This window comes from Anabas testudineus, chromosome 18 (assembly GCF_900324465.2).
Source record: "Anabas testudineus chromosome 18, fAnaTes1.2, whole genome shotgun sequence".
In the NCBI taxonomy this organism is placed as follows: domain Eukaryota; kingdom Metazoa; phylum Chordata; class Actinopteri; order Anabantiformes; family Anabantidae; genus Anabas; species Anabas testudineus.
In genome coordinates, this window is record NC_046627.1 from 27,085,588 (window position 1) to 27,227,704 (window position 142,117).

The 142,117-nt window shown below is 39.0% G+C and overlaps 12 protein-coding genes, 1 long non-coding RNA gene and 1 pseudogene across 21 annotated transcripts; all 14 read left to right on the plus strand.

The window, feature by feature from the left end:
• LOC113157819 overlaps positions 1–12,314 on the plus strand; it is a 13,366-nt pseudogene extending 1,052 nt beyond the window's left edge.
• A 3,308-nt stretch (positions 12,315–15,622) lies between these two features.
• On the plus strand, positions 15,623–16,741 carry LOC113157259. Its single transcript, XR_003298438.1, has 4 exons — positions 15,623–15,664; positions 15,764–15,874; positions 15,999–16,033; positions 16,655–16,741. It is a non-coding gene; the product is annotated as an uncharacterized LOC113157259 (long non-coding RNA).
• Positions 16,742–23,028: 6,287 nt separating this feature from the next.
• On the plus strand, positions 23,029–24,890 carry LOC113157247. Its single transcript, XM_026352602.1, has 6 exons — positions 23,029–23,090; positions 23,234–23,569; positions 23,758–23,799; positions 23,874–23,984; positions 24,093–24,127; positions 24,705–24,890. The coding sequence occupies exons 1-6, from the start codon at positions 23,045–23,047 to the stop codon at positions 24,804–24,806; spliced, it is 672 nt and encodes a 223-aa protein (XP_026208387.1). The 5' UTR covers positions 23,029–23,044; the 3' UTR covers positions 24,807–24,890.
• Positions 24,891–33,081: 8,191 nt separating this feature from the next.
• LOC113157249 lies at positions 33,082–34,467 on the plus strand. 2 transcript variants are annotated; one of them, XM_026352605.1, is made up of 6 exons: positions 33,082–33,163; positions 33,284–33,619; positions 33,714–33,755; positions 33,853–33,960; positions 34,092–34,126; positions 34,270–34,467. In XM_026352605.1, exons 1-6 carry the CDS (start codon positions 33,121–33,123, stop codon positions 34,369–34,371), a joined length of 666 nt encoding a protein of 221 aa, XP_026208390.1. In that variant the 5' UTR covers positions 33,082–33,120; the 3' UTR covers positions 34,372–34,467. The 2 variants fall into 2 exon arrangements, with proteins under 2 accessions (XP_026208390.1, XP_033182469.1); XM_033326578.1 differs by having other exon boundaries at positions 33,856–33,960.
• A 6,059-nt stretch (positions 34,468–40,526) lies between these two features.
• Positions 40,527–48,015, plus strand: LOC113157254. 3 transcript variants are annotated; one of them, XM_026352614.1, is made up of 5 exons: positions 40,527–40,696; positions 40,830–41,177; positions 41,306–41,416; positions 46,828–46,862; positions 46,993–48,015. In XM_026352614.1, exons 1-5 carry the CDS (start codon positions 40,657–40,659, stop codon positions 47,113–47,115), a joined length of 657 nt encoding a protein of 218 aa, XP_026208399.1. In that variant the 5' UTR covers positions 40,527–40,656; the 3' UTR covers positions 47,116–48,015. The 3 variants fall into 3 exon arrangements, with proteins under 3 accessions (XP_026208399.1, XP_026208398.1, XP_026208400.1); XM_026352613.2 differs by lacking the exons at positions 46,828–46,862; positions 46,993–48,015 and adding exons at positions 41,530–41,564; positions 41,695–41,916; XM_026352615.1 differs by lacking the exon at positions 46,993–48,015 and having other exon boundaries at positions 46,828–46,964.
• Positions 48,016–57,341: 9,326 nt separating this feature from the next.
• On the plus strand, positions 57,342–59,061 carry LOC113157256. Its single transcript, XM_026352618.1, has 6 exons — positions 57,342–57,387; positions 57,550–57,891; positions 58,017–58,057; positions 58,136–58,268; positions 58,397–58,431; positions 58,703–59,061. Exons 1-6 carry the CDS (start codon positions 57,342–57,344, stop codon positions 58,823–58,825), a joined length of 720 nt encoding a protein of 239 aa, XP_026208403.1. The 3' UTR covers positions 58,826–59,061.
• Positions 59,062–72,398: 13,337 nt separating this feature from the next.
• LOC113157255 lies at positions 72,399–73,599 on the plus strand. 2 transcript variants are annotated; one of them, XM_026352616.1, is made up of 5 exons: positions 72,399–72,480; positions 72,607–72,936; positions 73,031–73,072; positions 73,170–73,288; positions 73,409–73,599. In XM_026352616.1, the coding sequence occupies exons 1-5, from the start codon at positions 72,438–72,440 to the stop codon at positions 73,523–73,525; spliced, it is 651 nt and encodes a 216-aa protein (XP_026208401.1). In that variant the 5' UTR covers positions 72,399–72,437; the 3' UTR covers positions 73,526–73,599. The 2 variants fall into 2 exon arrangements, with proteins under 2 accessions (XP_026208401.1, XP_026208402.1); XM_026352617.1 differs by having other exon boundaries at positions 73,173–73,288.
• Positions 73,600–76,288: 2,689 nt separating this feature from the next.
• Positions 76,289–77,731, plus strand: LOC113157251. Of its 2 annotated transcripts, none has more exons than XM_026352606.1 (6): positions 76,289–76,387; positions 76,514–76,843; positions 76,937–76,978; positions 77,076–77,183; positions 77,314–77,348; positions 77,504–77,731. In XM_026352606.1, exons 1-6 carry the CDS (start codon positions 76,345–76,347, stop codon positions 77,603–77,605), a joined length of 660 nt encoding a protein of 219 aa, XP_026208391.1. In that variant the 5' UTR covers positions 76,289–76,344; the 3' UTR covers positions 77,606–77,731. The 2 variants fall into 2 exon arrangements, with proteins under 2 accessions (XP_026208391.1, XP_026208392.1); XM_026352607.1 differs by having other exon boundaries at positions 77,079–77,183.
• A 5,808-nt stretch (positions 77,732–83,539) lies between these two features.
• On the plus strand, positions 83,540–85,801 carry LOC113157253. Of its 2 annotated transcripts, XM_026352611.1 has the most exons (5): positions 83,540–83,853; positions 83,989–84,336; positions 84,465–84,575; positions 84,689–84,723; positions 84,849–85,801. In XM_026352611.1, exons 1-5 carry the CDS (start codon positions 83,814–83,816, stop codon positions 84,969–84,971), a joined length of 657 nt encoding a protein of 218 aa, XP_026208396.1. In that variant the 5' UTR covers positions 83,540–83,813; the 3' UTR covers positions 84,972–85,801. The 2 variants fall into 2 exon arrangements, with proteins under 2 accessions (XP_026208396.1, XP_026208397.1); XM_026352612.1 differs by lacking the exon at positions 84,465–84,575.
• An 18,963-nt stretch (positions 85,802–104,764) lies between these two features.
• Positions 104,765–105,925, plus strand: LOC113157820. The gene is made up of 5 exons (XM_026353438.1): positions 104,765–104,815; positions 104,939–105,274; positions 105,422–105,463; positions 105,561–105,679; positions 105,800–105,925. The coding sequence occupies exons 1-5, from the start codon at positions 104,773–104,775 to the stop codon at positions 105,923–105,925; spliced, it is 666 nt and encodes a 221-aa protein (XP_026209223.1). The 5' UTR covers positions 104,765–104,772.
• A 3,136-nt stretch (positions 105,926–109,061) lies between these two features.
• On the plus strand, positions 109,062–114,430 carry LOC113157150. Its single transcript, XM_026352446.1, has 6 exons — positions 109,062–109,126; positions 112,737–113,072; positions 113,220–113,261; positions 113,359–113,466; positions 113,597–113,631; positions 113,775–114,430. The coding sequence occupies exons 1-6, from the start codon at positions 109,084–109,086 to the stop codon at positions 113,874–113,876; spliced, it is 666 nt and encodes a 221-aa protein (XP_026208231.1). The 5' UTR covers positions 109,062–109,083; the 3' UTR covers positions 113,877–114,430.
• Positions 114,431–119,435: 5,005 nt separating this feature from the next.
• Positions 119,436–120,981, plus strand: LOC113157151. Of its 2 annotated transcripts, XM_026352447.1 has the most exons (5): positions 119,436–119,609; positions 119,728–120,075; positions 120,203–120,313; positions 120,447–120,481; positions 120,612–120,981. In XM_026352447.1, the coding sequence occupies exons 1-5, from the start codon at positions 119,570–119,572 to the stop codon at positions 120,732–120,734; spliced, it is 657 nt and encodes a 218-aa protein (XP_026208232.1). In that variant the 5' UTR covers positions 119,436–119,569; the 3' UTR covers positions 120,735–120,981. The 2 variants fall into 2 exon arrangements, with proteins under 2 accessions (XP_026208232.1, XP_026208233.1); XM_026352448.1 differs by lacking the exon at positions 120,203–120,313.
• Positions 120,982–126,627: 5,646 nt separating this feature from the next.
• LOC113157094 lies at positions 126,628–132,376 on the plus strand. Of its 2 annotated transcripts, XM_026352358.1 has the most exons (5): positions 126,628–128,253; positions 128,345–128,689; positions 128,882–128,986; positions 129,067–129,101; positions 129,180–129,340. In XM_026352358.1, the coding sequence occupies exons 1-5, from the start codon at positions 128,193–128,195 to the stop codon at positions 129,285–129,287; spliced, it is 654 nt and encodes a 217-aa protein (XP_026208143.1). In that variant the 5' UTR covers positions 126,628–128,192; the 3' UTR covers positions 129,288–129,340. The 2 variants fall into 2 exon arrangements, with proteins under 2 accessions (XP_026208143.1, XP_026208144.1); XM_026352359.1 differs by lacking the exons at positions 128,882–128,986; positions 129,067–129,101; positions 129,180–129,340 and adding exons at positions 131,972–132,082; positions 132,170–132,376.
• A 5,734-nt stretch (positions 132,377–138,110) lies between these two features.
• LOC113157822 lies at positions 138,111–140,357 on the plus strand. The gene is made up of 5 exons (XM_033326509.1): positions 138,111–138,180; positions 138,272–138,616; positions 138,811–138,915; positions 139,026–139,060; positions 139,161–140,357. The coding sequence occupies exons 1-5, from the start codon at positions 138,135–138,137 to the stop codon at positions 139,248–139,250; spliced, it is 621 nt and encodes a 206-aa protein (XP_033182400.1). The 5' UTR covers positions 138,111–138,134; the 3' UTR covers positions 139,251–140,357.
• The last annotated feature ends 1,760 nt before the right edge of the window (positions 140,358–142,117 follow it).

The window sequence follows — 142,117 nt, forward strand, 5'->3', positions numbered from 1 at the left end:
CATGCTGTACTTGTTATAAAGCTATTTAGGATGTTTTGAAAATAAAAAATAAAATCATATATCAAAAAAATACTTACTTTCTAATGAATCTTCATAAAACCTTTGTTGACATATGGATGTGCAGATGGAGCGACCTCTCCAGGCTTGATTTATTCATTGAGTGGAGTGACATTCACCACCATCCTGGTTGTTTTACTGGTTTTCTTTCTGTACAAGAGTGACAGTGGCCAGTCTACAGGTAACATAAACTTTCAACATCTGACAGCTTGTATTGGCTGATCATGGCTTTGTAAACAAAAATCTAAAATCTTATTTGTGTTTCACAACTAGAATCTGAATCAGGATGTACAACCCCGTCCAAAACGTATGCAGAGGTGAATAACATTTGTTTAAATTAATTGTTGAATCATGGTTCATTTGCACAGTCTAATATTTGTCACACATGTTATCATGTTATACTGATATCTATTGATCTGTTGTGTCACCAGGGTGACCAATACAACGAAATCTTCTGGTACCTGACAAACAGCCTGAAAGGACAGAGGGATCAAACTTGGAGTGTATGCGTGTACCACAGTGTAAACTAGTAGAAATGAAACTTAAACTGCTTTTGCAGAAGATAAGAACTTTATTTTGTCTTTATCTACCTTTTTTCAGTTGTATTGTGGATATTAAAATTGATATTTTATAGCATCATTAATAATGAAATAAACATAAAATTTTTCATAAATCACTATAAGATAACCTCATGAAAGTTTGGTTGATCTCACCAACTCCAGTAAACTTCTGACTAATGAAGCTCAACCATTTCGGTGCTAACTTAAGTAAATGCAGTGTCACTGTGGGAAAATAGTGGTGTCTTCAAAGCAGAAGCAACAAGTATTTCTGCAGTCAGCCTGTTGTTCACTAGAAATCTAACCTCTGACATTGCACAGCTATCTGAAATGTTTCATCAAGTCTGACCTCCACATGTGCAGTACTATGTTTGCAGTATGGGTATAAAACTGAACACACACATTCAAAACATTTAAGGTCACAGTCCACGCATGGCAAACACTGTTTACATAGGATACAACATTTGACTCAAAGGGAATAAAAACACATCATTACTCCCCACATCTCAGTCATGTAACAGTGTCCTGCATTGTAAATTAAACTTTAAACAGGATCAATTTCTGTTTTCAAAACGAGTGAGACTTGCAGAGAACAGTCTGCCATTAATCTGCGGGTCATCTCACTGATGTAGACGCTCATGTCCAGACTATTTCAGACTATTGCGACACCCAACTTACAGCCCTACCACCACACACAATCAAACCTCTCCAGATGGTCCAAGATGCATCAGCACATTTCATGTTTGATTAAGCACAAATGAGACGTCCCGCCACAGTTATGAACAGAAATTTAAAGTCAGACACTTGTCCTGAACTGGCTCCATTGTTGACTTACCCAAGTTTCCTGTAACCAGGAGTTGTCTGTGTTCTTATCAGTATCCCTGACACTTTTCTAAATGTGAGAAAATGTCCACTCTATCATTATGGGCCACTGGGAGTAGAGTGACACATGCTGGAAAGTAAAATGAAAGCTAAAGGTATCAGATACCATCTATGTTGGTGTTGTTGACAGCTCTAATAGCTAATGCTACATGTACTGACAGAGGTCAGCTGGGGAAAATGTTCTGCTGGACATAATCGACAGGTGTCAAAACACACAGCTCAACATCTCTTGCTGTGTATGAGTCTGTGTAGCTGCAGAACTGTCCTTTTCCAAACATACAGTGAACTATGGTTCAGTGGCCAACAGTCCCATCACTGGTTTTGTTTAATCATCAATCAAAACACATATTGCAGTGACTGGACATATTCAGTTTAATTTATGTTGGACTTTGACTCAAACATTGCTGAAACAAACTGAAATAATTAATCAGAACTGATGTTTGTTACTGTCATACTTGTAATGCAGCTCTCTCACTGCAGCAACCTTTGTGGTTTTTAGCAGGATGTGAGAGTTTGTACTGACATAGATGGCCCCCGACGCAAAGAGCACTTGCAGTAAACAGGTGATGTTTTAAGACAACAACTAACAGAAACATTTCTCTGTCAGTTGGAATATGGTCTTATTTCTGAATATAGCACATAAAACTGCCCATTGTAACTGTCACTGAAATAATACTGTATATCTAGATTAAGAGAAATGAAGAGCAACTTAAGATAAGATAAGATAAGATAAGATAAGATAGACTTTATTTATCCCACGATGGGGAAATTCTTTTGTCTACAGCAGCAAGGTGAGACAGTATAGAAGAATAGAAGAACAGTTTACAGTGGACAGCATCAGTATTAACTATACAAGAAAAAAAATTAAAAAAATTGTAGAATCAAGTAAATCAAGTAAAACATTTTTAAGTAAAGTGTCTTTATGTATATCTATATAAGTGTATCTTTAAATTATACTACGATTAAATTACATAACAAACAACGATAATATAACCAGTGAGTACATAGTTTGTCACTATAGTACTGTGTTGTATAGTCTGATGGCTGTGGGGAGGATTGACCTGCGGTAGCGCTCCTTCTTGCACTGTGGGTGTAACAGTCTCGTGCTGAAGGAGCTGGTCAGAGCCTCTACAGATCAGAGCCGGCATTATTAACCAGTTTGTTAAGTCTCTTCCTGTCTCTGCCTGTACTGCCCCCTGCCCAGCACACAACTCCAAAAAGGACTACTGCGGCCACCACAGTGTCATAAAAAGTCCTTAGCAGCTGTCTGCACACACCAAAAGACCTCAGTCTCCTCAGCAGGTGAAGGCAGCTCTGGCCCTTCTTGTACTGAGCGTCCGTGTTGCTCGACCAGTCCAGTTTGTTGTTAAGGGGAACACCCAGGTATTTAAATGTGTCCACAGTCTCAGTGTCTGAGCCCTGGATGTTCACTGGTGTGTGGTGGAGGGGACCTCACAAACGCAGCCTCACAAACTGTGGCCTGTCTGTGACGTAGCTGATGGTCCAAGCAGCCAGATGTTTGTCCATGCCTGCCACCTCCAGCTTCCTCCTCAGCAGTGATGGCTGGATGGTGGTGAAAGCAGTGGCGAAATCAACAAACATGACTCTCACAGTGCTCCCAGGGGACTCCAGGTGAGACAGGGCCCGATGCTGCAGTTAGATGATGGCGTCATCCACCCCAATGCCTGGTCGATATGCAAACTGCAGCGGGTCCAGTGCTGAGCTCACCTGGGTGCGGAGGTGGTTGAGGATGATCCTCTCCATAGCCTTCATCAGGTGGGAGGTTAAGGCGACGGGTCTGAAGAGGTTCAGCTACGGACAAGGTTCTTTTGGAACCGGAACCAGGCAGGAAGTCCTCCAGAGTACTGGTACTTTCTCCAGGCTGAGGCTCATCTTAAATATGGACAGGACCACCTCACAGAGCTGGTCTGCACACTCCCAGAGGAGCCTGGAGCTGATGTTGTCAGTGCCTGTTGCCTTCCTGGCCTTTGTCCTCCTTAATTCCCTCCTAACCTGGTTCAGAGTGAGGCAGAAGGGGGTGGGCGGGGGCTGGTCTGGAGCTGTGGGTTGTTGGGGGGGGGGGGGGGGGGGGGCCCTTTGTTGCAGTCATAGGAAGAGCAGAGTGGACTGCTTGGTGCTGAGGTGTGAACAGCTGCAGGTGGGAGGAGACGCCTCGAATGGAAAGGCGTGGAGAGGGGGCCGTGTGGATATAGACTGGGGGCTGGGCAGAATCCAATCTCATAAAGAACAGGTTCAGTTAATTTGCCTAGGCTTGGTCACCTGTGACCTCGCGACCATTTCCAGCATCACCATGGCCTGTGTTGTGTTTTAGACCTCTCCACACATCACAGACGTTCTGTTCCAGGCGATGCTCCAACTTCTTCCTGTAGCTGTCTTTGCACCTTCTGATTTTGTATTTTAAATCCCTCTGTACTCTGCGCATTTCCTCCTTGTCCCCCGACAGTCCCCCGGCCCTCTTCTTCTCATTTAGTAGGGCCTTCAGTTCAGGAGTGACCCAGGGCTTATTGTTTGAGAAACACAGCACTGTCTTTGTTGGCACGGTGTTTTCCACACAAAAATGTTTGTAGTCCATGATGCAGTGTGTGAGACTGTCAATGTCCTCCCCATGTGGACTGCAGAGAGCATCCCAGTCTGTGGTGTTAAAACAGTCCTTTAGTTGCTCTGTTGCCTCCTCGGTCCAGATCTTCACCGTTTTAACCTGTGCTGTCTGCTGTTTCACCACTGGATTGTAAGCAGGGGACAGATGAACCAGGTGTGGTCAGAGCGTCCTAAAGGGGGGGAGGGGGGCAGAAGTATATGCGTTCTTGACGTTAGGATATAGGAGGTCCAGAGTTTTATTGTCCCTTGTGTGGCAGTTTACATACTGGGTGAAGTTGCCTCGTGGACACATTCTGTTTGGAGATGGAACCAAGGTGGAACTTATGTGTGAGTAACAGCAAAATTGTTTCAATGTCCAAATATAATATTACTCCAGACTTGAATATAAGATAAAGATGCTGCTTTGTAAAATCACCTTATGTCTGTTCCTCTGCAGACAAGGCAAACTAAAATCTAGGTCTTGTCTTACAGTGGGACAACACATTTGATTGGCCTGTAAGCTGGGTTATTGTTCTCTTCCTTGATGGAAAATGAAATAAATGTGAGAGTGGATGTGTGTGTTAGAAATGCTTTTTATTAAAGTGTTGAGGAACATTTTAGCTGACATGCTGTGATTTGTAGATTTAGTTTTGATGCTGTAAAATAGTTTTGTACTGCTGTGCAGCTAAATCCAGACCACAGTAATTCAGTTCACAGCATTTAAGAATCCACAAAAAACTTGTGGTTGAATGGCGAATAGTATACTGCTTCCCAAAAAATCTGTTGATGAAAAGCTTCCCTGCATCCAATAGACAAATATGATTTAAAAAAAAAAATTGTTATCCACACGTACGAACATTTCAGTGCTGACATATTGCACAAAATTACAGAGTATTACGTTAAATACGAAAAAGTAGCAAAAGATTCATCAGTGATTGTATTTACATAAACTTGAGCTTGCTGAACCAAACACATCTATTTATGTTTCTACAGTAACCGCACCTCAAAGCATGTGAAGCCCATCAGTGCAATAAGAAAATACTATCATTGTTGTTACATAAGTGAGGATGTCTGTAGTTAATTTGAACATGACATGAAATTAGTAAAGTATGTGATTTTTATTGGAAAATGTCCTATGACATATGTGATATGACATTTGCTTTGTCCCTGATTTAGCTTCAGTCCGATGACTGAACAAAAAACATTGTAATGTTTTTCAAGAAAGTAGTTTTATATCAGAAATTAAAATTACATTTGGTGACCATGTGACTTGTCATGTTTCTATGAAGTTAATACTGCAATGCACTGGGAAAGAAATCACAGCTGACTGACTGCAAACTCAGACTTAGAAGGTCTTTACATATTTACATTCAGTCATTTGGTAGATGCTTTTATCCAAAGCGACTTACAACTAAGATACATCCTAGATGCATATCTAAGCCACCTCTTTGTCTTGCAGTTGCACCATTCCACCACCTGCCTGTTCTCTTATTTGTACACATCCCCCGTCTCGCTCCAACTGACTGTCCCTCTCTCCCCAATGCGTGCCTCCATATCTCCAGCCTCATTTCAGTCTGCCCTCTACTTTCACTACAGACCTATATATCAGATCATAAAAAAAAAATCCCCACTCGCTCTTTCTTTGGAGCAGCTTATTACTTCAAGCTCGGGTCCTGTTCCTAGGACTGCACTCTTCTGGGCAGAGATCTCAGAAGTTGTTCCCGGGATCTGCTGGAGCCACTACCCCAGTTTGGGACTAACAGCCCCCAGCGTTCCTTTTACCACTGGTACCACTTTACCTTCGACATCTTTTCTATCTCTTCTTTCTGCCCTTGGTACTTCTCAATCTTCTCGTGCTCCTTCTTCCTGATGTCACTTGTATGGTAGATCCCAGCCTCTATCGATCTTGTACTCAGAGCCTGCTCCTGTGCTGCTAGGATTAGTGCCTCTGTGCTGTCTTTCAGTCCAGCTTTTTCCAGCCACTGGTAGGATTTGGCGATATCAGCCACTTCTTCTATCTGCCGGTAGTATGTATCGTGCAGGGGTTTGTCCTTCCATGAGGGTTCCTCCTTTTTCTTCCCTTGCTTTTTTGGAGCCTGCTGCCTGAGGTTTTCGCTAAGCATGCCATCAGTTGGGGCCTGGACTTTGTTCTTTCCATTCAGCTGATTTTGCAGGACTTGCCTCACCCTTTGGAGGTACTTACTGGTTGCTGTTTTCCATGTGGCCTATTCATGGTTACCATTTGCCTGTGGGATTCCAAGGTATTTGTAGCTATCCTTACCATCTGCTATCTTGGCTTCTGGTAGGTCTATCCCCTCGGTTCTGACTACCTTTCCTCTCCTTGCTACCATCCGACCACACTTATCCAGTCCAAATGACATCCCAATGTCTTGGCTTTAGGAAGGTTCTTCACTAATTCTGGTAACCGGACTCGGGGGCTCCAGGTGTCCATCTTAGACATGATCTTCAATCTTAGGTCAGCTGCTCTTGCATTAATCTCTGTTATTGGGGCTTGGAACCCAATCTCTGATTGTGGGGAGGATGATTGTAATATCTCCCCGCTGACCTGTTGTCCTGTCTCCCCCTTGCCGTAGCATTTGTGTTGTACCTCATCAATCTCTAGTTGTGACATGAGGTGTTTCTTGCGGATGTTAGAGCACTGTGCTAGTAGTAGTTTAAGTGTTAGCCTTGATGATGGGTTTTATAAATATATAATTATGTGTCATTTTGTGCAGTTACTAGTAACTTTTCCTCTTCTTACAGACTGGGTAATACAGTTACCTATGCAGCAGTGTATTTGCTGGTCTGACAAGTTGGCCAGACCACAAGTCAAGAAATCACAGGTTGATGGGCCACTAAAATTGACTGTTGCAAAGCTTCAGTGCCAACTGTGACCAGAGACTTTGGAAAGATAAAATGTGGCCCTCGTCTAGTTCTCATATTTTACTAGGTTTGGGAGAGTGGACATTTTTTCAATGGATCTAAGAAGTAGCAGGTTAATCTCAGCAATAGGCTGTATTACCTTAAGTTACAACACAGTACATGGCTGTTTTAATGAGGGTGTGTTAACTGTACCAATAAGACAAAATAGATCCAAGAAGTTCAACTGATGGAACAAACATATATATTTAACGTTTATTAAACACCAAAGCACAGAGCCCATCAACTTATGAATATTAGGTTTTTTTTTACTAAATGAGTCCACATGAAACATTTAATGTGCAGAAAAAGTCTTGCAGTATGACCTCACCGATAGTAAATGATGAGTTCGGTATAGTACAATAGCCACAAACCTCACTGGTGAAGTGTTATAATAACTAACAACAATGCAACTAAGTACTCTGGTGATGCAGAGTAAAGAGGAGGGCTTCATTTAACAAACTCTTACTGGTGGTGTCACAAAGGGCATGAAACAGACAAACATTACAAACACTAAGTAATCAACAGTAAGTTGAAAACATTAGTGTCACATGAGAAGTCATTTAAGTAATTCACAGGTGAAAAGTCAACATAGCTTAAGGTACAACTTCAGATGCATACACAGTCTGGGCGTGCATAAAAAACAAATCCCCTCTAATCTATTAATAGTTTACTCTAACCAGAAACAACAGAGGGTGGGACCTTTAAACTAGCCAGCTCTCAGCACTGACTTCTGTTCTGACTCCTGTGGTGAACTGAGGTGTGATCTACTGCGAGCAGGTTTCCGCTGGTGGAAACTTGAGTCCTAGCATGTACACAGGAAGACTGGCCTGGGGCCTGCAGAGTACAGCAGCTCAGACTGAGGCTAACACTAAACTACTTTAAAAAGGCAGCAGTGTGGGAAAGAACGTCATGGTTAATGTTCTAACAATTCAGTAGCAAGTAAGAGAGCAGAGTGTAATTTTATTTTAACCAGTCACCTTCTCAGTAATTTCCTTAATAAGTTACGAGCAACATATATGAGCTGATTGTAAAGAGTAATGAACAAACCAATTAATGTTGTTTCTAGACTCAGAGAGCAGAAAAATAAAGGGCAGCATTTAAACTACACACACACATACACAAACACAAAACTGTAGGCTAATACAGAGCCTAACCAATCAAGGCAGCCACCTCAACTTGTGTTACTGCAACACATCAGTAATGACATTATACATGTGTGGAACTGCAACATGTTCCCGTACACTAATATCTAATTTTGGATATATAAAGGAGTATTGGAGCATGTGGCACAACACATCCTGCCCACTGCATATAGAGTAGAACCTAGTATTTAATATAACTTGATGATGATTAGGAGATTTAATATGTGTATTTTTAGTTGTGTATGACAACACACATGCCTGTTAGAGTATGGGTGGTCCCTTTTATGCCTCTGTATGTGCAGGTACTGGTGGAATCTAGCCACAGGGGTTGCGAGACAGTGACTTCGGTGCCGGTCCCAAGCCCGGATAAATAGAGAGGGTTGCGTCAGGAAGGGCATCTGGTGTAGAAATTGCCAAAATAACCATGCGAATCATCAATAAGACTTTCATACCGGATTAGTCGAGGCCCGGGTTAACAACAACCGCCACCGATGCTGTTAACCTACAGGGTGCCGGTGGAAATTTGACTACTGTTGGTCGAAGAAAGAGGGGAGGCAGAAGGGTTCGTGGTCAGAGAGAGAAGGGAAAAGGCAGGAACATAGATTTGAGAATAGGGACTCTTAACGTTGGCACAATGACAGGGAAAGGCAGAGAGCTGGCAGACATGATGGAGAGAAGGAAGGTAGATGTTCTGTGTGTGCAGGAGACAAGGTGGAAGGGCAGCAAGGCACGTAGTATTGGAGGAGGATACAAACGGTTCTACCATGGTGTGGATAGGAAGAGAAATGGGGTAGGAGTGATCCTGAAGGCGGAGTTTGTAAACAATGTTCTAGAGGTGAAAAGAGTCTCAGACAGGGTGATGAGCATAAAGCTAGAAATTGAAGGGGTGATGGTGAATGTAGTCAGTGGGTATGCTCCACAAGTTGGCTGTGAGTTAGAAGAGAAGGAGAGATTCTGGAGTGAGTTTGATGAGGTCATAGAGAGTATCCCCAGAGGAGAGAGAGTTGTTGTTGGAGCAGACTTCAATGGGCATGTTGGTGAGGGCAACAGAGGTGATGAGGAGGTGATGGGCAGGTTTGGTGTGAAGGAAAGGAATCTGGAAGGACAGATGGTGGTGGACTTTGCTAAGAGGATGGAAATGGCTGTAGTCAACACTTACTTCCAGAAGCGAGAGGAACATAGAGTGACATACAGAAGTGGAGGTAGGAGTACGCAGGTGGACTACATCCTATGTAGATGAGGTCATTTGAGAGAGGTTAGTGACTTAGTGGTGGTAGGAGAGAGTGCAGCTAGACAGCACCGCATGGTGGTGTGCAAGATGACTCTGGAGGTCAGGAAGAAGAAGAGAGGGAAGACAGAAAAGAAGACCAAGTGGTGGAAGTTAAAGAATGAAGAAACTTGTGAGGAATTCAGACAGAAGTTGAGACAGGTTCTGGGTGGTCAAGATGAGCTTCCAGATGACTGGGACACTACAGCAGAAGTTGGCGACCCCTAATGGGAAAAGCCGAAAGAGAAGAAGAAGAAGACAGGCAAGTGCTGTAATGGTGGGCAGACCTTCATTTGGTCAAGCAGGAGGACCTGGGCCCAGTGCTCCTGAGCAGCCATTAAACATTCCCTGCTCTTGCTTGTCGCATTTGGTTTTGTGCTTTTGGTTTTTCTCTTCACAACAACCCTACAACAAATTCACCAAGCATCTACTGACACATTTCCTGATCTACTGATTTACACATATTATGCTTTATATACTAATTTATAGAACAATTTTAACATTTCTATTAAGTTGTATAAGTAAATATTTTTAAAATGCAAACCTGGTGTCTCTCTCACTCATTTTTCATGGTTTTGAGCCGTGTACGACAGTTAATATTTACCTAGTTGCAAGTGAACAGTCATAACACTTTTGAACGTTACACGTCACAATCACTCGCTATACTTCATCATTTACAGTATATGTGATTTTTATTATCAAGAATTATGTTGTTGTTGTTGAATGAAACCCAAGGACCAAAACTATCAAGGCAGAGGGCATTGATCATGTGTTTACTGTTTCCAAAACATAAGAGTGAATCTGATTGGCCAGTGAAACACAGTGTTCTCTGTGAAGAGTTGACATCGTATATAGATTGAATTCAGTCCTCACAGCATTTGAAGCACGATGACGCCTCCAAACTTTGCTTTGTATTTCACCTGTCTGTTCATGGCCAATATGGGTAAGTTGTGTTTTGTAACTTTTAGACTTTATCATATATTAGTTTTCCACTTGTTTAAATGCATTTTATAATACACATCATTAAAACACTGTATCAATAACTTCCTCATTTCTATTTCTCCTCAGCTCAGACAACATGTTTAAAACAATCATCGCTACATTTTGAATCAGCTGATGTTGGAGAAAGTGTGACTTTACAATGTCTCTGTCATGATGATGTAGCAATGATGTTTTACTGGTACAAGCAAACTCTGGGACAGAAACCAAAGTTAGTGTCTACGTTCTATAAGCATAATAACAAAGGCAGCTTTCATGATGAATTTCAGAACGATCCGCGTTTCCTATTGGATACAAAAAATAACTTGACAATATCACATTTGCAAATTTCAGACTGGGCTACTTACTACTGTGCAAGGAGCAATGTATATGACTTTGAATTTTGTGAGGGCACTACTGTCACTGTGAAGAGTTCAGGTTCAAGGTTCCAAGCTCTGGTCTATCAGTCAGGATCTGAGACCATCCAGCCAGGAGGCTCTGTGACTCTGAACTGTACAGTGCACACTGGGAGCTGTGATGGAGAACACAGTGTTTACTGGTTCAAAGACTCTGAAGAATCTCATCCAGGAATCATTTACACCCATGGAGACAGGAATGATCAGTGTGAGAGGAAACCTGACACACAAACAAACACCTGTATCTTCAACTTATCACTGGACAATCTGAATATCTCTCATGCTGGGACCTACTACTGTGCTGTTGCCTCATGTGGACACATACTGTTTGGAAATAGGACCAAGGTGGACTTTGAGGGTAAGTGACTTTATGATGCAGGTTGTTCAAGTTCTTCTGTAAATGATTGGGGACATATTGAACCTTCATTACCTTGACCTTAGTTCAGCCGAATGTAAAGTAATGTAATGTTTCTATTGACAGCTTGATTTTTTTTTTAAAGATATTATTGCTTTTGTCCCCATAACTTCTAATTTTTCTTACTGTTTTTAGATCTAAACGTTTCCAATATTTTTATAATTTCTACAGAAAATCCAGGCTCCTTTGTCTTGGTGCATGTCCTCAGTGGAGCGTTGGCATTTACCACCCTCCTGGTGGTTTTACTGGCTTTGTCAGTGCATAAAATGTACAAAAACAACTGCCAGTGTACAGGTGAATATCAATGTTTGAAGCTTTCAGCAGGTATTGAGTCTATATTTAATTTGAACTAATGACTTCTTATTTTGTCATAACCTGACTCCAATCTAACCTTTTCAGCTACAGTTACTCCAAATACAGAGGTATGTATCAAGTTTACGAAGTTTTTATGTATTTATTTCTTAGGAAACAAAAAGCTATTTATTTATTTGTTTCACTCTCACCTTCATACAACAGTTCATGTCACTGATGGAGTCCATGCATGTCTGCTCTGTGTTGCATATTACACAGCAACATTTAATGGTTTTAATTTCTGTTACCAGTTATGTCAGGATGAAGACAACCTTCATTATGCTGCTCTAAGAGATCACAAAGCCAACACAGTCAGGAGACAGAGGGATGACACCTGGAGTGAATGTGTGTACTCTGGTGTAAAGCTGTAAAGTTGGACATGTTTCTGCGTGTTCTGGAGAATTATTCTGAAAAGCTCTAAATTCAATAAACATACTGGTTAATAAAGTCTTCAACAAATCCTTGCCTTGCAGTGCTTCCACTTATCTTCTGCCAGAATGTTAGTTTGAATTGAAACAATCCTGTGGTCAATGCATCACTTGTTGCTTGTTGATTTTGTTATTTAATGCTTTGACAAACCCAGAGATGTGCAGTACGATGCTCTTTACAACCTCTCTGCAAAGAGAGGAGATCTCAGAGTCATGTTTTGTCTTTGTGGTTTCAAGCAGGATGTCATGACACCAGTGTCTCTCAGTTCTTCTCCCCATAGACTGTGCTCATTACCACTGTTTTAGAATTGTACTATGTAAAATGTTCTCTTACTGTAACATGACATTATTTTATGGTAAAGGAGAAACAGGACATAAGATAACTCTAACGATACAGACATTAAAAGAGCAGTCATTGTGAACTGTACTTCTAAGCCTCCCTGATGACATCATCTAGGTTTTCCTGACTATTTTTACAGCATTCTGCATCTCAGGCCAGAGCAAAGAAGAGCAACACACACTGGTGGCACTGTGGTGCATTGCAGAGGACCCCTCTGTGTTTATTAAATATCTGTAGCCATCACTCAGTAAAAGGATCCATGTGAACATCTATAAAGTGAGAGCTACTGTGAGCATTTCTGCAGGTGCCACAACTGCTGTAACTCCATTAATTATTTAGGTTTATGAATTGATTACATTTATTATAAATGTATTATTATTATTATTATTATTATTATTATTATTATTATTATTATTATTATTATTATTATTATACATTTATTATTATTATTATTATCATTATTATTATTTAAATGACCAATCTGTTGTCCGTGGACAGGATAAGTGGTTTTCAGTTTTGCTGTTAAATGGAACGTCACATCCTGTTTGCAGCAGTTACCTCATTGTAAACATCATTACACTCATGACTTCTCTAATTATTAACAGTAACAGGCTGTCAATTTCTTTCTTTTAAGTAACTCTGTAATGTGATTAAAACTACAACATCCAGTTTATTAACAAAACAGTAAAAAAGATATAGAAGTGTGATTCTACTGACTGGTATAGTATTCTACTTTCTCTAATGGTTTCCTGGCTTAAAAATATGGAAATGAACAGTCAGTTAATATTGGTAAAAGGCTTAAACCACTAGTTCTGTGCAGCTGACAGAGCTGCTTCATAACACACTTCAGGAGCTGTCCAGAGGGGAGGTGCTGAAATGGTTTGCCACTTTTGTAAAACGTGAAAATCGTCCTGCAAAGGCCACAAATACCCAGACTGGTAATTCCTGACTGGCTGTATAATTAGCACTTCATTAACATGACCAGGGGTTCACGTGGGCTGGAGTGCAGCAGAGCTCAGCTCCACTTCCTGACATCCACAGGGAAAACAAATGTTGCTGAGCTTAGTCTCCTTCGACATGACAGTGTTGACACTTTTGTTTTGAACACTGCTGTGCTCTGACTCTGTCTCACACTATAACAGATGTAGAATGTAGACAAGTTTTCTTTGGAAACTGCTTGTGTGTTCAACCTTCTCATTTAGTTTAAGTCATGACTTGGTTGATGATAAATTGAAGAGACAGATAATACACATGGTCACTAAAGAGCCCAGAACAACTTCCGAAGACATTAAAGGTGAAATCCAAGTTCAAGGTGCTAACACTAAAAAAGCTTCTTCTACTTATAACTGCTCTGTCATTAGAAATCATCTTTGATTCATGGCTGTAAAGAATGAAACCTTTGAAAAAAATGGATACTGTTTGAAACTAATTCCTTTACATTCAGAATCAAACATCACTAGCTCTAAGCTAAGTGAACATTTTGAGCTAAATGAATAACTCTGAGGACTTTACCAGCTGTTAGAGATGTAAACCAAGAGACAAACAGTTGAAAGTTCAAGAGAGTCCCTGTTCTGCTGATGGAGAGCCACTAAGATTCTCATCTGTGTTGTTTGGTCTTCATCATCTTTGATGTGCAGCTTGGTTCCACTAACAAACAGTATCTCCTCACAGGAGACCACAGCACAGTAGTACAGGATCAGGATCCAGCATCAGAGGAGCTCAGGTTGATCTTCTGTAAATAGTGGACACGGCTCTTTGGAGGAGCCTCTGGTGTAAAAACTTGTTGACACTGTTTTCAGTAAAATAACCTCTTTTCTGCACTCTTCTGTCTATTAGAGGGTAACTTACAGTTTAATGGGTAAAAATGAACTGATATAATTTTCACTTGGACATATCACTGACATGCTGCTTCCACTTTATAATTACTTGATTAGGTTAAACCCTGGACTTAAGTGATGAAAGTATTTGTTTGAAATGCTGACTGTGCAGCAGGAGTGAACGTACGGGGGGCAAAGAGGGCAGCTGCCTACTGTAAGGTAGGGGGACACTTTTAAGTGGTCCAGTAATAAAAGATAAGTGATGACATTGGTAATTATAAGAACTTCGATGTAATTTGAACCTTTACACATTGTCAACTGGTTTTAGTAATTTGTGTGTGTGTGTGTGTGTGTGTGTGTGTGTGTGTGTGTGTGTGTGTGTGTGTGTGTGTGTGTGTGTGTGTGTGTGTGTGTGTGTATGTGTGTATTTCAGTGGGATTGTACTGTCTGGCATTTTAAGCTGCCATTTCGACCAGGTACAGACTCACAACTGATTTAACATGGTCAAATACATTTATTCCAATCTTAGCTGCCATGGCAGTGCAACATATATGCACACTAGAAGATACTGACATGGAGTCATTCATGTGATTTACAAGTAGTACAAGTACCTCAAAATTGTACCTAAGCACTGTACCTAATTATTTGTTGGGTCATCTACAAACTTAATGAGGAGGTTTAAACTTTGCAGTCATAGTTCAGTAGAGTGAGGAGAAGTATTATTGTGCCGTTTATTTATGGACCTTAAATCTATCTTTGTCTGTGACACGGGTACATGCACAATGAGGAGTTTCACCCTAATAACAGCTTTACTTCTCTACAGCAACAGTAAGTACTGGTATTAAATTATTAACACTCAGCTGCAAATACAATGCTGACCTTTTTATATCCTGTAACACTCCTTTAATTTCAACTTATTATAACTTGTCCAGTATCTCATTAACTTATTAGATAAAAAAGATGTTCTAAATTGTGTTTTTTTTCAGGCTGGATCTCTGTGTCTGGTTCTGAGTCTCAGACTGTGGAGGTCCAACCTGGTGAAGAAGTGACTCTGCTCTGCTCCAACATTTCCAAACATGCAACTCAGACAGAATGGTTCAGAGTCGTCCAGAGAACCAAGCCACGCTGTATCTCCTCTTTGTATAGGGCTGATTACAACAGTTCGTACTGTGATGGATTTCAAAATGGATTTGAAATGAGCTCCAACACGTCGACTGTCTTCCTTAAAATCAAGCGAGTGGATTTATCAGACTCTGGACTGTATTTCTGTGGATTTTACATAAACACACATACAGTCATTACCAGTGCAACATATTTAAATGTCCAAGGTAAGATCATAGTTATGTCTAACATCTTTTTAGAACTATTTCACAAAGTACTGTCACAAAAGTATGAAAACAGCACAAACAAAAATAAGACATGACTTTAGATCATTTCCTTCTATGTTGAAAGGGAACGGTGAATCTGAGAATGAGGTCAATTGTGAGACTAAAAGTAAGTTTCTCCTTCCAATTCTAAACTTTCACATAAGGCAACTTTAACTGTGTCTGCAGCATCCAGTCCACAATAAAGAAGTGTTGTACTTTGTTATAGATGATCCTGATGGAACAACAAACCTGATGACTGTGATCCTCTGTGGTCTGACTGTTTTCCTCACCACAGTCATCATAGGTCTATTTGTTAAAATCAGGAAACTTAAGACAGGTACTGTTGAGTTATAATTTGTTTCACATTTTCTTGTAAGTTGTGGTAACAGGATGATGCATTCAAAGTAAAATATATGATTGGTACAAAATAACTAATCAGAAATTTCTCTTTTGCCATTTAGCTGTGACTGAAAACCCACAGCCCAAAAGAAAAAAGGTAAACACATTTCTACTTTTAAAGTTTGATTTAGAAATCAAAGGAATCAGAGGTTCAGGAAAACATGCATGAAATTCAAAGATTCAAAAAAGTTTGTATTAATGCCAGAGGGAAATTGTTTTACCTGGTTACAGTTGTTCTCAACTCAGACAAAGAAAAGGAACCACAACCAGAAAAGATCCACATCAACACAAATACACAATAACATTAATACAGAGAACTCAGTATAGATACACAGAATATGTAAGATTGATAATTATTTAAAAAAAATTATTAATTAAAAAAATTATTAAAATAATTATAGTCCAGGGTGGAATAACAAGAAGCCTTTAAAGAGGGGGGAGGAATTGTAAAGACTGATGGTCACAGGTAGAAAGAATCTCCTGGGATGTTCTGTGCAGCCATTTTTCAGATTTTATAACTAATTCAACTTCTGATTGTCTAATGTTGAACTGACAGTTGCTCTTTATTCAGTTTGAGAATATCTGCAGATCTGAACATAAAGAACATACCTAGTTCACACAGTTCCTACAGTTCACAAAACCACAATTTTATTTACATGTTTATCTCCACTATGTCTGTAGCGTAGTGTGTAGTGACTCTAAACATTCTGCTTTACAGAATCTGGCCTCAGATGACCTGAACTATGCAGCTCTAAGTTTCCTGGAAAAACCAAAGAGAGTCCGTAAGCCTGCATCAGAGAGTGTGCTGGAGCCAAATGTTGTGTGCGCTGCCACCAGATGAATTCAGGAAACAAGTGGAACTGCAGCACAGAGTGGAACTGATTCTTTATTATATTAAATATATTATTATATAAAAGAAAAATAAACTTCTACAATATATGAACATGTCATGTATTTCTAGTACAAAACAATTTTTTTTTTCAAAGCACAGTCAGTATCATGCATATGATTGTTTTTAGACTTAGTTATTAGAATTAATAACTATAAGATAACATCTGTAATGTGATCACAGAAGAAAATTACATCCATGACAATCTTTATAATTCAAAACCATCTGATCCACCAAAAAAGACTCCACTAAAAATTAAATTGTGGTTTACAATGCATGACCCCAAGACCTATCTTCACACGACCCTGCACAAATAACATAAAACTCCAGGACTTCTGTAGTTGACTAAGACTAAGACTCTGTGACGCGTGGAATCTTCACACAGGCACAACTTTCCTTACTAATAACCCAGTGCGTGAATTTAAATTTGCTTTGATCAAGGTCTTATATATTTCCATCGTATCAGCTGCTCTGATAAATCCAGTTTTCCTCTCAGCATTTACCTGGTTTTATACATCACTCATCATCACTGGACTACATTTGACTTTAGCCATATCTTTGGTCATTCAAAATAATATTCTTTTCCTATTTTCACTACACCTTGGATACTTTAAGCTGAACCTGAACTTATCCTGACCTTAGAAAGTATAGCAAACAAACAAATGGGAAGGAAATGCTTTTTGATGTGGGAACAGACTTTAGCTTGAGAAACTCTCCTGTTGGCTTAACCCTAAAAAGTCAATCACGATAAACTTTGGTTGGTTTTGTGGCCCATTTGACAACTTGGTGACAGGTACCAGAGGACACCTTCAGAGGTCAGAAATGTAACAATAGGGACCCACACAATATTAAAAAAAAGTTTTTAATGTTGCTGATTTGGGTACATGAGTGATAGCAAACATGCAATAAGAGGATAAATGAGCTGAGCCACAAGGGTGATTAATGCATGTTGATGTGGGTAATAGCATACATATAGATTTAATCATTAGGCACAACATAGATTTTAGTTCAATCTAAATAATATATGTTTTTATTCTAATCTAATTAGTCTATTCAAAGTGTGTTGTCAAGAATTTGGCATAAAAATAACAACATGAATTATCTCATGCTTTGCTTTTGGCCGTTCTTTCTCATATATTCTGGTTGTTTACTGGGCAGCAGAAAGGGTGTTCTTAATGTGAGACAAAGGAGGGGTCGCAACAAACACTGATCACTATCAAACTTACTTATAAGGAGACTGAATTGGTCTGTGGGGGGAGGAGCAAGTGAGATGAACATTGTTGACACTTGTTTAACAGGAAGAGGCAGCACAGTGTGGTGTGAGCACGACTGGGGTGAAACTCATCAGACCTCAGTGAACAGGTCCAAAGTAGTTTTTTTTCTTCTTTAAAAGAATACTGGAGGAAAAAAAAAATAATAAGATGAACCAGCATCCATGCTGACAAATACTGCACATCCAAAATAACTGTAAAGTAAAAGTAAAAGAAATTTCAGCCAACACCACAAACATCATAGGGCAGCCATCACAGTCAGTAATGAGGAGGAGTCACAGATGATACAGATGACTAATGAGTTTGTTCATAGGAGGAATCAAGTGGTCTGTCAGGGGGAGTGATACACATCACTTTACAGGAAGAGACAACACCGTGTGCTCTGAGCATAATGAAGTTGAGAGACTCTACAGTTTTGTATCAAAGTATAAAAAAGCAGTGAAAACAGCTTAAATATTATTAGTTTATTTGTACAACTAGAAAAAAAACAAGTAATTATATAAAAGTGGAGTCTGTGGTGACAAACATACATGAGTCACAAAACAAGGAAGGAAGACTTTAGACGTGACCACAAACATAAAATGATTTCCTGTTTTCAAAGACTAAGAGCAAAAACAGCTTATTAATGTATAAATTCATAATTTACACAAACGTACTTAACATCTTTACCTTAACAAGTTACATCATCATCATCTACACGTACACATTCACATATTCAGCCATACTTTCAGGTAACACTGTTTTTCTATGCGGTTCATTAAATTCATTAATAATTTTTATCCTGAGCATATTATCAATAACCGTGAGACTAAAAATAAACCATCTATCTGTGGCTCAACATAAATCATCATAAAACAGTGTTTGATCTCTGTGGACACGGGTCTTTCAGTGTAACTGAATTTGTCTAAAAACTCTGCATAAAAGTAAAAAGATAATTTTCTCACTAATGTTTAGTTCTGATTCTAATACGATTGTTTCTTCTGCTGTTTTTAATGTCTACGTCCTTGATAGGAATAAAAAGAGAATTGATAAAGAAAACTTTTTTAGTATGTAAATGTGAGCACGTCCTTTGCCCCCTCCCCTTATAATTTTCCACTGTGGTGACTACGCTGTGTGTCTGAGCCAAATCGAAAGCCACAGCAGGACCGCCCTTTAGCTCTGCAATAAAACCACATGCATCAAAAGATGTACTGCTTTCACACAAATGCTTTCCTGCTTTGTTTTAACCGTTTCAAATGTGTCTATTGTACACAGACACATTTAGTTCAAACTTGTTCAACAATGTATCTATCTCCTGTCAAACACCACAAATGTCTCCTCAAAAAACCCAACACTGCAGAAAATGATGTGTAAACTTGAACTGCATCATCTTGTAGTGATGTATGAATAGTAGTTTATAACAACTTGTATAGCACAAGGATTGTATCATATCTAAAAGACTGTAAGAACCTCCCATAGAAATCCCATATAGGTCCAACACTAACAAGAAATATCTTGTCAAACTGAGGAGCTGTGAATATAAAAGGTGTAAAAACAATACCTAAGGTCTCATCCTGTTCCTTTTGTTCAAGAAAAAGTGTTGAGTTGATGAACAAAATGACAGGGAGGAACAAAATGGTGATGGTAGTGAGCACCAGGAGTATTTAGAGACAACTACACTCAAAACTAAATAGCCCACACTGACCTTCATTGGTCTGTATGTGCTCAATAAGATAAATATAGACCACCACCATCACCACCACCACCACCACCTGCCCCCCTTCTTCTTTTATGAAACCACCTTCTTGTGGCTCAGAAATTTAAGCTCCCATTGTAGTAGGATGCACTATAATCACAGCTTTCCTTCTTTAAGTATTAGCATTTAACTATCATCCAATTTTCTTTCTTTCTAGTATAATATGAATAATCTAGTATTATTTCTATATAATTGTTTTTGAGGATCTACTTGTTGCATTTTTTATGTAGTAAGTAAGTAGTAAATGTGAAGCCACTCTGCCTGTGACATTAACTAACAAGATGACTTAAAGGACGGTCAGCAATGACCCTTTACACTGGTCTGTTACATTTTTCACAGGGCGGTGAGGCGCTGTGATGGCATGGTTAACAAGCCTTGAATGGGAGGTTATATAGTAGTAGCTAGTAGATAAATGTGGCTGTGTACTATACGTGACTATAGTTATTACCCATCATTACACATAGAAAAGGCTATCAGTGTTTAGAAAAGGGAGATATGTGACTGCACATTTGAGTTTAAACAGAAAACAATAAAAAGTTAAGTAAGGCCCAAATATCTGTAGCACAAAGTGGGTGTTGTGCTGAATGGTGTGTTATTTTATTACATATCTCACCCGACCAGGAGGAGCAGGTATCTCTGGCTCCCCATCAAATGTCTTTCTTAATGGAATATCTTTAAAGGCCTCAAAGTTTTTTTTCAGCCACAGTGGATGAGAATTAACCTTAACATGTTAGTATGCTGACTTTTTTATAGTGCAAACTTTGACTGGTGCACAGGAAGCAAATTGTCTGACTCTAAACTTACAGAGTGCAGTAACACTATTGAGTAACATTTTATTTTAAGTTATTGTTTCATCAAAGTTATTGTGCAGCTGTTATTGTAATGTACTAGTAGCTGTTGACTGAATTAACTAAAGGAGAAATTATTTATTACTACTTGAGTGACCTTCACGCTACAGCATCTGCTATTACGCTAAAACCAGTAATTGTCTGGGTCTTTAACTTAACATTACTGTAAGCTGTATTATCTGTATCTAATATCTACAGTATAATAACTCACAGTGAAACAAATCTTCATTATTTTCATCTTCCTTGACATTGTGAATGCACTCAAGCTGAATGTTGTGCTGTGGTATCTGAGAAAAGCAGAGGTGAAAACCACAGCACAGTCTAAATAAAAAGCAAACTTTGACCCAGCCTTGGTGATCAGGAAAGCTTAATTTCAACAGATGATTAGAAAAAGGTGTAGCTACCATCAACACCATCAACAAATAGCTATAGTGAAGTCAAACCACAGGAAGGCAGTCATAACCACATCAAAGGCCTAGAAGCTTTCATCATCAAGAATAACACTACCTGAAGAGAAACTATATTTGACTGCTCCACTCATCACTTCACACCATCTGACAAAGTGCTCTTAAAAAATCACCAAAATCAGATTTTGCACAACCAGACATAAAGGTATTTATCTTAAAAGAATAATTTGTGACAACATGACTGAGAACGTTTGTAGTCCTCTACCTGGCATCCATCAACATAAGAGTACAAAAAGATAAAGAAAAAAAATGCTGGTTATGCTAAAGAGTAGCACTTCACTTCAAGCGTGTATACACTCACTGTTTCTGTAATGGAACAGGATTAATACATGAAGGGCTGAGTGGAGGCTAACAGAGAGAGAGAGAGAATGAAAGACGAGTAAAACTGAGTGGAAGGATCTAAAAATAATGCAAAATATTATATAGTGTAGATTTAATAAAAAACTAAACAAACTCTAAGAACATTGTTCTGTTGTTTTGTGCATTTTGCCTTTGCCTGAGAATCTTGATATTAATCTTCTTTGTTTATACTGTATATAAGAGCTTCCTTTCTGCTCTGTTTATTATAACACAACTGGACCTTGACTGTGAGAAGCTTCTCCTCCTAAGGTGGGCGTTTTGAATGACTTCCTGTTGCTAACACTGACTTGTTGATTACGTGTAGAGTGTGAATGAATTTAGTTTAGCCCTTCAAGTCGTTTTAATGCTTAACACCTAGTTTTACTACACAGCGACTATAGAGACGTAAGATGTGTTTGTATTACTTAAGCACCTGATTATAAAAATGCAAATTTCACAATAATCTAGTCTTGTCTTTAGTTCTGCTAGCTTATCGTTGAACTAGCTCTTCAGTTAGCCATGGCTTTTCTGTCTCCCTCTGCTTCTCCTGCTTTGATCTGCTCTGTCTGTGTTATGTTTAGTTTCACTTCAGCCTCCTTTAGTGATACTGATCTTTGTAACAAGTGTAAACTATTTGCAGCACTGGAGGTGAGGTAGACCGAACTGGAGCCACCTACCTCCTGTTACCTGTCCTCCGGCAGTTCCCGAGCAGCCGGCAAGCCAGGCTGGCTGGGTGACGGTTCGTAGGAAGAATAACCTTAAACACTCGTCCAGATTTTCCCCACTCAGCAACACACCTGCTAAAAACCTCCCTTTGTTGTCATTTAACTGCTGGCTGTCTAAGTAGTGTCCCACCAACAACGTGGGCTACATAGACAAAAACCTTGGGGAAAACCTGGGCTGATTAGAAGAGGCAGCAACCATCTCACTTCAAGAAGTGTGTCATCTGCCAAGTTTATTAGACAACCTAAAAGAGTAGACCTAGAGTAGAGCTCTTATCTATCTATTTAAATGCCTCCTCTCTGTACTTATCCTCGGTTGTGAGTGTGGTTGATGGTCCTACCAACCTGCCCATGTCTTTGCTGTTTGTTGTTGTTTCTTGTTCTTTTCTTTCTCCTCTTTCCACTCACCCCACCAGTTGAGGCAGATGGCCGCCCACCCTTAGCCCGTCTCTGCTGGAGGTTTCTTCCTCTAAAAAGAGTCTCCTTTTAGAGCCTAGTGCTGCTCAGGAGGGGTTGTTGGGTTTTATATATAATTCTGTTTTGTAAGATCTTAAACCTTAAACACTGTAAAGTGCCTTGAGATAAAAACTGTTGTGATTTGGTACTATACAAATAAAACTAGATTCCATAGTAATGTTAGCCATAGTAATGTTCACAGTTTTAACAATAATGTGATGATAATAAATTCATGTCTCAAAAATAGCTTTGTCTCAAACTCTGTGAAGCACATTTTCCTGTGTGCATCTAAGCATTCAACAGAACAAGCAACACAAGGAAGCCCACCTCTGTGTTGAAAGTCACACTTCAATTAGGGACAGAGCTTCAGTCATACACACAATGGTGAACTTTACCTTGATGACAGCTCTAATTCTCTACAGCTTCAGTAAGTACCTGCTTTAAATTATTATAATATAAGTTCTATTATTTATGTTTAACCAGGTATTGAAACTTGTTTACTTGAATAGATATTGTTCACCTTAATGTTACTTTAAAACAAGGCAGTATTGTCTCTGCCATTTGTTTCAGGCTGGATTTCTGTCTCTGGGTCTCACAGTGTGACCGTCCAGCCTGGTGAAGATGTCACCCTGCTGTGCCCCAACGTTTCCCGCTATGACGGTGTGAGCTTCTGGTTCAGACTGATCAACGATTCCCAAGTCAGATGTATTTCAGTTAAGTTCAACTCCAAGAGCAAAGTTGAATTCTGTGTTGGACTTCAAAATGAAAAATATGAAATCAGCTCCAACATCACTGTGCTCTTTCTCAAAATCAAACAAGTGGATTTATCTGACTCTGGACTCTATTTCTGTGGATTTTACTCAAATGGACGTCCCATTTTCAGTGTAAAACATTTAAATGTTGAAGGTAAGATTGTTGTAAAGTCTTTCTGCCTTATTTGGTTATATTTTCCATATATTTTGCAAACGTAATTTTATTGATTGTACTAAAAACAACATTTTCCATTCCATAAAGTGACTATCACAGTTCTGATGTAAGCCTGCTAGAACTAAAATAATCTTAAGTTAAATTTATCATCTTCTTTGTTAAAAAAGGCAGTGATGAGGCACAGAATGACATGGAAAGCAAACAAAAAGGTAAACATGTTTCTTTTTTGGCAGGTTTTAAGTATCTTAAAGGAAAGAAAAATCTAAACTGATATTTCTTCTAGAAGATGAATTTGACACAATATGGCTGATCAGTATGATCCTGGGTGGACTGACTTTCTTCCTTTTAGTGGTCATTGTTGGTCTGGTTGTTCAGATCAGGAAACTTCAGACAGGTACCTTGTATCTTTCTTTGATCATGTTTGTGTGGATAAGCTTGAAAACACCTGGTTTAACTGACAATGATCAATTAACTGACCAGATGTACTGTTTCTGTCACTCAGCTCATAAAGAAGAACAGAATCTAAAGCAACGTCAGGTCAGTTCAACTTTCATGTTACATTTATTTATCTACTTGGTTAGTCATGGAGTAACATGGGAACACATCTGCAATTGTAAGCGATTTTTATTTTTATATTATCCCTTCTAAATTATATAATCATTCCATTATTCGTGGACTGTATATTGTGGGAACATAAAAGGGTCTCTTGGGAAAAATCTCTTCCATCTCTTCAGGTGCACTAGTGTGGTAGCATGTTGGGTACCAGGTGAACAGCACACTGTCTTGATAGTGTTTCCACTTCTGAATACTTTTCCCACTACAACATCAAAGAGGAAACTTCAGATATAGCAGAGTTTCTAAGTTGAAACTGTCTCATCATAGTAGGTGCTGATGTCGTGCTGGAGTGTACTACACTAATGTTCTAATGGTTATAATGATTTGTCCACTTTTTTTAAATATATGAGGGACGCCAAACATTAGAAACACCTCGTAATATAATGCACTCCAAACAAATGAAAAAAATATCAAGATTTCTATAAGCTTCAAAAAATCTTGTATCTGTCTGCATTGATAACATCTGCAACCACATTAAGACTAAATATTGTTTTCACAGAATCCTCATGTTGAAGACCTGAACTATGCTGCAGTGGCATTTCGACCAAAAGCAAAACAAAGACAGATGGAGCAAAATGTTATTTATTCTGCCACCAGATAGACTCAGAAATCTGAAACTGTATAATATTCATTTGCTCAGGGTTTTGTATGAATTACTTGAAATAAAGATCACACAAACAATTTTCAGGTAAAGTGTTATTCTCTTTCAGAGCTTCAATTCCCAGCTTTTTAGTCAAAGTCAAACTGGTCAAAACAGGTATAACTGGTGTTTGATGAGAACCAGTAAGGACAAACAATTATAGTCAGACAGACAAAACATGGCACAGTAAAATCTGAAAAAAAGTAATCAAGTCCAAGTTTTCTAGTAAAGGAATGTAAAAGGAATGCTAGTATACCGACTACTGGATGAGAGCATATACAACCTTTATTTGTAATATTCTGAAAAAGCAGAATATATCAGAATGAATCAAATGTACAATGAGTAAATCTGGTTATTAAAAATCTGTTCAATACAAACTATTTCAAGCCCACCTGCCCATGTAGTGTGGTGAATCTGTATCATTACTGTCAGAGGAAACCTGTCCTTTAGTTCTCTGCATCAGAACCACAAATAACAAAGGCTTTACAACTAATCCTGGATGAGGAGGAGTGCTAAAAAGTGTCAAAAACTGCCCCTGTGTCAACTATAAGCTATCCCCTTTCTTGTAAAATGTTCCAATAGATGAAAATTACTAATGACTCAGAGCAGCTTTAAGTGCATCTGATAATTTACCATGTTGTTTGTTTGTGTGTTTCTAAGTTTAACCACTGCAGGATGCAGGATGTTAGCTACACAAAACTTGTTTAACAGGAAGAGACAGCACACTGTGGTCTGAGCACACCTAAGGTGAAAATCATCAAGATGTTTTCTAAAAATAAAGTCTGAAATGAAGCTATAAATGGCGGACGACCTTTAGACAAAGTTTTTTTAAGTCTCTACAGCTGTGTAGGAGAAAAATACACCACACCGAAAAACTGATTAAATATTCTCCGAGTATTCATTTTGTATTATATTATGTCCAAAAAGTCAGTCCAGTGAGAGGCTATAAGTGTCAAATTAAAACAGCTGTGTAGAGAACATTAAGCCAGATCTAATTATTTTTGTTGCAAGACAATCCCTTGAAACAACAACAGTAATGAGTGTGATCCTGGGCATTCTGACTTGTCCTGGTCAGCATTGCTCTGCTGGTTAAAATCAAGAAACTACAGAATGTTTTTTTTTTTGATAACGTTTTCTTTCTATTTTATTTGATTATATTTTGCTCATCCTTGTAAGTGTTTAAATATGGCACCACTGTCTAAAAGAGCGTCCCTAATAAAGGGGTTTATAATCTGTAACAACAGCCCTTCCTTTTTCGTCTAGTAAAGCAATATAATCAAAATCAATCCTGTTTTAATGGTATGTTAACATTTAAACAGCAGACTTGGACAATAAGAAATGTCTTCAGTTGCATCATTACTCAGTAGTAATCAATTCTTAATTTGGTATAAATAGGCATGTTTACCATTGTGTTACTTCAGCCTTCCTTATAATTGCACTTTATAATCATTTAGCAACTGAAGATACTGCAGGTCTTTGGTCACTGTTTTCTGATTCTCCTCTTCATGATGTGTCTTACATTTTCAATAGAAGACAGATCTGTCCAGTCAAACACACACACACTCGGCATCTACAAAGCCACAGAGTTATAGAACGTGCAGAATGAATCCTGATGCTGACCTGCTCAAACATTTTCCTTCCTGGGAAAGGCATTGCTTGATGGCAGAATACCCGTTACTATTTGACAGTTGGAATTTCACACACTACACTGAGGCCGATGGAAATATTTTGGATTAGTTTTGCGTTTACAGAGACATTTCACTAAACATTGTAAGCTATTACTCTTCATAACTAAACTCTTTATTAAGGGCATCTGCTTAAAGGACTTACTAAGCTGATAAAGAAAAACATCCTCAACAATGCAAAGTAATTCCAGTGTCTTTTAACTGTACCTGACTTAACATTTGAATTTTTACTTGTTTTTTTTCTTCCACTCTATGTCATATGGCTGGCTAGAAATACTCAATATTAACAGAATTCAGGCTCTGATGAACCAAAACCTCAAAACCAAGTAGAAAAGAGCTGGAGCTCTATATAAAGAAAATAAATGTGAGGACAGTGAGGACACTGATTACTCTCAACTTTGTTTTACACAGAAAGTCAAATTGAGATCTGAAACAGTGACTTAGTAATTCATCGATTGACAGAAAGAGGCCACACTTATACTTTAGAAGTAGACAATCATATTTACTTACAAACAGCACTTTCTGAATCACTAAAACATATTAAATCATACCACTATCAGTGTCATTTAAACTTGAAAGGTTTTCTAAAGCAGCTCTTATGACTCTTAAGCTGCAAGGCTGAAATATTATGTAAAATGTCCAAGACGTTCAAAGTTCAACAATTGGTAAAGGAGTAAATATTTTTCTAATGCACTCATATTTACAAAGCTGTACTCAAAGGAAATGATTATCATATTGATGCAAAGAACCAAGATCACCTTGATCTCTGTTATGTTCACATCTAACAGTTAAATAAGTTAAGTTCTGTGATTGTGAAAATGTATGAAATGCAATGAGTTTCTGAAATTTTATTTAAATTCTTTAATTCTGAAAGGAAATTTCTGAATTTGGTTTGTGTTTCTGTGGATTTCTCCCAGTTTCTCCCATTATTCTTTGCAGTACCTCTCAAGCTCCAGCAGTATGATATTTATTTTGATCTATATAAGTCATAAAACATCATTACATACCAAACATTTGGTAATGATCTTTGGTAATTGACAAAATTGATGCCAATTCTTTGTCTTGAAGCTTTGTTTAATCTGTGGTAGTTATATACAGTTCATGGTTTCTCATGGGTTAATATTACTGTTATCAGTTGAAGTGAATAGAGAAAACTACAAGATGTGTCAAAAGTCTGCCATCCAGTCATAAACATGTTATAAAACCGGGGTCATTAAAATTAGCGTTTGATGTAAAGGAGGTGTATTCTTATCAATGACATGCTGTTATGAACAGGTTAACAAGTGGACCCAGTTGCACAAATACAGCAAGCACAGAGTACGACTTCCCAAAAGATTTATTAACAATCAGATCGTACATCAAATTGCAGGACAGAGGAAAATGCAATGCAATATAACTATCCTCAAAAGGCGGTGAAAACTAAAGATACAGTGCAAAAGGCAGGCAGACTAATCTAGTTGTGAAAGCAAACAAAACCACAGCATAAGCTGGAACTAATTAACAAGAAAACTACGTAAATCACAGCAAACACTGGAACTAACTCGCAGTAGGAAATCTGACCGTACTAATAAACAAAGAAACAAACAAGCTACATACAACCATGTTGAAGAAAGCTAGAGGTTGGGAAAAGGGTGAGTGACAGGAACAAGGATCAAAGTAAGAGAAAAAAATAGTAAGGCTTCCGGGGAGTCTGTCTCAGTTGGTTGAATCTTCACAAGGACCAATAAAACGAGGGGAAAGCTTCCTATTTGGTGGAGAGCCACACCTCATCCACCACTTTGTAAGCAGGGGCTGGTCTTCTCTTTTTGTTTGCCTGCCGAGAGGCTCTGTCCTGCCCTTGTAGAAGGTGGAGCCCAGCTGGAGCGGTACCGCCAGATGAGGCCCGGGCAGACTGTTCAGGGAGGAGAGGAAGTTTGTAGCTGAACGCCCTCTTAAATGGAGAACAGCCTAAGGCGAAGGAAGAAGGTGAGTTGTGGACGTACTTGATCTAGCGGAGCCGCTGCGAGGAAGCCATGCACCAGAGCAGCATCTACACTTCCAGGTTCACCCTCACCATCTGGTCTTTAGTTTGTGGATGAAAGCCTCAGGACAAGCTTACTTTGGCACCAAGTTCCTCACAAAACTTTGCCCAAGCCGCTGGAGTGAACTGTGGGCCCCAATCCGACAGAATGTCCTCTGGAAGACCGTCAGCTTGAAAACATGGTCCTCCCTGGTGGACAGCAGCTTGGGCAAAGGAATAATGTGGACCAGCTTAGAGAACCAGTCTACGACAGTCATAATAACTTCCCATTGGAAGGCTGCAAACCAGTCACAAATTCCAGTGACATATGCAACCAGGGTCGCAACAGGACAGGAAGGGGTCTCAACATATGGGAGCGTTGCTGCTCCCATATGTTGCCTCGCTGTGCTACATAAAATGTACCAAGTCAGCTGCATGGCCACTGTGGACTCTTTTTTTACACCAATTCGAGAGGCAGTTTCAGATACAAGACAAGACAAACCAATTCTACAGTATGACCATAATCCTTTATGTCATGTTATTCTTGCACAAAACTGTGTTTGAGTCCCAAATGTACACAAAAGTTCACCCACCAGCCTTAAAAAAGTATTTGCCCCTTAAACCTAATAATCAAACATGCAAAACTCAAGTACCTACCACTACTACCACCATGTTTGACTGTTCAGATATTACTGTATGTTTTTATGACATGCTGTCCTAGTTGTACGCCAGCTGTACTGGGACGCACACCTTCAAGTTAACTTTTTGTCTCATCAGTCCACAGAATTGCCCAAATTTCTTGCAGATAATCTGGATGTTTTTTGGCAGATGTGGGAAAAGCCTTTTAGCTTAATATCTATTAGATTTTCAAAGCAGCATTTTCTATATACTCAGGTTATCTTGAGTAATATTAAAATTTCTTTGATGATCTAAATCACTTTCACAGCACTGTATGTCCAACACGATTGTCATAAGTCACACTAAACATCAATCCACTAAAGTCAAGGTGCTAGTACCTTTTATTAATAACAAAGGTACAGGGGGATCAGTCAGATGAGTTCTTGTAGGCAATTTATTAGTGTAGGGTGAGTGTGGAAGTCTGGGTGGAAACCGGAAGTGACATCACAACCAAGATGGCCGACCAACGGAGAGCACATGGACAAAATGGAGGACAATGGAGATGGTGAATGGTGACGACTAACAACCGGTAGAGTGTTGTTAGTCTGCATTACTCTGGTTACAGAGTAATCACAATAAGAAAACAGTCACAGAATGAGATGAAATCCAATGTCCAAATGAGGGTAAACAGTCTGTGGTTTTGAATACAGGCAGTCCAGACAATAAATCCAAAAGGCTAAACTCAGGTCAAGGGTAATCCAGGTCATACACAGTTATGGCAGTTCAGAGGTAAGTCCGGTAGGCAAAATCCACAACAGAAAGACACTCCAGGTCGAAACACGGGGAGATCCAAACAGAAACAGAGCGGGGAAGGGAACAACGAGGGAGAAAACAGAACAGGGAAAACACTCACTGAACCAAAGGGGGAGACGGTCAGGTCAGGTCCGGCTGGTCCAGTGAGGGGTAATCCAGAATAGACAGGGTAGAAGGGGTACACGTCCGGGAAAGGGAATCAAGCAGGCACAGGTCTGGTACTGTGAGCAGGGGGATAGACAGGGAATGAACAGAACTCACAGTACCAGGGGGTCAGGCAAGAGACAGGGTCCAGATCAGGCAGAGTCCAAAAAATCCAAACAAATCAGTCCACAAGAAACACTGGATAGTGTCCAGGTACAGAGAACAAACTATCTGGCTGAAGAGACAGGTGAGCAGGCCGGTATTTATAGTGTGGGGGAGACCAGGTGTAGTCAATCAGGTGAGTGTGTGAACAGACTGGGAAGAGGAAACAGGAAGTTACCAAAACAAAAGCACGGGGGGGAAACACCAGCAGCAACGAGGCTGGAATCATGACAAAAACGCACACTGGAGTGAGCATGTTTAAATTTAGCAAAGGGGCCACCACCGCCATTTTTGTGTAAACACTGATTATGCATTTCTATTTTGATCTGACTTTGTTGGCAATAGACAGATAAAGGTCTGCAGCAGTGCAGAACTGGGTGACGTACACATCACTTGTTAGACAGGAACAGACAGCACAGTGTGGTCTGAGAACAGCTCAAGTGAAAATCATGAAGCCTGTAAACTCAACAATATCCGACTTAATCAGTCAACACAGACAAAATTGCATTTTCATTACTATACATTGACCATATATTAATTTATTTTTAACTGTTTCTAATGTGCAACATTATTGTCTGAATGAAAAAAACAAAGTATTTTAAAATAACTGGTGGTTGTATTTATAAAGATTAATGACACTTCTGTACCCACAGCTGAACTTTAAGCTGTAGTGGAAAGCAGAACTGTCTATTAATGAGAGATCTGAATCTGTATCTGATACAAACACACCACTAGTTTATTTTCACTTTGTACAAACACCTCTATAAAAATTGTGATCAGACTTGTGAAGCAGTTCAACACATTTACACTCTCATTCAGTCTGTTCCAGCTGTTTCATGTTTGTAACATGACAGATCACAGCAACATGACTGAAGCAGCAGCAGCAGCAGCAGCTCCCATCATCTCCACTCTGATCTGTCACAGTGCAGGTGTCAGTATGTTACTAGAAAATTCAATAACTTATTAATTAAAAGCTGGTCCAGGTCCTCTCTTTACTTAAGATACTGATCCTATTGTCCAAGTAACAACAGTCTCACCTTCCAAACTGTTGCAGGAACAGAACATTACAGGGACACATTACTGCGTCACTGTCGATTTTAACAACAGGATCTAGATGTAACATTTCAAATCGTCAGTCTCTGCTACATGAATTAAACACTTTTCCAGCTTCTGTTTGTCGTATGTGCCACAGCGTGGCATGTGTTACAGTATAATGTCTTTAGGTGGCGCTCACCCTACAATCCATGAGCTTTCCATACCAGCCTCACTGGTAGAGCCATCAGCATCACTGGTGATATCTCTCACCATTTACTATCTTTCTTTAGCCTCTTGCCTTCAGGGAAAAGTTTACCGGAGCCTCTGTCCCGCTCCACAACACTCTCAGACAGCTTCATCCACCTGACTGTCAGGATGCTGAACTCTTCCCACTGCTCCTGGACTGTAATTCACCTATTATACACAGGGACTCTGCACATAAAGACTCATTACATTCACAGGCTGCATTTTACTGGAACCATTTGCACCTTTTCATATTGTTGCTGGTCGTCATTGAACCTTGTGATAATGTGCTGTTGGTCATTAAACTAAACACATAGTATGTAATCACCCATATGAGGATGAGTTCCCTGTTTAGTCTGGTTCCTCTCAAGGTCCAGGGACAATCAGATTATTATGATTCATATAAATTCACTTTTCATGTAAACTTCCATGGTTTCTTGCTTGTGTAAATCTGCTTTGTGACAATGTCAATTGTAAAAAGCGCTATACAAATCAATTGAAGCTAATTGAATTGAATTAAACGCATCCATGTACATTTTAGATGTGGTTATCTATACTATGAAGAAATGGTTTATAGGGATGTTACACCAACATGCCTAAATACAATCCAGATCACCCCCAAGGTCTTCTTTTTCTGTATTGAGCAATGATGATAAACTACTCTTGTTTTTGTAACAGTGTGTATTTAGCTGCATGTGAACCACAGAAACAGAGACAGTTGTTTCAGGGACTGATTGTGCTGGGTTAACCATGTTTAATAATTGACTAAACATGTGAAATCCAGGGTAGCCTAATTATTTATCTTGTACAGGAGCTGTATGATAAGAAATATGATTAACACAATCCGACTACACTGTACCATATCTAGATTCACATTTAGAGTGGGGATGAGGGAGTGCCAGTTTAGTCTGGTGCAGGATTTAAAATAGTGACACAATGCAATCAAAAATACCACACTGAAATACTCTGTTAAACTTGGTACTGACAAATATATCACATTGTTCCCAGCTCTGGTTAAAACATTCAATACGGACATTGTTGCTTTAATCTCTGTCAACTTCACTTCATGTACATATATCCCCTTTCTCCATTCAACTGACAAAACTGTAATGAAAACTCTGATTTTGTTATCAGAGTTAAAAATAGAGAAACTGGATTTTCTCACATACATTTCACCTGGAGAACACAGAAAAAACATATGATTCAATGGAGCAACACGTCCTTATATTCATGGTGGAAACAGTCCAGGTGGTTGGCAGCTTTGTTGGTCAGGGGAGTGGGGAACAATTTAAGATGTGTAAAAACATCAACAGCCTGAGATTTATCAGGGTGGATGTTTGTGTCTCCCTTGAAATAACATTTTGCACATTTTATTTTTTAGATAAATTTAGTACATTGGTAATTAAATAGCAATAATTTGGTATCAGCACTAGTTTTACTGAAAAAAAAGTTACATGATCAAACAAACAAGAAGAGGGTGCTGTCTATTTAAGAGGTGGGGACCTCTTGAATAGCCAGCACCCTTCCTGCAGCACAGTTTAATAACGCACATTGCAGAACTACAATCATATGCATCATGAACTTCATCTTGATAAGAGCTTTAATTCTCTGCAGCTTCAGTAAGTACTAACAATACATTTTCTCAATGTCCAAATTAAAACTTATTTAATTTCTCTTTAAATTATTAAGAGTTATCGTTTATTATCTGTCAACTAAATCTCACATTGTCTCTGTTTCAGGCTGGATCTCTGTCTTAGTTTGCCACGATGTGAAGGTTCAGTCTGGTCACAGTGTCACACTGCTGTGCCCCAACACGTCCACCTCTAAGACTGTGACAACCTGGTTCAGACTGGTCAACAGAAACAAGGCCACCTGTATCGCTCTTATGACCAGTTCTCACAACAACCCTGAATACTGTGTTGGATTTCAAAATGGAAGTTTTAAAATGGAAACCAACATCTCTACTGTCTTTCTCAAAATCAAACAAGTGGATTTATCTGACTCTGGACTCTATTTCTGTCACTTTTTCTTTGGTGGACGTGGAGTTTACTATGTGATACATTTAACTGTTGAAGGTAAGGTTATTATAAAATCCTGCATTATCTTCTCTTCTGTCTACTGTCCAAACAAAAACTGTTCCACAATAATTTATCCTTATTTTGTTAAAAGGCAGTGATGAATTCCAAGATGATGAAGACAGAAAGTCTGAAAGTAAAATTAACCTTTATTTTTCTTTCATTGTGTGCATTTGTCAGTTGTTTACAGATAAACAGTATGTTTGACTGAGGATTTGTTCATTCAATTTTAGCAGAGTGTGAAACAACAAATCTGATGAGTTTGATTCTCGGTGCTCTGACTGTTTTCCTTGTTTTGGTCGTCATTGGTCTGGCTGTTACAGTCAGGAAACTTCACTCAGGTACATTTTACTTATTTTATCTGCTCTAAAATTGTGTCAATACGCTAAAAAACATACTGAATGTAACATTTGCTGAAGAAAAGAAAAGAAAAGAAAAACTGATCTCGATGTATTTTGTTTCTGTCATTCAGTTGCAAATGATAAACACAGTCCACAACAGCAGGAGGTGAATCAAGTCTTTTCATTTATAATTTGTCTATTTATGTTATCATTTAGAATTATTATTTTTAGTAGTATAAAAATCTATTTATTATTATATAAATTATTATTTGATGTTTGAGCTTGGTAAGATGTACTTCTTTTCTACAGAACCTGGGCTCCGATGATGTGAACTACGCAGCAGTGAATTTCCATCAAAAAGAAAGACGAAGACAAATTGAGCCAAATGTTGTGTATTCTGCTACTAGATAGGCTCAGAAAGCATCAGCTGATGTTCAGTACGAACTGAGACAGTGTTTTTGTTTTCAGTGATCTGAATTTGATGTTGATTTGGTGTGACTGATGAATGTGAGGACTTAATATAATAAATAATAAATAATAAATAATAAATAATAAATAATAAATAATAAATAATAAATAATACATAATACATAATAAATAAAATAAAATAAAAGGCCCAATCTTCTTTAAGCACTGAACTAGAAATATAAAGATGTGACAGGTGCTAACAAAAGGACTATTTTGCCAATATCTTCCTAAGTTTTTCTCTTAAGAAAAGTCTTAATGAAAGTCTTTGACAGATTCATGGTGTAGTCTTAAAACATTTGATTAGCTTGAACTTTTGTATCTGTACTTATTTAATTTGTTATTATATTTGTTATTAATTTGTTAAATCCCATTATCCTCATAAGGTGGAAGCTCATTTTATTTGTTCCTGATTAAGATAAAGGTAAATGACCAGCAAATGTCTCTTAAAAAGCATGAGTCTGCAAGGCCAGAGGCAACCACAGGACATAGAAATTGAAAATGACAGAGCACAGGACTCAAAATGGAAGAAAAACTCCAGCAGTAGAGTAACACTTTACATTCAGCGTACATGTGTGTTCTTGCACTGTTTGCACTAGGTTGCACAGGATGCACTTTATGTGTTTTGCTAGGACAACTTAGCAGTCCTCAGCCCCATGTTCTGTCTTGTTAATGTCTTATGTAGCACCATGGTTCTGGAGAAACGTTGTCTCATTTCACTATGTACTGCTTCAGCTATATGTGGTTGGAATGACAATAAAGCTTCTTGACTTGACTTGACATGACTTGACTTGACATTGATTAGCTTTACTTAATGCAGTAATAAGCATTAAGTAACAGGTAATAAAAGTGAAATAATGCACATACTATTCATTTACTAAAGAGTTTTATGTTAACTAAGGTATTACTTTATACATTCATGTTTATAACAACCCTATCAGCCTTACTTAAAGTAGTAAGAGTACATTAACAGTAAGTAATACAGTAACAATATATATAAAAAAATGTCTAGTAAAATTAAGGAGTTTACATTTAAGCCATTTAAGGTATTGATTGACATTAGTAAATTAGTAAACCTTGATATTTGTGCTTAAGTCATCATACAATCAGAATATCATACTAGTACATTGTTCTTAAGACCCATGAAAAATCAGTAAAGTTTTCTATGTGGAAAATCGCTATGATAGGAAAATTCCTTTAAATAAACTTCTCAGGACCACCGATACATACAACATACATACCACAACAGAAACACACTCAATGTATCTAACACTTATAGAGCTCCTTTTTATGATCATTTTTCATTGAAGATGTCTTTCTATGGAAGTAACTAATGTCAGTGTGACATTGCATTTTGTTCCTGTCTCGAGGTGAATTCAATGCTGGAACATCCTATCTGACTCTCTAAGATAAAAGTCTGGTGCACTCTTACAAGGGCAAAGGCAAGTTTCACAACAGTCACTTTAAGTTATGCAGTTTCATGAGAAACAAATGTAAAAGGATAACTCTCTGTACTATTGTTCTAACACACTAGAAATTTCAAAGGAAAGTTGCAACTTTGAGCTTTCAGATGAGATCAGCAAGTGAGCAAGCTGACTCCAAATGATATCTGTGGAGGAAATTTTTCATTTGTGCTGATCGTCATCCAAAAAAGAAATGATGAGAGAAAAGTCTGTTTGTTTCTTTATTCGTCACCAGGGAGATCTGTACACATAACATGTGGTACATGACAACTCTGAGACTCTACGTCCACACGCTTCTTTTTCTATGTGTGCTAAAAGGCGTAAACAGACTTTCTACCAATCAAATGTACTCATTTTACACTTTCTCATACATCGTGACAGGAAAAGAGAAGTTACTTGTATCATCTCAACCAGACAATGGGGTATTGTTCTTAAGTAATGCTGACAACTACCAACACCTGTCTGGGTTCACAGAGCTTCCTGAGTTTTCTGTACAGCCAGTTTCATAGATAAGAGAAACATATGTTAACTTTAGGGTTCAGCTGAGTCATCACTAAACATTAAAGGGTCACAATATTACATTTTTTCTACATATCATTTATATCACAAAACTCAAGTCAAACTAAGTCACGTAAAGTCAGGCAGTATTTAAAACTGTAAAACCTACAGCGTCCTCCTTCGAACACAGTTTAACCAATTACCCTTCATTAACACTACCTGTCTTTGTTGTACAGCTACTATAACCTTTTAAAAAATACCTTTACCCTTTTCATAATAACTTGATAATGTAGTTGAATGCAAACAGAGAAATGTATTCAAGACAACTATCAGCTGATCTCAAAACAGTTGCCAGTTATTAGTTAGTTCTGAGTCAGGATTTTGATGTTTGAAGGTTAATGTGCAAATTCAGTCTCTCAATTCTGCTGTTAAACTGCACACAATTAATGCATTTAAATAAAAAACATTTTTTTTTGGGGGGGGGGGGGGTCAGTGATAATTTATCATTGAATGATTTTAATTCTTCTTACAAACTCAGCTGTGTAAAATATGTGACTGTAAATATTCTTATTTACTGAATCTGGACTGTGGGGACCTGAAGGCTGCAGGACTGAATTTGTATTCAACAACAAGAAGGAGACAAGTAGAGACTCATGTTATTTATGCTGCCAGCAGCTGGAACTGAGACAGTTTATCCACATAATGAGCAGTACTACTTGTTATCTGTGTCTGTACAATGAGGTAGCTAGGTTAAAGGTAGTTTGAAATGAGATCTTCAAACGTCTTTATATTTGTTCGACCACAACAAGGAGACATCACTTGTACATTTTTTAAAAATAGCACTCCTGTGTTTAGACTCCTGAGAAAACTGCTACAAAACATAACAGCACTTATCTTAACTTCACAGCAGCACTACACAACCCATCAACATGCAAGCACTGACACTATCTCAGATGCTTTGGAGAATGGAGGCTCATTGACATATTAGCTGTGTGAACCATTTGAATCTGTCTCTGGTTTGGTTTGCACATAAGCACAGGGGCGTTTGTGGTTGCTCTGCAACAGTCTGGTGCAGATCATCTATCTGCAGTTGTGTCTTAGTGCACAGCATCACTCCAGGTAGAGACTAGATAGAAAAGATACCTACAGTTATCAGACTGATCTATGAGTAAAGAATATCGTAGCAATTGACCTCAACAACAAATCTTATCTTTATTCACACTGACTTTAATTCCATCAAGGTAATTCTCAGTTGGTTGATGGCTGTAAAATGAAGCCAATGATAAAGGTTATTAAAGGACCTGGATCAGGCCCAAAAACCTCTGATCTAGTCATCTGTAATTAGTGGTACTGTCACTGTGGGCGACTGTGGTTCAGTTGGTACCGACAAAACATCAAAACCCTATAGTAGCACCATCATGAATGTGCAGCTTTCCCACCTATGGTGATTAGTAAAGCATATCATATTTACTATTACCAAAACATAGAGGCTGGGGCTGGGTGGTTTTCATATTAGTTGATATTGATACATATGTCAGTATTAGTAAAATCACGATGTCTTGCTATCTTAAAGCTTCCCTTTTTCTGCTAAGTGAGATGCAAAGGTACTGTACTTAAATCTGTCACTTTTGTCTTTTCCAATTAAGTAGGTTATTATTACATGTGTGACTGTCACTGTCTCTTCATGTTTTTCTCTCCAGACACAGTGCTGTGTGGAGACTAACAGGTCTGTCATTATTATTGCTGTACTATAACATCCATCTCAATTGTTTGCACTTTCTTTTGTCTGGGACTGTAAAGTCTTGCACCGTGGATGCTCTAAAGGATGATAGTGCTTCAGATTGTCTGACCTATCTCTGTCATAATTTTCTCTTCTAATCCTCACTCACTGCTCTGCCTGGCTGCAGTAGCCAAGACATTAGTACTTGTTGCTGCTAACAGCTCAAAACATGGCACCAGCCTAATGAAAAGTAAATAATAAAAATTTACTAAAAATTAACTAATGAAAATCAGACATTGATTGATTTTGAGTTGTGGTTCGACAGAAGTCTTTTAAAAAACAAACTAATGAAACTGGCCTGGACAAAAATGATGGTACCCCTAGAAAAAATGTAAAATAATTTGACCTGTTAAAGGTCATGTTAAACTAAAATGTGTCATGTAATTAGCTTCACAGGTTTCTTCACATTTGTAATCTGTAGCCAGTTTGCAGCCAACCTCGCAGGACGTGGCAATAAGAGGAAAACTGATGACAAATTGAAGAGACAGAAAATACAAATGATAACTAAAGAACCCAGAATAACATCCATAGAGATTAGAGTGTGTGAAATCCAAGGGTCAAGGTACATCAGTCACTGACAACTGAGGAGGACTCCACTGATTAAAGTAAATCCTAAAAAAAAAAAAAAAAACACATATTGACAAACCACAAAGCTTCTGGGAGAATGAGAAGATGAGACAAAGCTGGAACCTTTTGGTAAGTCACATCAGCTCTATGTGTATAGATGCAAAAATGTAGCATACAAAGAAAAGTAGACTCTAACTACTGTGAAACACAGGGGAGGCTCTGTTATGTTCTGGGGCTGCTTTGCTGCATCTGGCACAGGGTTTCTTAAATCTGTTCAGGTTACAGTGAAATCTCAAGACTATTAAGACATTATGGAGAGAAATGTGCTGCCTAGTGTCAGGAGGCTTCGTCTCTGTCACAGGTCATGGTCCTCCAACAGCATAAAAAAGCATATAAAAACACCCAAGAATGGCTAGGAACAAATCACTGGATTATTCTGAAGTGGCCTTCTACGAGTCCTGATCTAAATCCTATTGAACATCTGTGGAGGGAGCTGAAACATGCAGTCTGGAGAGGGCATTTGGAGCAATTTACTCACGAGCACTGGCCCAAGGTCCCTGTTGACAGGTGCGTTAGATTTTGAACCAAATGTTTTAGACAAATTTAAATTATGATTTATATCACATCAATCTGTATTTGTACCAGACGAATAATTGTCAGAATAAATATAAATGATGACGGACAATTAAAATGTGCATACTATCCAGATTTCAACCAGATGGTGAAATTTTAAAATAATAAATAATAATAATAAAGTAGAGATTCCTACATTTTAGTTATTAGTGGACTTGTTCTAGTGTTGTGTTTCAGTGAAGAGTGATAAGCTGCAACATCAAATTACCAACAGGCTTTCAATAAAGAGCTGTGTCTTCCTCGATGGATGGTCTGGTTGTCTCCGTTATTGCCCCTCAAACATTTCTCACTGATCCTTACTCCATAAAATTAAGGAGACATTAGAGTCCTTCAACATGGTGGATCATAATGACTTACTTTGCTGCATAAGTAGAACATGTTTAACATTACAGCCTAATTTTCTCATGAGACAGTTCACATTTGAGACAAAACTCATGATGACAATTATTCTGGATAATTCTGCATAATGCTCAGGACTGTGTGTCTACAGTTCAGTGATACATTCGGTCTGTTGTCAGTCTGTCATCCCAGCTCTCACACTAAGATCAGTACCAGAAACCTGCTCATACAAACACTGCACACAGAGGAAGTAAACTGAATACGCTAGATCCCCAGGTTAGGTTAGGTTAAATGCAGAGGACCAATTTCATTGTAACATGTAAAAATGTGACATATGACGATTAAAGGCTTTCCCTCCTCTTTCATAGGTCACACATTCAATACTTACATACATGTACATGTGAAAAGATGCCTGAATATACTGGAGCAGTTTAACATTTATCATTAATACAGCAATGCAAAGCTAACTTCAATCCTCTAGATCCTTTAGATCTAAATTTAGACATGTAGGTGTTAAAAAGATGGTGAACAAGACCTTCAACAACATATTTGTTGCATGCATTATATACATTATATATCAATTGAATATAACTTGTTACAAAGTGAGGTGTCTGAAACGTATTAATACTTCTGAAAGAAGAAAGACAGTGGATGGAAGAACCACAGAGATGATACTTCCTCACATTGATATATCTGTTGTAACTTCTAAACCCTAAAACTAAAACATCACCTCAATTATCTTAAGTGTTAATTAAACATGATAATAACTTTGTCCTGATCTCACTGCAGCTAGTATTCTGCACCCATTTTTCCTGAAAGCAGCTCTCTCACCAGTTTGAGCAAGCGGATAAAGAAAAGAAAGCCCGACCTCTTTACGTTGAGCCCACTGTCACTGGAGCACAGTTCATTTGCTAACATAGCAGAGGTGCAGTTCTACTAGTACACACAAAGATGAACTTTACCTTGCTGACTGCTTTACTTTGTACCTTCAGTAAGTATCCCAGCTGATTTTTTGCTCTTAAAATTTTAATTCTTTAAATGTATAATCGTTCAGAACGGAACTCATTCATTATTAGCTATATATTCATTCATTCAGTTCACGAATACATTACTTGTTGTTTCAGGCTGGATCTCTGTCTCACTTTCGGACTTTCACACTGTTTCGGTCCAACATGGTGAAGAAGTCACACTGGCGTGTACCAACTTTTCCATTTTTCCCTATCACATACACTGGTTCAGACTGGGTAATGGGCCCAATGTCAGCTGCATCTCATCTATGTTCAGCTCTGATGCCAATACCACGCTCTGTGTTGGATTTCAAAATGGCAAATTCAGTATGACATCAAACACTGTTACCGTCTTTCTCAACATCAAACAAGTGGATTTATCTGACTCTGGACTGTATTTCTGTGGATTGTACTCAAATGGAAACTCAGTGATTGTTCATGCAACTTATTTAAACGTAGCTCAAGGTAAGATTGTTGTAAATTACTGTGATTTGATGAGAAAGAAACAGAAAAGTTCCACATTTTGTTACAAAGTAAGGACTGATCTGATTTTAACCCACAAAAAAAGTCTAATTTAATTATATTTCTTGTAGAAAAGTTTGGTGGATTACCAACTCTGACCAGTGTTATCTTAGGAGGTGTGATTATTTTCCTCATTATATTCATCATTAGTCTGGTTATCAAAATCCTGAGACTCCATAAAGGTACTTATCCGTTTTTCTAGTTGTAATTTTAATCTTTTTCCATTGCTAAACGTCTTGTTTGTTAAAAAGTATTGAAAACAATATTTTAACTGAATGATGTTTCTGTCATTTAGCTCCTGATCAGAGACAGAATCCACAACACAGTGAGGTAATCTAAACAAATGTTATCCTAAGATTTAAGTTAAGTCTATTTTTAAGCATGATCTGTTTTTAATCATTTATCAAACACTGTAAGTCTGTGAAAGTAGTGACTATTTAGTAAATATGTCCATTTTCAGACTCTGGGCTCCGATGCTCTGAACTATGCAGCAATAAGTTTCCAACCAAAGCCAACGACAAACCGCAGGTCTGCATCACAGAGACAGCTGGAGGCAGATGCTGTGTACGCTGCCACCAGATAAACTCAGGAAACTGTGGGGACTGCAGCTCAGAGTGAAAAGTTGCTTCATCATGTCTGTTTTTGGGTTTTCTATGGTTGGCGGGTTTTACACTTGCAAGGCATATTTACTGCTGCAATTTTAAAACTTCATTTTCAGCCAAACTCATCTTACTATTCTATTCTGAGAGCAAATAAAAATAAATTGCATTAGATGTAGGAGGCGCCAATACATATTGTTCAGACGCTGAGGTTAGATTGATGTCTGCAGCACAGTAACAGAAACTGAGCTACATATCCTTTGTTTGACAGGAAGAGATAACACAGTGTGGTTTGAGCACACGTGAGGTGAAAAAGCAAAAGTCCTGTTAGGCCAAAGGTTTCTTAAAATATATCTGCTCACACTGTGATTAAAACAGTTTATTGGAAATATAAAGCAGCATCAACCTGTGTGAGTGTGATTTAATCTCCAGTGTGTCTGTATTTATAAGTCAAATATGTGAATGACAACGAGCATATACGAGACATGCGTTGCTCCTCTGTTTTTGCATACAGTTGTTTTACTGTTGTAACAAAACTTAAAACACACCAGTGTCTGAACCACAGGAAGACCGGCTGTCAGCTGTCTGCGTCAGAACCAAATACAAGGTGTTTTTTCTAAATGAGCATCATATAAATGAAAGTAAACAGTACTTGTCAGGAAACTAAAGTACTGAAGTACTTGTCTCTCCACGTGTCTCAGTCGGTGTGAACACCATGGCTGTGTCCCAAAACCTGACCAGCAAGGTGCTTGTCTGGATAAAAGGTGTTGTGTAAAATCAGGATTTAATTAAATAACAGAAATCTAATATGAGATCAAGGTGTCTTGTGTTTATTATCAGCCGATTAAGATCATCAGTGTATCAGCCACCTCATGATACCTACACCGCGCTGAAGAGGATTTCCCCCACCCATGTCACTATGCATAGATTAGTACATGGCGTAAAGGCACATTGAACGTTGGTGGCAGATCACAGACTCTCAAAATGCCTATAGACATTGTATCTTAAGGTTTCTCTAATCAAATTATTTAACACTGGTGGCATTTTCAGAAACATGTTGACAGTGGCTGACCTATCGTACATTAAGATACCTCTCTGGCAGCAATAGAAACACAACAATCAGTGGTGACAATGTCTATTTTAAACAACTGGTTAGCTGGTTTTTGGACGGCTTCAACAGCACCTGTCCAAAATAAGATATGCTGGCATAGTGTAGTTATGAAAGACTGTAGCACAGTCAGAACAGCTAGCTGCTCTAAACAAGGTGGGAAGATTATTACAGAAGATTGTGATTGTTGTTGTTGAATTTAACAGTTTATGACTTTTACCAGGCAAAAAGTCATAATTACTGGCTAATGGAAGTCCTGGCCTGGAAGACAAATGAGCCGCCTCGATAGCTGCAGATCTTTCATTTCAACTGAATAATTGCTGCTCTTTATAATCACATTCAGCTTGTATAATGGTTTTCTATTACCTAATGTCACAATGTTTTACATTACTGCATTATACCAGTCATGATTACAAATGACCTACAGGCAGAACGTCAGCACAGCTAAATGTAAAAACTATTTGTAACATTCAGACAAGAGTAAAGTATGAGACCAAAAGCCACATTAAAAACAATGAGCAGCCCACACAACCAATCTACAGTAAATCAGCTGTGTGCTCATATATCATCTGTCTAATAAAGTTTTAGTAGAAAGAAGCTATTTGTGTTATTTAATGTTTGTTCATTTGTTATTTGTTGAATTTTACATTTTCTTCTTTTAAATTAATTAATTAATACCCCTCTAATCTGAATAAACACAAAGTGTGTTTACACCATTTACTGAGCAGCTGTCCGGTGTTTGGATGTAAATTAGTGATAATACTTGAAGGAAGTCAGTTTGTAGACAGGTAAGTTACAAAATGGAGTTTTCCTGCATTTTATTAGTTGTAATGTGACAAAATATCTTAACTAAATACATAACTTAATTATTGATGCATAAATTGATGTGTGGTATTGATTCCCAAAGTAGTAAAGATGGAGGAGGATCGTTCGTTTCTGTAACTTACGGCTTCTTGAAGCTGTAGAATCTGCACATTAGCAGCTTCTACTAAAAGTCTGTAGCAACTTAAGCTAATTTCTAAACGATACACGTGTCAGATTAGAGCTCTCAGAAACCTGTGGATCAAATATGATACAAATGTCTTGCAGAATCTAATTTTATGTAGATAAAGTAAAATTTAGGTTGTAGGCAGCTGTAATATAATGCAGTCTATGAGAACTATCTGTAATACTTAAGTAAATGTATGTAAAAATAATCAGAATAAACCTTTCTTCCTTCTTAACTTCCTTCCTCTAAATCTGATCCAGATCTCTCCAAATGATACACCTGTCTCCCGCTGAACTGATCATGTGAGATCATCAGAGAAAGTGGACTCATGACAACTGATCTTTATTGAGTTGAGTCCTGCAGTGGATTGTTTGTGACTTCCTGAATGGACCATCACCACTCTTTGACTAATTTTGGAAGGTCAACCACTTAACATAAAAATACAATTTTGGAAAAAGGAAATTGAAAGAGTTGAAAGACTTTTTTCATATCACTATAAATACTCTGATAGAAACTTCTTGGTCAGTGTTATTATTATTATTGAATCATTAAAACTGATGCAATAACATGAATGAAGCACTTAGTGGGTAATTATTAACAATAGGTAAGATTTTATTTATTATCAATCTGAACAGAAGTTTCAGCTACATGACAGGACAGTTCTGCGTTGCATGAATCAAAATTAATGTACACAACACATTGTATCAACTGAGTCAATAACTTGACTTCACATCTAAACCAGAGGAAGCTCAGCCCTTCAGTTTTCTACATCATAACCACGAACAAAGTTAATGCAATGAGACAACGTAATGTTTGAGAACTTCCTGCTGTTTCAAATCCACCTCTTCTAAAAGTGTGGGGAGATGTGGTGTGACACTTGCACAGAGTCAAGTCGAAACAGATCACACTTAAACTACAGTGAGTGAAGATTCCCACTCTGACATTTCTAATTCAATTTAACTTTATTTGTATAGCACCAAATCACAACAGAAGTCAACTCGAGGCACTGTGAATAAAGGTTAGAGTTGATTAGTTACAGTTATATGACCATACACACAATGACAAAGCTTAGCTTCATCATCATTTTACTTCACTGTTCTGTCAGTAAGTATTAGGTGTCTCTGGAGTTTCAGTGAGCACCAAGTTTTCTGCTGTTCTAACACAGATAATGTATTTAAAAGTGATAAAGAGACCAAAGCCCCTCTTTATCCATTATGATTGTCACTCTCCATCTGTGCCTCTCCACTCTACCTAATTATTCTGATCAGCCTCACTTGAGTGTGATCCCTCCTAAATAAGCAGGTCTGCAGTCAACACTAAGCTGCCTGGAGTTTGGAGTCCTCTTGTGGATTGTGGACTCTGGTGTCTGTTTGCTCTCTCTGCCTCTGCCCTCTGATATTGTCCTAATTCTGAACCTGACCAAGCCTTGGATGTTACTCTTGTTGTTGATGATCTCAGTCTCCCCTGTTTCAGGAACATTTACCTGACAACTGCCATTATTCTCAGGATCTTGCCTTTACCACTCTTTGACATCTGGACTCCATTCCCCAACATCCTTTCCACTAGACCACCGCCTTACCAGCCATAACCTGCAACTGCCATAACTCCAGAAACTCCAGAAACCTTGGACCAGCTCCCCTTGCTCTGTCTCTGCCATCTTGTCCCCACCAGCTTCCTGAACCACACAGTGGGTCGAAACTTTGTTGGATGTCTACTTTCAAACGCACACACTCTAATACACTGTCTCTTCCAGAACCTGAACCCGCCAGCCCAGAACAATCATGCCACGCAAGTTTCCAGACCTCCCTCAATTCAGCTTCTTAAAATAAGAATTGTTTTAACCAGTTGTAGTGTTTTGGGTCCACTTTGAGCCTGGTTGTGGCCAAAACCATCACAAATCCAACATCTCTACTGTCTTAAACGAGTTGATTTATCAGTCTCTGGACTCTATTTCTGTGGATATTACATAGATGAAATCTAGTTATCATCAGTGCTACCTATTCAAAGCACTGTCGCCTCACAGTACACTTTCTGTGTGGTTTGTATGTTCTTTGCGTGGGTCTAAAGTAATGTTTATAAAAAAAAAGAATACAATAGAATAAAGGTGCAAGTAAATAGAAAAAAATAGTGCAAAAACAGAACATTAATATAAATATTGTGTATGGAATGGAGGTAGAGCTGTATTGCACATTGCCATATTGCACATCACAGTTATTACACACAGAAGTTGTCCATTAGGTGTAGAATGAGACGTCCAGCTGCATAGTGCAGTACGTAGAAGTGTATGTATGTCAAGTCAGAGTGTGGTGTGGTTGGTGTATGTGTGTGTTCATTGTGATGACTGCTTGTGGAAAGAAGCTGTTCCTCAGTCTGGTTCTGATGGACCTGTACCTCCTGCCAGGGGGCAGCAGGTCAAACAGGGGGAAGGCAGGGTGGGTGCCGCTCTGCTTCAGTGCAGTGGGAAAACCACACTGTGATGCAATAGGACAGGATCCCGACGAAGGTGAAGCTATGGACCCTCTCCACGCAGTCACCATTGGTGTAAAGTGGAGGTGGGTCTGCTCTGTGCTTCCTGAAGTCCAGGATGATCTCCTTGGTCTTAGTGGTGTTCAGGATGAGGTTGTTAGCCTGACACAGACAGTTTCAGGACTTTATATTGTAGGCAGACTCTTCTTTTCCAGAGATCAGCCCCACCACGGTAGTGTCGTCCGCAAACTTCACTATGTTGTTGCTGGTGTGGGCTGGTCTGCAGTCCGCGGTGTAGAGGGTGTACACTTTTTTCTAGTTGTAATTTGTAAGTTGCAATCAAAATGTTTACCATTGCTATTGCGTACCAATTTGTTTGTCAAACAGTATTGACAGCAATATTTTTAACTGAATGATGTTTCTGTCATTTAGATCCTGATCAGAGACAGAATCCACAACACAGTGAGGTAATCTAAACAAATGTTATCCTAAGATTTAAGTTAAGTCTATTTGTAAGCATGATCTGTTTTTAATCATTTATCAAACACTGTAAGTCTGTGAAAGTAGTGACTATTTAGCAAATATGTCCATTTTCAGACTTTGGACTCCGATGCTCTGAACTATGCAGCAATAAGTTTCCAACCAAAGCCAACGACGAACCACAGGCCTGCATCACAGAGACAGCTGGAGGCAGATGTTGTGTACGCTGCCACCAGATAAACTCAGGAAACTGTGGGGACTGCAGCTCAGAGTGAAAAGTTGCTTCATCATGTCTGTTTTTGGGTTTTCTGTGGTTGGCGGGTTTCAGGCATATTTACTTCTGCAATTGTAAAACTTCATTTTCAGCCAAACTCATCTTATTCTATTCTCAGAGCAAATAAAAATAAATTGCATTAGATGTAGGAGGCGCCAATACATATTGTTCAGACGCTGAGGTTAGATTGATGTCTGCAGCACTGTAACAGAAACTGAGCTACATATCCTTTGTTTGACAGGAAGAGATAACACAGTGTGGTTTGAGCACACGTGAGGTAAAAAAGCAAAAGTCCTGTTAGGTCAAAGGTTTCTTAAAATATATCTGCTCAAACTGTGATTAAAACAGTTTATTGGAAATATAAAGCAGCATCAACCTGTGTGAGTGTGATTTAATCTCTAGTGTGTATGTATTTAAGTCAAATATGTGAATGACAACGAGCATATACGAGACATTCGTTGCTCCTCTGCTTTTGCATACAGTTGTTTTACTGTTGTAACAAAACTTAAACACACCAGTGTCTGAACCACAGGAAGACCGGCAGTCAGCTGTCTGCGTCAGAACCAAATACAAGGTGTTTTTTCTAAATGAGCATCATATAAATGAAAGTAAACAGTACTTGTCAGGAAACTAAAGTACTGAAGTACTTGTCTCTCCACGTGTCTCAGTCGGTGTGAACACCATGGCTGTGTCCCAAAACCTGACCAGCAAGGTGCTTGTCTGGATAAAAGGTGTTGTGTAAAATCAGGATTTAATTAAATAACAGAAATCTAATATGAGATCAAGGTGTCTTGTGTTTATTGTCAGCTTATTAAGATCATCAATGTATCAGCCGCCTCATGATACCTACACCACGCTGAAGAGGATTTCCCCCACCCATGTCACTATGCATAGATTAGCACATGGCGTAAAGGCACATTGAACGTTGGTGGCATATCACAGACTCTCAAAATGCCTATAGACATTGTATCTTAAGGTTTCTCTAATCAAATTATTTAGCACTAGTGGCATTTTCAGAAACATGTTGACAGTGGCTGACCTATCGTACATTAAGATACCTCTCTGGCAGCAATAGAAACACAACAATCAGTGGTGACAATGTCTATTTTAAAAAACTGGTTAGCTGGTTTTTGGACGGCTTCAACAGCACCTGTCCAAAATAAGATATGCTGGCATAGTGTAGTTATGAAAGACTGTAGCACAGTCAGAACAGCTAGCTGCTCTAAACAAGGTGGGAAGATTATTACAGAAGATTGTGATTGTTGTTGTTGAATTTAACAGTTTATGACTTTTACCAGGCAAAAAGTCATAATTACTGGCTAATGGAAGTCCTGGCCTGGAAGACAAATGAGCCGCCTCGATAGCTGCAGATCTTTCATTTCAACTGAATAATTGCTGCTCTTTATAATCACATTCAGATTGTATAATGGTTTTCTATTACCTAATGTCACAATGTTTTACATTACTGCAGTATACCAGTCATGATTACAAATGACCTACAGGCAGAACGTCAGCACAGCTAAATGTAAAAACTATTTGTAACATTCAGACAAGAGTAAAGTATGAGACCAAAAGCCACATTAAAAACAATGAGCAGCCCACACAACCAATCTACAGTAAATCAGCTGTGTGCTCATGTATCATCTGTCTAATAAAGTTTTAGTAGAAAGAAGCTATTTGTGTTATTTAATGTTTGTTCATTTGTTATTTGTTGAATTTTACATTTTCTTCTTTTAAATTAATTAATTAATGGCCATCTAATCTGAATTAACACAAAGTGTGTTTACACCATTTACTGAGCAGCTGTCCGGTGTTTGGATGTAAATTAGTGATAATACTTGAAGGAAGTCAGTTTGTAGACAGGTAAGTTACAAAATGGAGTTTTCCTGCATTTTATTAGTTGTAATGTGACAAAATAACTTAACTAAATACATAACTTAATTATTGATGCATAAATTGATGTGTGGTGTTGATTCCCAAAGTAGTAAAGATGGAGGAGGATCGTTTGTTTCTGTAACTTACGGCTTCTTGAAGCTGTAGAATCTGCACATTAGCAGCTTCTACTAAAAGTCTGTAGCAACTTAAGCTAATTTCTAAACGATACACGTGTCAGATTAGAGCTCTCAGAAACCTGTGGATCAAATATGATACAAATGTCTTGCAGAATCTAATTTTATGTAGATAAAGTAAAATTTAGGTTGTAGGCAGCTGTAATATAATGCAGTCTATGAGAACTATCTGTAATACTTAAGTAAATGTATGTAAAAATAATCAGAATAAACCTTTCTTCCTTCTTAACTTCCTTCCTCTAAATCTGATCCAGATCTCTCCAAATGATACACCTGTCTCCAGCTGCACTGATCATGTGAGATCATCAGAGAAAGTGGACTCATGACAACTGATCTTTATTGAGTTGAGTCCTGCAGTGGATTGTTTGTGACTTCCTGAATGGACCATCACCACTCTTTGACTAATTTTGGAAGGTCAACCACTTAACATAAAAATACAATTTTGGAAAAAGGAAATTGAAAGAGTTGAAAGACTTTTTTCATATCACTATAAATACTCTGATAGAAACTTCTTGGTCAGTGTTATTATTATTATTGAATCATTAAAACTGATGCAATAACATGAATGAGGCACTTAGTGGGTAATTATTAACAATAGGTAAGATTTTATTTATTATCAATCTGAACAGAAGTTTCAGCTACATGACAGGACAGTTCTGCGTTGCATGAATCAAAATTAATGTACACAACACATTGTATCAACTGAGTCAATAACTTGACTTCACATCTAAACCAGAGGAAGCTCGACCTTCAGTTTTCTACATCATAACCACGAACAAAGTTAATGCAATGAGACAACGTAATGTTTGAGAACTTCCTGCTGTTTCAAATCCACCTCTTCTAAAAGTGTGGGGAGATGTGGTGTGACACTTGCACAGAGTCAAGTCGAAACAGATCACACCTAAACTACAGTGAGTGAAGATTCCCACTCTGACATTTCTAATTCAATTTAACTTTATTTGTATAGCACCAAATCACAACAGAAGTCAACTCGAGGCACTGTGAATAAAGATTAGAGTTGATTAGTTACAGTTACATGACCATACACACAATGACAAAGCTTAGCTTCATCATCATTTTACTTCACTGTTCTGTCAGTAAGTATTAGGTGTCTCTGGAGTTCACTGAGCACCAAGTTTTCTGCTGTGTTCTAACACAGATAATGTATTTAAAAGTGATAAAGAGACCAAAGCCCCTCTTTATCCATTATGATTGTCACTCTCCATCTGTGCCTCTCCACTCTACCTAATTATTCTGATCAGCCTCACTTGAGTGTGATCCCTCCTAAATAAGCAGGTCTGCAGTCAACACTAAGCTGGCTGGAGTTTGGAGTCCTCTTGTGGATTGTGGACTCTGGTGTCTGTTTGCTCTCTCTGCCTCTGCCCTCTGATATTGTCCTAATTCTGAACCTGACCAAGCCTTGGATGTTACTCTTGTTGTTGATGCTCTCAGTCTCCCTTGTTTCAGGAACATTTACCTGACAACTGCCATTATTCTCAGGATCTTGCCTTTACCACTCTTTGACATCTGGACTCCATTCCCCAACATCCTTTCCACTAGACCACCGCCTTACCAGCCATAACCTGCAACTGCCATAACTCCAGAAACTCCAGAAACCTTGGACCAGCTCCCCTTGCTCTGTCTCTGCCATCTTGTCCCCACCAGCTTCCTGAACCACACAGTGGGTCGAAACTTTGTTGGATGTCTACTTTCAAACGCGCACACTCTAATACACTGTCTCTTCCAGAACCTGAACCCGCCAGCCCAGAACAATCATGCCACGCAAGTTTCCAGACCTCCCTCAATTCAGCTTCTTAAAATAAGAATTGTTTTAACCAGTTGTAGTGTTTTGGGTCCACTTTGAGCCTGGTTGTGGCCAAAACCATCACAAATCCAACATCTCTACTGTCTTAAACGAGTTGATTTATCAGTCTCTGGACTCTATTTCTGTGGATATTACATAGATGAAATCTAGTTATCATCAGTGCTACCTATTCAAAGCACTGTCGCCTCACAGTACACTTTCTGTGTGGTTTGTATGTTCTTTGCGTGGGTTTAAAGTAATGTTTATAAAAAAAAAGAATACAATAGAATAAAGGTGCAAGTAAATAGAAAAAAATAGTGCAAAAACAGAACATTAATATAAATATTATGTATGGAATGGAGGTAGAGCTGTATTGCACATTGCCATATTGCACATCACAGTTATTACACACAGAAGTTGTCCATTAGGTGTAGAATGAGACGTCCAGCTGCATAGTGCAGTACGTAGAAGTGTATGTATGTCAAGTCAGAGTGTGGTGTGGTTGGTGTATGTGTGTGTTCATTGTGATGACTGCTTGTGGAAAGAAGCTGTTCCTCAGTCTGGTTCTGATGGACCTGTACCTCCTGCCAGGGGGCAGCAAGTCAAACAGGGGGAAGGCAGGGTGGGTGCCGCTCTGCTTCAGTGCAGTGGGAAAACCACACTGTGATGCAATAGGACAGGATCCCGACGAAGGTGAAGCTATGGACCCTCTCCACGCAGTCACCATTGGTGTAAAGTGGAGGTGGGTCTGCTCTGTGCTTCCTGAAGTCCAGGATGATCTCCTTGGTCTTAGTGGTGTTCAGGATGAGGTTGTTAGCCTGACACAGACAGTTTCAGGACTTTATATTGTAGGCAGACTCTTCTTTTCCAGAGATCAGCCCCACCACGGTAGTGTCGTCCGCAAACTTCACTATGTTGTTGCTGGTGTGGGCTGGTCTGCAGTCCGCGGTGTAGAGGGTGTAGAGCAGTGGAGTCAGCACACATCCGTGTGGGGAGCTTGGCTCAGCATCCGGGTGGAGGAGAGGTGGGGTCCTAGTTTAACTGTCTGTGGTCTGTTTGTGAGAAAGTCCTTGATCCAGGAACAGATGAGTTCGTGCAGTCCTAGGTCGGAAGGTTTGCTCACCAGGATGTCAGGAATTATTGTATTAAAGGCTGAGCTGTAGTCTACAAAGAGCACCCTAGCGTAGGTGTCTCTGTGTTCCAGGTGGCTCAGCACAGTGTGGAGGGTGATGGATATGGCGTCCTCGGTGTGAAGGGTTGAGAGCAACTGGACGGAGTCAGTGAGGCAGGCTGTGGATGATTTTTTGGGTATGGGGATAATGCTGGATGACTTTAGACAGGCCGGGATGGAAGCCTGTGCCAGAGACAGGTTGAAATTTTTTGTGAAGACCTGGTCGGCACTTTTGACCATTTGTTGCACTGTGGTGACAAAATATCAGGGAGATTATCTCAGTTGTGCTGCTCATGAGACTAATAATACTTCATCATGACTTTTGAAAAAGGTTTTGATTGCTAAAGGTACATTCGTTGTTGTTTCTATGTATAACCTTTCTAAAAGTATAAGCGTATGTACAGTGATACCTGCACTAGTGTTGTAGTCAAGATCATTTTAACCCATGAGAAAAATCCAACTGTATCGCAACCGAAACAAGATCAAAACCTTATGTGGTGGAAACCAAGTTAAGACCAGACCAAGGGCTGGTTTATTAGGCATAGGCCATGTACAGTAGACACTTTCAGATGTAAGGTCAACAAAACAAAGCTTTAACTGGAAAATATTAACGTAATAATACTGCAACCTAACGCTAAACATAAATGAACAAATCTGGCTAAACAAAAAACTGAACAAGCACAGTTAAGAAATGTATAAGAGGGGGAAAAATTAACTGCAGACAAATGAGTGTTCTCACCCACTTTGTCACATTATTTCTTTTTATATATACATATATACGTGTTATGGTATGGTTGGGTCAGAGCAGGTAAGTGTCTTAAATAACACTGAAATAAAAAATAAAACACCCAGTATGGGAAAGACTGTTTCTCAAAAGCAAAAATATAAATTAGGAACAACAAGTATTGTTTTGTTGACAGTTTCACACTGTGGAGGTTCAGCCTGGTCAACAAGTCTCACTGCTGTGCTCCAACTACAGCAGTTCTCCTGCTATGATAATGTGGTTCAGAGTGATCAGGAGACTGAAGCCTCACTGTGTTTCTTCTATATTCAAACCCTCTGAACCTGCTTCATTCTGTGATGGTTTTCAAAACGGCAACTTTGAAAATACATCCAACATGTCTACTGTCTTTCTCAAAATCAAAAGAGTGGATTTATCAGACTCTGGACTCTATTTCTGTGGATATTAAAACCATTCTGTCACAATTTCACATCACAGTTCTGTATGTGTTAAAGAAATGTCTATATTCTATATATATAACCAGGGCACAGAAAAATGATTTGTTCAATAGAGAATGATCCAATAGTGACGCTGGCAGATGATCAGACTCTGATTCCATTAAATACACCTTAAATAAACAGTACTTTTCTCTGAACCAGGGTATAAAATCTGACCACACAGCAGCAACATATATGTACTGCGTTAACAGGAAGAGACAGGGTCTGTTTAAAAATGTGTGTGTTTGTGCTTTGAAGACTTTGAATTCATGAAGCCTCTGTATTCGTACGGTGAACCACTTTGAAAAGCTTCCTACACATTTTAAGCCTCTCAGCCTGCTATACATTGCACATGAGAGACCACAGCAAACCTACAGCAGCAGCAGCTCCCGTCTATCTGTACATTGATATGTACTCTGTCTTCTCAGTGCAGCAATGTGTGTGCACATATATATTCCAAAACTACTATTGATAAACTTTTTTTTTCTTGTATTATTGGTCCAATTATGTAAAATAACAACATCTGGAAACATTTGTCAGTTTAGATTAAATTATCTGGATGAGTTCTGGAGCAGGTCAACAAATATAACAACCTATGAATGATCTGAAAGAATGTTGATCCATTATAATGGTAAAAGTCAGAATCTTCTTCTCTTTCGGCTTTTCCCATCAGAAGTCGCCACAGCGAATCATCCTTTTCCACCTCACTCTATCATGAACATCTTCTACCCTAACACTAGCCAACCTCATGTCCTCTGTTAACACATCCATATATCTCCACCTTGGTCGTCCTCTTGCCCTCCTGCCTGGCAGCTCCATCTCCAACATCCTTCTACCAATATACTCACTATCCCTCCTCTGAACATGTCCGAACCATCTCAGTCTGGCCTCTCTGACTTTGTCGCTAACACAGGCAACGTGAGCCGTCCCTCTGATGTACTTGTTCCTTATCGTGTCTAACCTGGTCACTCCTAAGGAGAACCTCAACATCTTCATCTCTGCTACCTCCATCTCAGCCTCTTGTCTCTGTCTCACTGCTACCGTCTCTAACCCATAGAGCAGAGCTGGTCTCACCACTGTCTTGTACACCTTTCCTTTGAGTCTTGCTGACACTCTTTTGTCACACAACACTCCTGACACTTTCCTCCACCCGCTCCAACCTGCCTGCACTCGCCTCTTCACCTCTTTTCCACACTCCCCATCACACTGAACTGTTGAACCCAAGTACTTAAACTCCTGCACCTTCTTCACCTCAGCCCCCTGTAACCTAACGCTTCTACCTTGATCCCTCTCGTTCAGACACATGTATTCTTTCTTACTACGACTGACATTCATGCCTCTTCTTTCCAGAGCAAACCTCCACCTCTCCAGCTGTTCCTCCACCTGCTCTCTACTCTCACTGCAAATCACAATGTCATCTGCAAACATCCAGGGAGATTCCTGTCTGACCTCATCTGTCAGCCTGTCCATCAACATAGCAAACAAGAAGGGACTCAAAGCTGATCCTTGGTGTAGTCCCACCTCCACCTTGAACTCCTCTGTCTGACCTACAGCACATCTCACCACCGTCATACTTCTCTCATACATGTCCTGAACTAGTCTGACGTACTTCTCTGCCACTCCCGACGACCTCATACAGTACCACAGCTCCTCCCTCGGCACCCTGTCATACGCCTTCTCTAAATCTACAAAGACACAATGCAGCTCCTTCTGACCATCTCTGTACTTTTCCATCAACATTCGCAAAGCAAAAATGGCATCAGTGGTGCTCTTACGGGGCATGAAACCATACTGCTGCTCACAAATCTCCACCTTCTTCCTAAGCCTGGCTTCCACTACTCTTTCCCACAGCTTCATTGTGTGGCTCATCAACTTTATTCCTCTATAGTTGCTGCAGTTCTGCGTGTCACCCTTGTTCTTAAAGATCGGAACCAGAACGCTTCTCCTCCATTCCTCAGGCATCTTCTCACTCTCTAGAATCCTATTGAACAAACTGGTTAGAAACTCCACTGCTGTCTCTCCTAAGCACTTCCACACCTCCACAGGTACGTCATCAGGACCAACAGCCTTTCCACTCTTCATCCTTTTCAGAGCCTTCCTAACCTCATCCTTTCCAATCTCTGCTACTTCCTGCTCCACAACATCAACATCTTCCTCTCTTCTTTCCCTGTCATTTTCCTCGTTCATCTGCTCCTCAAAATACTCATTCCATCTTTTCTGCACACTCTCCTGGGTTGTTAGCACCTTTCCATCTCTGTCCTTAATCACCCTTATCTGTTGCACATCCTTCCCATCTCTATCTCTCTGTCTGGCTAGCCTGTACAAGTCCTTCTCTCCTTCCTTTGTGTCTAACCTGTCATACAGCTCATCGTAAGCTTTCTGTTTGGCCTTTGCCACCTCCCTCTTCACTCTACGCTGCACTTCCTTGTACTCCTGTCTACTTTCCTCAGTCCTTTCTACATCCCACTTTCTTCTAGCCAACCTCTTCCTCTGGACACATTCCTGTACTTCCTCATTCCACCACCAAGTGTCTTTACCTTCTTTCCTCTTTCCAGATGACACACCTAGCACCTTACTACCTGTTTCCCTGATAATCTCTGCTGTAGTTTCCCAGTCATCTGGAAGCTCATCCTGACCACCCAGAACCTGTCTCAACTTCTGCCTGAAGTTTCTTCATTCTTTAGCTTCCACCACTTGGTCTTCTTTTCTGTCTTCCCTCTCTTCTTCTTCCTGACCTTACAGAGTCATCTTACACACCACCATGCGGTGCTGTCTGGCTACACTCTCTCCTACCACCACTTTGCAGTCACTAACCTCTCTCAAATGACCTCGTCTACATAGGATGTAGTCCACCTGTGTACTCCTACCTCCACTTCTGTATGTCACTCTATGTTCCTCTCTCTTCTGGAAGTAAGTGTTGACTACAGCCATTTCCATCCTCTTAGCAAAGTCCACCACCATCTGTCCTTCCAGATTCCTTTACTTTACACCAAACCTGCCCATCACCTCCTCATCACCTCTGTTGCCCTCACCAACATGCCCATTGAAGTCTGCTCCAACAACAACTCTCTCTCCTCTGGGGATACTCTCTATGACCTCATCAAACTCACTACAGAATCTCTCCTTCTCTTCTAACTCACAGCCAACTTGTGGTGCATACCCACTGACTACATTCACCATCACCCCTTCAATTTCTAGCTTTAGGCTCATCACCTGCTTGCAACCCCTGTGGCTAGATTGGTAAAAGTTGGAATAGTTAAGTAAAATTATTCATTCGGTGGTGTTCAAATTGGCTCGGGATAAACACAGGCCACACTTAAACTAAGTGCTCATAAATGAAGCAAACATTTTGTTAATAGAGTTACTCTGCTGGAGAACATAGTGGCAGGAATAGAGAACATCCTGCTGGGTGCAAGTGACGAGGCCTTGTTAACCAAAGCTTAAACCATGAGTCCACTTCAACATGTTTCAATTATAATTTGTTTGACATGCAGTCAAAGTATAAACTGAATGACTTACTTATGACGAGTAAGAACCATGCTAAGCCTCCAGGTTTTAATAGGACCTTGTAAAACGTATTGTATCTTCCCAGCCTGGCATGCTAAAGTGGTTAGCTATCTAATTTGTAAATACATAAATAAAGTAGCCTTTAAATTGACAACCTGAATTTCATTGGGATTTACCCTCCTGGCATTTTAAGCTGCCATCTTGACCAGGTCTCTTTTGAAAAAGAGAATCACAACTGATTTAACATGGTCAAATACATTTAGTTCAATCTTGTCTGCTATGGCTGTGCTACATATGTGCACAGTAGCAGATACTGACATGGAGTCATTCATGTGATTTATACTATTAAATACCCCGTCCCTTTCCAATGAAGTCATCTGACAAAATATAAAGTGCGCTTGCTGTGACACGGGTACATGCACAATGAGGAGTTTCACCCTAATAACAGCTTTACTTCTCTACAGCAACAGTAAGTACTGGTATTAAATTATTAACACTCAGCTACAAATACAATGCTGACCTTTTTATATCCTGTAACACTCCTTTAATTTCAACTTATTATAACTTGTCCAGTATCTCTTAACTTATCAGTTAAAAAGTGTCTAGAGTGTCTAATTGCAGATTTTTTCAGGCTGGATCTCTGTGTCTGGTTCTGAGTCTCAGACTGTGGAGGTCCAGCCTGGTGAAGAAGTGACTCTGCTCTGCTCCAACATTTCCAAACATCCATCTTCCACACACTGGTTCAGAGTCGTCTACAGAACCAAGCCACGCTGTATCTCCTCTATGTACGGGTCTGATGGTGAAGCTTCGTACTGTGATGGATTTCAAAATGGATTTGAAATGAGCTCCAACACGTCGACTGTCTTCCTTAAAATCAAGCCAGTGGATTTATCAGACTCTGGACTGTATTTCTGTGGATTTTACATAAACACACATACAGTCATTACCAGTGCAACATATTTAAATGTCCAAGGTAAGATCCTAGTTATGTCTAACATCTTTTTAGAACTATTTCTTAAATGGACTGTCACAAAAGTATGAAAACAGCACAAACAAAAATAAGACATGACTTTATATCATTTCCTTCTATGTTGAAAGGGAACTGTGAATCTGAGGATGAGGTCATTTGTGAGACTAAAGTTAAGTTTCTCCTTCCAATTCTAAACTTTCACATAAGGCAACTTTAACTGTGTCTGCAGCACCTAGTCCACTATAAGGAAGTGTTGTACTTTGTTATAGATGATCCTGATGGAACAACAAACCTGATGACTGTGATCCTCTGTGGTCTGACTGTTTTCCTCACCACAGTCATCATAGGTCTATTTGTTAAAATCAGGAAACTTAAGACAGGTACTGTTGAGTTATAATTTGTTTCACATTGTCTTGTAAGTTGGACGTATCAACAGAATGATATGTCCAAAGCAAAATATATGATCAGTACCAAATAACTAATCAGAAATGTCTCTTTTGCCATATAGCTGTGACTGAAAACCCACAGCCCAAAAGAAAACAGGTAAACACATTTCTACTTTAAAAGTTTGATTTAGAAATCGAAGGAATCATGGAAAAGGAAAGGAAAACATGCATCATATTCAAAGATTCAAAAAAGCTTTTTTTGAGAATATCTGCAGATCTGAACATAAAGAACATTACCAATTTTGCTGGCATGTAGTTTCTAGTTCACACAGTTCCTACAGTTCACAAAACCACAATGTTATTTACATATTTATCTCCACTTTGTGTGTAGCGTAGTGTGTACTGACTCTAAACATTCTGTTTTACAGAATCTGGCCTCAGATGACCTGAACTATGCAGCTCTAAGTTTCCTGGAAAAACCAAAGAGAGTCCGTAAGCCTGCATCAGAGAGTGTGCTGGAGCCAAATGTTGTGTACGCTGCCACCAGATGAACTCAGGAAACAAGAACTGCAGCTCAGAGTGGAACTGATGCTTTATTATATTCATGTTTTGTGTGCACTGGGTGGAAAGAGAAAAAGAAAATAAAAACTTCTACAATATATAAACATGCATGTATTATGTATTAGAATTAGTTATTAGAATTGTTTATTCTGTCAAAACAAAAATGTATACTGTGCTCACTAAATGTATTTGCCTGTTTGCTATTTCTCATACCAATACTCATTAGTCAAGTCATTACTTATATAAATGTGCATTCATCACCTCTATGGCTCAGTTTTTCTGTCCTCTCACGAATTCTGCCCCTTGTACTCACTTTCTTTGGAAAGTTTCTTTGCGCAGGGTTAAAGAGCCAGTGAACAGACAGAAGAAGAGCCTACGACGAAAAAAAAGTTGCATTTAACAGAAAAGACCAGGAGTCCTACTGGAAATATAGTTTTATTGCAACAGGTTGTTCCCACTCACAAGCATGCTCTGCAGAATATGTGGCGACCGGCTCTCTAATGAGGCAGTGAAGCCTTTAAAACTGCAAAACTCTATATATTTAGAAAATACCAGCTTTTATGCCGGTCGTGTCATTTCATTTATCCGCCACATCTTAAAGGCCGGTCCATGAAAATATTTTCTGAAATTAAACCGAAAGGTTGAGGACCACTGCTATAGAAGGAAAAGTTTTTTGATGTGGAAAGAGACTTAGGCTTGAGAAACTCTACTGTATGCTTAACGCTAAACAATAAGTCAATATGTCTGATTGGTTGATTTGTGGCACATTTGACAACTTGGTGACAGGTACCAGAGGACACCTTCAGAGGTCAGAAATGTTCTGGCAGAACAATGGAGCCACAAGGGTGATTAATGCATGTTCATGTGGGTAATAGCATACATATAGATTTAATTACTGAGCACAGAATAGATTTTAGTTCAATCTAAATAATATATGTTTTTATTATAATCTAATTAGATTAATTCCTGACAACAAGTGTGTTGTCAGGAATTTGGCATAAAAATAACACAACATAAATTATCTCGTGCTTTGCTTTTGGCCGTTCTATCTCATATTTTCTGGTTGTTTACTGGGCAGGAGAAAGGGTGTTCTTAATGTGAGACAAAGGAGGGGTCGCAACAAACACTGATCACTATCAAACTTACTTATAAGGAGACTGAATTGGTCTGTGGGGGGAGGAGCAAGTGAGATGAACATTGTTGACACTTGTTTAACAGGAAGAGGCAGCACAGTGTGGTGTGAGCACGACTGGGGTGAAACTCATCAGACCTCAGTGAACAGCTTCTAAAGTAGTTTTATTTCTTCTTTAAAAGAATACTGGAGGAAAAAATAATAACAAGATGAACCAGCATCCATGCTGACAAATACTGCACATCCAAAATAACTGTAAAGTAAAAGTAAAAGAAATTTCAGCCAACACCACAAACATCGTAGGGCAGCCATCACAGTCAGTAATGAGGAGGAGTCACAGATGATACAGATGACTAATGAGTTTGTTCATAGGAGGAATCAAGTGGTTTGTCAGGGGGAGTGATACACATCACTTTACAGGAAGAGACAACACCGTGTGCTCTGAGCATAACGAAGTTGAGAGACTCTACAGTTTTGTATCAAAGTATAAAAAAGCAGTGAAAACAGCTTAAATATTATTAGTTTATTTGTACAACTAGAAAAAAAACAAGTAACTAAATAAAAGCGGAGTCTGTGGTGACAAACATACATGAGTCACAAAACAAGGAAGGAAGACTTTAGACGTGACCACAAACATAAAATGATTTCCTGTTTTCAAAGACTAAGAGCAAAAACAGCTTATTAATGTATAAATTCATACTTTACACAAACGTACTTAACATCTTTACCTTAACAAGCTACATCATCATCATCTACACGAGCACATTCACATATTCAGCCATACTTTCAGGTGACACTGTTTTTCAATGCGGTTCAATAAATTCATTAATAATTTTTATCCTGAGCATATTATCGATAACCGTGAGACTAAAAATAAACGACGTCTGTGGCTCAACATAAATATTTTTTTGTACTAACTTTGTTAGTATGTAAATGTGCGCACGTCCTTTGCCCCCTCCCCTTATAATTTTCCACTGTGGTGACAACGCTGTGTATTTGAGCCAAATCGAAAGCCACAGCAGGACTGCCCTTTAGCTCTGCAATAAAACCACATGCATCAAAAGATGTACTGCTTTCACACAAATGCTTTCCTGCTTTGTTTTAACCGTTTCAAATGTGTCTATTGTACACAGACACATTTAGTTCAAACTTGTTCAACAATGTATTCATCTCCTGTCAAACACCACAAATGTCTCCTCAAAAAACCCAACACTGCAGAAAATGATGTGTAAACTTGAACTGCATCATCTTGTAGTGATGTATGAATAGTAGTTTATAACAACTTGTATAGCACAAGGATTGTATCATATCTAAAAGACTGTAAGAACCATAGAGTCTCCAATAGAAATCCCATATAGGTCCAACACTAACAAGAAATATCTTGTCAAACTGAGCAGCTGTGAAAATCTTCTTCTCTTTCGGCTTTTCCCATCAGGGGTCGCCACAGCGAATCATCCTTTTCCACCTCCCTCTATCGTGGGCATCTTCTACCCTAACACCAGCCAACCTCATGTCCTCTGTTAACACGTCCATATATCTCCTCTTTGACCGTCCTCTTGTCCTCCTGCCTGGCAGCTCCATCTCCAACATCTTCCAACTTCTACATGTTAGTGTGTGGTCTGGGTGTGCCCAATAAGATAAATATAGAACTCCCCCTTCTTCTTTTATGAAACCACCATCTTGTGACTCAGAAATTTAAGCTCCTATTGTAGTAGGATGCACTATAATCACAGCTTTCCTTCATTAAGTATTAGCATTTAACTATCATCCAATTTTCTTTCTTTCTAGTATAATTAGAACAATCTAGTATTATTTCTATATAATAGTTTTTGAGGATCTATTTATCCCATTTTTTTATATAGTAAGTAAACTGTGGAGCCAAGAAGCAGTAAAGAGACACCAGCAGAGTTTTTGGGTTAATTGAAGTACTATGCCACCTCGGGGATTTGACACAGACACAGAGGTGGTTCATCTTTATTATTTTCATCTTCCTTGACATTGTGAATGCACTTAAGCTGAATGTTGTGCTGTGGTGTCTGAGAAGAGCAGAGGTGAAAGCCACAGCACTTTTAATTATAAATAAAAAGCAAACTTTGACCCAGCGTTGGTGATCAGGAAAGCTTAATTTCAACAGATGATGAAAAAAGGTGTGGCTACCATCAACAAATAGCTATAGTGAAGTCAAACCACACGAAGGCAGTCATAACCACATCAAAGGCCTAGAAGCTTTCATCATCAAGAATAACACTACCTGAAGAGAAACTATGTTTGAATCCTATTTGAAACTCCTGTGTAAGGATAAACCTAAATAGATAAGATAATAATTCACACAGGACTAATTGACTCCAGATTAAGCCAATCAGAATTCACTACGTGTGGAAAGTGGGATCAGTGTCTAAAACGATGTTGGACTTTGTCGTCATCTAACTACTGGCTGTCTAAGTGGTGTCCCACAGACAACGTTGGCTACAAAGACAAAAACCTTGTCATTAATTATCCATTTAAATGCCACCATTTCATGTCATTAACTTTGTATTCTCTCTCCTGTAGTTGTGTTTCCTCCTCTCTGTCTCCCTCTCTCTGTACTTTTCTGCAGGTATCCTCGGTCTTGGAGCTGTATATCTCCAGAGTGTGATTGATGGTCCTACCAACCTGCCCAGTGTCTTTGCTGTTTGTTGTTGTTTCTTGTTCTTTTCTTTCTCCTCTTTTCCACTCACCCCATCGGCAGATGGCCGCCCACCCTTAGCCCGTCTCTGCTGGAGGTTTCTTCCTCTAAAGGAAGTCTCCACTGTCGCCTAGTGCTGCTCAGGAGGGGTTGTTGGGTTTTTCTATATAATTGTGTATTTAATGTATACACAATCTGTATATAATTCTGTTTTGTAAGGTCTTAAACCTTAAAACTGTAAAGTGCCTTGAGATGACAACTGTTGTGATTAGGCGCTATATAAATAAAATTTAATTAAAACAGAATAAATTTTAAGAGCAGAGTTGAATTCTGTGGTGGATTTCACAATGAAAATTTTGAAATCAGCTCCAACATCACTGTGCTCTTTCTCAAAATCAAACAAGTGGATTTATCTGACTCTGGACTCTATTTCTGTGGATTTTACACAAGTGGACGTCCCATTTTCAGTGTAAAACATTAAATGTTGAAGGTAAGATTGTTGTAAAGTCTTTCTGTCTTATTTGGTTATATTTTCCATATATTTTGCAAACTTAATTTTATTGATTGTACTAAAAACAAAATTTTCTATTCCACAAAGTGACTATCACAGTTCTGATGTAAGTCTCTTAAAGGAAAGAAAAATCTAAACTGATATTTCTTCTAGAAGATGAATTTGACACAATATGGCTGATCAGTATGATCCTGGGTGCTCTGACTTTCTTCCTTTTAGTGGTCATTGTTGGTCTGGTTGTTCAGATCAGGAAACTTCAGACAGGTACCTTGATCATGTTTGTGTGAATAAGCTTGTAAACACCTGGTTTAACTGACAATGATCAATTAACTGACCAGATGAACTGTTTCTGTCACTCAGCTCATAAAGAAGAACAGAATCTAGAGCAAAGTCAGGTCAATTCAACTTTCATGTTACATGTATTTATCTGCTTGGTTAGTCATGGAGTAACATGGGAACACATTTGGCAATGCAACTGCAATTGTAAGTAACTTTTTATATTACCTATAATCCCTCAAAAGTTGGGATGTCAAATAAAACTTATCATTCCATTATTCATGGACTGTATATTGTGGGAACAAAAAAAGGGACTGTTTGGAAAATCTCTTCCATCTCTTCAGGTGCACTATGGTGGTAGCATGTTGGGTACCAGGTGAACAGCACACTGTCTTGATAGTGAAAATACTGGTATATTCTCCATATCTGAAATTGGATACTGTTGTTGCTGTTCCACTCACTGCTGAGTCAAGTCGTTTTTGGTGCTTGCTCAGCAGAATTAACTGTTGTAGATCGAGTTTAGATGATAAAATGATTTGATTGTAATAACTATATGACTGAGGACTTCTTCAGCAGAGTGTCAGAGCCCAAATCTTTTAGTCATTACCCCACGCATGATGTCATTTGCTCATCAGTGACTAAACCCGTTTTTTGCACCATGATTCCTGTGGTTTTTGAGGAAGTGTTAATACACGTGGAGGAAGAAGTTTTGGACTGTTGTGGCCCCACTTTTGAATACTTTCCCCACCACAACATACTGTACATAATCAAAGAGGAAACTTCAGATACAGCAGAGTTTAAAATATATGATGGGGGAAAACATTAGAAACACCTCCAAACAAATGAAAAAAATATCAAGATTTCTATAAGCTTCAAAAAATCTTGTATCTGTCTGCATTGATAACATGTGCGGCCACATTAAGACTAAATATTGTTTTCACAGAATCCTCATGTTGAAGACCTGAACTATGCTGCAGTGGCATTTCGACCAAAAGCAAAACAAAGACAGATGGAGCCAAATGTTATTTATTCTGCCACCAGATAGAAAACTGAAACTGTATAATATTACTAAAGGTAAAAAAGGAAAACTACAAACACTGTCAGATTGCGAAAACACTGAGCATGCAAGCTTTTGCAAATCAATCAACTTAACAATGTTGCAGTGCCATAATCCTCTAAGCCACAACTTTTACCATTTAACCAAAAATTAGAAATGTATTTATGAGTGAAAAGAGAAAGGTTTCAGACCAATAACAAATTGTTAGACAATGAGGTGAATACTTAAAATACTTGGAGTATGGACAAGCCAAGAGGGTTTTTACTGCATAACTCCTCACCCCCGCATTGTGTGTTATTTTTTATTATTATCAGCTCATTCAGTCAAATACAGTACCTATACAGCTGCTACATTTATCTAACCAGGCATTTATCACAAAGATGTTCAGAAGCTAACAGGTTAATCCAGATGGTTATTCACCCTGTTTAGTTAATTTTATTGAGAATACGACCACTGAGGAATATTTTATACGCTCTATCACCGCATTACAGGTTGACAGGTTATTGGCTGCTGATTTTTTTTTTTTCATTGATGAGGATAGACATACACAAGGCCACAGTGACCTTGACCTTTCTGATCAGTTAATCTTTGGCTGAAATGATCATTTGTACCAGATGTTAAAAACATTTCCTAAAGGTGTTGCTGAGACATCGTATATACAACTCGGACAAACATTAAGTGACCTTTGGCCACCAAAATCAGTATGATGTTAATATTATGATGATAAATTTTAACACTTAGTAGTAGAATGATGACAAATACGTTTTCCCCTCACACATTTAGCTGTTGTGTGTAAGTCTGGGACAAATAGCAGACAGTGGGTATACTTGCTTTTTGCACATGCATACTTAGCAGCAGCATCTTCTGTGTCATTGTCACATACTAGCTTGTGTACTCTGTGGATGAGTGGAGACTTTACCCACAGGGGGCAGACTAGAGCCTAATCACCACTGACCAACAGAATTCACAAATTCACAAAGGTAAAAGAGATGGACAATAGTTTCCAGCAAAAATCAAACTTCGCTTCAGTTTGAAATGCCACTAGCCATCACTAGTAGTTAACAGCAAGTATATTCCTGACCTGAACTGTGTGTCCTCTAATTTATAGAATCTGGACTGTGATGAGCTGAGGGCTGCAGCAATGAGTTGAGACATGTTATTTATGCTGCCAGCAGAGACTTAGAGTGGAATTAATGCTTTTATAACCTGTATCCGCTGCTGTGTTCTTCTGTGTGAATTAAAAGATTTTACTTTTTTCATTGAAACAAAGTCAAACTGGTGAATAAACATGTCAACTTGTGTCTCTCTCACTCTGTGTCTATTTTGATCAGACTTATGATCACAATAAATGAAGGTCTGCTGCAGTGTAGGGCTGAGTGACGTACATATCACTTGTTTGACAGGAAGAGACAGCACAGTGTGGTCTGAGCACAGCTGAAGTGGACATTATGAGGCATGTGAACTCAAAGTACTGACTACATTTTGACAAAATTGTCATTTTGTATAAACATTTTGTATAAATTTCTATGTTAATGTGCTAAGTTTGAATTAAAAATACAATATAGGTTTTAATGATTGGTGGTTGTATTTATGAACACTTATGACATCTATAATGCACTGTAAGCTGTAGTGGAAACAAAACTGTTAGTGTGATATCTGAATCTATATCTTCACACTTCTCATATAAACACGTCTATAAAACTTGTGAAAAGATGCAAATAGGAGTTCAACACATTTACAGTCTCACATGAAGATATTCACTGTGCTACAGTTGCAACATGTTTATCATATGACTGTAGGGCTACAATGACTCTCAAGAATTTGTCTTGAAGCTTTGTATAATCTATGGTATTTATATTCAGTCCATGGTTTCTCATGGGTTAATATTATGTTATCACACAACAGTTGAAGCGAAGAGAGAAAAGGACAGGATGTGTCAAAAGTCTGCCATCAAGTCATAAACTTGTTATAAAACTAAACTAGCCTTCCAATAACATAAAGTCAAAACTTAGCAAAAGGAACTTAATAATAATGTCCAGGGTTGAAGCGGGAGGGAATCCATTACTCCTCATCAGGACCATATCCCTCCCAATCAACAAGGTAGCCTGTCCATAAGCCGAGCAGCAGAGGGAGGCTGGGGAGGGCGTGTGTGGACTTCGACAGACCGGCTGTAACCTGGACACGTGAAAAACAGGGTGCACCTCCATGCTGGCCTGGAACGGCCCTAACAATCTTCACAATTTTACAAGGACCAAGAAAACGTGGGGAAAGCGTCCTATCCTCCACCTTCAGAGGCAAATCCTTGATGGAGGTATCTGAACGCAGCCTCAAATAGCGAACAGCCCAAGGCGAAGGAAGGGATTGATGTGGGCGTACTTGATCCAGGGGAGCTGATGTGACCAGATGGAGAGGTTAGAGAAAGCCATGCACCGGAGCAGCGTCTTCACCTCCTGTTTCACCTGTCTTCCCATTAGAAGGCTGCAAACCAGTCACATAGTCCAATGAAATATGCGATCAGGGTCGCAACGGGACCTTTGGGTGATTAGAGCCGTAGTGCGAAAAGTGCAACGATGACAAGCCAGCCTCGAGTCATGCCCCCACCAAAGCACCTGTGGACAAAGAGAAGAAGGGACAAACACGCAACCCACGGGGCAACCATCAGGACTGAAAGAAAGGACAGCCCCTTCCAACCAGCGCCTCCACTCTCCAAAGCTAACTTAATGGCAAACAGCTCACGATTGTCAAAGTCATAATTCCTCTCCGCTTCAGGCAGGCAGTGGGAGAAAAAGGCACAGGGGTGCACCTTATTGTTTTTGGCTATGAATTGTCTTTTCGGGTCAGGGAGGTTGAGGATGGGCACCAAGGTGAACAATGTCTTCAGGCGAACGAAGGCATCCTCAGCTGCCATGGACCAAATGAAAGCATTCTTGGGTGAAGTGAGCACGTGGAGAAGCGGCGGTAGAAACTGGCGAACCCTAGTAACCGTTGGAGTTGCTTGTGGTCCATAGGGGTAGGCCAATCCTGAACCACAGAAACATGAACATGAAACTCACACTTTTCTCCCTTCACAAAGAGTTGGTTCTCCAACAGAAGCAGTAGTACAGCACAGATGTGCTGAATGTGCTAATCAAGGCTGCAGGAGTAAAATATATATCGTCGAATGGTTAATCATGTCATGGAAGACACCATTAACCAGGGCCTGAAAAACTGCAAGGGCGTTAATGAGTCCAAGCATGACATGAGCAAGTATTTGTAGGGGCTGTTAGGGGTATTGAAAGCTGTGTTCCACTCATCTCCATCCCTGATCTGGACCAGGTGGTAGGTGTCGCGCAGTTCTAGTTTGGTGAAGAGTTCGAAAGCAGAGGAGATGAGTGGCAAAGGGTATTTATTTTTAACAGTAATCTCATTTAGCACCCGTGACCCAAACCTTTTTACCAATAAAGAAAAAGCCCGCTCCAGTGGGTGACGAGGTGGAGAGGGCGAGTCAAGGAGGACCCAACAACAAAGGTGTGTTCTTACCCAAGTTTACATTGAACTCCAGTGTCTCTTGGTGGTTTTCTGACACCACCAACTTTGTAGGGACAGTTCTATGCCTGACAACATGAATATCATAGTTATCAGGGGCAAAACCTCTATCAGGTGAAGGAGGTCGACAGTTCTTGTGTTGAGGCTCTGCACCAGGGATTCATCTATGAGGCTTCCCTCCAAACCATTCAAGTCAATGAAAAAGTAGAGTTCGAAGGAGGATTCAGCTCCAAAGAACTAATATATTATTGCAGCAGCAATAACATTTACATGTAGTCATTTGGCAGATGCTTTTATCTAAAATGATTTACAAGTGGGGTACAAAGATAACCCTAAAGTCCTGATAACTGCAGATGTAGCACTAACACAACATCACAGGAAAACTGACATGTCAGTGTCAATTTTTATCATATTTATTATCTTTTTATGTCATATTTTGTCATATTTTGCTCTTTTTGTGACAGACTTAAAAGTAAAACTTGTTACTGAGTAAGGCTGCAGCACTGAGTTTGTATTCAACAACATTAAGAAGAAGGAGAAAAGTGGAGACTCGTGTTATTTATGCTGCTCAGCAAGTGGACTCATAGTGGAACTGATTTCATTACATTAGTATATTACTGTATGTTTCTGTGTGGATTCAAGTTCACAATTTCTTACAAACAAAGTTATTAAGTGAATCATTAAACATGCACACTTTTACAAAGTTATTTTACTCTCATGTCTCTCTCACTCTTTAGCTCCTTTTACACTGCCTCTTCAAGGTGGTGTTGCTGCTCCAGTATGTTGCCTCGCTATGCTATGTAAAATGTACCAAGTCAGCTGCATGGCCAGTGCTGACTCTTCTATAAACCGCTTCGAGAGGAAGTTTCAGACACAAGGCAAGGTCGCAGCTTCTCGTCACCCTTCTGCTGCTGCAGGAAACCAAATCTACAGTATGACCACAATCCTTTATGTCATGTTATTCTTGCACAAAACTGTGTTTGAGTTCCGAATGTACACAAAAGTTCACCCACCAGTCATGTTTGAAGGCTGTGTACAGCTCTGTTAAAAAGTATTTGCCCCTTAAACCTAATAATCAAACATGCATAACCCAAGTATGTTTGACCTCGGGGTCACAAACTAATGTCCAGACATTGTTGTTCAAGATATTCTGGTAGAGTACATGTGGCAAGTTGTCCATCGATAGACCATCTCACTACCACCATGTTTGACTGTTTGTATATTGTTTTTATGACATGCTGTCCTAGTTGTACGACAGATTTATTGGGACGCACAAGTTAAATTGTTGTCTCATCAGTCCACAGAATAATTGGCCAAATTTCTTGCAGATAACCTGGATGTTTTTGGCAAATGTGGGACAAGCCTTTTAGCTTAATTTCTATTAGATTTTCAAAACTGCATTTTCTATATACTCAGGTTATCTTGTGTAATATTAAAATTTCTTTAATGATCTAAATCACTTTCACAGCACTTTATGTCCAACACGATTGTTATAAGTCACACTAAACATCACTCCACTAAAGTCAAGGTGCTAGAACCCATGTGTCACTGGAGCGAGCATGTTTAAATTTAGCAAAGGGGCCACCACCGCCATTTTTGTGTAAACACTGATTATGCATTTCTATTTTGATCTGACTTTGTTGGCAATAGACAGATAAAGGTCTGCAGCAGTGCAGAACTGGGTGACGTACACATCACTTGTTAGACAGGAAAAGACAGCACAGTGTGGTCTGAGAACAGCTCAAGTGAAAATCATGAAGCCTGTAAACTCAACAATATCCGACTTAATCAGTCAACACAGGCAAAATTGCATTTTCATTACTATACATTGACCATATATTAATTTATTTTTAACTGATGTGCAGAATGAAAAAAACAAAGTGTTTTAAAATAACTGGTGGTTGTATTTTTAAAGATTAATGACACCTCTGTGTCCACAGCTGAACTTTAAGCTGTAGTGGAAAGCAGAACTGTCTATTAATGAGATATCTGAATCTGTATCTGATACAAACACACCACTAGTTTATTTTCACTTTGTACAAAAACCTCTATAAAAATTGTGATCAGACTTGTGAAGCAGTTCAACACATTTACACTCTCATTCAGTCTGTTCAGTCTGAGCAGCAGCAGCAGCAGCTCCCATCATCTCCACTCTGATCTGTCTTCACAGTGCAGCTGTCAGTATTGTGACGAGCCTCAGAGTGAACAACTCTTTTTATTTTTATAACTCAGAACAGAGTGACAACAGGTCTCAGTGCAGTCTTTAGTCACCCCGGAAGCACTAAATCTCCCGCCTGTTTCTCCCGGGTTCCCTCTTCCCCACCCCCGGAAGCACACCTGACATCACACAACTATATACACTACAAAATAAAAGAACCAATTAGAAGAACCACATAACACATAACAGAAACTGGAACAGTCAAACACCAACAGAACAAAATGCCCCACCTCTGGGTCGCTACAGTATGTTACTAGAAAATTCAATAACTTATTAATTAAAAGCTGGTCCAGGTTCTCTCTTTACTTAAGATACTGATCCTACTGTCCAAGTAACAACAGTCTCACCTTCCAAACTGTTGCAGGAACAGAACATTACAGGGACACATTACTGCGTCACTGTCGACTTTAACAACAGGATCTTTTCTTCTTTTTGTGACAGACTTGAAGGTTCAGATGAAACATTTCAAATCGTCAGTCTCTGCCGCATGAATTAAAAACTTTTCCAGCTTCTGTTTGTCGTATGTGCCACAGCGTGGCATGTGTTACAGTATAATGTCTTTAGGTGGCGCTCACCCTACAATCCATCAGCTTTCCATACCAGCCTCACTGGTAGAGCCATCAGCATCACTGGTGATACCTCTCACCATTTACAATGTTTCTTTAGCCTCTTGCCTTCAGGGAAAAGTTTACCGGAGCCTCTGTCCCGCTCCACAACACTCTCAGACAGCTTCATCCACCAGGCTGTCAGGATGCTGAACTCTTCCCACTGCTCCTGGACTGTAATTCACTTATTATACACAGGGACTCTGCACATAAAGACTCATTACATTCACTGGATAACTGCATTTTACTGGAACCATTTGCACCTTTTCATATTTTTGCTGTTAGTCACTAAACTAAACACATAGTATGTAATCACCCATATGAGGATGGGTTCCCTGTTGAGTCTGGTTCCTCTCAAGATTTCGTCCTGTTGCCTTCTCAGGGAGTTTTTCCTTGCCACCGTCGCCCTCGGCTTGCTCATCAGGGACAATCTGATTATTATGATTCATACATTCACTGTTCATGTAAACTTCCATGGTTTCTTGCTTGTGTAAAGCTGCTTTGTGACAATGTCAATTGTAAAAAGCGCTCTACAAATCAATTGAAGTGAATTGAATTGAATTAAACTCATCCATGTACATTTTAGATGTGGTTATCTATACTATGAAGAAATGGTTTATAGGGATGTCACACCAACATGCCTAAATAAAATCCAGATCACCCCCAGGTTTTCTTTTTCTGTATTGAGCCATAATGATAAACTACTCTTGTTTTTGTAACAGTGTGTATTTAGCTGCATGTCAACCACAGAAAAAGAGACAGTTGTTTCAGGAACTGATGGTGCTGAGTTAACCATGTTTAATAATTGACTAAACATGTGAAATCCAGGGTAGCCTAATTATTTATCTTGTACATGAGCTGTATGATAAGAAATATGGTTGACACAATCCGACTACACTGTACCATATCTAGATTCACATTTTAGAGTGGGGATGAGGGAGTGCCAGTTTAGTCTGGTGCAGGATTTAAAATACTGAAGTAGTGACACAATGCAATCAAAAATACCACACTGAAATACTCTGTTAAACTTGGTACTGACAAATGTATCACATTGTTCCCAGCTCTGGTTAAAACATTCAATACGGACATTGTTACTTTTATCTCTCTCAACTTCACTTCATGTTCATGCATCCCCTTTCTCCATTCAACTGACTAAACTGTAATGAAAACTCTGATTTTGTTATCAGAGTTAAAAATTTTCTCACATACATTTCACCCAGAGAACACAGAACAAACATGATTCAATGGAGCAACACGTCCTTATATTCACGGTGGAAACAGTCCAGGTGGTTGTCAGCTTTGTTGGTCAGGGGAGTGGGGAACAATTTAAGATGTGTAAAAACATCAACAGCCTGAGGTTTATCAGGGTGGATGTTCGTGTCTCCCTTGAAATAACATTTTGCACACTTTATTATTTAGATAAATTTAGTACATTGGTAATTAAATAGCAATAATTTGGTATCAACACTAGTTTTACTGAAAAAAAGTTACATGATCAAACAAACAAGAAGAGGGTGCTGTCTATTTAAGAGGTGGGGACCTCTTAAATAGACAGCACCCTTCCTGCAGCACAGTTTAATAACACACATTGCAGAACTACGATCATATGCATCATGAACTTCATCTTGATAAGAGCTTTAATTCTCTGCAGCTTCAGTAAGTACTAACAATACATTTCTCTCAATGTCCAAATTAAAACTTCTTTAACTTCTCTTTAAATTATGTTTAAATTATGTCATTTACCATCTGTTAAGACTAAATCTCACGTTGTCTCTGTTTCAGGCTGGATCTCTGTCTTAGTTTCCTACAATGTGAAGGCCCAGTCTGGTGACAGTGTCACACTGCTGTGCCCCAAAACCTCTAAGACTGTGACAACCTGGTTCAGACTGGTCAACAGAAACAAGGCCACCTGTATCGCTCTTATGACCAGTTCTCACAGCAGACCTGAATACTGTGTTGGATTTCAAAATGGAAGTTTTAAAATAGAAACCAACATCTCTACTGTCTTTCTCAAAATCAAACAAGTGGATTTATCTGACTCTGGACTCTATTTCTGTCACTTTTTCTTTGGTGGACGTGGAGTTTACTATGTGATATATTTAACTGTTGAAGGTAAGGTTATTATAAAATCCTGCATTATCTTCTCTTCTGTCTACTGTCCAAACAAAAACTGTTTCACAATAATTTATCTTGATTTTGTTAAAAGACAGTGATGAATTCCAGGATGATGAAGACAGAAAGTCTGAAAGTAAGATTAACCTTTATTTTTCTTTCATTGTGTACATTTGTCAGTTGTTTACAGATAAACAGTATGTTTGACTGAAGATTTGTTCATTTAATTTTAGCAGAGTGTGAAACAACAAATCTGTTGAGTTTGATCGTCGGTGCTCTGACTGTTTTCCTTGTTTTGGTCGTCATTGGTCTGGCTGTTACAGTCAAAGATCAGAAACCACCACAGCATGAGGTGAATTCAGGTTTACTGATTACTATTTTAATCAGTTTGAATAATTCAGGTGTTGTAAAATCATTGATTTCTTCTATTGCAGCTATTACTTGCTATATGTATTTTTTTCGTAATTTACAGAATCTGGACTGTGATGAGCTAAAAGCTGCAGCACTGAGTTTGTATTCAACAACATTAAGAAGCAGGAGAAAAGTGGAGACTCGTGTTATTTATGCTGCTCAGCAAGTGGACTCATAGTGGAACTGATTTCATCACATTAGTATATTACTGTATGTTTCTGTGTGGATTCAAGTTCACAATTTTTTATTAAAACAAAGTTATTAAGTGAATCATTAAACATGCACACTTTTACAAAGTTATTTTACTGTCATGTTTCTCTCACTCTTTAGCTCCTTTTACACTGCCTCTTCAAGGTGGTGTTGCTGCTCCAGTATGTTGCCTCGCTATGCTATGTAAAATGTACCAAGTCAGCTGCATGGCCAGTGCTGACTCTTCTATAAACCGCTTCGAGAGGAAGTTTCAGACACAAGGCAAGGTCGCAGCTTCTCGTCACCCTTCTGCTGCTGCAGGAAACCAAATCTACAGTATGACCACAATCCTTTATGTCATGTTATTCTTGCACAAAACTGTGTTTGAGTCCCGAATGTACACAAAAGTTCACCCACCAGTCATGTTTGAAGGCTGTGTACAGCTCTGTTAAAAAAGTATTTGCCCCTTAAGCCTAATAATCAAACATGCATAACCCAAGTATGTTTGACCTCGGGGTCACAAACTAATGTCCAGACATTGTTGTTCAAGATATTCTGGTAGAGTACATGTGGCAAGTTGTCCATCGATAGACCATCTCACTACCACCATGTTTGACTGTTTGTATATTGTTTTTATGACATGCTGTCCTAGTTGTACGACAGATTTATTAGGACGCACAAGTTAAATTGTTGACTCATCAGTCCACAGAATAATTGGCCAAATTTCTTGCAGATAACCTGGATGTTTTTGGCAAATGTGGGACAAGCCTTTTAGCTTAATTTCTATTAGATTTTCAAAACTGCATTTTCTATATACTCCGGTTATCTTGTGTAATATTAAAATTTCTTTAATGATCTAAATCACTTTCACAGCACGAAGTCACACTAAACATCACTCCACTAAAGTCAAGGTGCTAGAACCCATGTGTCACTGGAGCGAGCATGTTTAAATGTAGCAAAGGGGCCACCACCGCCATTTTTGTGTAAACACTGATTATGCATTTCTATTTAGATCTGACTTTGTTGGCAATAGACAGATAAAGGTCTGCAGCAGTGCAGAACTGGGTGACGTACACATCACTTGTTAGACAGGAACAGACAGCACAGTGTGGTCTGAGAACAGCTCAAGTGAAAATCATGAAACCTCAACAATATCCGACTTAATCAGTCAACACAGACAAAATTGCATTTTCATTACTATACATTGACCATGTATTAATTTATTTTTAACTGATGTGCAGAATGAAAAAAACAAAGTCCACCAGGCTGTCAGGATGCTGAACTCTTCCCACTGCTCCTGGACTGTAATTCACTTATTATACACAGGGACTCTGCACATAAAGACTCATTACATTCACTGGCTGCATTTTACTGGAACCATTTGCACCTTTTCATATTGTTGCTGGTCGTCATTGAACCTTGTGATAATGTGCTGTTGGTCACTAAACTAAACACATAGTATGTAATCACCCATATGAGGATGAGTCCCCTGTTTAGTCTGGTTCCTCTCAAGGTCCAGGGACAATCTGATTATTATGATTCATATAAATTCACTTTTCATGTAAACTTCCATGGTTTCTTGCTTGTGTAAATCTGCTTTGTGACAATGTCAATTGTAAAAAGCGCTATACAAATCAATTGAAGTGAATTGAATTGAATTAAACTCATCCATGTACATTTTAGATGTGGTTATCTATACTATGAAGAAATGGTTTATAGGGATGTTACACCAACATGCCTAAATACAATCCAGATCACCCCCAAGGTTTTCTTTTTCTGTATTGAGCAATAATGATAAACTACTCTTGTTTTTGTAACAGTGTGTATTTAGCCGCATGTGAACCACAGAAACAGGGACAGTTGTTTCAGGGACTGATGGTGCTGGGTTAACCATGTTTAATAATTGACTAAACATGTGAAATCCAGGGTAGCCTAATTATTTATCTTGTACAGGAGCTGTATGATAAGAAATATGGTTGACACAATCCGACTACACTGTACCATATCTAGATTCACATTTTAGAGTGGGGATGAGGGAGTGCCAGTTTAGTCTGGTGCAGGATTTAAAATAGTGACACAATGCAATCAAAAATACCACACTGAAATACTCTGTTAAACTTGGTACTGACAAATGTATCACATTGTTCCCAGCTCTGGTTAAAACATTCAATACGGACATTGTTGCTTTTATCTCTGTCAACTTCACTTCATGTTCATGTATCCCCTTTCTCCATTCAACTGACAAAACTGTAATGAAAACTCTGATTTTGTTATCAGAGTTAAACATTTTCTCACATACGTTTCACCTGGAGAACACAGAACAAACATGATTCAATGGAGCAACACCTCCTTACATTCTATTCTATGCCTGCACCTAACATCAGGACAAATTCCTAGTGCTGTAAAATGCCGTTTATCGCACCTGGGAATAAAATGTTTCTGATTCTGATTCTGATTATATTCATGGTGGAAACAGTCCAGGTGGTTGGCAGCTTTGTTGGTCAGGGGAGTGGGGAACAATTTAAGATGTGTAAAAACATCAACAGCCTGAGGTTTATCAGGGTGGATGTTCGTGTCTTCCTTGATATAACATTTTGCACATTTCAATATTTAGATAAATTTAGTACATTGGTAATTAAATAGCAATAATTTGGTATCAACACTAGTTTTACTGAAATAAATGTACATGGTTAAACAAACGAGAAGAGGGTGCTGTCTATTTAAGAGGTGGGGACCTCTTAAATAGCCAGCACCCTTCCTGCAGCACAGTTTAATAACACACATTGCAGAACTACGATCATATGCATCATGAACTTCATCTTGATAAGAGCTTTAATTCTCTGCAGCTTCAGTAAGTACTAACAATACATTTCTCTCAATGTCCAAATTAAAACTTCTTTAACTTCTCTTTAAATTATGTTTAAATTATGTCATTTACCATCTGTTAAGACTAAATCTCACGTTGTCTCTGTTTCAGGCTGGATCTCTGTCTTAGTTTCCTACAATGTTAAGGCCCAGTCTGGTGACAGTATCACACTGCTGTGCCCCAAAACCTCTGAGACTGTGACAACCTGGTTCAGACTGGTCAACAGAACCAAGGCTAGTTGTATCGCTCTTATGATCAAATCTGACAAAGACCCTGAATACTGTGATGGATTTCAAAATGGGCATTTTAAAATGGAAACCAACATCTCTACTGTCTTTCTCAAAATTAAACACGTGGATTTATCTGACTCTGGACTCTATTTCTGTCACTTTTTCTTTGGTGGACGTGGAGTTTACTATGTGATATATTTATCTGTTGAAGGTAAGATTATTAAAAATCCTGCATTATCTTCTCTTCTGTCTACAGTCCAAACAAAAACTGTTCCACAATAATTTATCCTTATTTTGTTTAAAGGCAGTGATGAATTCCAGGATGATGAAGACAGAAAGTCTGAAAGTAAGATTAAGCTTTATTTTTCTTTCATTGTGTACATTTATCAGTTGTTTACAGATAAACAGTATGTTTGACCAAAGATTTGTTCATTTAATTTTAGCAGAGTGTGAAACAACAAATCTGATGAGTTTGATCCTCGGTGCTCTGACTGTTTTCCTTGTTTTGGTCGTCATTGGTCTGGCTGTTACAGTCAGGAACCTTCACTCAGGTACATTTTACTTATTTTATCTGCTCTAAAATTGTGTCAATACGCTAATAAATATACTAAATGTAACATTTGCTGAAGAAAAGAAAAGAAAAACTGATCTAATTCGATCTATTTTGTTTCTGTCATTCAGCTGCAAATGACAAACACAGTCCACAACAGCAGGAGGTGAATCAAGTCTTTTCATTTATAATTTGTCTATTTATGTTATCATTTAGAATTATTATTAGTAGTAGTATAAAAATCTATTTATTATCATATAAATTATTATTTGATGTTTGAGCTTGGTAAGATAAGTGACTGGATAAACTCCTTTACTACAGAACCTGGGCTCCGATGATCTGAACTACGCAGCAGTGACTTTCCATCAAAAAGAAAGACGAAGACAAATTGAGCCAAATGTTGTGTATTCTGCTACTAGATAGGCTCATAAAGCATCAGCTGATGTTCAGTACGAACTGAGACAGTGTTTTTGTTTTCAGTGATCAGAAGTTACACGGTTTGACTGATGAATGTGAGGACTTAAATAAAAAATAATAAATAAAATAAAATAAAAGGCCCTATCTTCTTTAAGCACTGAATTAGAATTATAAAGATGTGACAGGTGCTAACAAAAGGACTATTTTGCTAATATCTTCCTAATAGTTTTCTATTAGTATTAATGAAAGTCTAAGACAAATTCATGGTGTATTCTTAAAACATTTGATTAGCTTGAACTTTTGTATCTGTTATTACAACTTATGTTGTTAAATCCCGTTATGCTCGCAAGGTGGAAGCTCATTCTATTTGTTTCTGATTAAGATAAAGGTAAATGACCAGGCAAATGTCCATTAAAAAGCATGAGTCTGCAAGGCCAGAAGCAACCACAGGACATAGAAATTGAAAACGCCAGTTGAAAATGACTCAAAATGGAAGAAGAACATTGATTAGCTTTACTTCATGCAGTAATAAGCATTAAGTAACAGGTAATAAAAGTGAAATAATGCACATACTAATCATTTACTAAAGAGTTTTATGTTAACTAAGGTATTACTTTATACATTCATGTTTATAACAACCCTATCAGCCTTACTTAACGTAGTAAGAGTACATTAACAGTAAGTAATACGGCAACAATATATATATATCTGTTAAAAAAATGTCTAGTAAAAATTTTAAGAGTTTACATTTAAGCCATTTAAGGTATTGATTGACATTAGTAAATTAGTAAACCTTGATATTTATGCTTAAGTCATCATACAATCAAAATCTCATACTAGTACATTGTTCTTAAGACCCATGAAAAATCAGTAAAGTTTTCTATGTGGAAAATCGCTATGATGGAATAAAATTCCTTTAAATAAACTTCTCAGGACCACCGATACATACAACATACATACCACAACAGAAACACACTCAATATATCTAACACTTATAGAGCTCCTTTTTATGATCGGAGGGAGATGTCTTTCTATGGAAGTAACTAATGTCAGTGTGACATTGCAGTTGGTTCCTGTCTCGAGGTGAATTCAATGCTGGAACATCCTATCTGACTCTCTAAGATAAAAGTCTGGTGCACTCTTACAAGGGCAAAGGCAAGTTTCACAACAGTCACTTTAAGTTATGCAGTTTCATGAGAAACAAATGTAAAAGGATAACTCTCTGTACTATTGTTCTAACACACTAGAAATTTCAAAGGAAAGTTGCAACTTTGAGCTTTCAGATGAGAACAGGAAGTGCTGCAGTGACTGTGCTCGTCTTAAAGAGAGCAAGTCATAAAAACAAAACAGCTTAAAGTCCAAGGAAAGATAAGAAATGTCAACCTTAAAACAGAATTCAGTGCAGGACAAGTCAACAGAAAAACATTAGGTGATGATTACAGTTTGATACATTAGAGTTGTGCATGTTCATTTACATCTCCATAAGCGCTGGGCACATCTCAACTATTGATGAAGATCAACAACAGCAGCATCTAAATGGTGGTGAGCTTGTGTTCTCAAACTATCTATAAAAATGGCCTAATATTACATTTTATGAGGCACTTGATCATGGGACAGCTGACTCCAAATGATATTTGTTGAGGAACTTTTTAATTTGTGCTGATCCTCGTCCAAAAAAGAAATGATGAGAGAAAAGTCTGTTTGTTTCTTTATTCATCACCAGGGGAGAGCTGTACACATAAATGTGGTACATGACAACTCTGAGACTCTACGTCCACACGCTTCTTTTTCTATGTGTGCTAAAAGGCGTAAACAGACTTTCTACCAATCAAATGTACTCATTTTACACTTTCTCATACATCGTGACAGGAAAAGAGAAGTTACTTGTATCATCTCAACCAGACAATGGGGTATTGTTCTTAAGTAATGCTGACAACTACCAACACCTGTCTGGGTTCACAGAGCTTCCTGAGTTTTCTGTACAGCCAGTTTCATAGATAAGAGAAACATATGTTAACTTTAGGGTTCAGCTGAGTCATCACAAAACATTAAAGGGTCACAATATTACATTTCTTCTAAATATCATTTATATCACAAAACTCAAGTCAAACTAAGTCACGTAAAGGCAGGCAGTATTTAAAACTGTAAAACCTACAGCGTCCTCCTTCGAACACAGTTTTACTAATTACCCTTCATTAACACTACCTGTCTTTGTTGTACAGCTACTATAACCTTGTTTAATTGACATTTTCAAAGAAAAAATTAAATGTTTAAAAATACCTTTACACTCATAATGAATTGATAATGTAGTTGAATGCAAACAGAGAAATGTATTCAAGACAACTATCAGCTGATCTCAGAACAGTTGCCAGTTATTAGCTGTAAGTTCTGAGTCAGGATTTTGATGTTTGAAGGTTCATGTGCAAATTCAGTCTCTCAATTCTGCTGTTAAACTGCACACAATTAATGCATTTAATTTAATGGGGAGCTGTGTAAATATGTGACTGTAAATATTCTTATTTACTGAATCTGGACTGTGGGGACCTGAAGGCTGCAGGACTGAATTTGTATTCAACAACAAGAAGGAAACAAGTAGAGACTCATGTTATTTATGCTGCCAGCAGATGGAACTGAGACAGTTTATCCACATAATGAGCAGTACTACTTGTTATCTGTGTCCGTACAATGAGGTAGCTAGGTTAAAATGAGATCTTCAAACGTCTTTATATTTGTTCGACCACAACAAGGAGACATCACTTGTACATTTTTTAAAAATAGCACTCCTGTGTTTAGACTCCTGAGAAAACTGCTACAAAACATAACAGCACTTATTTTAACTTCACAGCAGCACTACACAACCCATCAACATGCAAGCACTGACACTACCTCAAATGCTTTGGAGAATGGAGGCTCATTGACATATTAGCTGTGTGAACCATTTGAATCTGTCTCTGGTTTGGTTTGCACATAAGCACAGGGGCGTTTGTGGTTGCTCTGCAACAGTCTGGTGCAGATCATCTATCTGCAGTTGTGTCTTAGTGCACAGCATCACTCCAGGTAGAGACTAGATAGAAAAGATACCTACAGTTATCAGACTGATCTATGAGTAAAGAATATCGTAGCAATTGACCTCAACAACAAATCTTATCTTTATTCACACTGACTTTAATTCCATCAAGGTAATTCTCAGTTGGTTGATGGCTGTAAAATGAAGCCAATGATAAAGGTTATTTAAGGACCTGGATCAGGCCCAAAAACCTCTGATCTACTCATCAGAAATTATTGGTACTGTCACTGTGGGCGACTGTGGTTCAGTTGGTACCGACAAAACATCAAAACCCTATAGTAGCACCATCATCAATGTGCAGCTTTCCCACCTATGGTGATTAGTAAAGCATATCATATTTACTATTACCAAAACATAGAGGCTGGGGCTGGGTGGTTTTCATATTAGTTGATATTGATACATATGTCAGTATCACAATGTCTTGCTATCTTAAAGCTTCCCTTTTTCTGCTAAGTGAGATGCAAAGGTACTGTACTTAAATCTGTCACTTTTGTCTTTTCCAATTAAGTAGGTTATTATTACATGTGTGACTGTCACTGTCTCTTCATGTTTTTCTCTCCAGACACAGTGCTGTGTGGAGACTAACAGGTCTGTTATTATTATTGCTGTACTATAACATCCATCTCAATTGTTTGCACTTTCCTGGGTCTGGGACTGTAAAGTCTTGCACCGTGGATGCTCTAAAGGATGATAGTGCTTCAGATTGTCTGACCTATCTCTGTCATAATTTTCTCTTCTAATCCTCACTCACTGCTCTGCCCGGCTGCAGTAGCCAAGAAATTAGTACTTGTTGCTGCTAACAGCTCAAAACATGGCACCAGCCTAATGAAAAGTAAATAATAAAAATTTACTAAAAATTAACTAATGAAAATCAGACATTGATTGATTTTGAGTTGTGGTTCGACAGAAGTCTTTTAAAAAACAAACTAATGAAACTGGCCTGGACAAAAATGATGGTACCCCTAGAAAAAATGTAAAATAATTTGACCTGTTAAAGGTCATGTTAAACTAAAATGTGTCATGTAATTAGCTTCAGAGGTTTCTTCACATTTGTAATCTGTAGCCAGTCTGCAGCTAACCTCGCAGGATGTGGCTATAAGAGGAAAACTGATGACAAATTGAAGAGACAGAAAATACAAATGATAACTAAAGAACCCAGAATAACATCCATAGAGATTAGAGTGAGTGAAATCCAAGGGTCAAGGTACATCAGTCACTGACAACTGAGGAGGACTCCACTGATTAAAGCAAATCCTAAAAAAAAAAAAAAAAACACATATTGACAAACCACAAAGCTTCTGGGAGAATGGGAAGATGAGACAAAGCTGGAACCTTTTGGTAAGTCACATCAGCTCTATGTGTATAGATGCAAAAATGTAGCATACAAAGAAAAGTAGACTCTAACTACTGTGAAACACAGGGGAGGCTCTGTTATGTTCTGGGGCTGCTTTGCTGCATCTGGCACAGGGTTTCTTAAATGTGTTCAGGTTACAGTGAAATCTCAAGACTATTAAGACATTATGGAGAGAAATGTGCTGCCTAGTGTCAGGAGGCTTCGTCTCTGTCACGGGTCATGGTCCTCCAACAGCATAAAAAAGGATATAAAAACACCCAAGAATGGCTAGGAACAAATCACTGGACTATTCTGAAGTGGCCTTCTACGAGTCCTGATCTAAATCCTATTGAACATCTGTGGAGGGAGCTGAAACATGCAGTCTGGAGAGGGCATTTGGAGCAATTTACTCACGAGCACTGGCCCAAGGTCCCTGTTGACAGGTGCGTTAGATTTTGAACCAAATGTTTTAGACAAATTTAAATTATGATTTATATCCCATCAATCTGTATTTGTACCAGACTCGCAATAATTGTCAGAATAAATATAAATGATGACGGACAATTAAAATGTGCATACTGAGATCTCAGATTATCCAGATTTCAACCAGATGGTGAAATTTTAAAATAATAAATAATAATAATAAAGTAGAGATTCCTGCATTTTAGTTATTAGTGGACTTGTTCTAGTGTTGTGTTTCAGTGAAGAGTGATAAGCTGCAACATCAAATTACCAACAGGCTTTGAATAAAGAGCTGTGTCTTCCCTGATGGATGGTCTGGTTGTCTCCGTTATTGCCCCTGAAAGATTTGTACTCAATCCTTACTCCATAAAATTAAGGAGACATGAGAGTCCTTCAACATGTTGGATCGTAATGACTTACTTTGCTGCGTAAGTAGAACATGTTTAACATTACAGCCTAATTTTCTCATTAGACAGTTCACATTTGAGACAAAACTCATGATGACAATTATTCTGGATAATTCTGCATAATGCTCAGGACTGTGTGTCTACAGTTCAGTGATACATTCGGTCTGTTGTCAGTCTGTCATCCCAGCTCTCACACTAAGATCAGTACCAGAAACCTGCTCATACAAACACTGCACACAGAGGAAGTAAACTGAATACGCTAGATCCCCAGGTTAGGTTAGGTTAAATGCAGAGGACCAATTTCATTGTAACATGTAAAAATGTGACATATGACGATTAAAGGCTTTCCCTCCTCTTTCATAGGTCACACATTCAATACTTACATACATGTACATGTGAAAAGATGCCTGAATATACTGGAGCAGTTTAACATTTATCATTAATACAGCAATGCAAAGCTAACTTCAATCCTCTAGATCCTTTAGATCTAAATTTAGACATGTAGGTGTTAAAAAGATGGTGAACAGGACCTTCAACAACAAATTTGTTGCATGCATTATATACATTATATATCAATTGAATATAACTAGTTACAAAGTGAGGTGTCTGAAACGTATTAATACTTCTGAAAGAAGAAAGACAGTGGATGGAAGAACCACAGAGATGATACTTCCTCACATTGATACATCTGTTGTAACTTCTAAACCCTAAAACTAAAACATCACCTCAATTATCTTAAGTGTTAATTAAACATGATAATAACTTTGTCCTGATCTCACTGCAGCTAGTATTCTGCACCCATTTTCCTGAAAGCAGCTCTCTCACCAGTTTGAGCAAGCGGATAAAGAAAAGAAAGCCCGACCTCTTTACGTTGAGCCCACTGTCACTGGAGCACAGTTCATTTGCTAACATAGCAGAGGTGCAGTTCTACTAGTACACACAAAGATGAACTTTACCTTGCTGACTGCTTTACTTTGTACCTTCAGTAAGTATCCCAGCTGATTTTTTCCTCTTAAAATTTTAATTCTTTAAATGTATAATCGTTCAGAACTGAACTCATTCATTATTAGCTATATATTCATTCATGTTCAGTTCACGAATACATTACTTGTTGTTTCAGGCTGGATCTCTGTCTCACTTTCGGACTTTCACACTGTGTCGGTCCAACATGGTGAAGAAGTCACACTGGCGTGTACCAACTTTTCCAGTTTTCCCTATCACATACACTGGTTCCGACTGGGTAATGGGACCAATGTCAGCTGCATCTCATCTCTGTTCAGCTCTGATGCCAATACCACGCTCTGTGTTGGATTTCAAAATGGCAAATTCAGTATGACATCAAACACTGTTACCGTCTTTCTCAACATCAAACAAGTGGATTTCTCTGACTCTGGACTGTATTTCTGTGGATTTAACTCAAATGGAAACTCAGTGATTGTTCATGCAACATATTTAAACGTAACTCAAGGTAAGATTGTTGTAAATTACTGTGATTTGATGAGAAAGAAACAGAAAAGTTCCACATTTTGTTACAAAGTAAGGACTGATCTGATTCTAACCCACAAAAAAAGTCTAATTTAATTATCTTTCTTGTAGAAAAGTTTGGTGGATTACCAACTCTGACCAGTGTTATCCTGGGAGGTGTGATTATTGTCCTCATTATATTCATCATTAGTCTGGTTATCAAAATCCTGAGACTCCATAAAGGTACTTATACGTTTTTCTAGTTGTAATTTTAATGTTTTTCCATTGCTAAACGTCTTGTTTGTTAAAAAGTATTGAAAACAATATTTTAACTGAATGATGTTTCTGTCATTTAGATCCTGATCAGAGACAGAATCCACAACACAGTGAGGTAATCTAAACACATAAGTTAAGTTAAGTTAAGTCTATTTTTAAGCATGATCTGTTTTTAATCATTTATCAAACACTGTAAGTCTGTGAAAGTAGTGACTATTTAGTAAATATGTCCATTTTCAGACTCTGGGCTCCGATGCTCTGAACTATGCAGCAATAAGTTTCCAACCAAAGGCAACGACGAACCACAGGCCTGCATCACAGAGACAGCTGGAGGCAGATGTTGTTTACGCTGCCACCAGATAAACTCAGGAAGCTGTGGGGACTGCATCTCAGAGTGAAAAGTTGCTTCATCATGTCTGTTTTTGGGTTTTCTGTGGTTGGCGGGTTTCAGGCATATTTACTGCTGCAATTTTAAAACTTCATTTTCAGCCAAACTCATCTTATTCTATTCTGAGAGCAAATCAAAATAAATTGCATTAGATGGAGGAGGCGCCAATACATATTGTTCAGACACTGAGGTTAGATTGATGTCTGCAGCACAGTAACAGAAACTGAGCTACATATCCTTTGTTTGACAGGAAGAGATAACACAGTGTGGTTTGAGCACACGTGAGGTAAAAAAAGCACAAGTCCTGTTAGGTCAAAGGTTTCTTAAAATATATCTGCTCAAACTGTGATTAAAACAGTTTATTGGAAATATAAAGCAGCATCAACCTGTGTGAGTGTGATTTAATCTCTAGTGTGTCTGTATTTATAAGTCAAATATGTGAATGACAACGAGCATATACGAGACATTCGTTGCTCCTCTGCTTTTGCATACAGTTGTTTTACTGTTGTAACAAAACTTAAAACACACCAGTGTCTGAACCACAGGAAGACTGGCTGTCAGCTGTCTGCGTCAGAACCAAATACAAGGTGTTTTTTCTAAATGATCATCATATAAATGAAAGTAAACAGTATTTGTCATGAAACTAAAGTACTGAAGTACTTGTCTCTCTACGTGTCTCAGTTGGCCTGAACACCATGGCTGTGTCCCAAAACCTGTCCAGCAAGGTGCTTGTCTGGATAAAAGGTGTTGTGTAAAATCAGGATTTAATTAAATAACAGAAATCTAATATGAGATCAAGGTGTCTTGTGTTTATTATCAGCTGATTAAGATCATCAGTGTATCAGCCACCTCATGATACCTACGCCGCGCTGAAGAGGATTTCCCCCACCCATGTCACTATGCATAGATTAGCACATGGCGTAAAGGCACATTGAACGTTGGTGGCATATCACAGACTCTCAAAATCCCTATAGACATTGTATCTTAAGGTTTCTCTAATCAAATTATTTAGCACTAGTGGCATTTTCAGAAACATGTTGACAGTGGCTGACCTATCGTACATTAAGATACCTCTCTGGCAGCAATAGAAACACAACAATCAGTGGTGACAATGTCTATTTTAAACAACTGGTTAGCTGGTTTTTGGACGGCTTCAACAGCACCTGTCCAAAATAAGATATGCTGGCATAGTGTAGTTATGAAAGACTGTAGCACAGTCAGAACAGCTAGCTGCTCTAAACAAGGTGGGAAGATTATTACAGAAGATTGTGATTGTTGTTGTTGAATTTAACAGTTTATGACTTTTACCAGGCAAAAAGTCATAATTACTGGCTAATGGAAGTCCTGGCCTGGAAGACAAATGAGCCGCCTCAATAGCTGCAGATCTTTCATTTCAACTGAATAATTGCTGCACTTTATAATCACATTCAGATTGTATAATGGTTTTCTATTACCTAATGTCACAATGTTTTACATTACTGCATTATACCAGTCATGATTACAAATGACCTACAGGCAGAACGTCAGCACAGCTAAATGTAAAAACTATTTGTAACATTCAGACAAGAGTAAAGTATGAGGCCAAAAGCCACATTAAAAACAATGAGCAGGAATAAGTGACAACGAAAAGACCACACAACCAATCTACAGTAAATCAGCTGTGTGCTCATGTATCATCATATAAAGATTTAGTAGAAAGAAGCTATTTGTGTTATTTAATGTTTGTTCATTTGTTATTTGTTGAATTTTACATTTTCTTCTTTTAAATTAATTAATTAATGGCCATCTAATCTGAATTAACACAAAGCTGTGTTTACACCATTTACTGAGCAGCTGTCCGGTGTTTGGATGCAAATTAGTGATAATACTTAAAGGAAGTCAGTTTGTAGACAGGTAAGTTACAAAATGGAGTTTTCCTGCATTTTATTAGTTGTAATGTGACAAAATATCTCAACTAAATACATAACTTAATAATTGATGCATAAATTGATGTGTGGTGTTGATTCCCAAAGTAGTAAAGATGGAGGAGGATCGTTTGTTTCTGTAACTTACGGCTTCTTGAAGCTGTAGAATCTGCACATTAGCAGCTTCTACTAAAAGTCGGTAGCAACTTAAGCTAATTTCTAAACGATACACGTGTCAGATTAGAGCTCTCAGAAACCTGTGGATCAAATATGATACAAATGTCTTGCAGAATCTAATTTTATGTAGATAAAGTAAAATTTAGGTTGTAGGCAGCTGTAATATAATGCAGTCTATGAGAACTATCTGTAATACTTAAGTAAATGTATGTAAAAATAATCAGAATAAACCTTTCTTCCTTCTTAACTTCCTTCCTCTAAATCTGATCCAGATCTCTCCACCTGTCTCCAGCTGCACTGATCATGTGAGGTCATCGCTGATTACATTTGTAGGATATTAGAACAAAAAGGGATTTAGTAATCCTTACTGTGACTGTGTGTAAATGTGTGTGTACTGGTCACTGATACAAATTTGAACATAAATCTCTACACTCTGTGTGATGTGGCAGTGATCAGACAAGCTTAATGTTCTTGTGGATCAGCAATTGGTTTTCACTTTTTCAGTCTTCCATGGAGGTAATTTCAACCCAGTGTTTAACAGAAAGTGGACTCATGACAACTGATCTTTATTGAGCTGAGTCCTGCAGTGGATTGTTTGTGACTTCCTGAATGGACCATCACCACTCTTGGACTAATATGGAAGGTCAACCACTTAACAAATACAAAAAGTAAATTGAAAGAGCTCAATCTTAGATACACACACAAAAACCAAAGAGGTCAGGAAGGGGCTGAATATGTTTTTCATATCACTATAAATACTCTGACAGAAACTTCTTGGTCAGTATTATTATTATTATTATTATCTTTATCATTATTATTGGATTATTACAACTGATGCAATAACATGAATGAGGCACTTAGTGGGTAATTATTAACAATAGGTAAGATTTTATTTTTATTTCCAGCCGTGTCCACTGAGTCCACTTTGAGCTTGGTTGTGGCCGAAACCATCACACATCCAACATCTCTACTGTCTTAAACAAGTTGATTTACATAGATGAAACCTAGTTATCATCAGTGCTACCTATTCAAAGCACTATCGCCTCACAGCAGTGTGGTTTGTATGTTCTTTGCGTGGGTTTTCTCCAGGTATCCTGGCTTCGTCCCACCATCCAAAGACATGCACACAAAGTTAAGAGAGATAAGAGAGATACAGTAAGATAAGAGAGAACTTTTATTGTCATTGCAACATCATACAACAAGATTAAAGTGCCAACCAGTCCGTGCCATATATAAAATAAAATAAAAAAGAAACAGAATAAATCATAAGAAACAGTATGAAAGTGGAGGTGGGTCTGCTCTGTGTTCCTGAAGTCCAGGATGATCTCCTTGGTCTTAGTGGTGTTCAGGATGAGGTTATTAGCCTGACACCACACAGACAGTTTCAGGACTTCATCTCTGTAGGCAGACTTGTCATAAGATAAGATAAGATAAGATAAGATAAGATAAGATAAGATAAGATAAGATAAGATAAGATAAGATAAGATAAGATAAGACAACCATTCAAGTAATCAAAGAACCTCACATTGTGCTGCGGACCAGCTCTCACTCCCACAAGTGAGCATACTGTCACAGTTACAGTACTAGTTTCTATAGTCTGTTCTTTACAGTGTTTAATGTAGTTATTGCTATGGGATAAAAGCTTTTCTTAAATCTGTCAGTTCTAGTTTTGATGGACCTGAACCTTCTCCCTGATGGCAACAGTTCAAAGAGAGAGTGTCCAGGGTGTGTAGTGTCCCTGAGAATGATTTGAGCTTTTTTGAGGCAGCGGGAACTGTGAAGTTCTTCTAGAGGGAGGAGAGGGGAACCGGTGATCTTCTGTGTTTTGATCACTCTCTGGAGAGCTTTCCTCTGAGCCACTGTACATCTGCTGAACCACACAGAAACACAGTATGTGAGGATGCTCTCAATAGAGCATCGATAAAAGGACACCAGCAGTCTCTGGGAGATGTTGTTCTTCCTAAGTACGTTAGGAAGTGCAGTCTCTGCTGGGCCTTTCTTATCAGCTCAGAGGTTTGTACTCCCCAGTTTAAATCCTCCTCTATGTGGACCCCCAAGAAGCAGAAGTCTGACACCCTCTTAACACAGTCCCCACCAATGTACAGTGGAGGGACCTCAGTTTTCGTCCTCCGGAAGTCAATGACAACCTCTTTTGTCTTGGAGGTGTTAAGGAGCAGATTGCACCACAATGTCAGCTGTTCCACCTCGTCTCTGGAGGCCGACTCATCTCCCCCTGAGATGAGTCCCACCACTGTGGTATCATCTGTGAACTTGACGATAGTGTTGCTGTGGTGAGCAGTACAGTCATAGATGTAAAGAGTGTAAAGCAGGGGGCTCAGCACACAGCCCTGTGGGGAGCCAGTGCTGAGACTAAGGACCTTGGAGGTGTGTGGGCCCACTCTCACACACTGACTGCGATCAGAGAGGAAGCTCTTGATCCAAGAGCAGGTGGAGTGTGGGAGTCCTAGGTCCAACAGTTTGTTAACTAGTTTGTGGGGAAGAATTGTGTTAAATGCAGAGCTATAATCCACAAAGAGCATCTGCTCTGCACTTCCCCTGCTGCTCCAGTTGGGACAGTGCCGTGTGGAGGGCAGTGGCTACGGCATCCTCTGTGGATCTGTTCGCCCTGTACGTGAATTGGTGTGGTTCGAAGGATGGTGGGAGTAGTGAAGTGATGTGACCCCTTACCAGTTTTTCAAAGCACTTCATCACCACTGGGGTGAGTGCAACTGGCCGGTAGTCATTGAGGCTGGTGATGTGCGTCTTCTTGGGCAGGGGGACTATGGTGGAGGACTTCAGGCACGGTGGGACAGTAGACCGGGCCAGGGACAGGTTGAAAATCCCGGTAAAGACTCCAGTCAGCTGGTCCGCACAATCCTTCAGTACTCGTCCAGAGACACCATCTGGACCAGTAGCTTTACTCGAGTTGACAGACTTCAATACTCCCCTCACCTCGTGCTCCTTCACTGTGAGGCTGAGGCTACTGTGGGCTGCAGGATGTGGATGTGTGGGTGTGTCTGGTTGCTTTACCTCGAAGCGGGTGAAGAAAAGGTTCAGCTCCTCCGCCAACGAGGAGTCGCCTTCGGCGGCACAGAGGGTCATCCTGTAGTTGGTCAGATGCTGGACTCCCTGCCACACCTCCCTGCTGTTGTTGCTGTCCAGGCAGCCTTCAATCTTCCTCTTATAATCGAGTTTAGCCTGCCTGATGCCTCTCTTCAGGTTGGCTCGTGTCGAGCTGTAGAGAGCCCTGTCGCCAGACCTGAAGACAGTGTTCCTCTCCCTCAGTAGCTGCTGGACTTCCCGGTTCATCCAGGGCTTCCTGTTAGGGTACACCCTGATGTGCTTGTCCACTGTAACAGTGTCTATGCAGTTCTTAATGTAACATAGCACACTATCCGTGAACACCTCCAGGTCTGGATCTTCAAAGACGTCCTAGTTTGTCCTCTCGAAACAGTCCTGCAGCTGCTGAGAGGCATCATCAGGCCATGTTTTTACAATTTTTGAGATTGTAAGAGCAGTTTTCCTAAGGGGGCGTATGCAGGGATTAGAAGCAGAGACACATGGTCAGACTGGCCAGAGATCATGGTCATCCCCAGAGATCAGCCCCACCACGGTAGTGTTGTCCGCAAACTTCACTATGTTGTTGCTGGTGTGGGCTGGTCTGCAGTCCGCGGTGTAGAGGGTGCAGAGCAGTGGAGTCAGCACACATCCGTGTGGGGAGCCTGTGCTCAGCATCCGGGTGGAGGTGAGGTGGGGTCCTAGTTCTGTCTGTGGTCTGTTTGTGAGAAACTCCTTGATCCAGGAACAGATGAGTGGGTGGAGTCCTAGGTCGGACAGTTTGCTCACCAGGATGTCAGGAATTATTGTATTAAAGGCTGAGCTGTAGTCTACAAAGAGCACCCTAGCGTAGGTGTCTCTGTGTTCCAGGAGGCTCAGCACAGTGTGGAGGGTTATGGATATGGCGTCCTCGGTCAATCTGTTTGTTTTGTAAGCGAACTGGTGGGGGTCCAAGGTTGGAGAAAGGCAGTCTTTGATGTGTACTAGAACCAACCGTTCCAGGCACTTGATGATGACAGGGGTGAGAGCAACTGGACGGAGTCAGTGAGGCAGGCTGTGGGTGGTTTTTTGGGTGTGGGAATAATGCTGGATGACTTTAGACAGGCAGGGATGGAAGCCTGTGCCAGAGACAGGTTGAAAATTTTTGTGAAGACCTGGTCGGCACTTTTGACCATTTGTTGCACTGTGGTGACAAAATATCAGGGACATTATCTCAGTTGTGCTGCTCATGAGACTAATAATACTTCATCATTGAAAGAGGTTTTGATTGTTAAACGTACATTCATTGTTGTTTCTATGTATAACCTTTCTAAAAGTGTAAGCGTATCTACAGTGATACCTGCACTAATGTTGTAGTCAAGATCAATTTAACCCATGACAAAAATCCAACTGTATCGCAACCGAAACAAGATCAAAACCTTATGTGGTGGAAACCAAGTTAAGACCAGACCAAGGGCTGGTTTATTAGGCATAGGCCATGTACAGTAGACACTTTCAGATGTAAGGTCAACAAAACAAAGCTTTAACTGGAAAATATTAACGTAATAATACTGCAACCTAACGCTAAACATAAATGAACAAATCTGGCTAAACAAAAAACTGAACAAGCACAGTTAAGAAATGTATAAGAGGGGGAAAAATTAACTGCAGACAAATGAGTGTTCTCACCCACTTTGTCACATTATTTCTTTTTATATATACATATATACGTGTTATGGTATGGTTGGGTCAGAGCAGGTAAGTGTCTTAAATAACACTGAAATAAAAAATAAAACACCCAGTATGGGAAAGACTGTTTCTCAAAAGCAAAAATATAAATTAGGAACAACAAGTATTGTTTTGTTGACAGTTTCACACTGTGGAGGTTCAGCCTGGTCAACAAGTCTCACTGCTGTGCTCCAACTACAGCAGTTCTCCTGCTATGATAATGTGGTTCAGAGTGATCAGGAGACTGAAGCCTCACTGTGTTTCTTCTATATTCAAACCCTCTGAACCTGCTTCATTCTGTGATGGTTTTCAAAACGGCAACTTTGAAAATACATCCAACATGTCTACTGTCTTTCTCAAAATCAAAAGAGTGGATTTATCAGACTCTGGACTTTATTTCTTTGGATATTAAAACCATTCTGTCACAATTTCACATCACAGTACTGTATGTGTTAAAGAAATGTCTATATTCTATATATATAACCAGGGCACAGAAAAATGATTTGTTCAACAGAGAATGATCCAATAGTGACGCTGGCAGTTGATCAGACTCTGATTCCATTAAATACACCTTAAAGAAACAGTACTTTTCTCTGAACCAGGGTATAAAATCTGACCACAAAGCTGATCCTTGGTGTAGTCCCACCTCCACCTTGAACTCCTCTGTCTGACCTACATCACATCTCACCACTCACCAGTCATACTTCTCTCATACATGTCGTGGACTACTCTGACGTACTTCTCTGCCACTCCCGACGACCTCATACAGTACCACAGCTCCTCCCTCGGCACCCTGTCATACGCCTTCTCTAAATCTACAAAGACACAATGCAGCTCCTTCTGACCATCTCTGTACTTTTCCATCAACATTCTCAAAGCAAAAATGGCATCAGTGGTGCTCTTACGGGGCATGAAACCATACTGCTGCTCACAAATCTCCACCTTCTTCCTAAGCTTCCACTACTCTTTCCCACAGCTTCATTGTGTGGCTCATCAACTTTATTCCTCTGTAGTTGCTGCAGTTCTGCATGTCACCCTTGTTCTTAAAGATCTGAACCAGAACGCTTCTCCTCCATTCCTCAGGCATCTTCTCACTCTCTAGAATCCTATTGAACAAACTGGTTAAAAACTCCACTGCTGCCTCTCCTAAGCACTTCCACACCTCCACAGGTACGTCATCAGGACCAACAGCCTTTTCACTCTTCATCCTTTTCAGAGCCTTCCTAACCTCATCCTTTCCAATCTCTGCTACCTCTTCCTCTGGACACATTCCTGTACTTCCTCATTCCACCACCAAGTGTCTTTACCTTCTTTCCTCTTTCCAGATGACACACCTAGCACCTTCCTACCTGTTTCCCTGATAACCTCTGCTGTAGTTTCCCAGTCATCTGGAAGCTCATCCTGACCACCCAGAACCTGTCTCAACTGCTGCCCAATTCCTCACAAGTTTCTTCATTCTTTAGCTTCTACCACTTGGTCTTCTTCTCTGTCTTCCCTCTCTTCTTCTTCCTGACCTCCAGAGTCATCTTGCACACCACCATGCGGTGCTGTCTGGCTACACTCTCTCCTACCACCACTTTGCAGTCACTAACCTCTCTCAAATGACCTCGTCTACATAGGATGTAGTCCACCTGTGTACTCCTACCTCCACTTCTTTATGTCACTCTATGTTCCTCTCGCTTCTGGAAGTAAGTGTTGACTACATCCTCTTAGCAAAGTCCACCACCATCTGTCCTTCCAGATTCCTTTCCTTTACACCAAACCTGCCCATCACCTCCTCATCACCTCTGTTGCCCTCACCAACATGCCCATTGAAGTCTGCCCCAACAACAACTCTCTCTCCTCTGGGGATACTCTCTATGACCTCATCAAACTCACTCCAGAATCTCTCCTTCTCTTCCAACTCACAGCCAACCTGTGGAGCATACCCACTGACTACATTCACCATCACCCCTTCAATTTCTAGCTTTAGGCTCATCACCTGCTTGCAACCCCTGTGGCTAGACTGGTAAAAGTAAGAATAGTTAAGTGAAATTATTCATTCGGTGGTGTTCAAATTGGCTCGGGATAAACACAGGCCACACTTAAACTAAGTGCTCATAAATGAAGCAAACATTTTGTTAATAGAGTTACTCTGCTGGAGAACAGAGTGGCAGGAATAGAGAACATCCTGCTGGGTGCAAGTGACGAGGCCTTGTTAACCAAAGCTTAAACCATGAGTCTACTTCAACATGTTTCAATTATAATTTGTTTGACATGCAGTCAAAGTATAAACTGAATGACTTACTTATGACGAGTAAGAACCATGCTAAGCCTCCAGGTTTTAATAGGACCTTGTAAAACGTATTGTATCTTCCCAGCCTGGCATGCTAAAGTGGTTAGCTATCTAATTTGTAAATACATAAATGAAGTAGCCTTTAAATTGACAACCTGAATTTCATTGGGATTTACCCTCCTGGCATTTTAAGCTGCCATCTTGACCAGGTCTCTTTTGAAAAAGAGAATCACAACTGATTTAACATGGTCAAATACATTTAGTTCAATCTTGTCTGCTATGGCTGTGCTACATATGTGCACAGTAGCAGATACTGACATAGAGTCATTCATGTGATTTACACTATTAAATACCCCGCCCCTTTCCAATGAAGTCCTCTGACAAAATATAAAGTGCGCTTGCTGTGACACGGGTACATGCACAATGAGGAGTTTCAACCTAATAACAGCTTTACTTCTCTACAGCAACAGTAAGTACTGGTATTAAATTATTAACACTCAGCTACAAATACAATGCTGACCTTTTTATATCCTGTAACACTCCTTTAATTTCAACTTATTATAACTTGTCCAGTATCTCTTAACTTATCAGTTAATAAGTGTCTAGAGTGTCTAATTGCTGATTTTTTCAGGCTGGATCTCTGTGTCTGGTTCTGAGTCTCAGACTGTGGAGGTCCAACCTGGTGAAGAAGTGACTCTGCTCTGCTCCAACATTTCCAAACATGCAACTCAGACAGAATGGTTCAGAGTCGTCCAGAGAACCAAGCCACGCTGTATCTCCTCTATGTATAGGTCTGATGGTGAAGCTTCGTACTGTGATGAGTTTCAAAATGGATTTGAAATGAGCTCCAACACGTCGACTGTCTTCCTTAAAATCAAGCGAGTGGATTTATCAGACTCTGGACTGTATTTCTGTGGATTTTACATAAACACACATACAGTCATTACCAGTGCAACATATTTAAATGTCCAAGGTAAGATCATAGTTATGTCTAACATCTTTTTAGAACTATTTCACAAAGTACTGTCACAAAAGTATGAAAACAGCACAAACAAAAATAAGACATGACTTTATATCATTTCCTTCTATGTTGAAAGGAAACGGTGAATCTGAGGATGAGGTCATTTGTGAGACTAAAGGAAAGTTTCTCCTTCCAATTCTAAACTTTCACATAAGGCAACTTTAACTGTGTCTTCAGCATCTAGTCCACAATAAAGAAGTGTTGTACTTTGTTATAGATGATCCTGATGGAACAACAAACCTGATGACTGTGATCCTCTGTGGTCTGACTGTTTTCCTCACTATAGTCATCATAGGTCTATTTGTTAAAATCAGGAAACTTAAGACAGGTACTGTTGATTTATAATTTGTTTCACATTTTCTTGTAAGTTGTGGTAACAGGATGATACATTCAAAGTAAAATATATGATCGGTACAAAATAACTAATCAGAAATTTCTCTTTTGCCATTTAGCTGTGACTGAAAACCCACAGCCCAAAAGAAAAAAGGTAAACACATTTCTACTTTTCAAGTTTGATTTAGAACTCAAAGGAATCAGAGGTTCAGGAAAACATGCATGAAATTTAAAGTTCAAAAAATGTTTTAATCCCAGAGGGAAATTGTTTTACCTGGTTACAGTTGTTCTCAACTCAGACAAAGAAAAGGAACCACAACCAGAAAAGATCCACATCAACACAAATACACAATAACATTAATACAGAGAACTCAGTATAGATACACAGAATATGTAAGATTGATGAAAATAGGTCAGTAATTATAGTCCAGGGTGGAATAACAAGAAGCCTTTAAAGAGGGGGGAGGAATTGTAAAGATTGATGGTCACAGGTCAAAGAATCTCTCTCTTTTTTGATTTGAAAATATCTGCACATCTGAACATAAAGAACATTACCAATTTTGCTGGCATGTAGTTTCTAGTTCACACAGTTCCTACAGTTCACAAAACCACAATTTTATTTACATGTTTATCTCCACTATGTGTGTAGTGTAGTGTGTAGTGACTCTAAACATTCTGTTTTACAGAATCTGGCCTCAGATGACCTGAACTATGCAGCTCTAAGTTTCCTGGAAAAACCAAAGAGAGTCCGTAAGCCTGCATCAGAGAGTGTGCTGGAGTCAAATGTTGTGTACGCTGCCACCAGATGAACTCAGGAAACAAGAACTGCAGCTCAGAGTGGAACTGATGCTGATGTGCACTGGGTGGAAAGAGAAAAAGAAAATAAAAACTTCTACAATGTATAAACATGTCATGTATTTCTTAGTACAAAACAGAAACTGAGCAAAGGAAAAAAAAATTCAAAGCACTGTCAGTATCATGCATATGATTGTTTTTTAGAATTAGTTATTAGAATTGTTTATTCTGTCCAAATGTATTCTGTGCTCACTAAATGTATTTGCCTGTTTGCTATTTCTCATACCAATACTTATTAGTCAAGTCATTACTTGTATAAATGTGCATTCATCACCTCTATGGCTCAGTTTTTCTCATCTGTCCTCTCACAAATTCTGCTCCTTGTACTCAGTTTCTTCAATGTCTTTGGAAAGTTTCTTTGCGCAGGGTTAAAGAGCCAGTGAACAGACAGAAGAAGAGCCTACGACTTCAAAAAAAAGAAAGCTGCATTTAACAGACAAGAACAGGAGTCCTACTGGAAATATAGTTTTATTGCAACAGGTTGTTCCCACTCACAAGCCTGCTCTGCAGAATATGTGGCGACCGGCTCTCTAATGAGGCAGTGAAGCCTTTAAAATATATATTTAGATAATACCAGGTTTTATGCCGGTCGTGTCATTTCATTTATCCGCCACATCTTAAAGGCCGGTCCATGAAAATATTTTATAAAATTAAACCGAAAGGTTGAGGACCACTGCCATAGAAGGAAAACCTTTTTGATGTGGAAAGAGACTTAGGCTTGAGAAACTCTACTGTATGCTTAACGCTAAACAATAAGTCAATATGTCTGATTGGTTGATTTGTGGCACATTTGACAACTTGGTGACAGGTACCAGAGGACACCTTCAGAGGTCAGAAATGTTCTGGCAGAACAATGGAGCCACAAGGGTGATTACTGCATGTTCATGTGGGTAATAGCATACATAAAGATTTAATTACTGAGCACAGAATAGATTTTAGTTCAATCTAAATAATATATATTTTTATAATTATAATCTAATTAGTCTGTTCAAATTGTGTTGTCAGGAATTTGGCATAAAAATAACATAAATTATCTCGTGCTTTGCTTTTGGCCGTTCTATCTCATATTTTCTGGTTGTTTACTGGGCAGGAGAAAGGGTGTTCCTAATGTGAGACAAAGGAGGGGTCGCAACAAACACTGATCACTATCAAACTTACTTATAAGGAGACTGAATTGGTCTGTGGGGGGAGGAGCAAGTGAGATGAACATTGTTGACACTTGTTTAACAGGAAGAAGCAGCACAGTGTGGTGTGAGCACGACTGGGGTGAAACTCATCAGACCTCAGTGAACAGCTCCAAAGTAGTTTCATTTCTTCTTTAAAAGAATACTGGAGGAAAAATATTGACAAGATGAACCAGCATCCATGCTGACAAATACTGCACATCCAAAATAACTGTAAAGTAAAAGTAAAAGAAATTTCAGCCAACACCACAAACATCATAGGGCAGCCATCACAGTCAGTAATGAGGAGGAGTCACAGATGATACAGATGACTAATGAGTTTGTTCATAGGAGGAATCAAGTGGTCTGTCAGGGGGAGTGATACACATCACTTTACAGGAAGAGACAACACCGTGTGGTCTGAGCATAATGAAGTTGAGAGACTCTACAGTTTTGTATCAAAGTATAAAAAGAAGCAGTGAAAACAGTTTAAATATTAATTAGTCTATTTGTACAACTAGAAAAAAAACAAGTAACTAAATAAAAGTGGAGTCTGTGGTGATAAACATACATGAGTCACAAAACAAGGAAGGAAGACTTTAGACGTGACCACAAACATAAAATGATTTCCTGTTTTCAAAGACTAAGAGCAAAAACAGCTTATTAATGTATAAATTCATAATTTACACAAACGTACTTAACATCTTTACCTTAACAAGCTACATCATCATCATCTACACGTACACATTCACATATTCAGCCATACTTTCAGGTGACACTGTTTTTCAATGTGAGCGTGTCCTGTGCCCCCTCCCCTTATAATTTTCCACTCTGGTGACAACACTGTGTATCTGAGCCAAATCGAAAGCCAAAGCAGGACCGCCCTTTAGCTCTGCAATAAAACCACATGCATCAAAAGATGTACTGCTTTCACACAAATGCTTTCCTGCTTTGTTTTAACCATTTCATCTATTGTACACAGACACATTTAGTTCAAACCTGTTCAACAATGTATTCATCTCCTGTCAAACACCACAAATGTCTCCTCAAAAAACCCAACACTGCAGAAAATGATGTGTAAACTTGAACTGCATCATCTTGTAGTGATGTATGAATAGTAGTTTATAACAACTTGTATAGCACAAGGATTGTATCATATCTAAAAAAAAAACCATACGAGTCTCCAATAGAAATCCCATATAGGTCCAACACTAACAGGAAATATCTTGTCAAACTGAGCAGATGTGAATATCTTCTTCTCTTTTGGCTTTTCCCATCAGGGGTCGCCACAGCGAATCATCCTTTTCCACCTCCCTCCATCGTGGGCATCTTCTACCCTAACACCAGCCAACCTCATGTCCTCTGTTATAACATCCATATATCTCCTCCTTGGTCGTCCTCTTGTCCTCCTGCCTGACAGCTCTATCTCCAACATCCTTCTACCAATATACTCACTATCCCTCCTCTGCACATGTCCAAACTATCTCAGTCTGGCCTCTCTGACTTTGTTGAGCAACTGTGAATATAGAAGGTGTAAAAACAATAACTAAGGTCTCATCCTGTTTCTTTTGTTTAAGAAAAAGTGTTGAGTTGATGAACAAAATGACAGGGAGCAACAAAATGGAGATGGTAGTGAGCACCAGGAGTATTTAGAGACAACTACTCTCAAGTGTTTTTTTTTTTTTTTTTTTACCAAGACACCAACATCTTGACTCATCTTGACTCACACTGCATTATGTTAATCCAGTGCTAATCCTCTTACAGTCGTCTTGACACTGTCCTAACCTTCATTCAATCATCAAAACAAAACACTCAGTGTCAGCAGGACCACATGTTAGTGTGTGATCTGTATGTGCCCAATAAGATAAATATAGAAGCAAACTTTGACCCAGCCTTGGTGATCAGGAAAGCTTAATTTCTACAGATGTTTAGGAAAAGGTGTAGCTACCATCAACACCATCAACAAATAGCTATAGTGAAGTCAAACCACAGGAAGGCAGTCATAACCACATCAAAGGCCTAGAAGCTTTCATCATCAAGAATAACACTACCTGAAGAGAAACTATATTTGAATGCTATTTGAAACTCCTGTGTAAGGATAAACCTAAATAGATAAGATAAAAATTCACACAGGACTAAACGACCTCAGATTAAGCCAATCAGAATTCACTACGTGTGGAATGTGGAATCAGATGTTTTAGACAGTAGTTAAATGATGATGTTTTGTCGTCATTTAACAGCTGGCTGTCTAAGTGGTGTCCCACAAACAACGTGGGCAACGTAGACAAAAACCTTTGGAGAAAACCTGGGCTGATTAAAAGAAACAGCATCCATCTCACTTCAAGATGTGATATTTTTAGATTATTTATAATCCCTCAAAAAAACTTCTTCCATTATTCATGGACTGAATATTGTGCGAACAAAAAAGGGACTCTTGGGAAAAATCCCTTCCACCTCTTTAGGTGCACTATGGTGGTAGCATGTTGGGTACCAGGTGAACAGCACACTGTCTTGATAGTGGGTCGAAAAAATACTGGTCAATTCTCCGTATCTGAACTTGGATACTGTTGTTGCTGTCCTAATCACTGCTGAGTCAAGTAGATTTTGTTGCTTGCTCAACAGAATTAATTGTGTTAGATCGAGTTTAGATGATAAAATGATTTGATTGTAATAACTATATGACTGAGGACTTCTTCAGTAGAGTGTCAGAGCCCAAATCTTTTAGTCATTACCCCACGCATGATGATGTCATTTGCTCGTCAATGACTAAACCCGTTTTTTGCACCATGATTCCTGTGTTTTTTCAGGAAGTGTTAATACATGTGGAGGAAGAAGTTTTGGACTGTTGTGGCCTAACTTTTGAATACTTTTTCCACTACAACAGGGGTCACTAATAGGTGGAACGCGGTCCAGATCCGGACCCAGAAGGCGGTGATAACAGAGAGACAGAGAGGAGAGAGACAGACAACAGAGAGGAGAAAGTTGATAAAGTGACAGAAAGACTGAAAAAGCAAGAGATAAATATAAAAATGTCCAAAAAGAGAAAAGTGGACAATGAAAATCAAGTTTTTAATCCAGAATGAACAGACTCCTTTCTGTTCATATTACCACTGGAGGCACTTAACCAGTGTGTCTCATATGTTCAGAAACTGTGGCTCTTATTAAAAGAGCCTATTTGAAACGGCATTATGAGACAAAACACAAAGGTTTTGAACACACATACCCACTCAAATCTGAAGTGGGATCACAGAAAGTTGCTAATCTCAGAGCCCAGTATGACCAGTCCACCAGGATCTTGAGCCACATGCTCAGTTTAATGTTACATAACAATACATTTGTCAAAAGGTTTTTGAATTGTACTAAATTAATTTGATTTGACAGTCAAGTATTGATTACATGCAGGCTACTTGATAATATATTGCGGTAAATAGTTACACATTACAATCTTTTGGAACTTTGCTTCCAAAAATATTGCGTAACTGGACCTCTTTAAATTTTAGTTGAATACCCCTGCACTACAACATACTGTACATAATCAAAGAGGAAACTTCAGATACAGCAGAGTTTCTAAGGTGAAACTGTCTCATCATAGTAGGTGCTGATGTCGTGCTGGAGTGTACTACACTAATGTTCTAATGGTTATAATGATTTGTCCACTTTTTTAAAATATATGAGGGACGCCAAACATTAGAAACACCTCGTAATATAATGCACTCTAAACAAATGAAAAAGTATCAAGATTTCTATAAGCTTCAAAAAATCTTGTATCTGTCTACATTGATAACATCTGCAACCACATTAAGACTAAATATTGTTTTCACAGAATCCTCATGTTGAAGACCTGAACTATGCTGCAGTGTCATTTCGACCAAAAGCAAAACAAAGACAAATGGAGCCAATTGTTATTTATTCTGCCACCAGATAGACTCGGAAATCTGAAACTGTATAATATTCATTTGCTCGGGTTTTGACCTGAACTGTGTGTCCTCTAATTGATAAAATCTGGACTGTGATGAGCTGAAAGGTGCAGCAATGAGTTTGTATTCAACAATAAGAAGCAGAAGTTGAGACATGTTATTTATGCTGCCAGCAGAGACTTAGAGTGGAACTAATGCACATTTTCTCATTGAAGTCAAATTGGTGAATAAACATGTCAACTTGTGTCCCTCTCACTCTGTGTCTATTTTGATCAGACTTATGATCACAATAAATGAAGGTCTGCTGCAGTGTAGGGCTGAGTGACGTACATATCACTTGTTTGACAGAAAGAGAAAGCACAGTGTGGTCTGAGCACAGCTGAAGTGAACATGATGAGGCATGTGAACTCAAAGTGACTACATTTTGACAAAATTGTCATTTTGTATGAACATTTTGTATAAATGTCTCTGTTAATGTGCTAAGTTTGACTTAAAAATACAATAAATGTTTTAATGACTAGTGGTTGTATTTATGAACACTTATGACATCTATAAGCGCACTGTAAGCTGTAGTGGAAACAAAACTGTTAATGGGATTTCTCAATCTATATCTTCACACTTCTCATATAAACACTTCTCACTTACTAAAAACACCTCTATAAAACTTGTGAAAAGATGCTAGAAGCAGTTCAACACATTTACAGTCTCACATGAAATATTCACTGAGCTCCAGTTGCAACATGTTTATCATGTGACAGTAGAGCTATAATGTCTCGAGAAACGTGACGCTAATTCTTTGTCTTGAAGCTTTGTTTAATCTATGACATTTATATTCAGTCCATGGTTTCTCATGGGTTAATATTACTGTTATCACAACAGTTGAAGCAAAGAGAGAAAATGACAGGATGTGTCAAAAGTCTGCCATCAAGTCATAAACTTGTTATAAAACTAAACTAGCCTTCTAATAACAAAGTCAAAACTTCAGGACCTTAATAGATGACCCCTCCCCTCATCAGGACCATATGCCTCCCAATCAACATGGTACTGGAGCCCATCAATAAGCAGAGGGAGGGTGTGTGTGGACTTTGACAGAATGGCTGCAACCTGGACACATGAAAAACAAGGTGCACTTCCATGCTGGCCGTTAAGAATCTTCACAATTTTAAAAGGACGAAGAAAGCGTGGGGAAAGCGTCCTATCCTCCACCTTCAGAGGCAAATCGTTGATGGAGGTATCTGAACGCCACCTCGAATGGCGAACAGCCCAAGGCGAAGCAAGGGAATGATGTGGGCGTATTCGATCCAGGGGAGCTGATGTGACCAGATGGAGAGGTTAGAGAAAGCCATGCACCGGAGCAGCGTCTTCATCTCCTGGTTCATCCGTCTTCCCATTAGAAGGCTGCAAACCAGTCACATATGTCGCAATGGGACAGGAAGGGGTCACAACAAACCTGCAGGTGTTTGGTGGAGGGTCTTGTGTGACAGATAGCCACGTACCTCTTGGTGTCCTCCTTAAGCGATGGCCACCAGAGCCTTTGGGGGATTAGAGCCGTAGTGCGAAAAGTGCCAGGATGAGAAGCCAGCTTCGAGTCATGCCCCCACCAAAGCACCTGCGGACAAAGAGAAGAGGGGACAAACACGCAACGCACAGGGCAACCATCAGGAACAGGGTTGACGTAGGGTGAGGGTTGCCAGGGACCAAACGAAAGCCATTCTGGTGAAGTGAGCATGTTGAAAGGGGCGCCTTGGATGAAGCGGCAGTAGAAACTGGCGAACCCTAAGAACCGTTGGAGTTGCTTGTGGTCCTTAGGAGTACGCCAATCCTGGACCGCAGAAACATGAACATGAACCTCACACTTTTCTCCCTTCACAAAGAGTTGGTTCTCCAACAGAAGCACAGTACAGCACAGATGTGCTGAATGTGCTAATCAAGGCTGCGGGAGTAAATTATATATCGCCGAGGTAAACAAACAAAATGGGGCCTGAAAAATTGCAGGGGCGTTAGTGACTGCAAACGATATGATCAAGTATTTGTATTGGCTGTCAGTGTCATGAGCTGGAGGATAGACTCCATGGCCAGAGATGTGAAAGGACAGAGTTTAGAATCTTTATTTACACCAACAGAACAATAGTAAATGACAGGACACAAGAGTCACTAGATGCAAGGAGATATCGTCAGGTGAGTATGGTGGTCTGGGTGAAAACCAGAAGTGACGGCACGACCAAGATGGCCGACCAACGGAGAGCACATGGACAAAATGGAGGACAATGTCAAAACCAAGATGGCCGACCAACAGAGAGCACATGGACAGAATGGAGGACGATGGAGAAAGTTCAGGGCAGTCACACAAGCACCACCAAGAAATAGTCCACAGGGCTAACTAAGAGGTCGAGGGTAATCCAGGTCATACACAAGAAGACAGTTCAAGGATAAATCCAACAGGCAAAATCCACAACAGTAAAACAATCCAGGTCGACACACAGGGAGTTCTAAACCAAAACAGAGCAGGGAAGGGAACAACGAGGGAGCAAATAGACCAGAGGGAAAACTCACTGAACCACAGGGGAAGCAGGGTCAGGTCAGGTTGGTCCAATGAGGGGGAATCCAGGGTAGACAGGGTACAGGGGTACTGGTCCAGGTACAGGTCTGGTACTGTGAGCAGGGGGATAGACAGGGAATAAACAGAACTCACAGTACCAGGGGGTCAGGCAAGAGACGGGGTCCAGATCAGACAGAGTCTGAAAAATCCAAACAAATCAGTCCACAAGAAACACTGGATAGTGTCCAGGTGTCAAGAACAAACTATCTGGCAGAGGAGACAGGTGAGCAGGCCGGTATTTATAGTGTGGGGGAGACCAGGTGTAGTCAATCAGGTGAGTGTGTGAACAGACTGGGAAGAGGAAGAGGAAACAGGAAGTTGCCAAAACAAAAGCAGAGGGGGGGAAACACCAGCAGCAACGAGGCTGGAATCATGACAGTCAGGGGTATTGAAAGCTGTGTTCCACTCATCTCCATCCCTGATCTGGACCAGGTGGTAGGTGTTGCACAGGTCTAGTTTGGTGAAGAGTTCGAAAGCAGAGAAGATGAGTGGCAAAGAATATTTATTTTTAACAGTAATATAATTTAGCACACGATAGTCAATACATGGACGAAGGGTTTTATGCTTTTTACCTGTAAAGAAGAAGCCCGCAACCACAGTCCAGGTGGTTGGCAGCTTTGTTGGTCAGGGGTGTGGGGAACAATTTAAGATGTGTAAAAACATCAACAGCCTTTTCTAACAAGAAAACGCCCCACCTCCTAAATAGCCAGCACCCTTCTTGCAGCACAGTTTAATAACACACACTGCAGAACTACGATCATATGCATCATGAACTTCATCTTGATAAGAGCTTTAATTCTCTGCAGCTTCAGTAAGTACTAACAATACATGTCTCTCAATGTCCAAATTAAAACTTATTTAATTTCTCTTTAAATTATTAAGAGCTGTCGTTTATCATCTGTTACGACTAAATCTCACGTTGTCTCTGTTCCAGGCTGGATCTCTGTCTCAGTTTCCCACAATGTGAAGGTTCAGTCTGGTCTCAATGTCACACTGCTGTGCTCCAACATTTCTGAAGAAGACACTGTGACAACCTGGTTCAGAGTGGTCAACAGCACCAAGGCCAGCTGTATTGCTCTTATGACCAGATCTTACACCAAACCTGAATACTGTGATGGATTTCAAAATGGACGTTTTAAAATGGAAACCAACATCTCTACTGTCTTTCTCAAAATCAAACAAGTGGATTTATCTGACTCTGGACTCTATTTCTGTGGGTTTTTCAGATCTGGACGCACGATTTACAATGTGATACATTTAACTGTTGAAGGTAGGAATATTTATACAACCCTGCGTTATCTGCTCTTGTGTTATTTTTTTCTATGTTACTAAATCAAATGATTGTCCTAAAAACTACTTTTAACCACTATCTAAAACAAGACAGTTTCACAATAATTTATCCTTATTTTGTTTAAAGGCAGTGATGAATTCCAGGATGATGAAGACAGAAAGTCTGAAAGTAAGATTAACCTTTATTTTTCTTTCATTGTGTACATTTGTCAGTTGTTTACAGATAAACAGTATGTTTGACTGAAGATTTGTTCATTTATTTTTAGCAGAGTGTGAAACAACAAATCTGATGAGTTTGATCCTCGGTGCTCTGACTGTTTTCCTTGTTTTGGTCGTCATTGGTCTGGCTGTTACAGTCAAAGATCAGAAACCACCACAGCATGAGGTGAATTCAGGTTAACTGATTACTATTTTAATCAGTTTGAATAATTCAGGTGTTGTAAAATCATTGATTTCTTCTATTGCAGCTATTACTTGCTATGTGTCTTTTTTGTGTCATTTACAGAATCTGGACTGTGATGAGCTAAAGCCTGCAGCACTGAGTTTGTATTCAACAACATTAAGAAGCAGGAGACAAGTGGAGACTCGTGTTATTTATGCTGCCCAGCAAGTGGACTCAGAGTGGAACTGATTTCATCACATTAGTATATTACTGTATGTTTCTGTGTGGATTCAAGTTCACAATTTCTTATTAAAACAAAGTTATTAAGTGAATCATTAAACATGCACACTTTTACAAAGTTATTTTACTCTGCTGTCTCATGTTTCTCTCACTCTTTAGCTCCTTTTACACTGCCTCTTCAAGGTGGTGTTGCTGCTCCAATATGTTGCCTCGCTATGCTACATAAAATGTACCAAGTCAGCTGTATGGCCAGTGCAGACTCTTCTTTAAACCGCTTCGAGAGGAAGTTTCAGACACAAGGCAAGGTCGCCCCCCCTCCCCGTCTATGTATTGTTGGCAGGAAGGGTGTGAAATTCTGGAGACGTGTGATTGCGAGACCAAATGCTGCTGCTTCACTTGAGTAGAAACAGCATTTATGACATGATTTGAACTCAAGTACAGTTAACGTACATTGTATTCAGGGTGTTAATAATTACTACAATGTGCAAGTAGTTGGATGAAGACAGCAGAAAAACATGGTCAGTTATTTGCTGACATAATCTAACCAGTTGTGTATCATTAACCAGGCCCCAGTCTTCAAACTCCAACATGATCTTTATCCAGGAATTCCTTCCAGCTGCACATAGTAGCAGCTTCTTGTCACCCTTCTGCTGCTGCAGGAAACCAAATCTACAGTATGACCATAATCCTTTATGTCATGTTATTCAAAACTGTGTTTGAGTCCCGAATGTACACAAAAGTTCACCCACCAGTCATGTTTGAAGGCTGTGTACAGCTCTGTTAAAAAAGTATTTGCCCCTTAAACCTAATAATCAAACATGCATAACCCAAGTATGTTTGACCTCGGGGTCACAAACTAATGTCCAGACATTGTTGTTCAAGATATTCTGGTAGAGTACATGTGGCAAGTTGTCCATCGATAGACCATCTCACTACCACCGTGTTTGACTGTTTGTATATTGTTTTTATGACATGCTGTCCTAGTTGTACGACAGATTTATTGGGACGCACACCTTCAAGTTAACTTTTTGTCTCATCAATCCACAGAATAATTGCTCAGATTTCTTGCAGATAATCTGGATGTTTTTTGGCAAATGTGGGACAAGCCTTTTAGCTTAATTTCTATTAGATTTTCAAAACAGCATTTTCTATATACTCCGGTTATCTTGTGTAATATTAAAATTTCTTTGATGATCTAAATCACTTTCACAGCACTGTATGTCCAACACGAGTGTTATAAGTCACACTAAACATCACTCCACTAAAGTCAAGGTGCTAGAACCCACGTAAAAAGGCACACAGGAGCGAGCATGTTTAAGTGCAGTGTAAATAGGCAAAGCCATCTTGAAAGGGGCCACCACCTCACCATCTATGTGTAAACACTGATTATGCATTTCTATTTTGATCTGACTTTGTTGGCAATAGACAGATAAAGGTCTGCAGCAGTGCAGAACTGGGTGACGTACACATCACTTGTTAGACAGGAACAGACAGCACAGTGTGGTCTGAGAACAGCTCAAGTGAAAATCATGAAGCCTGTAAACTCAACAATATCCGACTTAATCAGTCAACACAGACAAAATTGCATTTTCATAACTATTCATTGACCATATATTAATATATTTTGAACTGATTCTAATGTGCAACATTATTGTCTGAATGAAAAAAACAAAGTATTAAAATAACTGGTTGTTGTATTTATAAAGATTAATGACACCTCTGTACCCACAGCTGAACTTTAAGCTGTAGTGGAAAGCAGAACTGTCTATTAATGAGAGATCTGAATCTGTATCTGTTACAAACACACCACTAGTTTATTTTCACTTTGTACAAACACCTCTATAAAAATTGTGATCAGACTTGTGAAGCAGTTCAACACATTTACACTCTCATTCAGTCTGTTCCAGCTGTTTCATGTTTGTCACATGACAGATCACAGCAACATGACTGAAGCAGCAGCAGCAGCAGCAGCAGCAGCAGCAGCAGCAGCTCCCATCATCTCCACTCTGATCTGTCTTCACAGTGCAGGTGTCAGTATGTTACTAGAAAATTCAATAACATATTAATTAAAAGCTGGTCCAGGTCCTCTCTTTACTTAAGATACTGATCCTATTGTCCAAGTATCAACAGTCTCACCTTTTACACTGTTGCAGGACAGAACATTACAGGGACACATTACTGCGTCACTGTCGACTTTAACAACAGGATGTAGATTTTCAAATTGTCAGTCTCTGCCGCATGAATTAAAAACTTTTCCAGCTTCTGTTTGTCATATGTGCCACAGCGTGGCATGTGTTACAGTATAATGTCTTTAGGTGGCGCTCACCCTACAATCCATGAGCTTTCCATACCAGCCTCACTGGTAGAGCCATCAGCATCACTGGTGATACCTCTCACCATTTACAATCTTTCTTTAGCCTCTTGCCTTCAGGGAAAAGGTTACCGGAGCCTCTGTCCCGCTCCACAACACTCTCAGACAGCTTCATCCACCAGGCTGTCAGGATGCTGAACTCTTCCCACTGCTCCTGGACTGTAATTCACTTATTATACACAGGAACTCTGCACATAAAGACTCATTACATTCACTGGCTGCATTTTACTGGAACCATTTGCACCTTTTCATATTGTTACTGGTCGTCATTGAACCTTGTGATATTGTGCTGTTGGTCACTAAACTCATCCATGTACATTTTAGATGTGGTTATCTATACTATGAAGAAATTGTTTATAGGAATGTCACACCAGCATGCCTAAATAAAATCCAGATTACCCCCAAGGTTTTCTTTTTCTGTATTGAGCCATAAAGATAAACTACTCTTGTTTGTCTTCTTTGTAACAGTGTTAGGGACTGAAACAACTGTCTCTGTTTACTCTAGATTCACATTTTAGAGATGAGGGAGTGCCTTTGCAACTAATGGCCTGGTGGTAGAACAGAGAACTGCAGGTTGGATCTTTTTAGTCTGGTGCAGAATTTAAAATACTGAAGTAGTGACACAATGCAATCAAAAATATCACACTGAAATACTCTGTATTCCTCCTTATATTCATGGTGGAAACAGTCCAGGTGGTTGGCAGCTTTGTTGGAGGTGGGGACCTCTTAAATAGCCAGCACCCTTCCTGCAGCACAGTTTAATAACACACATTGCAGAACTACCATCATATGCATCATGAACTTCATCTTGATAAGAGCTTTAATTCTCTGCAGCATCAGTAAGTACTAACAATACATTTCTCTCAATGTCCAAATTTTGTGTGTATGTTTGGTTTGATGTGCTACTCTTTGGAAAAACCACCGGATGCTGGGCACAGTACAGATCCAGTCGTCAGGATCTTCTGAGCTTGGGTTTACCCCTCTACCACATCTGGGTTTGTCTGATCACACGTCCATGTTTCTGATTCCAGCATATACCCCTGTCTGGAGGAGAGCCCCTCCAGTGACAAAGACTGTGAAAACATGGCCTGAGGGCGCTTCACAACAGCTGCAGGACTGCTTTGAGGACACAGACTGGACTGTGTTCGCACACCAGGACCTTGAGGAGCATACTACATCCGTGCTCTCTTACATCAACTTCTGTGTTGACAACGTCACCGTGGTCAAACGTCACAGGGTGTACTCTAATCGGAAACCCTGGATGACTAAAGAGGTCCAGGTCCTGCTGAAGCAATGTGATGTTGCCTTCAGATCCGGTGACAAAGCGCAATACAGTGAAGCCAGAGCTAACCTTAAAGGAGGCATCAGAGAGACCAAGGCAGCTTACAAGAGGAGGATTGAGGACCCTCTAACAACCCAGGAGAGTGTGCAGAAAAGATGGAAGGAGTATTTTGAGGAGCTGATGAACGAGGAAAATGACAGGGAAAGAAGGGAGGAAGATGTGGATGTTGTGGAGCAGGAAATAGAAGAGATTGGAAAGGATGAGGTTAGGAAGGCTCTGAAAAGGATGAAGAGTGGAAAGGCTGTTGGTCCTGATGACGTACCTGTGGAGGTGTGGAAGTGCTTAGGAGAGACAGCAGTGGAGTTTCTAACCAGTTTGTTCAATAGGATTCTAGAGAGTGAGAAGATGCCTGAGGAATGGAGGAGAAGCGTTCTGGTTCCGATCTTTAAGAACAAGGGTGACACGCAGAACTGCAGCAACTATAGAGGAATAAAGTTGATGAGCCACACAATGAAGCTGTGGGAAAGAGTAGTGGAAGCCAGGCTTAGGAAGAAGGTGGAGATTTGTGAGCAGCAGTATGGTTTCATGCCCCGTAAGAGCACCACTGATGCCATTTTTGCTTTGAGAATGTTGATGGAAAAGTACAGAGATGGTCAGAAGGAGCTGCATTGTGTCTTTGTAGATTTAGAGAAGGCGTATGACAGGGTGCCGAGGGAGGAGCTGTGGTACTGTATGAGGTCGTCGGGAGTGGCAGAGAAGTACGTCAGAGTAGTTCAGGACATGTATGAGAGAAGTATGACGGTGGTGAAATGTGCTGTAGGTCAGACAGAGGAGTTCAAGGTGGAGGTGGGACTACACCAAGGATCAGCTTTGAGTCCCTTCTTTTTTGCTATGCTGATGGACAGGCTGACAGATGAGGTCAGACAGGAATCTCCCTGGACAATGATGTTTGCGGATGACATTGTGATTTGCAGTGAGAGCAGGTAGAGGAACAGCTGGAGAGGTGGAGGTTTGCTCTGGAAAGAAGAGGCATGAAGGTCAGTCGTAGTAAGACAGAATACGTGTGTCTAAACGAGAGGGATCCAGGTAGAAGCGTTAGGTTACAGGGGGCTGAGGTGAAGAAGGTGCAGGAGTTTAAGTACTTGGGGTCAACAGTTCAGTGTGATGGAGAGTGTGGAAAAGAGGTGAAGAGGCGAGTGCAGGCAGGTTGGAGCGGGTGGAGGAAAGTGTCAGGAGTGTTGTGTGACAGGAGAGTGTCAGCAAGACTCAAAGGAAAGGTGTACAAGACAGTGGTGAGACCAGCTCTGCTCTATGGGTTAGAGACGGTAGCAGTGAGAAAGAGACAAGAGGCTGAGATGGAGGTAGCAGAGATGAAGATGTTGAGGTTCTCCTTAGGAGTGACCAGGTCAGACAGAATAAGGAACGAGTACATCAGAGGGACGGCTCACGTTGTCGGTTTGGACATGTGCAGAGGAGGGATAGTGAGTATATTGGTAGAAGGATGTTGGAGATGGAGCTGCCAGGCAGGAGGGCAAGAGAACGACCAAAGAGGAGATATATGGACGTTATAACAGAGGACATGAGGTTGGCTGGTGTGAGGGTAGAAGATGTTCATGATAGAGTGAGGTGGAAAAGGATGATTCGCTGTGGCGACCCCTGATGGGAAAAGCCGAAAGAGAAGAAGAAGATTTTAAAATAACTGGATAAAGACTCAGTACATTCACTGACTAACTCCATTTTACTGGAACCATTTGCACCTTTTCATATTGTTGCTGGTTGTCATTGAACCTTGTGATAATGTGCTGTTGGTCACTAAACTCATCCATGTACATTTTAGATGTGGCTATCTATACAATGAAATGGTTTATAGGGATGTCACACCAGCATATCTAAATACAATCCAGATTACCCCCAAGGTCTTCTTTTTCTGTATTGAGCAATAATGATAAACTACTCTTGTTTTTGTAACAGTGTGTATTTAGCTGCATGTGAACCACAGAAACAGGGACAGTTGTTTCAGGGACTGATGGTGCTGGGTTAACCATGTTTAATAATTGACTAAACATGTGAAATCCAGTGTAGCCTAATTATTTACCTTGTACATGAGCTGTATGATAAGAAATATGGTTGACACAATCCGACTACACTGTACCATATCTAGATTCACATTTTAGAGTGGGGATGAGAGAGTGCCTTTGCGACTAATTGCCTGTTGGCAGAACAGAGAAATGCAGGTTGGATTTTTTTAGCTTGGTGCAGAATTTAAAACACTGAAGTAGTGAAACAATGCAATCAGGTCACCTCAGAAATACCACACTGAAATACTCCATAAAACTTGGTACTGAGAAATATATCACATTGCTACGGACATTGTTGCTTTTATCTCTGTCAACTTCACTTCATGTACATGTATCCCCTTTCTCCATTCAACTGACAAAACTGTAATGAAAACTCTGATTTTGTTATCAGAGTTAAACATTTTCTCACATACGTTTCACCCGGAGAACACAGAACAAACATGATTCAATGGAGCAACACCTCCTTACTATTCTATTCTATGCCTGCACCTAACATCAGGACAAATTCCTAGTGCTGTAAAATGCCGTTTATCGCACCTGGGAATAAAATGTTTCTGATTCTGATTCTGATTATATTCATGGTGGAAACAGTCCAGGAGGTTGGCAGCTTTGTTGGTCAGGGGAGTGGGGAACAATTTAAGATGTACAAAAACATCAACAGCCTGAGATTTATCAGGGTGGATGTTCATGTCTACCTTGATATAACATTTTGCACACTTTATTATTTAGATAAATTTAGTACATTGGTAATTAAATAGCAATAATTTGGTATCAACACTAGTTTTACTGAAAAAAAGTTACATGATCAAACAAACAAGAAGAGGGTGCTGTCTATTTAAGAGGTGGGGACCTCTTAAATAGCCAGCACCCTTCCTGCAGCACAGTTTAATAACACACATTGCAGAACTACGATCATATGCATCATGAACTTCATCTTGATAAGAGCTTTAACTCTCTGCAGTATCAGTAAGTACTAACAATACGTTTCTCTCAATGTCCAAATTAAAACTTATTTAATTTCTCTTTAAATTATTAAGAGCTGTTGTTTATTATGTGTTACAACTAAATCTCAAGTTGTCTCTGTTTCAGGCTGGATCTCTGTCTCAGTTTCCCACAATGTGAAGGTTCAGTCTGGTCTCAATGTCACACTGCTGTGCTCCAACATTTCTGAAGAAGAGACTGTGACAACATGGTTCAGACTGGTCAACAGCACCAACGCCACCTGTATCGCTCTTATGACCAGATCTTACACCAAACCTGAATACTGTGATGGATTTCAAAATGGACGTTTTAAAATGGAAACCAACATCTCTACTGTCTTTCTCAAAATCAAACAAGTGGATTTATCTGACTCTGGACTCTATTTCTGTGGGTTTTTCAGATCTGGACGCACGATTTACAATGTGATACATTTAACTGTTGAAGGTAGGAATATTTATACAACCCTGCGTTATCTGCTCTTGTGTTATTTTTTTCTATGTTACTAAATCAAATGATTGTCCTAAAAACTACTTTAAACCACTATCTAAAACAAGACAGTTTCACAATAATTTATCCTTATTTTGTTTAAAGGCAGTGATGAATTCCAGGATGATGAAGACAGAAAGTCTGAAAGTAAAATTAACCTTTATTTTTCTTTCATTGTGTACATTTGTCAGTTGTTTACAGATAAACAGTATGTTTGACTGAGGATTTGTTCATTTAATTTTAGCAGAGTGTGAAACAACAAATCTGATGAGTTTGATCCTCGGTGCTCTGACTGTTTTGCTTGTTTTGGTCGTCATTGGTCTGGCTGTTACAGTCAGGAAACTTCACTCAGGTACATTTTACTTATTTTATCTGCTCTAAAATTGTGTCAATACGCTAATAAATATACTAAATGTAACATTTGCTGAAGAAAAGAAAAGAAAAACTGATCTAATTCGATGTATTTTGTTTCTGTCATTCAGCTGCAAATGACAAACACAGTCCACAACAGCAGGAGGTGAATCAAGTCTTTTCATTTATAATTTGTCTATTTATGTTATCATTTAGAATTATTATTAGTAGTAGTATAAAAATCTAATTATTATTCAATAAATTATTATTTGATGTTTGAGCTTGGTAAGATGTACTTCTTTTCTACAGAACCTGGGCTCCGATGATCTGAACTACGCAGCAGTGAATTTCCATCAAAAAGAAAGACGAAGACAAATTGAGCCAAATGTTGTGTATTCTGCTACTAGATAGGCTCAGAAAGCATCAGCTGATGTTCAGTACGAACTGAGACAGTGTTTTTGTTTTCAGTGATCAGAAGTTACACGGTTTGACTGATGAATGTAAGGACTTAAATAAAAAATAATAAATAAAATAAAATAAGAGCCCAATTTTAAGCACTGAACTAGAAGTATAAAGATGTGCCAGGTGCTAATAAAAGGACTCTTTTGCCAATATGTTCCTAAGTTTTTCTCTTAATGAAAGTCTTTGACAGATTCATGGTGTATTCTTAAAACATTTGATTAGCTTGAACTTTTGTATCTGTACTATTGTTAAATCCCATTATCTTCGCAAGGCGGAAGCTCATTCTATTTGTTCCTGATTAAGATAAAGGTAAATGACCAGCAAATGTCTCTTAAAAAGCATGAGTCTGCAAGGCCAGAAGCAACCACAGGACATAGAAATTGAAAATGACAGAGCACAGGACTCAAAATGGAAGAAAAACTCCAGCAGTAGAGTAACACTTTACATTCAGCGTACATGTGTGTTCTTGCACTGTTTGCACTAGGTTGCACAGGATGCACTTTATGTGTTTTGCTAGGACAACTTAGCAGTCCTCAGCCCCATATTTGTCTTGTTGCCGTTTTATGTAGCACCATGGTTCTGGAGAAACGTTGTCTCATTTCACTATGTACTGCTTCAGCTATATGTGGTTGGAATGACAATAAAGCTTCTTGACTTGACTTGACTTGACTTGACTTGACATTGATTAGCTTTACTTAATGCAGTAATAAGCATTAAGTAACAGGTAATAAAATTGAAATAATGCACATACTAATCATTTTATGAGATCAGAGATCAGATTATGTTAACTAAGGTATTACTTTATACATTCATGTTTATAACAACCCTATCAGCCTTAGTTAACATAGTAAGAGTACATTAACAGTAAGTAATACAGTAACAATATATATCTGATTAAAAAAAAAAATTTAAAGAGTTTACATTTAAGCCATTTAAGGTATTGATTGACATTAGTAAATTAGTAAACCTTGATATTTATGCTTAAGTCATCATACAATCAAAATCTCATACTAGTACATTGTTCTTAAGACCCATGAAAAATCAGTAAAGTTTTCTATGTGGAAAATCGCTATGATAGGAAAATTCCTTTAAATAAACTTCTCAGGACCATCGATACATACAACATACATACCACAACAGAAACACACTCAATATATCTAACACTTATAGAGCTCCTTTTTATGATCGGAGGGAGATGTCTTTCTATGGAAGTAACTAATGTCAGTGTGACATTGCATTTTGTTCCTGTCTCGAGGTGAATTCAATGCTGGAACATCCTATCTGACTCTCTAAGATAAAAGTCTGGTGCACTCTCACAAGGGCAAAGGCAAGTTTCACAAGAGTCACTTTAAGTTGTGCAGTTTCATGAGAAACAAATGTAAAACGATAACTCTCTGTACTATTGTTCTAACACACTAGAAATTTCAAAGGAAAGTTGCAACTTTGAGCTTTGAGATGAGATCAGGAAGTGCTGCAGTGATGGTGCTCGTCTTAAAGAGAGCAAGTCATAAAAACAAAACAGCTTAAAGTCAGAGGAAAGATAAGAAATGTCAACCTTAAAACAGAATTCAGTGCAGGACAAATCAAGTTCCTGATAATTTATCATTGAATGATTTTAATTCTTCTTACAAACTCAGCTGTGTAAATATGTGACTGTAAATATTCTTATTTACTGAATCTGGACTGTGGGGACCTGAAGGCTGCAGGACTGAATTTGTATTCAACAACAAGAAGGAAACAAGTAGAGACTCATGTTATTTATGCTGCCAGCAGATGGAACTGAGACAGTTTATCCACATAATGAGCAGTACTACTTGTTATCTGTGTCTGTACAATGAGGTAGCTAGGTTAAAGGTAGTTTGAAATGAGATCTTCAAACGTCTCTATATTTGTTCGACCACAACAAGGAGACATCACTTGTACATTTTTTAAAAATAGCACTCCTGTGTTTAGACTCCTGAGAAAACTGCTACAAAACATAACAGCACTTATCTTAACTTCACAGCAGCACTACACAACCCATCAACATGCAAGCACTGACACTACCTCAAATGCTTTGGAGAATGGAGGCTCATTGACATATTAGCTGTGATCCATTTTCAATGCATCTTACTCAGGTTTGGTGCACATAAGCACAGGGGTGTTTGTGGTTGATTTGCAACAGTCTGGTGCAGTTGTGGCTTAGAGCATAGCATCACTCCAGGTAGAGACCAGATAGAAGAGATACCTACAGTTATCAGACTGATCTATGAGAAAAAGTAAGTAAGAAAAAACTGAGTAAAAGAATATCTTAGCAATTGACCTCAATTACAGAACTTATCTTTATTCACACTTTAATTCCATCAAGGCAATACTCGGTTGATACCTGTAAAATGAAGCCAATGATAAAGGTTATTAAAGGACCTGGATCAGGCCCAAAAACCTCTGATCTAGTCATCTGTAATTAGTGGTACTGTAACTCAGTAGTGGGCAACTGTGGTTCAGTTGGTAACGACAAAACATCAAAACCCTATAATAGCACCGGACCTGAACCTGTCTCTCCCTGATTCCTCTCATCAGACCTGAACCTGTCTCTCCCTGATTCCTCTCATCAGACCTGAACCTGTCTCTCCCTGATTCCTCTCATCAGACCTGAACCTGTCTCTCCCTGATTCCTCTCATCAGACCTGAACCTGTCTCTCTCTGATTCCTCTCACCGGACCTGTATTCCTTCTGCCCCGTCTCTGCCCGACTCCCCTCACCAATCCTGCCTGACCTGAATCTGCCTCTGCTCGTCTCATCAGCAGATCCTGTTCCTTTTCCCGTTTCCTCTCCCCTGCTCAGTCTATGTATTTGAACTCACTGTGTATGACCTGGATTGCCCCTGACCTTGGATGTTAGTCTATTGGATCTATTGTTGGAACTGCTTCTGTGCATGACCCTGGACTGTAGTAACCAAACTGTTCAATAACATCATCAATCTGTGTTAGTAGAGGCATGAGACGTTCCTCCCTCTCCTCATTTTAAGTGATGGCTGCTCAACTGGATCAGCTGTCAGTCGGCCCTCGGACTGTGTGTTTATGTTTTGAGTTTGTATTTTGTTCAGTTTGAGAAACATCTGCACATTTATTTAAAAACCCACATACTGTATTTTTACTGTGCTCAGATCAGTCAGATTACATGTATATGATGTATACTTACACACATGGACAAAATTGTTGGTACCCCTCTGCGTTTCTTTCATTAACAAAGGTCACTGAAATAACTTGAAACTGTCAAAAGAAATAATTTTTAAAAATTACAAAAAATTAACTCGTGAAAATCAAACATAGCCTTTGAGTTGTGGTTCACCAGAAGTTTTTAAAAAAACAAACTAATGAAACTGGCCTGCACAAAAATGATGGTACCCTTAGAAATTATGTAAAATAATTTGACCATAGGGACATGTTAAACTGACGTGTGTCCTGTACCCAGGAAGTGGCCATAAGAGGAAAATTGATGACAAATTGAAGAGACAGAAAATACAAACTGTAACTAAAGAACCCAGAAAAACTAAGTTGAAATAAAGGTGAAGGGGAAGTTCAGAGTCAGATCACACCATCAGTCGCCGTTTAAGCAAAAGTGGACTTAATAGAAGACGACTGAGGAGGACTCAGCTGATCAAAGCAAATCCTAAAAAAAATAAAAAATAGAAAACACACTGAGCCACCACAAAGCTTCTAGGAGAAGGTCCTTTGAATAGATCAGACAAAACTAGCTGAAGGCTCATTGACAGTTACAGAAATTATTTGATTCCTTCAAAAAGGTTGTACAACAAAATAAAAGTTCCATATTAAGTACCATAATTTTTGTCCAGGCCAGTTTCATTAGTTTGTTTTTTAAAATGATTCTGTTGAGCCACAACTCAAAGGCTAGGTCTGATTTTCATGAGTTAATTTTTAGTACATTTTAATTATTTACGTTTGTCAGTTTCAAGTTATTTCAGTGACATATGTGGGTTTTTCTTTTATTAAGAGAGGTACTAACAATTGTATCTACTTTTTCTAATGTCAGCAATGCTTTAAAGTATTGAATTAGCTATTCACAGTACTTGCATCTGCATTTCTTGGTATTTTGTTCAGATATTCAATATTCTGTAACCAAATCCAGGTCATGATTAGAATGTTTTATCTTTAAAATAGAATGAAAGAATGAAAATCTTTATTAAACTAAATGTTTTAGACAAATTTAAATTATGCATTATATCACATGTACCAGACTTGCAAGAATTGTCAGCCTAAATATAAATGACGGTGATGGTTAAAAATAAAAATAATAACAACAAAAACTAGGGATTCCTTAATTTTTTCTGTTATTAGTGGGAAAATACTAATATTCCCAATGGATGGTCTCGTTGTCTCCGTTATTGCCCCTCAAACATTTCTCACTGATCCTTACTCCCTAAATTAAGGAGACATGAGAGTCCTTCAACATGGTGGATCGTAATGACTTAATTTGCTGCTTCAGCAGAACATTTTTAACATTACAGCCTAATTTTCTCATTAGACAGTTCACATTTGATTAGACAAAACTCATGATGACAATTATTCTGGATAATTCTGCATAATGCTCAGGACTGTGTGTCTACAGTTCAGTGATACATTCGGTCTGTTGTCAGTCTGTCATCCCAGCTCTCACACTAAGATCAGTACCAGAAACCTGCTCATACAAACACTGCACACAGAGGAAGTAAACTGTGAATCACAGCTCAGCAGGCAACTGTCTGTCACCAGTGAGGAGCTCCACCACTAAAAGATAGTGATTCAATGAGCTGTACATGTACTGATACGTCTACATCAGTGAGCATCCTGTTAGTGGTAAATCAATTTCAAACAGTTGCTTTTCTCTTTATCATAGGTCACACGTTCAACGTCACATAACTACTCTGTCGTGAAAAGATGCCTGTAGAAAGGTGATACTTGCACAGCCTCATATAAAAAGCATTTACTCCGGTAAAGGCTGCACTTTTGTAAGTTATGACAGATCCAATTAAACCCACAGCATTTTAAGGTCCCATACATTTCCAGTGTGAAATGCAGTGTGAAGCTACTCAGTCTTGCAAACATTAACCCAGTAATTATCATTGGCCAGGTAAGAATTCAATTCAATTATTAAGTCATTTAATCAACTTCTATTAAGTGTAAGTTAGAACCATGCAAAGATAATGTGAACATACTAGAGCAGTTTAACATTTACACACAGCAACACAAAACTAACCTCAAATATCATTTAGATCTAGATTTAGACCTGTAGGTGTTAAAAAGATGGTGAACAGGACCTTCAACAACATATTTGTTGCATGCATTATATACATTATATATCAATTGAATATAACTAGTTACAAAGTGAGGTGTCTGAAACGTATTAATACTTCTGAAAGAAGAAAGACAGTGGATGGAATCACCTCAATTATCTTAAGTGTTAATTAAACATGATAATAACTTTGTCCTGATCTCACTGCAGCTAGTATTCTGCACCCATTTTCCTGAAAGCAGCTCTCTCACCAGTTTGAGCAAGCGGATAAAGAAAAGAAAGCCCGACCTCTTTACGTTGAGCCCACTGTCACTGGAGCACAGTTCATTTGCTAACATAGCAGAGGTGCAGTTCTACTAGTACACACAAAGATGAACTTTACCTTGCTGACTGCTTTACTTTGTACCTTCAGTAAGTATCCCAGCTGATTTTCTCCTCTTAAAATTTTAATTCTTGAACTGAACTCATTCATTATTAGCTATATATTCATTCATTCACAAGTTCATGAATACATTACTTGTTGTTTCAGGCTGGATCTCTGTTTCACTTTCGGACTTTCACACTGTGTCGGTCCAACATGGTGAAGAAGTCACACTGGCGTGTACCAACTTTTCCAGTTTTCCCTCTCACATACACTGGTTCAGACTGGGCAGTGGGACCAATGTCAGCTGCATCTCATCTATGTTCAGCTCTGATGCCAATACCACGCTCTGTGTTGGATTTCAAAATGGCAAATTCAGTATGACATCAAACACTGTTACCGTCTTTCTCAACATCAAACAAGTGGATTTCTCTGACTCTGGACTGTATTTCTGTGGATTTAACTCAAATGGAAACTCAGTGATTGTTCATGCAACATATTTAAACGTAACTCAAGGTAAGATTGTTGTAAATTACTGTGATTTGATGAGAAAGAAACAGAAAAGTTCCACATTTTGTTACAAAGTAAGGACTGATCTGATTTTAACCCACAAAAAAGTCTAAATTAATTATATTTCTTGTAGAAAAAGTTGGTGAAATACCAACTCTGACCACTGTTATCCTGGGAGGTGTGATTATTTTCCTCATTATATTCATCATTAGTCTGGTTATCAAAATCCTGAGACTCCATAAAGGTACTTACACTTTTTTCTAGTTGTAATTTGTAAGTTGCAATCAAAATGTTTACCATTGCTATTGCGTACCAATTTGTTTGTCAAACAGTATTGACAGCAATATTTTTAGTTGAATGATGTTTCTGTCGTTTAGATCCTGATCAGAGACAGAATCCACAACACAGTGAGGTAATCTAAACAAATGTTATCCTAAGATTTAAGTTAAGTCTATTTTTAAGCATGATCTGTTTTTAATCATTTATCAAACACTGTAAGTCTGTGAAAGTAGTGACTATTTAGTGAATATGTCCATTTTCAGACTCCGGGCTCCGATGCTCTGAACTATGCAGCAATAAGTTTCCAACCAAAGCCAACGGCGAACCGCAGGCCTGCATCACAGAGACAGCTGGAGGCAGATGTTGTGTACGCTGCCACCAGATAAACTCAGGAAGCTGTGGGGACTGCAGCTCAGAGTGAAAAGTTGCTTCATCATGTCTGTTTTTGGAGTTTTCTGTGTTTGGCGGATTGCAGGCATTTGTAATATATAAAACTTTATAATAAAGATTTACTTATGATTTATTTACTGCTACAATTTTATTTATTTACTGCTACAATTTTAAAATTTACTTTCCAGCCAAACTCCTCTTATTCTAATCTGAGAGCAAATCAAAATAAATTGCATTAGATGTAGGAGGTGCCAATACATATTGTTCAGACGCTGAGGTTAGATTGATGTCTGCAGCACAGTAACAGAAACTGAGCTACATATCCTGTGTTTGAAAGGAAGAGATAACACAGTGTGGTTTGAGGACACGTGAGGTAAAAAAGCACAAGTCCTGTTAGGTCAAAGGTTTCTTAAAATATATCTGCTCAAACTGTGATTAAAACAGTTTATTGGAAATATAAAGCAGCATCAACCTGTGTGAGTGTGATTTAATCTCCAGTGTGTCTGTATTTATAAGTCAAATATGTGAATGACAACAAGACATTCATCGCTCCTCTGCTGTCAGCCAGTCTTCCTGTAAATGGCAGCCATCACATCAGCCTACATGCATCAGCTGCCCAAACTTCATTTAACTTAACCCTGTAAGGCCTGATCATCAAATAATAATAGATTTCCAGCCAGAAATTCCATTTCAATTTGAGCCTTTGACAAAACATTCAAAATATATATATTCATAAGTATACACAAGCAAGGTGCTTGTCTGGATAAAAGGCAGTGGTTTCTATTCCAAATTGATTCAGTATGTGAAACAGCACATGCTGTATGTGTTGACCTGAATCCACAGCAAATTGCAGGAGGTCAAGAAAAAAAAAACATGTGGTGCAAACTTGCATAATATAAATGAGAAATATTCTGTTAGCTTGACAGATTTTTTCCTAGCCATTGTGTAAAATCAGAATTTAATTAAATAACAGAAATCTAATATGAGATCAAGGTGTCTTAGGCTTATTATCAGCTGATTAAGATCATCAGTGTATCAGCCACCTCATGATACCTACACCGCGCTGAAGAGGATTTCCCCCACCCATGTCACTATGCATAGATTAGCACATGGCGTAAAGGCACATTGAACGTTGGTGGCATATCACAGACTCTCAAAATGCCTATAGACATTGTATCTTAAGGTTTCTCTAATCAAATTATTTAGCACTAGTGGCATTTTCAGAAACATGTTGACAGTAGCTGACCTATCGTACATTAAGATACCTCTCTGGCAGCAATAGAAACACAACAATCAGTGGTGACGATGTGTATTTTAAACAACTGGTTAGCTGGTTTTTGGACGGCTTCAACAGCACCTGTCCAAAATAAGATATGCTGGTATAGTGTAGTTATGAAAGACTGTAGCACAGTCAGAACAGCTAGCTGCTCTAAACAAGGTGGGAAGATTATTACAGAAGATTGTGATTGTTGTTGTTGAATTTAACAGTTTATGACTTTTACCAGGCAAAAAGTCATAATTACTGGCTAATGGAAGTCCTGGCCTGGAAGACAAATGAGCCGCCTCAATAGCTGCAGATCTTTCATTTCAACTGAATAATTGCTGCTCTTTGTAATCACATTCAGATTGTATAATGGTTTTCTATTACCTGATGTCACAATGTTTTACATTACTGCATTATACCAGTCATGATTACAAATGACCTACAAGCAGAACGTCAGCACAGTTAAATGTAAAAACTATTTGTAACATTCAGACAAGAGTAAAGTATGAGACCAAAAGCCACATTAAAAACAATGAGCAGCCCACACAACCAATCTACAGTAAATCAGCTGTGTGCTCATGTATCATCTGTCTAATAAAGTTTTAGTAGAAAGAAGGTATTTGTGTTATTTAATGTTTGTTCATTTGCTATTTGTTGAAATGTACATGTTCTTCTTTCAAATTAATTAATTAATGCCCCTGTAATCTGAATAAACACAAAGTGTGTTTACACTGTTAATAATACTAATAATACTTAAAGGAAGTCAGTTTGTAGACAGGTAAGTTACAAAAGGCAGTTTTCCTGCTTTTTATTAGTTGTAATGTGACAAAATAAAACCACATAAGTGAAGTAACTGATGCATAAATTGATGTGAGGTGTTAGTAGTAGTTAGTTAGTAGTAACGTCCCTGTTGATGGAGGAGCGTTTGTTTCTGTAACTTACTTCTTGAAGCTGTAGAATCTGCATCACATCTTCTCCTGTGAGGCTCACGTCCTCCACCACAGAGACTCCAAACACTGTTTGACCGTGGTCCAGCTTTCTTTACTTCTTCATCTCTCAACTCTAAAGTCCATTTGTCTCTGTAACGTTACTTTTTCTGTAGCGACTTAAGCTAGTTTTTAAATGAGCTCAGCAGCTAATAATATTAGCCACACTGAAAAGAACTGAACTGAAAACGTGTTTTCCCTCCTGCTTGTTTCATTTAAATTGTTTTTTATTATTTTTTCTCAGTTTAATCTAATGTAGCAGCAGTAGATGTTGTTCACTCTGTTCACTAATCGAGGCCTGAAGACCTCACCTGGTCTCACCTGAGTGACGTACACTCCACGTCCACAGGGGGCGCTCCTCGTTAGAAATACAAATGGAGCTTATTCAAATGATTCATAAGTGAGTTTGTGAAAACAAATACTCATGATCCCACTACCCGCTCACTGTCAGACACATGTTTTCAGGAGATGCATCAGTGTCTTTATAGTCATGAAAAGCTTCCTGCAGCTGTGGGACATGTTTGCTCAGACTGATACAACAGCTTCAGGCTCCCACACGTCTCACACCTGCACATTTACAACCGATCACAGCAGCAGCAGCAGCAGCTCCATCTATCTACTGTCTCACTCTGGGTCAGTGTTTAACCTTCATCTTGTTCAATGATTTTACATATTATATTTAATAATTATAATAATAATAATTTTCTTTGTCTTTGTGTGTGTCATACTTATGACTGGTGTTTGACAGAGGACGGACATTACACTTGGTTTGAGGACAGTTCAGTTCAGGTCAGTCAGGATACAAATTTGACAAACTGTCAGAAACACATGATCTGTAATATTACAGTATGTACTCACTGTTCGATCTCTGTTTCTCTTATGAAACCACTGGGTGCACCTGAAATCACTGTATTGTAGGAGCAGCTCAGTGCGTCTTGCACTGCGCTGCAGAGACGTGTTTGCAGCTGCTTGGTCAACCCTGTCTCCTAAAATGTTTTTTATATGTAGTACAACCACACCGCAACCACACACTGCTATAAATAATTTAGTAGGAAACCCAAAGAGGAAATGTGTACTGTGAGTTGGCTAACATGAATGGCAAGTTGTGTTTTTTATGGCCCCGGGTTAAAGTCAAAAATAAGATTGTTACCTGGCAAACCTTAAAACATACATACATCTGTACAGAACAAAATCACCATCTTTCTTAAGACCCCAGCCATCGATAAACTAGCACATACTGAGCATTCATCGTCTGCGTGAGAGGAACTAGCTCTCCTCTTGTTGCAGACAACCATGTCATATTTACCTAAATGGTTTTGCAGATGCGTAGCATAACGAAGCAGGGAGGAGAGAAGGTTGGGTCGAGCAGAGTGGATTAATTTTTCGGTTTCATGCTCATCATTGTTGTGGCTGTAAGAACCGTTAAGACTGGGATTTGACTGTAGGGCAACAGCGATTATAGTGATTAAGTGTGACACATTCAGCTGGAGAATGCTAATCATTTTAGAATTTGTTGTCCCTTAAAAACTTTTCTTTAGCTAATTTGTAAGGATTCTCTAATAGAGATAGAAGATTAGAGATTACCTGTGTTATGCAGGTAGATTTCTCTGCCATGTACATACACAATCAGGTTTACAATCAGCTTTTTAAAAGAGTCTCCATACAGTGAACTGTAACTGTAACTGTAACAATGTAAAGAAATCACATTATATCACCTAAGGTATGAATATGGAAAGTACAGGTGGATTTCCAGTAACCAGGTTTCATGTACATGTAAACTCCCTGATTACTAAAAGAAACCTGGGTTCTCTGAATACCCTGGTTACTTGATAACACAATGACTAATGCAAATGTACATGAAAACACATACATCACATAACAAATAGAGAAAACACCTGTCCATGATGCATGATTCTCTTCTCTTTCACTTGGTTTTTCACTTTGTCATAAGAAACATCTGAATCAAGAGGACTAAAAAGAATGACTTCATATGCCATCATTTGTCATGTCCACGTTCAGCAGCCCTTTCCTTCTATTCCTCGTTCTCCTTGTCTCTTTTTCAGTAGGCTGCCACGACTAAAAGCACCTGGTCATGTTCAGATAAAAACTGTGGTCGTGGTGGATGGTGTGAGTGCTGATTTCCAGTGTGAGGTGGTAGTCAGGCCACTGGTTCTGTGCTGACCTCTAGTGTCTGCTCTTTAAAATGAACACCGGCACCATGAAGAGCACTAACTGCGTGAGCGGCACGTGAGAATGACTTTATTTTGGATGAGTGTACAGCTGAGCGTATGTGTACTGCATAAGTAGAGTTAAGGGAAGTACCACTGACAATTCTCTGTGTTAAAATAAACTGTTGGACAAACTGTGTCCACTGCTTCCTGACAACATAACTTACATAGTATGAGTTTGAGTAGGGTTATGGTTTCTCTGACACCTTCTCATGGACAGACAGCTGTATTTAAGTCACCAAGAGTTCAGGTTCAGCTTCTTTTCCATGGACATTTCGACATGTGGCCAGGAATCTGACCACCAACTGTGGGTTTTCGTAAGTAACTGCCCTACCAACTGATCCACAGTCACCCCAATAACTCATTTAATCATTTGTTGTATCACTTAAAAAGTTTTCTACAATACCAAAGGAATACAATGTACTGAGAGCAATGACAATAAGTGACACAATAACACACTAAATGTCATGTCTGATGATACACAAAGCCAAAGTCAAGCTTAATCATCCTGATGGAAACAACAAGCTACACTGACTTGATGTATATATGTAGATTTGTTATTTTAAATTGGATTTTAAAACAAATCCCTGATTGAGCTACTGATCAATGAAGAGGTAAACGTGTTCAACACTCAACCTGCCTGTACGAAGAGCTCAGAGATATGAAGTTTCATTACAGAAACGACCACTCACAAAATAAGGACCGTCACCTTTACTTCTCTGCAGCAAGTACTGATTGAATATTCACTGCTGATTATTGATTTCAAGGTTTGTCTGATCATCTATGGAGCTTGGTGAAGACGTCACACTGCAGTGCTCCAACACTTACACAAGTCCAACTCACACGTTCTGGTCCAGACTCATGGAAAAAAACAAAGAGAGCTGTGTCTCCTCTATGTATTAGTTTAGAAGAGCTTTTCATTGATTATACCTCCAATTTCAGACTTATCACTACCAAAGGAGGAAGAAAAGGGAGAAGATGAAGAGCAGCACCATGGAACAGGCAGTAAGCAGAGATGGAAGATAGCTAGAAAATTGTGATGATTACAACAACACTTCATCAGTAGGGTAAAACTAACCTGTCTCACGTTCCCTATTAATAATAATAATAATAATGAATACTTTATTGATCCCCTTGGGGAAATTGTGGGTGGACAGCTGCTAGACGGTATGTCAGCGCTACACTACGGGGTTTTGGTGTCTTGTCCAAGGACACCTCAGCAAGTAGCCAGGAGGAACCGGGAATCGAACCACTCACCCTGGGGTTCGTAGGTGACTGCTCTACCCCCTGAGCTACTGCCGCCCCAATCCAACACTTGGTGAATTCTGCTTCACAATGATAGGAAGAGCCTTAATTAATAATAATCAGCAAGAAACATAATTATAGTTTTGTGATCTTGATGGTAATTGATTACATGACATATATAATGTCATTACAGTGTATAAAAAACGTTTTATAACAAGAGATCAGTGTGAAAAGTGAGTAGGAAGTCAATCTGTGAGAAAGTTAAAATAAGCACTGTGTGCTCTAGTTAGTGGTTAAGGAAGTGAAAGTTGATGGAAAGTACCAGGATGACTGGGTGAACAGATGGCCAGGAGAAAAAGGTACCTGAATTAAAACAGAATTTAAAGTGGGAAAATCAAGTCACGACAAGGGCAGGATGATCTAAAGTGTCACGTGTACTGTAGCTACAGGCCACACTCCAATCGGATCATCTGATTCCACCGAGTCAGCATGGTAACTGACCAACTCACACGATGGAAGTACACAGTTGGGTAATCAAAACTATCGAGAGCACATTACCTAATGCAGTGAACCCTGTATATAAACCCTGGGTTTTTGCTGGTTTGGGGGGATTCTTGAGTTGCTTGGGGAAACACTGAGATCAAGGCCAGGCTGCTGAATGCAGCTAGACCATCGGCCTTGAGATGACACTTCAACAATCAAACCCAACTTCAACCAGAGACGTCCAACCATCAAATTTTGGACGTTGCTGCTCTTCAACCAGCCTCATTCATCAGCAGTCAAGGAGGTTGTGAGTACAATGATAGTTATGGTAGGACAGAATTGTAGGTTTTATCATGTGAATCACTTTTATTGTTTGCTGATAGTTTCTCCATAAAGTACAGCATCTGCACTCAAAGCAGAAGTTTACTTGCTTTGATTGTCTCTCTTTGTTGGTAAAACAAATGGATCGTGTGTGACTAAGTCAAGATCATATGATGAAGGCTCTAGTTGGATTAGTCTAGAGACTCTAGAATCTAAACTAATATCCCCATGAGCAGTAAGCGTTTACTTGCAGGTCAATCTCTTCACCTCAGTCTAACATAGGAACCTGTACATACCCTATGAGCCACTAGGTTCAGGTTGTTTATGCCCTCGGCCTGTCATACTCGAAATCAGCTCACACCTGCTGACCAGCAAATGTACTTTTATTTCTACTTTGTTTCTTTAGATCAATAATCAACTTCAAACAGAAGTTATTACAAATAGCTGTTGCAGCTGCCAAAGACTAGACATACAAAGTTAGATCACCACATGTGATTTAGTGTAGTACACGTTTGACCTAGAGGAAGCTTAATCTGCATCCTAACCACAAACAACAAAGAGTCTAAAGTTACTCATCACAGAAATAGAAATTCTGTTCAAGTAACTTTTAAACAGTGCAACAAACAGCAGGTTCCCCACCTCCTCTAGGTTAGTATAGAGCTGTTACACTGATCATAAGCACAATGTGGATGATAAATAATAAAACCACCAGGTGGATTCAATGTTGTGTCTGATCTGTGCATTTACAACATGTATGACAACATCAGCAGTGACAAAACTATTTTAATGTTAATACTGTGGCGTTCTGTATGTGAGTGATTGTAATAGCTGCTCATGTGATCAGTGTAAAGCTCAAGACATAAAACTCGAGCCCGCCTCTTGAAATTCACACTCTGGCATATATTAGTACGAAGTCATTACAGGTACATGATCATATGCACAATGAGCAACTTTATCTTTACAACAGTTCTACTTCTCAGCAGTCTCAGTAAGTATTAGTATTAATTAACTTCCACTGCAGCTATTCCTACACAGAGCGTGCTAATTGAGTGTTGTGTGTAACGTCGTGTCTGTTTCAGCTTGGATCTCTGTGTCAGTTGCTGAGTTTCACACTGTGGAGGTTCAGCCTGGTCAACAAGTCTCACTGCTGTGCTCCAACTACAGCAGTTCTCCTACTATGATAATGTGGTTCAGAGTGATCAGGAGACTGAAGCCTCACTGTGTTTCTTCTATATTCAAACCCTCTGAACCTGCTTCATTCTGTGATGGTTTTCAAAACGGCAAATTTGAAACAACATCCAACATGTCTACTGTCTTTCTCAAAATCAAAAGAGTGGATTTATCAGACTCTGGACTCTATTTCTGTGGATATTACATAAGCAATTACCCAATTATCATCCATGCAACATATTTGGATGTTCAAGGTAAGATGTTTTCTTTCTCTGTCTATAGTTTGATGGTCTCTAAGTCAATTAATCAGATAATATCAAATATAATCCAAATCCAAATTATCCAAATATTTTTTCTGCCAATGTGCAATGTTTAAATAATTACCAGATCTCAGGCAACTAGAAGAATAAAATGTGCAAATTCTAATTCAACAATCTTTCTTGTAGAAAAGTTTGATGGAGGTGTAAAGCTGTTGATTGTGCTCGTTCTGACTATTTTCCTGGTTATGGTCAACGTTGGTCTGGTTGTCAAAATCCAAATGCTTCAGAAAGGTACCTTTACTGTACATTTCCACATATTTTCTTGCTAAATAATGTAAAACTAATCCACAACTTCTGTTTTTATCATTTAGCTAACGCTCAAGAACAGGATCCACCACAGACAGAGGTGATGATTATTAAAGTTGCACTTATCAGCAGTCATCATCTGTCAGTTTATGACACATGTCTTTTTTTATCATCTCAGCTGTGTAGAATGACTTTTCACCCAAACACAAAAGGAAACCTCAGACGTGCACCAGAGAGAGAGCTGGAGACACATATTGTGTACACTGGAACTGCAAATCAGCGTTAACTGTACTTACCTTCAGCTGTTACCTTGATTTGATAATGTCGCTTCTGCATTGTCCAAAAGAATATAAGAAATATAAAAAATAAAATATGATATCTGAATTTATGATCTTCATTGTTTGTTTACTTTTTTCTTCGTCTTATTTCTTCTGTATGACAAATAGTCAAAGGACAAAAGAAAGAGGATGAAGTACTTGATGCCAGGTGAGGAACAGATGGCGTCAAATTCAGGGTTCAGTCCAGTTTACAGGTTACCATAAAATATAACTACTGTTATTATTTCTGCATCTTCAGTGGCAGCTGATGATGAAGATGCAAAATAATAATGCAGAAGTGAATTATTATTATTATTATTAGTAGTAGTAGTAGTAGTAGTAGTAGTAGTAGTAGTATATGGCATTCAGGCTATGATGGATCGCTGAAGTATCACATATTCTCGCCCAGACTCATTGACAGAACGGGCATTAGCTGTATCAGTTTTACAGTCAACATCACTGTGATGAATTTCAGAACAACAAATATCAAATGACATTCAGCAACATCTCCACAATCTCTCACAATCAAACATGTGGTTGTTTTTGAATCATGGTGGACTTTATCCACAGACAGAGAAACAATATACTCAGTAGTAGTAGAGTAAAATGTTCTAGGTAAGAATGAGACTTAATGTATTTTTCACTTACTTATGAGTAAAAACTAACATTAAATGAATCTCATATATACTTTGACTTGACTTGTGCGCACAGGTGGGAATAAAAAGAGAGCTGGGGAGGGGCAGCTGAGGGCTGTTGCACTGAACCAAAATAAGTGATTCTGCTGAGATTTAGTTCACTTTCCTCCACTGTCGCCTTTCGAAGTCCATGACCTGCTGCTTTCTCTTGTTCACTTCAATCTTATTTAAATGAATATCTCCTAAGCAGTAAAAGTATACTTCCAGCTTGCAACCACCACAACTGTTAGTAATAGAGAAGAACTGCTGTTGACCAGTGTGGCTCCGTTGGTATCTGTAGTTTCAGGTTTATGCAGGTAGAGAAACATTGGGATGAAGGCATCGGACAGCTGGATCAATCTCTTCACCTCAGCCTAACATGGGAACTTGTACTGTTCAACCTCAGGCAGACTATTTCAGACCACTTTAACGTGAGGGCTGGACTGGACTCCTGTACTGCAGTGCCAGGCTAACAAGCTAAATGAGGGGATTCTCTGTATACACAGCAACGGGCAAAATCAGTGACACCTCTTGGTTCTGTCTTTTTAAGTCCCCTAAACACACTGAAAATGTCATTAACTCTGATGCATCTGTAAGTGGATGCCCAGATGATGGCAATCTGCCCCCTGGAGTCTAGCTACCCTATGAGCCACTAGGTTCAGGTTGTTTATGCCTCCGGCCTGCCATACTCGATATCCGCTTATACCTGGTGACCGACGAATGTACTTTTTTTCCTGTCTTTGTTTCTGTAGGTCAATGATCAACTTCAAACAGAACTTATTACAAATGAAACATAGCGTTTGAGGAGCCTGTGCTGCAGCTCTGCAGCTGCTGAAGACCAGACATACATAGTTAGATCACCACATGTGATTAGGTATAGTACACGTCTGAACTAGAGGAAGCTTAATCTGCATCCTAACCACAAACAACAAAGAGTCTAAAGTTACTCATCTCAACAACAGAAATTCTGTTCAAGTAACTTTTAACAGGTGCCCTACCTCCCCTAGAGGAGCTTAGGTTAGTGTACTGTAGAGCTGTTACACTGATCATAAGCACAATGTGGATGATAAATGATGAAATCACCAGGTGGATTCAATGTTGTGACTGATCTGTGCATTTACAACATGTATGACAACATCAGCAGTGACAAAACTATTTTAATGTTAATACTGTGGCGTTCTGTATGTGAGTGATTGTAATAGCTGCTCATGTGATCAGTGTAAAGCTCAAGACATAAAACTCGAGCCCGCCTCTTGAAATTCACACTCTGGCATATATTAGTACGAAGTCATTACAGGTACATGATCATATGCACAATGAGCAACTTTATCTTTACAACAGTTCTACTTCTCAGCAGTCTCAGTAAGTATTAGTATTAATTAACTTCCACTGCAGCTATTCCTACACAGAGCGTGCTAATTGAGTGTTGTGTGTAACGTCGTGTCTGTTTCAGCTTGGATCTCTGTGTCGGTTGCTGAGTTTCACACTGTGGAGGTTCAGCCTGGTCAACAAGTCTCACTGCTGTGCTCCAACTACAGCAGTTCTCCTGCTATGATAATGTGGTTCAGAGTGATCAGGAGACTGAAGCCTCACTGTGTTTCTTCTATATTCAAACCCTCTGAACCTGCTTCATTCTGTGATGGTTTTCAAAACGGCAAATTTGAAACAACATCCAACATGTCTACTGTCTTTCTCAAAATCAAAAGAGTGGATTTATCAGACTCTGGACTCTATTTCTGTGGATATTACATAATCAATAACCCAGTTATTGTCCATGCAACATATTTGGATGTTCAAGGTAAGATGTTTTCTTTTCTGTCTATAGTTCGATGGTCTCTAAGTTATAAATCAGATAATATCACTTATCCAAATATTTTTTCTGCCCCATGTTAAAGATTTCCAGTGTGCAATGTTTAAATAATTACCAGATCTCAGGCAACAAGAAGAATACAATTTTAATTGAACAATCTTTCTTGTAGACAGGTTTGATGGAATTACACAGCTGTTGATTGTGATCCTCAGTGGTCTGACTGTTTTCCTCGTTGTGGTCATCGTTGGTCTGATTGTCAAAATCAAAAAGCTTCAGAGAGGTACCTTTACTGTTTATTGTACATTTTCACATAGTTTGTTGCTAAATGATGTAAAACTAATCCACAACTTCTGTTTTTATCATTTAGCTTAAGAACAGGATCCACCACAGACAGAGATGACGATTATTAAAGTTGCACATTTCAGCAGTCATCATCTGTCAGTTTGACATGTTTTTGTTTTTATCATCTCAGATATGTAGGGTGACTGCACCAGAGAGAGAGCTGGAGACACATATTGTGTACACTGGAACTGCAACTCAGCGTTGTTAACTGTACTTACCTTCAGCTGTTACCTTGCTGTAATAACGTCACTTCTACATTGTCCAAAAGAATATAAGAAATATAAAAATATAAAATGTGATATTTATGATCTTCACTGTTTTTTTTTTTTTTTCTTCATGTTATTTCTTCTGTATGACAAATAGTCAAAGGACAAAAGAAAAAGGATGAGGTACTTGATGCCAGATGAGGAACAGATGCCGTCAAATTCAGGATAAGTTCAGTCTATTTTACAGGTTACTATAAAATATAACTACTGTTATTATTTCTGCATCTTCACTGGCAGCTGATGATGAAGATGCAAAATAATAATGCAGAAGTGAATTATTATTAGTAGTAGTAGTAGTAGTAGTAGTAGTAGTAGTAGTAGTATATGGCATTCAGGCTATGATGGATCGCTGAAGTATCACATATTCTCGCCCAGACTCATTGACAGAACGGGCATTAGCTGTATCAGTTTTACAGTCAACATCACTGTGATGAATTTCAGAACAACAAATATCAAATGACATTCAGCAACATCTCCACAATCTCTCACAATCAAACATGTGGTTGTTTTTGACCAAGGACTGTATCATGGTGGAATTTACCCATAGACAGAGAAACAATATACTTAGTAGTAGTAGAGTAAAATGTTAAAGGTAAGAATGAGACTTACTCACTTACTTATGAGAGCAACAACAAATGAATCTCATATATACTGTGACTTGACTTGTGCGCACAGGCATGACTGGAGGCAAGGTGTGAACAAAAAGAGAGCTGGGGAGGGGCAGCTGAGGGCTGTTGCACTGAACGAAAATAAGTGATTCTGTTGAGATTTAGTTCAGTTTCCTCCACTGTCGCCTTTCGAGGTCCATGACCTGCTGCTTTCTCTTGTTCACTTCAATCTTAGGCAATGTCTCGCTGTGCCAGAGTCAGTGACTGTCCCTCCCTGGGGTAATGTATTGGGTTAGTGCTACTTGCCAGCTACATGAGCCTTTTTTTAACTCCTAAATGTCAGTGAAATATGTGAGCAGAGACCTTTTCTATTCACCTAATTTGGACATTGTTAACAATTAAGTCACAAATGCAATGTACAAAAGTTCCTGGTACTTAATCTCATTGTCAGGTCCTGTTTTGGTTTCTTCTTTAAAAATAAAGACGACTCCTCTCTCAGAACAAAATAACAAGACAACAATCAAATGTGGACTTTAAATATCAGATCTCTCTCGTCTAAATCCCTGTTAGTGAATGATTTGATAATTGACCATCAAATAGACTTATTCTGTCTTACTGAAACCTGGCTGCAGCAGGATGAATATGTCTCTCTGAATGAGTCGACCCCCTCAAGTCATGTTCAGCGATCTTCCACTCAAGTTTATTAATCAACCCCAGACATAAAGATAGTTTTAATTCATTTGAGAGCCTCACTCTTAGCCTCTCTGATCCTAACTGGAAAAATCAAAAACCAGTCCTGTTTGTTTTTGTGTACCGTCCTCCTGTCCCTTACTCTGAGTTTTTAACTGAATTCTCAGAGTTTCTATCTGATTTAGTTCTTAGTGCAGATAAAGTCGTTATAGTGGGTGACTTTAATATCCATGTAGATGTTGATGATAACTGTCAGAGGAAGTTAACTCCATGGTACAATTCACAAATCCGTAGCTTAAAGCAGAAATCACGTAAGCTGGAAAGGAGGTGGTGTTCCACCAATTTAGCTGAATCTTGCCTGGAAAGATAGTTTAATAATATATAAAAAATCCCTCTGTAAAGCTAGAACTTCATATTACTCCTCATTAATAGAGGCAAATAAGAACAACCCTAGGTTTCTTTTCAGCACTGTAGCCAGGCTGACAAAGAGCCATAGCTCTGTTGAGCCTAGTATTCCCTCAACTCTCAGCAGCAACGACTTCATGAATTTCTTTACAAATAAAATCATAACTATTAGAGAAAAAATTGATCAGATCATCCCTGCATATAGCATGGATTATACAACAACTCTAGATCCATGCTCGTACTTAGACTGCTTCCTCCCCGTAGATCATTCTGAATTAATTTCAGTAATTAATTCCTCTAAACCATCAACATGTCTCTTAGATCCCATCCCGACTAGACTCCTCAAAGATGTCTTACCTTTGATCAGCACGTCCATATTAGATCAGATCAATCTGTCTTTACAAATAGGCTACGTACCACAGGCTTTTAAGGTTGCTGTAGTCAAGCCCCTGCTCAAAAAGCCTACTCTGGACTCAGGGGTCTTAGCGAATTATAGACCAATATCCAATCTGCTCTTTATCTCTAAAATTCTTGAAAAGATCGTTTCTAAGCAATTGTACGACCACCTGCTCAGTAATAACTTGTATGAAGATTAGATTTAGAGTACATCATAGTACAGAAACAGCACTGGTAAAGGTCACTAATGATCTTCTATTAGCATCAGACAATGGTCTACTCTCTATACTCATCTTGTTAGATCTTAGTGCTGCATTCGACACTATAGATCACAACATTTTATTACACAGACTGGAACATGTCATTGGGATCGGGAACAACACTAGAGTGGTTTAAATCGTATCTATCAGACAGATTTCAGTTTGTACATGTTAATGATGAGTCTTCCATGCACAGCAAAGTCAGCTATGGAGTTCCACAGGGTTATGTGCTTGGACCGATTCTTTTCACTTTATATATGTCCCCTTTAGGCAATATTATTAGGAAACACTCTATAAATTTCCATTGTTATGCAGATGATACCCAGCTATATTTATCTATGAAACCAGGAGAAACTAATCAATTAGTCAAACTTCAGGAATGCTTAAAAGACATAAAGGCCTGGATGTCCTCCAATTTCCTTCTCCTAAATCCAGACAAGACAGAGGTTATACTGTTTGGACCTAAAAATCTCAGAGACACTACGTCTAACCACGTTCTCACCATTGATGACTTAGTACTGGCCTCAAGTAATACTGTAAGACATCTCGGAGTTATCTTTGATCAGGATATCTCCTTCACTTCATACATCAAAGAAATCTCTAGAACTGCCTTTTTTCACCTAAGAAACATTGCTAAAATTAGGAGCATCCTGTCTCAAAGTGATGCTGAAAAACTAGTCCATGCAGTTGTTAGTCTTTAAAATTCTTCTCCTAACTTATAAATCCATTAATAATCAGGCTCCATCTTATCTTAAAGACCTCATAGTTCCTTATCTTCCAAGCAGAACTCTCCGTTCTCAGACTGCAGGTTTACTTGTGGTTCCTAGAGTTTCCAAATGTAGAATGGGAGGCAGAGCCTTTAGCTACCAAGCCCCTCTCCTGTGGAACCAGCTCCCAGTTCAGGTTCGGGAGGCAGACACCCTCTCCACATTTAAGACTCTTTTTTTATAAAGCTTATAGTTAGAGATGGATCAGGTGACTCTGAACCATCTCTTAGTTATGCTGATATAGGTTAGTCTGCTGGGGGACCTCTACTGATAAACTGAGCTCCTCTCCTCTCTCCTTTCTCCTCTATCCATTCTAATTCTACCATTGCATGTCATTAACGTTGTGTCTTCTCTCTCTTTTAGTTGTGTTTCCTCCTCTCTGTCTCCCTCTCTCTGTACTTTTCTGCAGGTATCCTCGGCCTGGAGCTGTACATCTACAGAATCCAGTTCATCTGCCCAATGTTCTTGATGCTTGTTGTTGTTTTTGTTGCCTGCTGTTGTTTTCTCTCTTCTCTCTCCACTCACCCCAACCGGTCGAGGCAGATGGCCGCCCACTATGAGCCTGGTTCTGCTGGAGGTTTCTTCCTCTAAAGGGAGTTTTTCCTCTCCACTGTTGCCTAAAGCTTGCTCAAATGGGATTGTTGGGTTTTCTCTTTAATTTTTTGTATAAATATTTTCTGTAAGGTCTTAAACCTTACACTGTAAAGTGCCTTGAGATAACTTCTGTTGTAAATTGGTGCTATACAAATAAAATTGAATTGAATTGAATTGAATTCTTTGTTCTTTATGAAGGATTAATAGATAAGATATATAACAAAGATTAGATCAATCAAATACATGGATCAAATGATCACATTACAGATTAAATATAGCTCAATTAATTCATATTTAGTATTACTTTATCATTTCTAAATCATCTGGTTTTGGTTGTGAGGTTCAGTAAGACAAGTGGAGACTGGTGGTATGTATATCTATAGATGATGGTCTGCAACCATGTAGAACAGAGTGGCACACATCACTAGTTGACAGGAAGAGGCAACACAGTGTGGTCTGAGCACAGCTCAGGTCAGCAAAAGGTCAGCTTCCATATTTAAGCTGATTTGCTGAAATATTATTCAAAATGAAACCAAAAAATCACCAGTAAGTGGGTTTGAATACAAACAAACTTCACGACTGTTGAGATCACTGTGAATGTGGTTTTGTTCAGACAGCTCTGACAGTTCGCAGCCAGTAGAGTAACTTGTGAAGATTGTAGATGTAAGCTTCATTTTTAAAGTTAATAGAAAGAGTTTCATCTTTTTTCTGTCTTAATAAATTATAGAAGTCATGCATGCAACCGGGAAATAGGGCCCAACATTCAGAACAGGTAAGTACAAACGGAAGGTAACAGGTGACATCAAGGTGAGTATTAAAAATAAACACAATCCAAAAGATGATCTGGATGTTATGGATCTGTCGCTCTTGGTTAAGCCTTTGACCCTCGCATTAAAGTCACAGAGACAGTAAAATAAAATAATCAATACATGTAACGTTTTTTAAACTGTGAAGTTGTGTGGAAGAATTTCCCAAATCCCCATAGATTCCATTATGAGTGAGTTAGTCAAATAATATTTCTCCTGCCAAATTGGCAGCATTTTCATTATCTTTTTCATTTTTATTACGTATGAGAGTGGAAAGGGGGAATGGGTCATAACTGGCGAAGGGATGGTGGATCAGGAAGTGGGGGAGCTGCAGGATCAAAGACACAATGTGGTGAGCGTATGGACGCTCAGAAAAGACAAAATACAGCATGAGAAAATATGGAAGAGACTAAAAGAAGGTAGTTGGTACCTATGTTTGTTGTTATTGTCCCAGTCATTTAGAGGGTTGTTTCTGTGTGTTATCCTTGTGATAGACTGCCATCCCTCTCCAGGGTGTACCCTGGTTCTGGCACAATGACAGCTGAAAAATGCTCCAGCACTCCCACAACCTTCACGAGGACATGTGTTTGGGATAATGAATGGATTTGGAGGGTGATATGGTCGTGGACAAGGTGCCCCCCCCTCCACATTACGCGTTAGTTTTTTCAAAGTATCAGAGAAGGATCCTGCTACTGGTGAAATGTCTGCTTGGTGTACAGCCACTGATGCCATATCCAGTGCTTGATGGCTTGTATAATCTTACCCCTTCCCACCAATCAATCAACTAACTTTGACAGTTTTTTTAACATTTGTTTTATTTGTTTTTGTTTGTAGTAGTTTCATAAAAATGTGCAGACTTTTGCAAACAAAAGAAATGTTAGAGCAATGTTGTAGAAATGTTGTAGAAATGTTGTGCTGCAGCACAGACGAAGACCAGACATAAAGTTACATTATGTCATGTGGATATAGTTTGCTGCATGTTTTAACTACAGGAAGTTCATCCTGCAGTTCTCTGTCGCCTGTAACCACAAACAAGAAAGGGTATCACGTTGTTCACAAGAGCGATGAAAGTTCTACTTTAGTAACTTTACTAAGTGGAAAGACATTATTGCACATGAGCAATGACTGTGATAAAGAAAACATGCCCCACCTCTTACTAGTCCCCTACAGGAGCTGCAGTAATACAATCATACGCACAATGAGGAACTTTATCTTTACAACAGTTCTACTTCTCTGCAGTCACAGTAAGTATTAGTATTAATTATCTTCCACTGCAGCTATTCCTACACAGAGCGTGCTAATTGAGTGTTGTGTGTAACGTTATGTCTGTTTCAGCTTGGATCTCTGTGTCAGTTGCTGAGTTTCACACTGTGGAGGTTCAGCCTGGTCAACAAGTCTCACTGCTGTGCTCCAACTACAGCAGTTCTCCTACTATGATAATGTGGTTCAGAGTGATCAGGAGACTGAAGCCTCACTGTGTTTCTTCTATATTCAAACCCTCTGAACCTGCTTCATTCTGTGATGGTTTTCAAAACGGCAACTTTGAAACAACATCCAACATGTCTACTGTCTTTCTCAAAATCAAAAGAGTGGATTTATCAGACTCTGGACTTTATTTCTGTGGATATTACATAATCAATAGCCCAGTTATTGTGCATGCAACATATTTGGATGTTCAAGGTAAGATTGTTTTCTTTCTCTGTCTATAATTTGATGGTTTCTAATTAAAAATGTCAACAGCTAATCTACTTTTGTTTCTTTCCACTACAGCTTCTGTTTTGCATAGTGTGTTAGTTTGTGTGTCATATTAATCAAATCTCAGGCAACTAAAAGAATAAAATGTGCAAACTTTAATTCAACAATCTTTCTTGTAGACATGTTTGATGGAGGTGTAAAGCTGTTGATTGTGCTCGTTCTGACCGTTTTCCTTGTTATGGTCATCATTGGTCTAGTTGTCAAAATCAAAAGGCTTCAGAAAGGTACCTTTACTGTTTTATTCTACATTTTCACAAAAATAATTTTAATATATTTTAAAATAATTTTTCGTACATGACTCAACCAAGCCACGATTTCTGTCTTTCGTATTTAGCTCACACAGAAGAACAGACCCCACAACGGACGGAGGTGACATTTTATATATTTATTTTTATATTCATGTCATCTACCAGTTACTAATGTTGTCTTTTACTATTTGAGATGAGTGACTGAAAACGTTTTTTTACAGAGTCAGGCTTCAGATGACCTTAACTATGCAGAAGTGACTTTCCGTCGAAATGAAAACAGAAACCTCAGACCTGCATCAGAGGAAAATTAACCAGTGGTGTGTGGTTGGTGGATGTGCAGAGTCACTGCTTCAAACCACTGTCACAGTGTCACAATTGCACATCACATACTGTATGACACATGCAACTATTTTGTGCATGTGTCCTTTTTTTCCTAATGTCATAGTTTCTTTGGCCTCCTATCTCAATTAACAGGCACAAAAAAATCTTTTTTTTTCCATAGAGAATGATCCAATAGTGATGCTGGCAGCTGATCAGACTCCTTTAAATACACCTTAAAGAAACAGTACTTTTCTCTGAACCAGGGTATAAAATCTGACCACACAGCAGCAACATATATGTACTGCGTTAACAGGAAGAGACAGGGTCTGTTTACAAATGTGTGTGTTTGTGCTTTGAACACTTTGAAATTCATGAAGCCTCTGTATTCGTACAGTGCGTCACTGATGTAAGTAATAAGTTAACCTCTAAAACTTGTGAAAAGCTGCCTCCACATTGTAAGCCTCTCAGCCTGCTATACATTGCACATGAGAGACCACAGCAAACCTACAGCAGCAGCAGCTCCCGTCTATCTGCACATTGATATGTACTCTGTCTTCTCAGTGCAGCAATGTGTGTGCAGCTCTCTGTGATTACTGGAGCAGGTCAACAAATATAACAACCTATGAATTATATGAAAGGATGCTCATCCATTATAATGGTAAAAGTAAGAATATGTAAGAATAACTAATCATTCGGTTGTGTTCAAATTGGCTGTGGATAAACACAGGCCACACCTAAACTAAGTGCTCATGAATATGGGTGACGAGGCCTTGTTAACCAAAGCTTAAACCATGAGTCTACTTCAACATATTTCAATTACAATATGTTGGACATGCAGGAGTAAAAACTGGATGACTTGATTTAATTGTGATGAGTAAGAAGAGTGCTAAGCTTCCGTCCTTGTACAGGACCTTATACAGACGAAAAAAGCTTATTGTATCTTCCCAGCCTGGCATGCTAAAGTTGTTAGCTATCTAACGTAGTAGCCTTTAAATTGACAACCTTAAGTGTATTTGAAAAATTGCTGTGTTTGTATGATGCTCCCAAATAAAAGTTCGATCCCGACTCTTTCTACTAAGGTAAAAAAAAAAAAAAGGAGGACTGATCGACTCTAACAGGTCCTGCCAGCTGGAGATGCCCAGAAACCCGCTAAAGGCAGATTCTAACCCAAACCACCTCAGTTGATTTCAATTCATGTATTTAGTTCATAGCATCCCACATAGTCAACATGCACTCTTTTCTCAGCAAAAAGGACCTGAAAACGGGATTCTCCCTGCAGCGCTATTCCTTTCGTTCCCTCCCTCTCCCTTCAGCTTTGTCTCTATTTCAGGGAGTGTTTGTACTGAACTTCACTTCAAACACTACAGTAGATGTTTTTCTACAAAAGCTGTTGACAAAATTAAGGAACTGATTCTATCTTCTATTTCAGAGCCATGTACCAACACAGAGGAGGGCAGTCATCCTAACTTTTCTTCAGCACAAGTCGACTGTCTTGTTTATAATACTGCCGCCTCACTCTAAGTGAGGTAGTGAATCAGAGGAAGTTAGCTCCAGAGCACAATTCACAAATCCGCAGCATAAAGTAGACATCAAGTAAACTGGAAAGGAGGTGGCGTTTCAATAATTAAGAGGAATCTTGCTGACCTGGAAACACAGTTTATTAACTATATATTATATAACTATGTACATTCATCATTAACAGAGGCAAATAAGAACAACCCTAGCTCTTTTGAGCCTAGTATCCCCTTAACTGTCAGTAGCAATGACTTCAATGACTGTCAATAATTAATTTATCAAAACAATCAACATGTCTCTTAGATCCCATCCCAACTAGACAGCTTAAAGATGTTTTACCTGTGATTAGCATGTCCATATTAGATCAGATTACCAGGCTACGTACCACAGGCTTTTAAGGTTGCTGTAGTCAAACCTCTACTCAAAAAGTCTACTCTGGACTCAGGGGTTTTAGTTTCAAAGCAGTTATGTGACCACCTGCATAACCTGTATGAAGATTTCAAGTCAGGATTTAGAGTACATCATAGTACAGAAACAGCACTCCGAAAGGTCACTAACGATCTTCTCTAGATCGTGTTATTATGATCAAAGGAACAGCACTAGACTGGTCTAAATCATATCTATCAGATAGATTCCAGTTTGTGCATGTTAATAATGAATCTTCCATGCACACAAAAGATAGTTACAAAATTCCACTGGGTTCTTTGCTTGGAACATTTTTCTACTCTATGTACAGTATGTCCTCCTTGGGCAATAACATTGCAAACACTCTATAAATTTCCACTGCTATGTTACCCAGCTTTATTTATCCATGAAACCAGAGGAAACAAATCAATTAATCAAACTTCAAGCATGTTTAAAAGACATACAGGTCTGGATGTCCTCTAACGTTCTACTCATAAATTCAAAGACATGATGTCATAATCATATTCTTACACTAGATGACATAACATTGGCCATTAGTTACACTTTGAGGAATCTCTGGGTCTTTGACCAGGATATCTCCTTTACTTCATACATCAAATATATCTCTAGAACTGCCTTTTTCCACCTGAGAAACATTGTTAAAATTAGGAGCATCCTGTCCCAAAGTGATGCTGAAAAACTAGTCCATGCATTTGTTACTTCCAGACCAGATTGTAGGCATTAGGAGGATGTGACATCCCAGTTACTATTATTATTCCTGCTCATATGCTCTTTAATTAATTTCAGTACTTTGTCAAAACAACAATCTTTAATTTATCTTAACTTGGAAGTGGTATTTTGCTTTTCAGAATTTCTATTAGTTTATTGCAGTCTGAGACACATAAGGACGAGCGCTGTAGTCATTTAGTTGCAAAGT

Bases quoted from the DNA above. Each gene is read 5' to 3' on its own strand.
- LOC113157253 (XM_026352611.1), top strand. From the start codon at position 83,814: ATGAACTTTACCTTGCTGACTGCTTTACTTTGTACCTTCA. The intron at 84,337-84,464 runs GTAAGATTGTTG...TCTTTCTTGTAG, and splicing joins ATATTTAAACGTAACTCAAG to AAAAGTTTGGTGGATTACCA. The intron at 84,724-84,848 runs GTAATCTAAACA...GTCCATTTTCAG, and splicing joins AGAATCCACAACACAGTGAG to ACTCTGGGCTCCGATGCTCT.
- LOC113157820 (XM_026353438.1), top strand. From the start codon at position 104,773: ATGAACTTCATCTTGATAAGAGCTTTAATTCTCTGCAGCTTCA. The intron at 105,275-105,421 runs GTAGGAATATTT...TTTTGTTTAAAG, and splicing joins GATACATTTAACTGTTGAAG to GCAGTGATGAATTCCAGGAT. The intron at 105,464-105,560 runs GTAAGATTAACC...ATTTATTTTTAG, and splicing joins TGAAGACAGAAAGTCTGAAA to CAGAGTGTGAAACAACAAAT.
- LOC113157251 (XM_026352606.1), top strand. From the start codon at position 76,345: ATGAACTTCATCTTGATAAGAGCTTTAATTCTCTGCAGCTTCA. The intron at 76,844-76,936 runs GTAAGATTATTA...TTTTGTTTAAAG, and splicing joins GATATATTTATCTGTTGAAG to GCAGTGATGAATTCCAGGAT. The intron at 77,349-77,503 runs GTGAATCAAGTC...CCTTTACTACAG, and splicing joins ACAGTCCACAACAGCAGGAG to AACCTGGGCTCCGATGATCT.
- LOC113157256 (XM_026352618.1), top strand. From the start codon at position 57,342: ATGAGGAGTTTCACCCTAATAACAGCTTTACTTCTCTACAGCAACA. The intron at 57,892-58,016 runs GTAAGATCCTAG...CTATGTTGAAAG, and splicing joins AACATATTTAAATGTCCAAG to GGAACTGTGAATCTGAGGAT. The intron at 58,432-58,702 runs GTAAACACATTT...TCTGTTTTACAG, and splicing joins CACAGCCCAAAAGAAAACAG to AATCTGGCCTCAGATGACCT.
- LOC113157255 (XM_026352616.1), top strand. From the start codon at position 72,438: ATGAACTTCATCTTGATAAGAGCTTTAATTCTCTGCAGCTTCA. The intron at 72,481-72,606 runs GTAAGTACTAAC...TCTCTGTTTCAG, and splicing joins TTTAATTCTCTGCAGCTTCA to GCTGGATCTCTGTCTTAGTT. The intron at 73,289-73,408 runs GTGAATTCAGGT...CGTAATTTACAG, and splicing joins AGAAACCACCACAGCATGAG to AATCTGGACTGTGATGAGCT.
- LOC113157249 (XM_026352605.1), top strand. From the start codon at position 33,121: ATGAACTTCATCTTGATAAGAGCTTTAATTCTCTGCAGCTTCA. The intron at 33,961-34,091 runs GTACATTTTACT...TCTGTCATTCAG, and splicing joins AGTCAGGAAACTTCACTCAG to TTGCAAATGATAAACACAGT. The intron at 34,127-34,269 runs GTGAATCAAGTC...TCTTTTCTACAG, and splicing joins ACAGTCCACAACAGCAGGAG to AACCTGGGCTCCGATGATGT.
- LOC113157254 (XM_026352614.1), top strand. From the start codon at position 40,657: ATGAACTTTACCTTGCTGACTGCTTTACTTTGTACCTTCA. The intron at 41,417-46,827 runs GTACTTATCCGT...TCTGTCATTTAG, and splicing joins AATCCTGAGACTCCATAAAG to ATCCTGATCAGAGACAGAAT. The intron at 46,863-46,992 runs GTAATCTAAACA...GTCCATTTTCAG, and splicing joins AGAATCCACAACACAGTGAG to ACTTTGGACTCCGATGCTCT.
- LOC113157150 (XM_026352446.1), top strand. From the start codon at position 109,084: ATGAACTTCATCTTGATAAGAGCTTTAATTCTCTGCAGCATCA. The intron at 113,073-113,219 runs GTAGGAATATTT...TTTTGTTTAAAG, and splicing joins GATACATTTAACTGTTGAAG to GCAGTGATGAATTCCAGGAT. The intron at 113,467-113,596 runs GTACATTTTACT...TCTGTCATTCAG, and splicing joins AGTCAGGAAACTTCACTCAG to CTGCAAATGACAAACACAGT.
- LOC113157151 (XM_026352447.1), top strand. From the start codon at position 119,570: ATGAACTTTACCTTGCTGACTGCTTTACTTTGTACCTTCA. The intron at 119,610-119,727 runs GTAAGTATCCCA...TTGTTGTTTCAG, and splicing joins TGCTTTACTTTGTACCTTCA to GCTGGATCTCTGTTTCACTT. The intron at 120,076-120,202 runs GTAAGATTGTTG...TATTTCTTGTAG, and splicing joins ATATTTAAACGTAACTCAAG to AAAAAGTTGGTGAAATACCA.
- LOC113157822 (XM_033326509.1), top strand. From the start codon at position 138,135: ATGAGGAACTTTATCTTTACAACAGTTCTACTTCTCTGCAGTCACA. The intron at 138,617-138,810 runs GTAAGATTGTTT...TCTTTCTTGTAG, and splicing joins AACATATTTGGATGTTCAAG to ACATGTTTGATGGAGGTGTA. The intron at 138,916-139,025 runs GTACCTTTACTG...TTTCGTATTTAG, and splicing joins AATCAAAAGGCTTCAGAAAG to CTCACACAGAAGAACAGACC.
- LOC113157247 (XM_026352602.1), top strand. From the start codon at position 23,045: ATGGTGAACTTTACCTTGATGACAGCTCTAATTCTCTACAGCTTCA. The intron at 23,570-23,757 runs GTAAGATTGTTG...TTGTTAAAAAAG, and splicing joins AAAACATTTAAATGTTGAAG to GCAGTGATGAGGCACAGAAT. The intron at 24,128-24,704 runs GTCAGTTCAACT...TTGTTTTCACAG, and splicing joins AGAATCTAAAGCAACGTCAG to AATCCTCATGTTGAAGACCT.
- LOC113157094 (XM_026352358.1), top strand. From the start codon at position 128,193: ATGATCATATGCACAATGAGCAACTTTATCTTTACAACAGTTCTACTT. The intron at 128,987-129,066 runs GTACCTTTACTG...TTTATCATTTAG, and splicing joins AATCCAAATGCTTCAGAAAG to CTAACGCTCAAGAACAGGAT. The intron at 129,102-129,179 runs GTGATGATTATT...TTATCATCTCAG, and splicing joins AGGATCCACCACAGACAGAG to CTGTGTAGAATGACTTTTCA.